The sequence below is a fragment of the Chelonia mydas genome, chromosome 27, assembly GCF_015237465.2.
Source record: "Chelonia mydas isolate rCheMyd1 chromosome 27, rCheMyd1.pri.v2, whole genome shotgun sequence".
Lineage (NCBI taxonomy): Eukaryota > Metazoa > Chordata > Testudines > Cheloniidae > Chelonia > Chelonia mydas.
The window spans coordinates 2,462,049-2,577,673 of NC_057860.1; the positions used below are offsets into that span (position 1 = coordinate 2,462,049).

Consider the following 115,625-nt stretch of genomic DNA (forward strand, 5'->3'; position numbering starts at 1 on the left):
ACAGGATAGAGCCCTTCTTCCAAAGAGCAGCCCAAGCCAATACAGACTCCTTTCGATGCACATTGGCAGGCTGCTCCTGTCCACTTCAGGCAGCAAGATGTTCCATGCTATGGATATAAAACTTGCTTCCCCGCTTCTTCTCTTGCAATACGCTCATCCCCTGTTAGTCTGGGAAGTTAGTGTCTGAAGTCTGTATTTTAGCACTTAATCCCTACATGTTAAAAGTTCTTGGGGGTGGTCTATTCTATTTTAAGTGAAGAATGGACCAGATTATGTAGTCATCTTTAAAACAGCAAGTGAAATTCCAGACCATCTGGCCAGCGAGAAGCGAGTTTGTGTCACTAACTTTGTGTTGGTGAGACAGAATATCAGTGATCTTCTAGTTAAAAAGCAGGAGTCTGAAGGGAAGTATACTGAGATGGAGGATTGACAGAAGGTATTAGCCAGAGGGAAGATATGAGAGTGATGGGGAGGCTGGGTGAAAAGCAGCGATGTCTGAAAGAACTGTGGAAAAGACATTTGGAGCCTGGAGATAAACATTATCCACAAATGCTGCAGCTTGGTTGTTCCCTGCAGCTTCCCAAGAGGGTTATATTGTTCTTAACCCCTTCTAGTTTCTTTGAATGCTGTTTAATAAGCAGGATTACAATAATTTAAAATTCCTTGCTCCTGGCTGTTGTTTACATCTCCTGTACCAGTGCACCACACCTGTAGTTTAAAATTACCTAACAGTCAGTTACTGCCAGCTGCTCCATATGCTTTCTGTATCAGTCATTACTGCTTACTTTTTGGGTGCAAGTCATCCTTCCATTTGACCCTAAACAATTACCTGTTTAAAATCACTAGCTCACGTTAATCCTGTGAGATTTCCTTCAAAAACAGGAAATAATTCCATTACCTTACAGCTATATTTTGTTTAGAATATACATAATTATTCCACTGTGAGCACTGAACTCATTCCAGAAATGCAGAGTAACTGAACTCATATTTTTGTAGCTATTTTGTATTCATTTCAATTGTGTAAAAAATCCATATTTTACTTTGAAACTGAGTTTTTGCTACTCACTAGGTGGATGTCTTTTAAAGCTGTACATTTTCATGTTTATGATGATGTTCAGTTTCAAAGTGCATTTTAATTTTCCCTTTGAAGAATTTTCATATGCTTTACTTTAAAATGGTGTCCTCTTTGGAAGCAGGGGAGGCTTTGGGTTAAATCTGGGCCATCTGAAATAAATATTCAGAAGAGACTTTAAAAAAAATGGAATAAACTTGGATTTTTGTTGTCATTAACAGAGTTCTCTATTTTTGGACCATGTTTTGAAAGAAACTACCTAGCATTTGCTAAAAATCCACTCTGGATTCTTTTCTCAGCGATGGGTTACAGTCTGCGGGTATATGGATGTGCATGTGTGCTTTGTCTTATAGCTCATAGACCCAGATCTTGGAATTTTCATAAACTTGACCTGGGGTTATTTAAAGTCACGTAGACTGTGCATTAGAAGCTAACGATGCCTTTTTTTCAAATGACTCACTCTTCAGTGACCAGTGGAACAACAGCACATTTAAAAAAAAGAAAAAAAAAAAAGGCAAACTGTGTGAGGGCATATCTGCACTAGAAACTTAAGTCGACCCATGTTAGGTAATTACTGCGGAGGTTGATGTCTACACTACCCTCCTTCTGTTGGTAGTGCACATCCTCACCAGGAGCACTTCCACCAACTTAAGAGGGGCAGTGGGGAGAGGGGCAGGATCTCAGGTCTGCACGCAGTCCCTGCCGGGAGCCCAAGTGCCCCTCTCCAGGGCTCTTGGCTCCCTGCTCCTGGGAGCCTAGCTGTCCCCTTGGGTTCCCAGCGGGCGGAGCTCCGCACCCGGAGTCTGGGTGGCTCCCGGGCTCCCCTCAGAGAGCCAGGACCCAGGGGGCAGCTGAGCTCCGAGCAGGGCAGGTGTAGTCTGGCTGGGAGCAGGAAGCTAGGACTCAGGGGACAGGCAAGTGGGGAGCAGGGCGGGTGCAGCCTGGCTGGGAGCACAGACCCAAGGGGCAGCTGGGCTCTAGCTGGAGCCTCCCTACCCCCACCCCAGTGACAGCCCAGCTTTCTTGTCAATTTCAATCCTTTCTGGAGAAAAGAATGACAGCAAACAGCCAATGTAAGGAACGCAGCATCTACACAGACACTGCATCACCGTAACTACACCGACATAAGCCCTATGCCTCTTGTGGAGGTGGAGTTATGTCGTCGGTGGAGTAGGGCACTCACATCGGCGGGAGCAAGGCTGTAGTGCATACCCTGATGTAAGCTGCCTTACATCGACCTAATTGTGTAGTGTAGACAAGACCGACATGTATGGAAATGTTTGCCTGCTGAAACCTGCATTTGTATATATGAATGGACACATTGAGATCCACTGGTGGAAAGCGCAGTGTTAGCTGCGATAGCTGAGGCTGCGATTTCTAAGGAGCCTATGGAAGATGGGCTCCCAGCAATGTTCCCTCTAATATTTTCCATCCATGCATGGAATAAATTTTGTTATGTGCACCAAGGTATGTGCAGATGTACGCCACCAGTAGAAACAAAAAACCTACATATAATACATATTTTTAAAAAGTTACCATAGGGATAATTACTCCAGCCAGGACAGGTTAGGCATTTTAGAACTCACTACTCAAAGAATTAAATTTAAGTGTAATAGAGAAATAAAAATTATGAAATGCATAGACCAGTCAAAACACTAAAATAACACACTTTGAAAGAATAAAATTACACATCTGAAAGAATTTTTTGTGAGTCCTGAACACAGTTTTTAAAGATTTCTCTTGTGGTTTGTGCATCTTTTCCCAGAAAAATGAACCAGCTGAAATCAGCTACAAGAAAACTTTAGAATACTGGCAATTTATCCTATTCTGTATGGACCACGTTGTTAGTGCACTTATATTAAATGTAGCACTAAATATTTACTGTATGCTAATGCTTTTCGATTGACCTGACCACTCTTACCATTAAAGATTCCCTGTCATTTTTGTAAGAGGTGGGGGATCTAAATCCCTGTGTCCTGGCTGGATTTTAATTCAAGTAATTACATTTTGCCAACCTAAATTCCTTTTGCATTTTAACTGGATAATAGTGGTATTCACTTTCTGTCTGACACTGCTGGAACATGTTGCTAAGCAATGTTAAAAAACCTGGCATTTCAGTGGTGGGTGAAGTGATTGTTATATATTGCTTACCTGCCTCACAGTATTGAGACCTAATATACCAAACTTATCCCTGATAAATTCCATTGACTTCAGTGGAATTACCCCAAGGATGGGTTGTAAACATGTTGAGATCCTCTGATGATAAGTGCAAAGTAGTGCAAGGTGGAATTTTTGCACGCTCACACGTGTTTCCTGGAAGTCAGTTTAAAATGGTGTTATGGGCTGGAAAAGTATGTCAGCCCTTTCACCCAGGAAGTGCTGCACTGCAGCTGGCTATTGTGCTTGTGGAAATGAAGGGAGGAGAAGTTAAGGTGACAGCTCCATGACCCCATGCTCAGACCAGCTTGATTCCAGAGTCCCTTGCCTTAGGGAGAAGAGAGGAGCACAAGGAGAGAGCTGCAACTGGACATTTTGGCCTGTGGAAATTGTATTTACTTGAGCTGGTTCAGCAAAATACTGCTTTTCATTAACCATTTCCCTGGCTAATTTGAAGACCCATAGTACAAATTAAGTGTTGGCAGGGAAGTTGTGTGTGTGTGAGAATCTGGCCTCTGTACAATGTCCTTCAAATCTTCTCTTGAGGATGAAATAGCTTTCCACTGAGCCAAGAAAGACCATTCAGGCAGAACCGACAGACCCCTTCGTCTAACAAGAAAAGCATGAATCAGAAAAAGTCAGATTAGTCAACCATATTTGGTAATAAAGTTGTGAAGAGTTCAGACTGCTTTTAAAACACGGAGACATTTGGATTACATCAACTGCACGTAGATTCTTCTGTGGGTTTGCAGTTGAGACAAATCCACAGCCTCCAAGCTTAACTCCAGAGTAACTTATGTATATGTATGTATCCCCATCCTTTATGTTCCCATAGTAACTGCAAAGCATGATTTGTGCAGAAACTTGAAATCACTAAGGCTGTAAAAGAGTGAAGTGGCTGGGTGAGGTTCTGCGGCTTGCAATGTGCAGGAGGCGCAGACTAGGTGATCGCTATGCTCACTTCTGACTTTAAAGTCTATAAATCTGTGAGACTCCTGCAGAGAAAGGATGGTCTTGTGGCTAAGAGACTGAACTGGACTCACGAGGTGTGGGGTCAGGTCCCACCATTTGCCATAGATACCACGTGTAACCTTGGGCAACTCACTGGGCCTCAATTCCCCATTGGTTAAATGGGCAGAGTGGCCTTCCTTTGTTGTGGCTCCTTAGATTGTAATCCCTTAAGGGCACGGGCTTTCTCTCACTATCGAACAATACGGCAACAGTCGTGGCTCTGGATGCTACTGTTGGATGAATAACAATATAGGGCAAATGTGAATTAGCCAGTGATTTATCCTAGCGAGAATATTGAGACGGGGCAGATGTTTTCCCTGTATGCAGTACAGAGCCTCTTACAACAAAGTTGCTTTTCATTGCAGAGGTGTATGCAGGCTTTCTCCATTTTAGCCATGTCTGCTGAATCCTACTACAGGTGTCTGTATACCTTGAATTAGCTAAGTTCATGGAGGATAGGTCCATTAATGGCTGTTAGCCAAGATGGGCAGGGATGCAACCGCATGCTCTGGGGTCCCTAAACCTCTGACTGCCAGAAGCTGGGACTGGACAACAGGATGGATCTCTCGATAATTGCCCAGTTCTGTTCATTTCCTCTGAAGCACCTGGCATTGGCCACTGTCGGAAGACAGGATCCTGGGCTAGACGGACCTTTGGTCTGGCCCAGGGTGGCCGTTCTTATGGGCTTCTCTACACTGAGAATGCTACAGCAGCCCAGCTGTGCCACTACAATGCCAGGGCTTCAGTGTAAACATGGCCAACTTTAGTGGGGCGGGGACAGTGGCAGCTACGGCAATGGGAGAATTCGTCTATTGACCTAACGCTGTGTACATGGGGACTTAGGTCGGCTTAACAGCGTTGTTGAGGGGTGTGGATTTTTCACTCTCCTGAGCAACATAGTTAATTCGACCTAATTTTCTAGTATAGATCAGGCCTACGATCTAATCCCTTGCCTTCAGGCACATTAAGGGGAAGAACAAAGGGCAGTTAGCTCAGGACGTAGGTTTTCAAACTTTCATAGCATGGCCCACATCTTACCATTCACAATCCTAGGCAGCGAGTTATATGATCGCCATATTTGGGGTCGGGAAGGAATTTTCCTCCAGGGCAGATTGGAAGAGGCCCTGGAGGTTTTTCGCCTTCCTCTGTAGCATGGGGCACGGGTCTCGTGCTGGAGGATTCTCTGCACCTTGAAGTCTTTAAACCACGATTTGAGGACTTCAATAGCTCAGACACCGGTGAGAGGTTTATCGCAGGAGTGGGTGGGGGAGATTCTGTGGCCTGCGTTGTGCAGGAGGTCGGACTAGATGATCATAATGGTCCCTTCTGACCTTAGTATCTATGAATCTATTTGGGCCTGTGGTGCTCGTGCTCCACCAATATTCATGGCGGAGCACGGGCATGGGGGCCCGGCTCCACCAATGTTCGGGGCCAGGCCTCTGCCCCGGAGAGTCCCTGGGCAGCAGGTAGGTGCCGCTCCCTGTCCCCCTCCTTCAGCCAGGGCCACAAGCCCCTTCCCCTCCCCCGCCTGAAGAAGCCCCGAGCACCCCCACACACACACCTGTGCGGAGGAGCCTCAGGGCAGCCGCTGCGGTGCATCAACCAACCTGCTCTGGGTTAAAAGCCACAGCGCCTCTTGATTCAAAGATGCTTTTGATATGCCCCATACAGGGTCTGGGGCGGCTGAGGCAGCTGTATTTGCTACTCCCTTGCCTTAGTCTCCCCGGAACCTGCATGGGGCATATCAAAAGTGTCTGAATCAAGACACACTGCTCCCCAGAGCAGGCAGAGCTGCAGCGGCCGGGGCCCCCAGGCCCTTTTAAATCGCCCGGGCCCCCGGGCAATTGCCCCCTTTACCCCCCTGTCGGCAGGCCTGGCCGGCGTGGAGGGAGGCCCCTCCCCCAGAGCTTGCTGCTGCCGGCGTGGAGAGGGCTGGGGGGAGTCCTCTGGCCCCAGCCCCCGGGCAGCCTGCCTGCACCCCAAACTCCTAATCCCCGGCCCCACCCCAAACCCCTCAGCCCCAGCCAGAGACCTCATCCCCCCACATTCCCAACCCTCTGCCCTAGCCCTGAGCCCCTCCCACACCCCAAACCCCACATCCCCAGCCAGAGCCCTCATCCCCCCACATCCCAACCCTCTGCCCTAGCCCTGAGCCCCCTCCTGCACCATGAACCCCTCATCCCCGGCCCCACCCTGCAGCCCTCACTCCCGCACCACAACCCTCTGCCCTAATCCTGAGCCCCTCCCACACTCCAAACCCCTCAGCCCCAGCCTGAGCCCCCTCCCACACCCCAAACCCCAGAGCCCTCACCCCCAGCCAGAGCCCTCATCCCCCACACATTGTGCAATATTGGGGAACTGTTAAACGCTTACTGTTTCCAGTCCATTTTTACATTATTTAAAAAAAAAAATATTGGCTTACAAGGCAGGTGTGGGGAAGGGGGCGCCCATTCTGCATCACCAAAAATTATACAAACCTGGCGCCCATGTTCACGATCACATAACGGTGCTGTGGCACTTGCTTATGTTCAAACGTAACAGGAACACTAGGAGTGTTTAAGAGACTTTTACCTTTGAGTGCGGTTTAGCCCCTGGGAATGAGGAGGCGGATTATATGCGCAGCTAGCACTCCATAGACCATCAGTGGTCCATGGCTACCAGTGGTCAATGGACTTGGGAACTGATGACTCACAATAACTCTTGGATTCTTGCCAAGATAATTTTTTTATCTGTGCACAGTAGCAAACAAAATGTTTTGTTTTGAGTAAAAAGAAAAGGAGTACTTGTGGCACCTTAGAGACTAACACATTTAATTAAATTGGTTAGTCTCTATGGTGCCACAAGTCCTCCTTTTCTTTTTGCGAATACAGACTAACACGGCTGCTACTCTGAAACCTTTGTTTTGAGTAGTTATTAATGGGGATTGAATTATGTCAAACAAATTATTTTGTTGAATGAAGCATACTAGGCAATGTGTAAATAGGAAAACATGACTCCTGCTCCAACGCGCGTGCAATCTGAATGCGATACAGACTGTGTGGTTCAAATACTGTGCTAGTGATGTAGCTCCAGATGTTTAATTTTTATTCCTGTTACTATTTGTGGTCGCATCTAGCGGCTCCTGCTGAAATTGGGGACCTATTTTAATAGGATGATGTATAAACACATAGATACTGTCCCTGCCCCAAAGAGGACAGGCAAAAAGTGGGTAGGGTAACTGAGGCACAGAAAGGCAAAGTGATGTGCCCTTCGTGTAAAATCCAGTCAGAAGAAGAGCTGGGAACAGCCCCCAAGGCTACTAACCTCAGGCTGTCCGCTAGACCAGTGGTTTTCAAACTGGAGTACGCGAGAAAAATCCTGTAATGGGGGACAACGCCTTTTGTTTAGTAAGACTTGGCAATCTAATCAGCATTTAACAATCTCCTTTCAATTAAAACTACAGCCATATTGGTGTATGTTTCTGTCAAGGTTCCCTCCCCACTCTGAACTCTAGGGTACAAATGTGGGGACCTGCATGAAAGACCCCCTAAGCTTATTCTTACCAGCTTAGGTTAAAAACTTCCCCAAGGTACAAACTTTGCCTTGGCCTTGAACCGTATGCTGCTGCCACCACCAAGCATTTTAAACAAAGAACAGGGAAAGAGCCCACTTGGAGACGTCTTTCCCCCCCAAATATCCCCCCAAGCCCTACACCCCCTTTCCTGGGGAAGGCTTGATAATAATCCTCACCAAGTGATACAGGTGAACACAGACCCAAACCCTTGGATCTTAAGAGCAATGAAAAATCAATCAGGTTCTTAAAAGAAGAATTTTAATTACAGAAAAGGTAAAAGAATCACCTCTGTAAAATCAGGATGGTAAATACCTTACAGGGTAATCAGATTCAAAACATAGAGAATCCCTCTAGGCAAAACCTTAAGTTACAAAAAGACACAAAAACAGGAATCTACATTCCCTCCAGCACAGCTTATTTTACCAGCCTTTAAACAAAAGAAAATCTAACACATTTTCTAGTAGATTACTTACTAACTTAACAGGAGTTGGAAGGCTTGCATTTCTGATCTGTTCCCGGCAAAAGCATCACACAGACAGACCAAACTCTTTGTGTCCCCCCCCTTCCAGATTTGAAAGAATTTTGTCCCCTCATTGGCCATTTTGGGTCAGGTGCCAGCGGGGTTACATTAGGTTCTTCACCCTTTACAAGTGAAAGGATTTTGCCTCTGGCCAGGAGGGATTTTACAGCACTGTATACAGAAAGGTGGTTACCCTTCCCTTTACATTTATGACCGTTTCCTTTCTGCTGTGTGACTCAGAATCAGAGGTTTTCAAACTGGGGGTGTGGAGGAGCACTGTGGGGGTGGGTGGGGGAGCAGCAATGCCAGAGGCAATGCCCAGATAGTTCAGGCAGTCCCCACACGGTGGGGCTCAGAGTGCCACCTGCACCCCCTGACTCACCTCAGTGGGCCACCCAGCCTGTCTGGGTTGGGGGTGCAACCAAAAATTGTAACTCAAAGGGGGGGACTCAGCTCAAAAAGTTTGAAAACATGTCTCCTATGAAATACTGTCTGCTGTTTGAAGTCCAGCTTCAAGCGAAGCCACAGTTGTTGCAAAGAGACAGTCGAGACATGAAGTGCCAGGAAGCTGCAGGTGTTGAATCTAGACAGTGAGGCTTAGGTCTCTGGGAGTCACATTAGCTATCCTCCTATCATCTGAAGCTGATTTAAGTGATAGATTACAAACTACAGTTAGTAGTTCTGCAATTTCACATTTGAACTCTTGAGTGAATACCATCTGGTCCTGGTGACTTCTTACTGTTTAGTTTATTAATTTGTTCCAAAACCTCCTCTGACACCTCGATCTGGGACAGTTCCTCAGATTTGTCACCTAAAAAGAATGGCTCAGGTCTGGGAATCTCCCTCACCTCCTCAGTCGTGAAGACCAATGCAAAGAATTCATTTAGTTTCTTCACAATGGCCTTATCATCCTTGAGTGCTCCTTTAGCATCTTGATCGTCCAGTGGCCCCTCTGGTTGTTTAGCAGGCTTCCTGCTTCTGATGTACTTAAATACATTTTTGCTATTACTTTTTGAGTCTTTGGCTAGCTGTTTGGCCTTCCTAATTATCTTTTTACACTTCACTTGTCAGAGTTTATGCTCCTTTCTATTTTCCACATTAGTATTTAATTTCCGCTTTTTAAAGGATGCCTTTTCGTCTCTCACTGCTTCTTTTACTTTGTTGTTTAGCCATGGTGGCACTTTTTTGGTTCTCTTACTATGTTTTTTAATTTGGTATACATTTAAATTGAGCCTCTTATGATATATTTAAAAAGTTTTCATGCAGCTTGCAGGGATTTTACTTTTTGTGCTGTGCCTTTTAATTTCTATTTAACTAACTTCCTCATTTTTGTGTGGTCCCCCTTTCTGAAATTAAATGGTACAGTGTTGGACTGCTGTGGTGTTTTCCCTGTCACAGGGATGTTAAATTTAATTATATTGTGGTCACTATTACCAAGCGGTCCAGCTATATTCACCTCTTGGACCAGATCCTGTGCTCCACTTAGGACTAAATCAAAAATTGCCTCTCCTCTTGTGGGTTCCAGGACTAGCTGCTCCAAGAAACAGTCATTTAAGGTGTCAAGAAACTTAATCTCTGTATCCCATCCTGAGGTGACATGTACCCAGTCAATATGGGGATAGTTGAAATCCCCCATTGTTACAGATTTTTTTATTTTTATAACCTCTCTAATCTCCCTGAGCATTTCCCAGTCACTATCACCATCCTGGTCAGGTGGTCGGTAATATATCCCTACTGCTATATTCTTATAATTATGGAATTACTATTCATAGTGATTCTGTCGTACAGTTTCATTCATTTAAGATTTTTACTTCATTTGATTCTATGCTTTCTTTCACATATAGTGCCACGCCCCCACCAGCACGACCGGTTCTGTCCTTCCAATATATTTTGTACCCTGGTATTACTGTGTCCCATTGATTATCCTCATTCCACCAAGTTTCTGTGATGCCTATTCTATCCATATCCTCATTTAATGTCAGGCACTCTAGTTCACCCATCTTATTATTTAGACTTCTAGCATTTGTATATAAGCACTTTAAAAACTTGTCACTTTTTAGCTGTCATTACATGATGTAATTGAATGGGACTCTTTTCCATTTGACTGTTTCTCATCAGCTCCTACCCGTATTTTATCATCTTCCAGGCTCTTCTCCTTTATAGGACATAGTGAATCTCCATTAATAGATCCTCCCCTAAGGGATGTCTCTGTCCAAACCATGTTCTCCTCCTCACCTGTCGGTTTTCCCCCACAGGCCTCAGTTTAAAAACTGGTCTACGACCTTTTTAATGTTAAGTGCCAGCAATCTGGTTCCATTTTGGTGTAGGTGGAGCCCATCCTTCCTGTACAGGCTCCCCCTTTCCAAAAAGTCTCCTAATAAACCTAAACCCCTCCTCCCTACACCATTGTCTCATCCACGCATTGAGACCCTGCAGTTCTGCCGGTCCAACTGGCCCTGCGCGTGGAACTGGGAGCATTTCAGAGAATGCCACCATGGAGGTCCTGGCTTTCAGTCTCTTACCGCTGTACTCAGCTCTGGTTAGGTCTCAGCTGGAGTACTGTGTCCAGTTTTGGTCACCAGTGTATAGAACGGATGTGGAAAAACTGGAAAGGCTCCAGAGGCGAGCAACAAAGATGATCAAAGCGATGGAATGCAGCCATACGAGCAAAGGCTGAAGGAACTGGATAAGTTTAATTTGGAAAAGAGATTAAAGGGGGGGGGGGGACATGATCAATGTTCCCTCTAATTTTTTCCACCCATGTGTGGAATGAATTTTGTTATGTGCAGCACCAATACTGAGGTAATGTGCGGATGTGTGCCATCAGTAGAAACGAAAACACCTAGATATAATATTTTTTAAAAGTTACCACAGATGTAACCCTTCTGCCCGTCAGAGTTGGCAGCAACAAGGGCCGGGTTCAGTATCCAGGGGTTCCATTCCAATAACACAATGCAAAACCAGCTCGAGCCCCCACCCCGTGACCTGGGACAAATATATACCACCCCCGCTGGGCACCTCCAAGAGGCAATACTTCCCCTCTCACCAGCACAGTGTCTGAGTGCAGCAAAAGCCTTTTAATAACAGACAGAAACAATGTGCCATTATGTTGGGGAAACACCACCAACAGGATTCATAACGCAACCCATGAGCCAAAACCCACCCCAAGCAAATTGGGCTGTGTCTTTTCCCTTTGGTTCTTGAGTCCAGCAACCCAAAAGTCTCTGTCCCTGGTCAGTGCAGCGCCAGAGTTCAAAAGTTTATCTGCAGAGTTTTACCTCCCAACCTGTGTGGAAATGGGGTGTGGGGGGCGGTATTAAGGGGCACCTTACGTTGTTCGAAGCCAACTGCCCAACCTCTCTGTGGGGCTCCGCTCCACCAACCGGCCCACAAATTGCTCTGCTCTGCCATCCGCTCCGCTCCGCTTGCCATCCTGTGAGCCCCTCCAGCCGTCCCGCAAACTGCTCCACAATATATCTTCAGGCCCCCCACACTTAACACAACACTCAGTAATTTCAGCTTGTAGTAGGGGAGCCTCAGTGCTGGTACACCATGGGCCCAAAGTGAATTCAGCTCAGCAGTCTGTAACTAGATTCCTAAGAGAATCAAAACTAGCTGTGATATTCCACCTGGAGAGAGGAGACAATACAATTGGTGCATAGGGCCCTCACCAAGGCCCATAACTGTCCCCAGTCTCTCTCTCACTCAATTTAGTGGGTTTTGGAACCCATGACCCTTGCCTAGTGAGTGCTGCTTTAGTTAATGGTGAGACCCTCCCTTATAACAAAGGGCCAAGTACAATTCCACTGTCCTTAATTCACATAATCAGGATAATAGTTTATTCTTCCTGCCCCAATAACAGAGAAACTGGGGCTCCTACAGCAGCCAAAATGACCATCGGGGTGGGGGGGTGCAAATGAGATCAGCCCCTGAAGTTCTTTTCCACAACCCACCATGACTCACCACCAGATGTCAGGGCAGAGCTCATCCTGACTCTGCTTACACAGGTATGGAAGAAGACAGAACATTAAAACAAGGGATAAATAACAAGGCGCACTGCTTGGGATGTTTATTTAGTATGAACCCTAATACCTGCCCCCATAAATGTAAAAATGTTTCTTTTTAGGTAATGCTGCTCTGAGGTGTCTGGATTCTCAAAATACACTCTAATGATGGTGCATCCTCAAAGGCTAGGTCTAAAAGTGAAGGGAAATGGCTCTTTATGCCAACAGGTAAAGAAATCGTTCATTGTAATGCAAGGGATTTACAGCTTCTAATTTTACTGATAAAAGCAATATAAAAATAAAGAAATTTTATATTTCGATTCCTGAGTTTTGAGTTGTTTTACTGCAAGTTCTACGTATTTTGAACATTCAGACCAGCAGCTAATGCCAGCCATTTCTCATCACTAAAATCTTTTAGCCACCTTCCTCCTCTGTTCCCACCCTCCTACCGGCCAATACCATTCACTAGACTCTAAAACACCAAGATTTTAATGAATACTTTAGAAGTTTTGCATCACTTGACTCTTAAATTTTTAGGCAAAATTGTATACACGTAAAACAAAAGCCATGCAAAAGATATAAGCTAGTTAGAGAATGTTACTTAGAAAGCTTAACTTTTTAAAGCAAAGAGGGGGAGAGGCGTCTGTCCCATCCCCACTGCAGCCCCAGAGCTGGGGTCGGGGGAGAGGCGTCTCTCCCCACCGCTGCCCCAAAGCTGTGGGAGAGGTGTCTCTCCACCCTGGGGCCAGGGGAGAGGCATCTCTTCCAACCCTGCTGCAGCCCTGGAGCTGGAAGAAAGACGTCTCTCCCCGCCGCAGCCCAAGAGCTGCGGGAGAGGTGTCTCTTCACGCTGGGGCCAGGGGAGAGGTGTCTCTCCCATCCCCACTGCAGCCCTGGAGCTGGGGCCGGGAGAGAGGCATCCTAGACTGTCTCCTCTCCTTAAAGTTCTAGGCATCCTGGACAGCCGCAGAGCTGGGACCGGGGCAGAGGCGTCTCTCCTGTCCCCACCGCAGCCCCAGGCTTGATCAGGACCTTTCCAGCAGTCATTAAATCTACAGCTCAATGGGACCTTAACCTTGTCGTGTCAGCACTCAAAGCTCTGCCCTTCGAGCCCAGGGCAACATGTGCCATGACCCACCTGTTTATGAAGGTGGTGTTCTTAGTGGCCATAGCTTTGGTCATGGGTCAGTGAGCTAGGGGCCATGATGTAAGCCCTCCGTATTCCACAAGGAGAAGGTCTCCCTTAGGTTATACCCCAAATTCCTCCCCAAGATTGTTTCTGAGTTCCATATCAATCAGTCGATTCGCTTACCTGTATTTTTCCCGAAAACCCCCTGCCTCTTCCACAGCCAAGAGACTTCACTCCCTCGACGTCACTTGTGCCCTGGTGTTCTACCTGCCAAGAACCAAACCCATTAGAAAATCTCTGGGCCTCTGTTGCCATAGCAGAATGGTCACCTGGACAGGACATATCCTCCCAGAGGATTTCTAAGTAGGTTTCAGGATGCATATCAGAATGCTACAAAATGGCAAAGCTCCCCCCTCTTGGTCGTATTACAGCTCGCACCAGGCGAGCACAGGTGGCCTCTACGGCATCCTGATTGGACGTGCGGCTAGAGGACATGTGCAGCTTGGTGCTCTGTCTGCTTATTCGCGTCACTGGAGCTGCAGCCGCGGATAGGAACGGCAGTACTGCAAGCATCCCTGCTACCAACTTCCTCGCACCCTCCTCCTCCCTGAACACCACAATCCAACAGGATCCGGAGCCGAGGGGAAGGAGTGCAGGTAGCGGAATACACGGAGAGACAAACACTTGGAACTGGAGGCAATGAGTGCCAGCAGGCCCATGCCTCCTTGTCTGCCCTTGCCTGGGGGCATGAGGTGCTGCTCTGTGCAGGCCCGGCCCCACAAACTCCGCTTTGCCTTCTCCGGTTGAGAGCGCCCAGCTGCGCATGCATCTCACAGTGGAGCACACACAGGGACAAAACATCTGGAAGGGCTCAAGTTACTGTGCAGTAAGTAACCCTCCTTACTGATGCAGCAGCCTTTTGACAGAGAAGCTGATCTTGCCGGTAGCACAAGTGTGTCCCACTTTGGAGTCCTACTCATGCAGGATCAAGCAGGCGTTGACCCTCACTTCAGTCCATCAGGTTGCTGCTGCTTGACCATGCTATACAAGCTGTAACGTTGGGTTGTGAGAGCTTGGATCTGCTCCTATTTGGACTTTTGCTGCTGCTCTCAATGGGCTCAGCTGAGCTCCAGAGAACGGGCTCCCAATCTGACAGAAAGTGGGGCTTGCTTCTCAACCTGTTTTCACACTGTGACCCCATGTTACAACAGTGAAATGTGTCACCTCCTGCCCGTGGAGCCATAGAGAGAGAGAGGGTAAAAAACCCTATTTGTGAGCTCCAGATCCCATACGCAAACCAGCCAAAGCAGGCCACGCTACGTCAGTGTCTTGGAGGCACATGAGACAGGGAGGCAGGGAAACCCTGGATTTTACTCCTGGCTCTGCCTCGGATCCCTGTGTGATCTTGGGAAAGTCATTTCCACCCAAATATTCAAAAGTGGCCTCTTAATTAGGGAGCCTGGGAGCCTATCTTTTCAAGGGCACAGAGTCTCTGCAGCCTTCACTGACATCCGTGGGAGCTAAGGCCAAGGATGCTTGTTTGTTATTCTAAATGTGTGTGACTAAGGGATGAGCAGGAGAGAATTCAGAGGATGGGTTACAGTCGCTTTCTGACTGGCCCATTGCAACTGTGAAGCTGCTGTGAAAATTCATCAAGATTCTGCAAGCTCTTCACTCTCCCCACCTTCGACCCAGCGTACAGCTGCAGTGAGAGGCCATCCCAGCATACCCCGGATTCTTATCAGTCACCAGAAACTGGATACGTAAACCCCCCTTTCAGACGTTTCATGCTTAGTAAATTAACCCCGATCTCAGGCTGGAGCTGTACCCAAAATGCAGGGCAAGGCTTCTGTTGAGCGCATGTGCTGCGGATGCAGCAGCAGGGCTGAAGTCTGGTTCGGACGGACGGTGCTGCACATGCTGCTTGACAGGCGTCACTGCCTTCCAGAGAAACGAACCGGCTTTCCCCCCTGCTGCTTCCTGCCTGGGCCTTGATTTCTCATGCTTGCAGCTGGAGCCTAATTAGCAAACTTCCCACAGCAGGGGGGAAAGAACCCCGGCCCCAGGGAATTTTCCCATACTTCACCAACTCCCACATTGTACTGGACAGGAGAAATGAAGGTCCTGTTTGGGCAGTCTTTACTCAGACAAGCAGCCCGTGCTCAGCTATGTAGAGAGGAAGAAGAGTCTTGCAGGTAAAGCCCTGGACTGCAACCCAGGAAATCTGGGCTCTGGTTGTGGTTCTGCCACAGCCTAGCAATGTGACCGTGGCCCAAGTCATTTAATCCCGCTAGGCCCCAATTCCACATGCGTAACATGAGGATAACAGTGCTTCCTCTGGCTGTCTCGCCTTTTCAGAGTGTGAGCGCTCAGATAGGAACCACCTCTTACTATGGGAGGTAGGCGCCCAGTGTAATGGGGTACCAATCTCGGTGTGGGCATTAGGTGCTACTTGAATGCACATAATAGTAATGGAAGTTGCAGATGCTCAGCTTGTGGGCAAACTGAGGGCATAAGCCATTCCCTACAATGTGGCTCACACCTACTGCACCTTACAGGCTGGGTTTGGAATTAGATCCTGATTCTGCAATTCAGTGCACATGTGCAGACTGCTGCCCCCCTGTATCTGGGAGCCGCACTGCCTGTCTGCAGCAAAGGGCCTGACTGAGGCTATGAAGGTGCGAGACTGCAGGTGTTAACAGACCAGGCTCATCAGCTGATCTGTTACCTGCACTCCCCACGCACTGCGTGGAAATGCTTCCTGCGAGGGCATCCCTCATCCCAAATGTGCTGGATCTGGGGAGGGGATTGGCAGCTGCTCCCTGCAGCTCCCTGTAGGCCAGGGGTCGGCAACCTATGGCACGTGTGCCAAAGACGGCATGTGAGCCCATTTTTAATGGCACGCTGCCGGCCTAGGTGAACAGAACCCCAGACCAGCAGCGGGCTGAGCGGGCCGGCGGTGTAAGATCAACATTTTAATTTAATTTTAAATGAAGCTTCTTAAACATTTTGAAAACCTTGTTTATTTTACAATACAACAATAGTTTAGTTATATAATATAGAGAGTTATAGAGAGAGAGACCGTCTAAAAAACATTAAAATATATTACCGGCACGTGAAACCTTAAATTAAAGTGAATAAATGAAGACTCAGCCCCCCACTTCTGAAAGATTGCCGATCCCTGCTGTAGGCAAAGAGCATCGTGCAACTGCTTCTACTGAGTCTCAAAACTACTGACCTGTGTGTGCCCTTTCCTAGGTGACAACAAGGGCAGTTTGTGAGTGCATGAGGGGTGTGTGTGTGATGTGTGAATTGTAGCCAATGATTTTAGTTTAGTATCCATTTATTGTGTGACGTTATGATTAATCAATATGTTATATTACATATATTCATTGTATGTTAATTAGAATGAATTTGTAGGATAATAAAAGTGTAAGATTGATCAGTATTTAGAGGAACCAAATATTAAACATGAGTAAGACAAGCTGAAACGCAAGAACCCGTAGGCTGAGGCCTGCAAGACTTTAGCTTAGCTAGTTTAGGCCTTGGAGACAAGAAATGATGACTTAAGCCAATAACCGAGAAATAACCCAATGTCCTAAGATTATGGGAAAAGAGATACCAAATGGTAATACTGTGCAAAATTACCCAGATTAATATTAGATCATAAAAATACTCCAAGGCGCATCGGTCTCAGACATGTGTCTTAAACCACAGGATACAGGTTGTGCGTCAATGCTAATGAGAACAAAGGGAACTCACACAGCCTATAGAAAATTGGGGTCCCCCTAAGTTTCCAGGGGACACAGACCAATAAGAGAAAAGAGGATTGACACTTTTATGAATATGCACAGAATGTAGGTATAGACAGAATCACATTATAAAAAGGGGATGCCCAGAACGGGAAAATTGAGCTCCCTTTGGGAGACTCCAGCAGGAACCATCCCTCTACTGATGATCAAGCCATGAGACCCATCAGACCCTAACACTACTGTTAAGGATGTGAGTATAACTATATTGTAACTTGTGCATAGGTGTGTATAGAATTTCTATATGTTTGGGTAATCATAACTTTAACTGTAACTTTAATACATCTTGTAAAATAGAACAGACTCTGTACTGGTACGTGTATGTGTGGTCACTACCCTTGGTCTTTGTGTGTTCCTAGAGACTCTAACTCTGAAGCAAGTAGCAGAGGTGACTTTCACTCTGTTAAACTTGAAACTGTAGCGACCAGAGCCTACCCCATGGTGAATATTACAAAATTCACTTTAATTAAAATAAAAGGCTACAGAATCCAGCATTCATGCTTTTAATGGCCTCCTCTTGAGGATGACATCTAACCGTTTCATTTCCCACTGCAGCATTGTCTTCTGACCATTTGCCATCCCCTTCAGGCCCCGAACATGCATTGTAACAGCTGACTGATCTTTTTTTATTTGTGAGACAAGAGGGGTGAGGTAATATCTTTAGTGGGACAATTTCAGTGGTGAAAGAGACAAGCTTTTGAGCTCCACAGAGCTCTTCAGCTCTGAGAAAGGTACTCAGGCTTGGTCTATGCTATCCTGACAGCAGGATTGTCTGGCTATATAGACTCCCTCCTCAGGCCCTACGCTACCAGCACTCCCAGCTATTTTCGAGACACCACTGACTTCCTGAGGAAACTACAATCCATTGGTGATCTTTCAGAAAACACCATCCTGGCCACTATGGATGTAGAAGCCCTCTACACCAACATTCCACACAAAGATGGACTACGAGCCATCAGGAACACTATCCCCGATAATGTCAACGGCAAACCTGGTGGCTGAACTTTGTGACTTTGTCCTCACTCACAACTATTTCACATTTGGGGACAATTATACCTTCAAATCAGCGGCACTGCTATAGGTACCCACATGGCCCCACAGTATGCCAGCATTTTTATGGCTGACTTAGAACAACACTTCCTCAGCTCTCATCCCCTAACGCCCCTACTTTACTTACGCTACATTGATGACATCTTCATCATCTGGACCCATGGAAAAGAAGCCCTTGAGGAATTCCACCATGATTTCAACAATTTCCATCCCACCATCAACCTCAGCCTGGACCAGTCCACACAAGAGATCCACTTCCTGGACACTACGGTGCTAATAAGCGACGGTCACATAAACACCACCCTATACCGGAAACCTACTGACCGCTATACTTACCTATATGCCTCCAGCTTTCATCCAGACCACATCACACGATCCATTGTCTACAGCCAAGCTCTAAGATACAGCCGCATTTGCTCCAATCCCTCTGACAGAGACAAACACCTACAAGATCTCTATCAAGCATTCTTACAACTACAATACCCACCTGCTGAAGTGAAGAAGAGATTGACAGAGCCAAAAGAGTACCCAGAAGTCACCTACTCCAGGACAAGCCCAACAAAGAAAGTAACAGAACGCCACTAATCATCACCTTCAGCCCCCAACTAAAACCTCTCCAACGCATCATCAAGGATCTACAACCTATCCTGAAGGACGATCCCTCACTCTCACAGATCTTGAGAGACAGGCCAGTCCTCGCTTACAGACAGCCCCCCAACCTGAAGCAAATACTCACCATCAACCACACACCATACAACAGAACCACTAACCCAGGAACAGAACCACTAACCCACTATCCTTGCAACAAAGCCCATTGCCAATTCTGTCCGCATATTTATTCAGGGGACACCATCATAGGGCCTAATCACATCAGCCACACCATAAAAGGCTTGTTCACCTGCACATCCACCAATGTGATATATGCCATCATGTGCCAGCAATGCCCCTCTGCCATGTACATTGGCCAAACCAGACAATCTCTATGCAAAAGAATAAATGGACACAAATCAGACGTCAAGAATTATAACATTCAAAAGCCAGTCAGAGAACACTTCAACCTCCCTGGTCACTCAATTTCAGACCTAAAAGTCGCAATTCTCCAACAAAAAAACTTCCAGAAACAGACTCCAATGAGAAACTGCAGAATTGGAATTAATTTGCAAACTGGACACCATTAAATTAGGCTTGAATAAAGACTGGGAGTGGATGGGTCATTACACAAAGTAAAACTATTTCCCCATGCTAATTTTTCCCCCTACTGTTACTCACACCTTCTTCTCAACTGTTTGAAATGGGCCATCCTGATTATCACTACAAAAGTTTTTTTTCTCCTGCTGATAATAGCCCACCTTAATTGATTAGTCTTGTTACAGTGGGTATGGCAACACCCATTTTTTCAAGTTCTGTGTATATATATCTTCCTACTGTATTTTCCACTGCATGCATCCGATGAAGTGGGTTTTAGCCCACGAAAGCTTATGCTCACATAAATTTGTTAGTCTCTAAGGTGCCACAAGTACTCGGTTTTTTTGCTAGAAAATTAGGTCAGCATAACTACATTGCACAGGGGTATGAAAAATTCACCTGAGCACAGTAGTTAAGCCAACCTAAGTCCCTGTGTAGACAGTGTTAGGTCGACAGAAGAATTCTTCCATCAACCCAGCTACCACCTTTCGGGTAGGTGGGTTAACTACACCAATGGGAGAACCCCTGGTCAGCATAGGCCGCGTCTACATGGAAGTGCTACACATATCCAGCTGTGCCACTGTAGAATTTTAAGTGTGGACAAGCCCTCAGAGTGTCACAGCTAAATACAAGGTAGAACAGATTGTTTAGCATAAGTAGGTAACACACACTGTAAGAGACCATTCAGAGTGAAGTGGCCTGTTAACACTTTTACAGTCAGACCACAATAAAGGGAGGGTTAGTGGGTTACAGGTTGTTGTAATAAGCCATAAACCCAGTGTCTTTATTAAGACCATGTTTTTGAGTGTCTAGCAAAATTATGAATTTAAGCTCCCTTACAGGGTATCATCAAATAATTATAACCCATATTTGATGGGGACCCCCTCCTGAACAAAATCCTTCTGAACCTCCTCTTCAGGCCTTCAAACAACCCCCCAGTCTGCCAAGCTCTTCATCAGGAACAAGTTCCCCCAGACCAGGACACCCCACCTCAAAGTGGCACCAGACCCTGCCAGAACAACAGATGTAACCTGCAGACATATCTCCACTCCTAAGATGATCAACACCTCCCACAACACACCTTTCAATATCTATGGATCCTACGCACCTGCCTATCTCATGTGGTGTACCTCATCCAGTGCACTAAATGCTTCAATGACAACTATGTGGGTGAAACCAGACAATCACTGCACTCTCGAATGAACTCTCAGAGACAAATGATAAAAAACAAAAACACCCTATCACCCATGGATGAACACGTTGTGAAAAGTGATCACTCTATATCTGACCTCTCAGTCCTCATCCTCATCCATGCGCTCAGGACAGAATAGAGAATTTGAACACACAGTGGAATATCGTATGATGAATGAATGAAGATTTGGCTTCAGCTTCTTTTTTATCATAACTAGTGGCTCGACCCGATCTTAGTGCTGTTTCCTGGGCTGAAAGAAGTAGAAATTCATCTCTTGTTTCTCCCAGTCACAACGGCTACAGTTGAGCGTTCTTTTTCATCATTGAATAGAATTTTGTGTTCTGAAAGAAGTCGCCTTCTGCCTGATCATGTGAATGAACTAATGAGCACATCAATTGAAGGAATGGAAGTACCGGACACACGAGAAGCCGCCAAAGATGAACGTATTGCATTCAAGAAGTTCATTAACAGAGTTGTGCAAAATTATAACAAGAAACCAAGAAGGATGTAGATGTCGTGCTTCATAGAAGGCTTGAGTAGCCAACTTTAATTTGTGTGATGATTTTAAAACATGAGTTAAATCTAATAAAATGGTCATGAAACATTTTTCAATGTTTACTATGGTGCCATAGAGCCACCTTCACCCTCATGGTCTCACCCCTCATTGGCCCTGATCTCCCCGTGCCCTGTAAATTCGAATCCCCCCCCATTTCAATTCCTGGGGAAAACACTGTTCCCCTGCCCCCCCCCACCCCCACCCCCACCTTGTAACTCTAATAGATTGGAACCAACATGGCGACAACAACCCGTTTTTGCGCAAGAGATGAAAGATGTTCGCGTACGTCTACACTACGAGCACCGCAGCAGCCGTGCCGCAGCCACGCCACTGTAGTGTAGACACCGGCTACAGCAGTGCCACGGGTTTCTCCACTTCTGTAGTGAATCCATCTCCTTGAGAGGTGGTGCTAGGGAGACGGAAGAATTCTTCCATTGACCTAGCTTTGGCTCCAGCAGGACCTAGCTATGTTGCACGAGGCCTCTGATGTCGCAGTCCTAACGGACTCCCTGGATTTATGAGGCTGTTGGGGAGTCCCAAATAATTTTTATTTTTCCATGTGCAAGGCCAGACAGGGAAATGGATTTTGCTTTGCTTGCTCCGTTCAGTCATGACTGAAAAATCACAGCCAGATGGTCTATAGTAAGTTCTGGAATGAGAGGAACAAAGGAGTTGCTAAGTTCAGAAATTTCTCATTACGTAATAGCAGGGATCTGCACCGTGCTTGCTAAGAATACGCTTTTTTCACCCCTGTAAATAAGATTTTTTTTTCCTTTTAGGAGGTTTTTAATCTGCTCTGGATGGTGCCGTATCTGTTAGCAGCTACTTAGCCTGCTGTTCTCAATGATAAGATGGAAGGGTGGGTGTCTGACCTTATACAGGGTAATACAGTCATTGCTTTGATGAGTGTGCCCGTGAGGAATGTGGGAAGTTTCTGTGTTATGTTTATTAAAAGTCTGTGTGACTCATGCAGTGACCCTCTCCTGTCTGGATGTGAAGGGGTGAAGTTTCCAGACACAGGGGTGAGCACAGATTGACTGGAAATGTCTGGGTTGGTGTGATTGAACTGCTCTTCCTAGCAGATGCGGAGCTTGCCAGGCCAATTTGCAGCAGCCTCATCTGCCAAGTGCAGAGCCCACAGCCCCCTCTCGAATCTGGTCAGAGGCAGGTGTCAGTGATGTGTGACATGGCCCGCGGGAGCCTCTCGTTGGCCCACCTGTGACAGCTGACTGCACGTTGACCCTGGCCCAATCGAACTCAGTACAGGACGGAGGGCCCATGGGCGGTGGGGCAAATCCAAGCCAGGTACATGCTATCAAGCCTGTCTTGCAGTGGCTCAAGAGTGTGAGTGCCAACCTCAAGTAGCAGGGCACAAACGCCAACCTGGCTGTGAGTTCTGTACTTAGATTTCACCATCACGTGTAAACTCACCAGGCACTGTAACAGCCTTAGCCAGGAGTCACAGACAGTCCCTTGGGTGCTCCATGTCTTGCCACCAGTAAGCCTACGTTTGTGACCAATGGTCTCTTATACCAAGAATCACAGCAATCAAGTTACTTCTGGATGCAAAGGACCAGTCCCTTATCCCAGGTCAGTTGCACCTTAGATCTCCCAATCGTGTAATATGCTATTTAAAGATTCATTAGTGGGAAAGGGAAACAAGAGTTATTGACAAGGTTAAAGCAGGCAAACATGGATACACACGAGTTACAATCTTAAATTTCAAAAGATTAGAAAAGCTTCTATAATAACGTCCTGTCGAGCTAACCCAGGCTAAGCAGCTGAGAATCCCTTGCTCTGGCTAGAAACTTTGCCTCCAGAATCCAAGCAGCCTAGAGAGCCAGTTCACATCATTCTTGTTAGGGGATTTTATTCTCTTCCCTTCCCCCCACCCCACCCCGCCATGTGCAAACTCAGCTGATGGGAGGAATCCACTTGCATGACTCATCTCCATGGGAGGAATAACTGAACAACAAAGTCTTTTGTCCTTCCCACACTCGTCTGGAGTTGATGGCCTTTTCCTGTTGGGAAATCAGCATTTCACACGAGTTAATATCTCTCTCCTGTTTAGTGATTTACACAGCTACATTTTCCCTTACAATATGGATAGAGATGTTCTTCAAGTGTTTGCTCATGTCGATTCCATGCTAGGTGTGTGCGCACCCACGTGCGCGGCTGTCGGATACTTTTCTCTCAGTGGTGTCCGTAGGGCTGGCTCTGGTGCCCCCTGGAGCCCCACGCTCATGCGCCAGGAAGGGGGTCGCCACCGGCCCTGCACCCTCTCAGTTCCTTACCACCCATGCTGGTTGCTGGAATGCTTCTTTCTCTTGCAAGCTCCCATCATGGTTCTTGTTCTGGACTCTCCGAGTTCTTCTTCTTGTACGCAGTGAGCTAGCTGAGTGTATTTAGGAGTTGGGGTTAGTGGGCATGCCCTGGTCCCCAGGATTTGAGCCATGTGACAATGTCACAAATTCATGCCAGTTAGTGACCCACACGTGAGCTGTTTGAAGTACCTCAGCGAGGCTCATATTCAACAGAAGTGCAGGATCTGTAAGTACTTTAGGCCCCGCATGCTTAAAGACAGGGACATTAGGCTGCAGGCCCTGCTGATGGAGGCCACCCTATGCCCTGCATCGGAACCAGGTCGTTCCGACTTGGTACTGAGCATGTCGGCATCGGTGCGGAGTGCTCCTCCGGCATTGGGCGCCTCCTGGCACCGCTCTCCCTCCCCTGTGCCCAAGGAAAGACAGAAAAAGTCGCAGTGACACATGGGTCCCTCTCCAACTCCGCGCACGGCAGCACAGGAGTCTCCAAGCAAACTGACACGCGCGCAGGGCCACTCATCATCCCCGGAGCCGTGTGCAGTGGCGGGGATGCTGCCTAGGGCACCGAGCCACCACCAACTCCCAGGAGCAATCAGGGCCCTTTACACCTCCTGGCCCCCTCGACACTGGAGGCTTTTCAGGCTGCAAAGGACTTAATGTCTCTCCCCTTTCGACCCACACCTCATGACTGGGCCGAGCTTTGGGGGAGCCCTCCAGAGCACTTCCCTCTAAAGGGAAATCCATGGTGGGCCCACCTCCTGCGTGGCACCGATTGCCATCGTGGCACTGGTCACCAGCTCGACATTCCCCTTCACAAAGACTGTCTCTGCCCGTCACTGGTCCTCACTGTCCCAACGCTGCTCCCCAGCCCCTTGCAGCACGTCTCTGGCACCGTGCAGTATGGCTCCAGCACCGTGATGGCAGTCCCCACAGCACCACACAGCATGACTCTGGCACGGCGGCATCGGTCACCAGCACCGTGGCACTGCCGCCCAGCACAGCACCGCTCTCCAGCATGCCACAGTCACCACGCGGCTGCAACAGCGCCGTCCTGGTCTCCCAGGGAGGGTCCTCCTCAGGGTCCGAGAGTGAGCCTAGCTCTCCCTCGAAGCACCGATGCTACTGATCCTATGGACAAGAGTCCGCAGCCGGCCCACCATCAGGCCCCTGGCCACCTGCCCAATGGCCACTCCAATGGCAGTACTGGACCCCCTGGAGGTTCCCTCTTGGGCTGGGCACATACTCCCAACAAGTGCCCTCCGTGGTTTCAGAGGTTCACACGGTCTCTGCAATGACCAGTACCGGACACCGACTCGGAACCGGACAGAGGCCTCAGCGGCTCCGGTGCAGCCAGCTCCAACCGCTGAGGAGGAGCCAGCCGCACCACCGGTGGCTGCCTCCTTCTCTTCCCCCAACAACGCAGTGGCTGGTCCAGCCACATTATTGCCACCTGACGACATCCGTGCCCACCAGGAGCTTCTCAAGAGGGTGGCCCCAACGTAGGGCTAAAGATCGAGGAACTTAAGGAGCCAGCCGACAGCCTTTCTGATATCTTGGCTGCGGTGGCCCCATCCAGAGTGGCCCTTCCAGTGCATGGCAGGGTGCTTAAACTCATGAAGGCACGGTGGCAAACCCATCGACTTCAAAAAGGGCAGAGAAAAAGTACTGTGTCCCAGCCCAGGGGGTTGAATATGTGTATCCCCCTGGGTCCCTGGTGGTCTCCACCTCCAATGAGCAGGACAGACAGGGCAAACTAGTGCAACCCCCCAAAAATAAAGATGCTAAGAAATTGGACCTGTTTGGCAGAAAGATTTATTTGACTGCCAGTTTGCAGCTGGATCTTGCCAACCAGCAAGCATTGCTGGGGCGGTACAATTATAACATTTGGGACTCAGTGTCCAAGTTCAAGGACTCCTTGTCCCAGGAGACCAGGCAGGAGTTCTTGGCCATAGTGGACGAGGGCAAGGCAGTGGCCAGAGCCTCTCTCCAAGTGGCATTGGATTCAGCAGCACGCTCCATGGCCTTGGGTGTCACCATGTGGCGCAGTTCATGGCTGCAGTCCTCGGGGCTCTCGAATGAAGTCCAGCTCTCCAACCAGGACCTCCCCTTTGAGGGTGATGCTTTGTTCTCCTAACAGATGGGAGATCCTGGTTGGAGAGCTGGACTTCATTCGAGAGCCCCAAGGACTGCAGCCATGAACTGCGCTGCATGGTGACACCCAAGGCCATGGAGCATGCTGCTGAACCCAATGCCACTTGGAGAGAGGCTCTGGCCACTGCCTTGCCTTCGTCCACTATGGCACCGTGACCACCAGGCTGGTGGAAATATCTCACTATCAGGTATTCCTATGAAAATTTTAGCGGTAGCTGATCCAGTACTGTCAAATAGGCCCCTTCGAGTTTGGGCCAGCCTGCAACACTCATCAGTGCATATGCGTAAACCCTTGAAGCTGATGATGAAACCAAAGGAGGATTCTACTTCAACCTTGACCAAATTCTTTCCACCATCCCTAAAGAGGACATGCTCATACTCCTTGATGATTTTAACACAAGAGTTGGACGTGATTCAGAGTTTTGGAATGGCCTGATTGGAAAGGAAGGAGTGGGCAAGACCAGTTCCAATGGAATTCTTCTCCTGACCAGATGCATGGAACATGGTCTAATTATCACAACACCAGGTACGAGACATTGTGGGAACACCCACGATCTAAGCATTGGCATCTGATCTACTATGTCATTGTCTGTGCTTGTAATCATGAAGAAGTTTACAATCAGCAAAGCGATAACTGGTGCTGACGATTGTTGGACTGGCCATCGCCTTATCTGCTCCATCACTTCCATCAAACTGGCACCAAAATGACAAATGTGGAAGAAATCAAACAGACGGAAGATCGTCAAGAGTCTTAAGGATCCCACTAAATGTGACCTTTCCAGCAATGCCTCACTAAGAAACTGATGAATATCAAAACCGAGATGAAGAGCCCCAAATATCACTGGAAAGAGTTCAGATTGGCTGTCCATGCTGCATGTGAGGGAACACTGGGTTTCTCAACGAGGAAGCACCAAGACTGGTTTAATGAGAACGAACAGGAAATCCAGGACCTGATCAACCATAAGTGCAAGGCCTTCTGTGCTTGACAGAATGACCTCAATTCCAATACCATTTCCTTGGCTTATCTTTCATTCATAACAATGCAGCACCATTGTGTTTCTATAACTTATATATAGGGCCATCTTTATACCCACTGCTAATACGCAAATAAATAAAGTTGTTACTTCTGGAGGTGTGTTTGAATTTTTTTTCCATTCTCTTCCCTGAACCTTGTTTAATTAAGGACAAAAGAGTGAAGAGAAATGAAACAGAATGGGAGGAAAAATTCCAACTTTCATTAAGTCCATAATCCAACCCATCCGTTACAGAGCTGTATCTTTATGGCAGTATTCCAGCAACTCAAATAAATGACTTGAGATTTCTTTTTATGATACATAAATTCATCAGACTGTCCATAACATCATGGCCTTATGTTGTATGCTAGCCATTAGGAACCTAGAGTACTCAATAAATTCCACTGAGGTGCTCAGGGCACCTCAGGTCTTGTCCAAGCCACCTCTGCTCGCTACACAGTTTCCTAGACACTATCCTCTAGTCATTATTACCATTATTCCTGGGAAGTAGTGACTCTGAGAAAGAGTTGGGGATCATGGTGGATAATCAGCTGAACATGAGTTCCCAGTGTAACTCTGGCCTAAAGGGCTAATGTGATCCTGAGATGTATAGACAGGGGAATCTCAAGTAGGAGCAGAGAGGTTATTTTACCTCTGTATTTGGCTCTGGTGCAACTACTGCTGGAATCCTGTGTCCAGTTCTGGTGCCCACAGTTCAAGAAGGATTGTGACAGGGCAAGGCCAGATGGCTATAGAAAGGTAGTGGGAGATAGAAATATTAGCTCCAGGCTAACCAAAACCCTGGTACCAGGATATGTGAAATGGCAGCTGCTCCAGGTCAATTAAGACACTTGGGGCCAATTAAGAACTTTCCAGAAGGCAGAGAGATTGCTAGGTTGATTGGGACACCTGAAGCCAATCAGGGGCTGGCTGAAATGAGTTAAAAGCCTCCCAGTTAGTCAGGTGGGTGTGCATGTCAGGAGCTGTGGGAGGAAGTTGTGCTGTTGGAGAGGCTGAGTAGTACACACCATATCAGGCACAAGGAAGGAAGCCCTGAGGTAAGGGTGAAGTGGAGCTTTAGGAAGTGAGGGCTGCTGTGGGGGAAGTAGCCCAGGGAATTGTACATGTCATGTTTCTAAAAGGTCAGCTACCATAGCTGATACTATTAGGGTCGCTGGGCTGGAGCCCGAAGTAGAGGGTGGGCCCAGGCTCCCCTCCCCTTTTGCCCCCTGATTAATCACTGAGACTGGGAGACAACAGAGACTGTGCAAGGAAGGATAACTTCTCCTCAGCTCCCTCACTGGCTTATCATGAAAATGGCTCAGTAGACTGTGACCCTTGTCTCTAGAGAAAGAAGGGTTATGTGGAGGGTCACAGTGAGCCTCTGAAGCTAGCGAAATCCACCAGGAAACGTGGGACCCACGGAGGCAAGGACAGAGCTTTGTCACAGGATGTAGATAAATTGGAGACGGTTAATAGAAAAGAGACATGAGAATGATTAAAGGATTAGAAAACATGCCTCACAGTGATAGAGTCAAGGAGTTCAATGTATTTAGCTTAACAAAGAGAAGGCTAAGAAGTGACTTGATCACAGTGTATAGCTATCTAAATGGGGGAACAAATATTTAATAATGGTCTCTTCAATCTAGCAGAGAAAAACACAACCCAATGGCGGGAAATTAAACTCAGACTGGAAATAAGGGGTAAATTTTTGATGGGTGAGAGTAATCAACCACTGGAACAGGGTGGATTCTGCATCACTGATGATTTTTAAATCAAGATTGGAAGTTTTTCTAAAAGATCTGCCCTAGGGATTATTTTGGGGAAGTCCTATGGCCTGTGTTGTATGGGAGGTCAGACCAAACTATCACAATGGTTCCTTCTGGCCTTTGTAATATGTGAATCTATTATTATGTCAGCACCTAGATTTCTGAGTCAAGGTCAGAGCCTCATTGTGCACTTAATGAGAGGCAGGCCCTTCCCTGAAGGCCTTGCCACTTAGATGGACAAAAGAGAGACAGGGTTGGAGAGGAATCAGGTACAGGGAGATGAAGTAACTGAGCCCAAGGTCACACAGCATGTCAGTGGCAAACCTGGGAATAGAACCCAAACCTCCTGATTCCCCACCTAGTGCTCTAGCTACTAGACAATGTGGTGTCCCATTCCAGCATAGCGGTATTCCCCTCTCTTTCCTCTTCATAATCATCCTTTCCCTAACTTTCCTTACCCTTTCCAAGCCCCCATCAGCTCCGTTTAATAGAGTGAAACTTGGGGTTGGCCCAAGTCAGGACAAGTCAAAACTTGGAATGTTTTGCAATTCTGGACTGTTTTGTTTTGATATGGTCAACATGTTTTGTTTTCATTGAAGCATAAAATATAAGCCTAGAAGGGAGCTCAAAAGGTCAGCTATCGCCCCCTTGTTTTGATTTTGACTTTTATATAATGTTAGAATGATAGAAATATAGGGCTGGAAGGGGCCTCAAGAAGTCAACAAGCCCAGCCCCTTGTGCAGTGGCAGCTGCCAAGTAAACCCAGACCATCCCTGACAGGGGTTTGTCCAACTTGCTTTTAAAACCTTCCCTTAATGGGGACTCCGCAGCCTCCCTTGGAAGCCTATTCTAGAGCTTAACCATCCATAGAGTTAGGAAGTTTTTTCTAATATCTAACCTAACTCTCCCTTGCTGCAGATTAAGCCCATTACGTCTTGTCCTACCTTCAGTGGACATGGAGAAGAATTGATCACAGTCCTCTTTGTAACAGCCCGTAACATATTGGAAGACTGTTATCAGGTCACTCCTCAGTCATCTTTCCCCAAGCCTAAGCATGCCCAGTGTTTTCAAGCTTTCCTCACAGGTCAGGTCTTCTAAACCTTTTTTCATTTTTGTAGCTCTCCTCTTGACTCTCTCCAGTTTCTCCACATCCTTCCTAAATTGTGGTGTCCAGAATTGGACACGGTACTCCAGCTGGGGCCTCACCAGTGCTGAGTAGAGGGGACAATTATCTCCTGTGTCTTTTATATACAACACTCCTGTTAATACACCCCAGAATCATACTAGTCTTTTTTTGCAGCAGCATCACATTGATGACTCATTCTGTTTGTGGTCCACTGTGACCCCCAGATCCTTTTCAGCACTACCACCACTTAAACTGTTATTCCCTATTTTGTAGTTGTGCATTAGAGTTTTCCTTCCTAAGTGAAGTACTTTGCACTTGTCTTTATTGAATTTAATCTTGTTGAATTCAGACCAATTCTCCAGTTTGTCACTGTCATTTTGAATTTTAAACTTGTCTACCAAAGTGCTTGCAACCCCTCCCAATTTGGTGTCATCTGCAGATTTTACAAGCAGATGACACCTCTATCATCATCACCTCAGATGACACCTCATCATCACCTCAGATGACACCTTACAAGCAGATGACACCTCTCTCCTCTATTATCCAAGTCTTTAATAAAAATATTGAATAGTACTGGACCCAGAACTGACCCATTGTGGGAACCCGCTTGATATACCCTCCCAATCTGACAGCAAACTGTTGATAATTACTCTTTCAGTATGGTCTTTCAATCAGTTGTGCAACTACCTTATAGTAATTTCATCTAGACCACATTTCACTAGTTTGCTTATGAGAATGTCATGCAGAACTGTGTCAAAAGCATTACTAAAATCAAGGTATATCACATCTATGGCTCCCACCCACCCACTAGGGCAGTAATCTTATCAAAGAAGGAAATTAAGTTGGTTTGGCATGATTTGTTCTTGACAAAACCATGCTGACTATTTCTTATAACCTTATTATCCTCCAGGTGCTTACAAATTGATTGTTTAGTATTTTTTGCTCCAATAGCTTTCAAGGTATTGAAGATAGGATACGCGGTCTATAATTCCCTTGGAATTATTCTAAATGATAATATAACGTAAGAGGAATTAAATGTCTAAACAAAACAAAGCATTTCACCCCTATCCAAATTAAATGTTTCAATAGTGCTCCCTGTGACGGGGCAGAGGGGTTAACCGTTCCTTCCTAGCAGAGGAAGCCACGCCCCTAAGGCTCTGCTGGGCATGCTCCAACTGGAGAACAGGTATAAAAGCCTGCAGAGCTGCTCAGTTGGGGCTGACCGCTGGAGGGGAAGGAGGCACGCCGCCAGCTCCTGTGGAGGGACAGCCTGCACTCCAGGATCCAGAGGCCAGCCAAGCCAGGACACTCTGATACCCAGATGGAGTATGTCACAGGAGGGGAACAGACCGGAGGACCCCCCAAAGTGCAGAACCCGGAGTTTATGGTAGGAAGTGACCCAGGGGAACTTTAGAGGAAAACGGTGTTAGAGCCGTACAGACGCTTGGCATGTTTCAGGCAGATCCCTGCCGAGCTGGTGGCAAGGGGAACTTGCTACTACCAAGGCCCTGGGTCAGGACCCAGTGGAGAGGCCAGGCCCGGGTCCCCTTACCACAACCCCCAGGTACTCAGGTCCTCCCTGGCAAAGCTGCTGCAGGAGGAAAGACAGATGGGTTGAGCAGCGCCATTCAACCCAGTCTTCCTCGGCCCCACAGTCAGGCCCTGCTTGCCAACAAAGTGGCCAGTGATAAGCATTTTGAGGGTGCGCCTGAGGGCGATGAACCGAACTCTTTTCAGGATCTACCCCACCCTCTCTTTCTGGACCCATTATCCCAGTTCCTTACTGCATGAGCCTGAATTACCTCAGACCGTTGGGTGCTCAGCACCATAACATCTGGCTACACCTTGCAGTTTTCCTCCTTCCCTCCCTCCCATCCCCCTTCCCCATCCCTCTTCAGGGATCCTTCTCGTGAGCAGCTTCTCACCCAGGAGGTGGAAACCCTCCTACGGATAGGGGCTGTGGGCAAAGTTCCTCAGGACGAGAGGGGAAAGGGATTCTGTTCCTGATACTTCCTAATCCCAAAGGCCAAGGGGGGTTTCAGGCCCATCCTAGACCTGCAGGGATCAACAAGTATCTCAAGAAGTTGAGGTTCCGCATGGTCTCCCGGTCCTCCTCCATCCCGTCTCTGGATCCGGGAGACTGGTTCACTGCCCGTGACTTAAAGGACCCTTACTTCCATACCTCCATTTTCCATGGACCCAGGAGGTTCTTACGATTTATAATGGGTCGACATCCTTGCCAGGTTATGGCGCTGCCCTTCAGCCTTTCTTCTGCCCAAAGGGTGTTCACGAAATGTATGGCAGTAGTGGCAGCTTATCTAAGGTGCCGGGGCGTTCAGATCTACCGATACCTCGATGACTGGCTCGTCAGAGGCTGGTGTCAAGCACAGGTTCAGCGCAGCCTCAGTCAGGTGTGTGGGCCATCTGTCAGGATCTGGATCTACTTATAAACGAGCAGAAATCAACTCTGACCCCAGTTCAGTGGATAGAGTTTTTCGGGGCAGTGCTCGACTCTACCCAGGCCAGGGCCTTCCTACCAGTGTCGTAGTTCAGGGCCATTTCGAACCTTATCGCCCACGTAAGAGCCCACCCCCGCCACAACCGCCTGGGTCTGCCTCAGCCTGCTGGGCCATATGGACTTATGTGGCTACATCTCAGACCCTGCAGATGTGGCTAGCACTGGTCTATGCTCCCAGCAAGCACCATCTGGACCTAGTCGTCACAGTACCGCCACACATTCTGCCATCCCTGGAGAGGTGGATGGACCTCCAATCAATGTTGGAAGCGATTCCCTTCATGACCTCATCTCCGTCGGTGACGCTGGTCTCCGACGCTTCAAACCTGGGGTTGGGAACCCACCTCTACAACATCAGCACGCAAAGGCTCTGGTTGCAGGAAGATCGTTCCCTCCATATAAAGGTCAAGGTGCTCAGGGTGATACATTTGGCCTGCCTAGCGTTCCTTTCCTACCTAAAGGACAGAGTGGTCCAAATCCTGACGGACAATACCGCCATGATGATCTGCATCAACAAGGAAGGCGGAGCCTGCTCATCGGTCCTTTTCCAGGAAGCTCTCCGGTTATGGGACTTCTGTATTCAGCATGTGTCATAAACATACAGCTACGGGTAGCCTAGAATTCCTCCTTACCTGTAAGGGGTTAAGAAGCTCAAATAACCTGGTTGGCACCTGACCAAAAGGACCAATGGGCTTCATGATCGCTGCCACTTCTCTTGTGGAAGGTCTCCTTCCTGGTTGCAATTACTTCAGGCTGAAGAATCTCCAAAATTAGAGTGCTTACATAAGAACTACCCTACACAGTGTTCTACAAGAATAAGGTCCAGCTGCGACCTCACCCTGCCTTCTTACCAAAGGTTTGTGTCACAGTTTCACAATAATCAGGACATGTTTCTTCCAGTATCCTTTCCCAAACCTTATAAATCTGGTGAGGAACGCAGATTGCACACCCTGGATATTAGGTGGGCCTCAGCCTTCTACATCGAGAGGACCAGACCCTTCCGCAAGTCAGTGCAGCTCTTTGTCGCCATGGCAGATAGGTTGAAAGGTTTACCGGTCTCTTCTCAGAGAATCTTTTTGTGGATAATTGCCTGCATCAAGTTTTGTTATGAACAGGCAAAGGTGTCACCGCTGGCGATTGTAACCATCCATTCCAACAGAGCGCAAGCCTCATCAGCAGCCTTCCTGGCCCAGGTGCCAATTCAAGACATCTGTAGAGCCGCTACCTGGTCGTCTGTCCATACCTTTGCGTCCCACTACACCATCATCCAGCAGCTTCAGCAGAGCAGTGTTGCAAGCCGCACATCTCTGAACTCCCACCCCACCTCCAGGGTTACCGCTTGTGAGTCACCTAACGTGGATCGACATGAGCAAGCACGCAAAGAAGAAAAGACGGTTACCTACCTTTCGTAAGTGTTCTTCAAGATGTGCTGCTGTGTCCATTCCATGATCCATCCTCCTCCCCACTATTGGAGTTGCCGGCAAGAAGGAACTGAGAGGGTGCAGGGCCGGTGGTGCCTCATAGATTGGCACATGAGCAGCTCCCGGGGTTGCCACAGCTGGCCCTATGGATACCACTAAGGGAAAAATTTCCAACAGCCGTGCACATGGGCGCGCACAAATCTAACATGGAGTGGATATGAGGAATGCGTGTAGAAGAACAGCAGTTACGAAAGGTAGGTAACCATTTTTTATAAGTGAGATTAATGCAGGCAGCAGCTCACAAGCATTCAGTAAAGTCTAAACGCTAAACACATTTGTATAATCCTGATACCTGGTTTAACAATATTACATGGTAGCCAGCCTGATTCCAGCTCTGTGTTTGTCAGGGTTCAGCTGAGACATGGGGACCTTGGTATGAGCTGGCACCTGGTCTGCCAGCCTCACACCCGCAGTGCAAAAACAGTGTAGGAAGGGATGTCTCTGGCTCTCCTGAATATGCCTCGGGCTTCCCCTATTCTAGATAAGGCATCTGTCTCCGGAGTGCCTGTCACACCAAGCTTTGGGACACCAGGTCCTTCCAAGGTTCTGATCCACTAAGTCCATCGTAGCTTTTACATTCAAGTGACATACTCCCCTCCACACTGTCCTGACTCTCCTGTACTCCCTCTCAAGAGCCTCAAAGTAAAGCCAGGGGTCCCCTCTCCTGTAAAGTAGATGAAAGGGGGGCAAGCCCCTAGACTTTTGGGGTACACTCAGGAGTGTTGAAAGCTTCCTAAAAGTGGGGGGCCACCAGCTCCTGAACTGTGGCCTCGCCTCCCTGTGTCGCCCCTTCTCCAAGCCCCCACCCCTTCCTCTGAGGCCCCGCCCCCTCCTCCCCACCCCCAATTGCTCACCCTTATATCTGGTCAAAAGTGGTAGGGTGCTGGTCTCCCCCTCCCCGGTTCCAGTGCCCCTGCGTGCACTCCTGTACACAAATAACTAATAAGGAAGCCACACATCCTAGTCATTCTCTCTCCGAGTAATGTACATCCTCAGCATAGACTTCAAAGCCCCATTGAATCTTTCTACCAGACCGTTAGTTTTGGGATGATAGGGAGTGGCCTTTATATGTCTCACTTCCCATAACTTTTTGAAAACTTTACAGACATGAAATTTGCCCTGTGGTCTGACAAGATTTTCCTTGGAAAACCTGCTCTGGTGTAAAACTGGAAGAAACCTGGAATGCCCCGGGGTTCAGCAAAGGGGAGAGAGAGTGGTGACTCCAGAGCTGCTGCCTGACAGATCATTCTGCACAGCCCGAGACCCGGGGCTGCCCCATCTCCCCATTCTTTCAGCAGCTGCAATTTCACTAGGCTCCTCCTGTCTTTCCTGTTGTCCCTAATCTTCCACACTGTCTGGCAGCATCTTCCCAACCCCTGTGCTGCCATCTGAAAGGAAGCAGCTGAAGGGGACAGAGCAAGCAGATGAGGATTATTGCTTTAATAAACCAGGGCTGACCTTTCCAAAGCCAGGAGAAATGGGGGCGGCTTTCGCCACTTCAGATAATCCAATGAGATTTCCCCACCTGAAGTGTGACGTGGGGCCCTGGACATCCCACTGGGAGCAGAAGCAACAAGGATGGCTGGGCCTGTGGGTTCTAAAATTGCTTGAGCTACATGAGTGCACCAAGAAGGTGAGTGCGTGCCCAGATGGGACTCTCAGCTCTGCTGTGTGGGGTGAGCTGACTGCACGTGGAGAGACCCTGGCCTGAACACATTGCACTGTCTTTTAAAGAAAACGAGAGGATTGTATGGAGGGGTGGGGGGGACAATTTCTCCCGCCTTCCCGCAGCTTTCGCCACCAGGAGGATTTGGTACATGGGCCTGGATATCCAAGCACTGAGCAACCAGCAGCTCCCACTGGGACCCTGAGTGGTGGATTTCCAAGGAGCTCAGCACCTGATGTGCTGCGGACACTAGGCCCTTCTGGGAGTCCTGGCCAAGAGCAGCACTTTGCCATATATAGCCCCAGGCCAGCCCTGAGCAGGGGCACTCAAGCCACCAATGAACCTAGTAACAAATCCCTTAGTGCTAAACAAAACTTGAAGCCCCGATCTGCCATGTGAGATCCTTCCCCAGGCCAAAGTCTTTCGTCGGTCAGAACAGGCCTCCCCACCATTTTGCTGTATGGAAATGGGTCTTGATCTTCTGCTTCTCTCCTAAGGGTGAAACAGGTGCCTTTGGGAACTCCTCCTTGCTTTACGAAGCTGCCTGCCCTGCCAGCAAAGTTGGACACGAGTCCGTGTTCTAGGCTGCACTGGACCAGCTGGGAATCTCCTGGAAATCTGGCCTTCTAGCACCAGCCTGCACTTGAGAAGCCCAAGTCTTTGCAGTGTCCAGTTATCCTTAGACTGAGCTATGCTCCAGGTCTCTGCAAGATGTAAGCTGGGGACATGTTATAGCTGCAGGAACAGTGATATGGGTAGGTCTCTGCTCACTTACCAGACCCATTTTCTGGCTATGTCAGCACAGCCCTTGTTCTGCCAGTGGCACTAGCCTCAATGACCTGTTTGCCTGCCTCTCTCACAGCATCTCGGCCTTTTCCCATGCTGCTCCCTATGCAACTCTGCCCAGGCTCGTCTCACTCACCCCCCACCAGAGGCTCACTCCTTCCCCCATGCCCAAAGGATGCAGAGCAGCAGAGGAAATTGTGATAGATTGAACCCCCTGTCCGGGATGTTACCTGATGTGCTGGGGTCTCACTGAGCCCACCATTTCCACCAGCCTGGGTTTCCTCACCCTGTTCTGCTGGGCCAGGCCCTCAAGCTTCTCCAGCACACAGACATCGGTAGGAACACACCCAGCTGCAAATGGACAGAGACACTGAGATCAGCTCTGTGTGGGAGGGATCAGCTTGAGGATTGCCCAGCACTCACGTGCACACCTCCTTTGGGGTATAAACCCAAAATAATAATGTCTTGCACTATATACAAAGATCTGCACAGCGCAAGCTCATAAAAATTCACCCTCTCCCTCAATATGGAGAGAGATATGCACAGCTCCCCCCCCCCCCCCAGCCCCCCGATATGAATTGTACAAACTGGGTTTTGAAATAAACAAGAAATAAGTTTATTAACTACAAAAAGTAAATTTTAAGGGATTATAAGGGATAGCAAACAGATAGCAGATTACTGAACAAATAAAACAAAACATGCCAACTAAGCTTAAATCACTAAAGAAGCAGGTTACATACAGTAATTTCTCACCCTAAATGTTGTTTAGGCAGGTTGTAGAGTTTCTACAGCTCAGAGTTCCAGTTACGTCTCTTTACAGGCTAGACCCCTGGACTCAGCCCTTGCCTTCCTAGCTTAGTTCCTTGGTTTCTTCAGGAGCTTTCAGCAGTCTTCCTTCTTGGGTGGGGAGGCAAATAGAGAGCCCTGAATGCCTTGCTTCCCAGCCATAAATAGAATTTACATAAGGTGGGAAGGCTTGGTTTCCAGTGGACAAGTGCCAGCAGTGCCCACAGTGGTATTTTGTACCAGGTGACATCACATGACCTTGCAGTGTTAGGGCAACTATGAGACAAGGTTTATTTGCAAGGTCCACAGGAAGGAACTCCTGGGAAGATGTGGGATCCACATCTTCAAAGACTCATTGTCTTTTCCTAAGGGGCTAGTAAGGCTGATTGCTTAATGTCCGGGGGGCATTTCCAAAGCACATATCCACAGTTATAATTGTTACATAGACAATATTCCCAACTTTAGATACAGAAATGCTACATGCATACACATTGGATAAACACATTCAGTAAATCAGAACCATTCCAATGATACCTTACATCCGCACCGAGAGTCTGGACTTGCATTCGGAGCCCTTCGGGCTGGGCATTGCTCAGACACAGGGGGAGACAGGCCCTGCCCCAAAGGGCTCACGGTCTGAACAGACAATGGATAGAAGGGGCTACAAGCCCAGAGTGGGGCAGGGACTCACCCTCAGGCCCAGAGCAGGTCAGTGGTTACTTAGGTTCTTTTTCCTTCCTCATCACTGTGTATCTAAGTACCTGGAGGAAACTTTGTCTTTCCTCATTCCGTCCCCTCCTTGCTTCCCCCCCAACTTTTTGCATCAGTTGTTAGCTGGTGAGCTCTTGGAGGCAATGGGTCATGGGCCTGCTTCTCCTTTTGCATATACTGGTACATATTGGGGTGACTCCACTGAACTCAAGGGGGCAGGTCAAGAGTAGAGCTGGGTACTGGGGCTGCCTGTGTGTTCTGCAGAGCCCCTACCACACTCTTGGATGCTGTAGAATCAGTTCGTGTAGGCCTCAGCCCCCTTATCCCTGTCCATGTCCCCCACTCCTGGAGCCACGGCCAGGCTCCAGGAGGGTGGGGGGCCAAGGTAAAAAGTTTGGGGACCACTGTTTTAGGCAGTGGGGTTTTGTGTCCTCGTTTATTCCAGAGTCTTGGGGTCAGCTGGTATTAGGGGCCAGATTCTGCTCCGGTGCCAGCCTGCCCTTCACTGAGGACATTCTGTGTTCACACTGGCGTGAGCAGCTCTGAATATTCCTTGTTTTCGGGGAGAAAAGGGTGATGGGGGCGAAGCCGTGTTGCCGGCTCATCAGAGCGTGGCCTGGGGGAACTGTGATGCTGGAATGATGGGAGAGTGTCTCCCGAGGACGGAAATTGAAGCCCTGGGTGATCTGGCCATCTGTTAATAACGTGGATGCCCCATAATTCATCAGCTTCCTCGGGCGCCTCCTGCCTCACCAGCCACAGCACTAGTCAGTGGTGTCTCTAACAGCCCAGGGAGTCCACTGGGACCAGGGATGTGCAAACTCCTAACAGCTGCGTTTCTCCCTCCCGGCTTATCTCCAGCAGGGCAAAGGACTGAGAAATGCCAGCGTGCTAGAAAGTAACCCGGTGAAGTGAGCTGTAGCTCACGAAAGCTTGTGCTCAAATAAATTTGTTAGTCTCTAATGTACAAGTACTCCTTTTCTTTTTGCGAATACAGACTAACACGGCTGCTACTCAGAAACCACAGAAGTTTGCAGCAGCCCAGTGAACCCCCACATCCTTTGCCCCCACCTGCAGAGCATGTGCCGAAGATGGCTTCCAGGAGTCCCGGGCTGAACTGACCTAGGGTTCCATACCCCAGGGCAGCGAAGGAGCGAGGAAGCCTGTAAACATAGCCATTGGTCAAAGGCAGGTGAGAGCTCCAAGGGGCCTGGAACAGGCCTGGATCCCCATGTCCAAATGATGAGCCAAGCCTGGGCAATACACACGGCAGGGTCCTGCACTGGCCTGTGGCTCCCAGGGATGGGCTAGGGCCCTAGACAGTCGTTCCTTCCCAGCGCTGATTTCCATGATTCTCCACCTTGGGGGCCTGTTGTCACCCTTCTTCCTCCTAATTAAACTGGCTAAGGATTTCCCCCAGCTCAAAACTTCTCTGTTCGGCTCAGAAACAAACCATGGGCTCACTCACCGAGAGGCCAGTAAGAAGAGCCTCCAGGCCTAGCTACGGTGAGGCAGAGGGCTCTGCTGGCAGGACCTGGGGATTAGAACCCGGGTCTAAAGAGCTGGGGGCGGGGGGAACTGATGGTCCCACGGTGCCTGCAGGAAGCTGTGTATAGCCACCCCCAGGAGCGCTGTGGAGAGCGCACGCCGCAGGAAGGCCCACCCCAGGGAGCCGAATGACAGCATCCTGCCGCCTTCTGATCGGCCAAGCACCCTATTTAACCCCGGGGTTGGCACAGGAAGTTGTCTGGGCAGCCACACAGACTTTGGCCTGTTGCAACTCCAGACCTCACTTGATCTCCGGTCTCTGATCTCACCCTGACTCTGACCCTGATTCCAGCCTGGTTCCTGTGACCTCCAGTCTCTGGCTCTGACCCCAACTCTTGCTCACTGAATCTGGCTCTTGGAATTCCTCCGACCCCTGCTCAGTGCCTGCTGCCCCTAACGTGTGGGGTTGCCAATTTCGGGTGGACGTATTCCTGGAGGTTTCACCACATGACATCATATTTAATTAAAGATTTAGCTTTAGTTCCTGGAGACTGCAGGACGTTCCTGGAGGGTTGGCAACCCTAGTGACCACGAGGCCAGACTGCCTCCGCCCTGGTCCCTTACCTCAATCTTGTTCGAACACTTAGTTCCAGCGTATCCTTCTGCACCTCTGATGATCAATGCCCCAGGCCAGGAGGCAGGAGACAGGGGGGTCATGGCCTGGCCCTGCAGCGTGGCAGTGTTCTCCTGCCATGGAGTGTGTGGTGGGTCTCAGGAGCACACTGCATGGCCTGTGCAATAGAATAGCCTTTTGTGTGCAGTAAAAGCAGGTGCTCTCTTCCTTGGAGAATCGCCTTGGGTTCATTGTGTCGGGGCCAACAAGCTGCCTCCTGAATGCTGGGCTGTGCTGGACACATGCCATGAGGGGCCTAGGCTGTGGGCTGGTTTAATGCCCTGTTTTCAAAGGCCTGGCTCTGCTCTTTCACAGCTGCCAAGCTGATTCCCCCCCCACCCCCCCGCCCACAAGCTGACTCTCTGGGACAGAAGGGGGAACTTCCTTGCGTGCTCAGCGTGCGCTCTGCAGGCAAGTCAGCTCTCGCGCGAGTGGGCACCGCCCTCCTCCCGTGGCTGGCATGCCCACTTCCACCAGTGCTGAAGTTGGCCATGGGGGTCCCTGAGGATTAGCTTATCGGTATGTGGACTATCGAGCTGAGTGTTGCCTGTAAACAGGACTCCCAGCCACTGGCCATCCAGAAGGGATGGATGCAGCCACTTCCTCATGACACCCAGCTCTGGGAATTGGTCCTGCTCTGAGCAGGGGGTTGGATCTGAGACCTCCTGAGGTCCCTGCCACCCCTGGTAGCCATGATTCCATGACGAAGCAGCCCAGGGATCCCCTGGAGGGCACGCTGCTAAATGACCAGCTACGGGCCGGCTCCATTGTCGGTATCGCTTCTTCCGGGGTGATCCAGGCCTGCTGGAGCGGGGCACTTCCCGGGAGAGACAGGCCCGGCCCCCGCAACTCAGACAAAGGCACGGCCGGTTCCCGGGCACAGATGGCACCGCAGGTGGAGGGAGTTAGAGGCCGGATTCTCAAAGTTGCTCAGCCTGTTGGTGTCACAGTTCAGGGCAACTGCACTTCCGCCTCCATGGTCCAGCACGGCTCCCACACTAGGCTCCCGGCTCCTCAGGCTGCACCTCTCTTGGGCAGAGACCTGCCTCTCTCCCGCCACTGGGGTTTTCCGGCTGAACAGCTGCCTGCCTACACTGTGAGTTTCCCAGCAGGCCAGACGGTCTCAGCTGGCTGCTTTGCCTTTTCCTCAGAGGCTATAAACAGTGTAATTGCCATAGCTGCTTAGAAAGACTGTGTGGTAAATCGAACACAATTCTCTGAAGGTGCCAGTGTAACGGACACACCTCCTGGGGGTGGTGCTCTGTCCCATCTAGGAAAAAGAAAAGAAGGACTTGTGGCACCTTACAGGCTCACAAATTTATTTGAGCATAAGCTTTCATGAGCTACAGCTCACTTCATCGGATGCATGCAGTGGAAAATACAGTGGGGAGATTTATATACATAGAGAACATGAAACAATGGGTGTTACCATACACACGGTAACCACAGTGATCACTTAAGGTGAGCTAATACCAGCAGAAGAGAAATAATCAAGGTGGGCCATTTCCAGCAGTTGACAAGAACGTCTGAGGAACAGTGGGGCAGGGGGGAAGAGTGGAATAAACATGGGGAAAGAGTTTTACTTTGTGTAATGACCCATCCACACCCAGCCTTTATTCAAGCCTAAGTTAATTGTATCCGGTTTGCAAATTAATTCCAATTCAGCAGTCTCTTGTTGGAGTCTGTTTTTGATGTTTTTTTGTTGAAGAATTGCCACTTTTAGGTCTGTAATCAAGTGACCAGAGAGACTGAAGTGTTCTCCAACTGGTTTTTGAATGTTATAATTCTTGAAGTCTGATTTGTGTCCATTTATTCATTTACGTAGAGACTGTCCAGTTTGACCAATGTACATGGCAGAGGGGCATTGCTGGCACATGATGGCATATATCACATTGTTAGATGTGCAGGTGAACGAGCCTCTGATAGTGTGGCTGTGATTAGGCCCTTTGATGGTGTCCCCTGAATAGATATGTGGACACCGTTGGCAACGGGCTTTGTTGCAAGGATAGGTTCCTGGGTTAGTGGTTCTGTTGTGTGGTGTGTGGTTGCTGGTGAGTATTTGCTTCAGGTTGGGGGGCTCTCTGTAAGCAAGGACTGGCCTGTCTCCCAAGATCTGTGAGAGTGATGGGTCGTCCTTCAGGATAGGTTGTAGATCTTTGATGATGCACTGGAGAGGTTTTAGTTGGGGGCTGAAGGTGACGGCTAGTGGCGTTCTGTTATTTTCTTTGTTGGGCCTGTCCTGTAGTAGGTGACTTCTAGGTACTCTTCTGGCTCTGTCAATCTGTTTCTTCACTTCAGCAGGTGGGTATTGTAGTTGTAAGAATGCTCTCCTGCTGGTAATAGCTCACCTTACCTGATCACTCTGGTTACAGTGTGTATGGTAACACACATTGTTTCATGGTCTCTGTGTATATAATGTCTTCTGCAGTTTCCACAGTATGCATCCGATGAAGTGAGCTGTAGCTCACGAAAGCTTATGCTCAAATAAATTGGTTAGTCTCTAAGGTGCCACAAGTCCTCCTTTTCTTTTTGCGGATACAGACTAACACGGCTGCTGCTCTGAAACCTGTCCCATCTAGTGGCACCTAGACCACTTAGAGAGAGAGAAAATGAGTCTGCTCTCCCGCCTTAGCTGACAGCCAGTTGGCTTTGAGCTCATGCTGTAGAGGCTCATGCACTAAGCTCCAGAGGTCCCCGGTTCGATCCTGCCGGCCGATGACCGGGGCGTTACAAGAGCATTACAGAGCAAACGTTAAAAAGAGAAAGGAACCTGCACACAGGCCAGTTGGCTTCCCAGATATCCCCCAACTCCAGCTAGGGCTCTGGCCGGTGCTCAGCCCCTCAGCCTCCCCCGCCCCTGGGTTTCTGTGGTTACAAGTTCTGTGGTGAGGCGGTTCTGTATCAGCACCCCAGGCACTTTACACAGATCTTGTCTCCAGCGCAGAGGTGATGAGCAGACCGGGCTGTTTTGAATAGCTGGAGAGGGGAGGTACCTTGTTAAAACCCACTACCCGGGTTTCCACCGGCCGTGCCTCCCCAGAGACGTTACCTGCAGGCCCACAATATCACACAGGCATTCGCATTTTTAATACAAGGAACTCCAAAGACGTGTAACCTGTGGGCAGGGAACTGCCGCCTCTGTCACAGGTGGGCTGTGAGCTCCTCTGAATGCCTGGCCCAGCTGTGGGTGCTCAGCACTTGAGTGTCTGGTCCCATGGGACCTGCCCAGCATCGGAGTCTGGGGCAGGGCCACAGCCAGTGTCCTTCCCACAGGCCCTTCTCCCCTCTGGCAAAGAGGACACAGCGACATGCTGTGGCCGTGGCTCCTCTAGCCCACCCTGGCGTTGCCTGGGCTGGGCACGGGGATCCTGGCGGACAGCGTGAGGGCACCCCCGTGCCTCGTAGGAGCCCTTGTGCAGCAATTGGTGAATCTCTCACAGGGCAGCAGCTGTTACCAGCCACGCGATCTCTGCAAAGCGCTCTCTCCTGGCCGCTCGTTGGCTTCCTGCTCACGCCTGCTTAGCCTAACGCTCTCGGGGTTTGCCGGGAAGAGCCCCATGTTAATGGGGTGTCTGGGAAGTCAGCCACCATAGGTGCCAGCTCTGTGGGTGCTCCAGCCCCAGAGCACCCCCAGGGAAAATAGTGGGTGCTCAGCATTCACCAGTCACAGCTGATCGGCGGCTCGGAGAGGGGATTGGAGGAGGGCAGAGAGCAGTGAATGGCAGGTGGGCGGGGCATCGCGGAGGGGGCGGAGCGAGGGTGGGAAGAGGCGGAGCAAGGGCGGGACCTTGGGGCAGAGCAGGGTTGCAGCACCTCCAGGGAGAACTAAAAGTCAGTGCCTACGCCAGCCACTGATTCCTTGGCCTTGGTGAATGAAATCTGACGTCGGCTGGAAGATCTGCCACTCGAGCCCCGGGCCTCTCTGCTCATCTCGCAGCAGTGACATGACAGGGCAAACCAGCCTCGCGATTCGTGTGCTAACAAGCTAGTCATGCTGGGGAGAGAGGGGCCACCTGCTTCCTGGCTGCTGATTCCCTGGCAGGAATTAGCCATTGCTGGGGTTGGGGACAGTGTATGGCTGGGGACACTACAGGACTCAGAGAGCATCAAAGACGGGGCCTGTGCCCCTCCAGGGGGCCAGCCCTGCTGCCACCTCTTTGCTCTTTGAGAGGGGTCAGGTCACAGGAGCTGGGCTGGAGTCTCATCCGTCACACAGCTGCCAGATATGCCCAGGGAATGCCAAGGAGGGCTGGTGATGGAGGGGCAGCATGAGGAGCTCAGCAGCCGGGGTCAGACACCCCCTCCAGCCTGGCAGGGGATCCTGCGGCAGGTGCGTAAAGATCTGTGAGGGTCACGCTGGGAGGGGCTGCCTGGTGTGCACGGACACTAGCCGCCAGGCAGGCCCCTGCTGTGTGGGGTGCTGGAGGAGTGGCTCCCACACACAGGACCCCACCCTGCCTCTAGGGGACTTCCCACTGGCCCCAGGAGCTCTAGCTCCCTCCTGCTCTGGGGGTGGAGGATTCTGTGTCCTCTCCCAAATACACCCTCCTGGGGGCAACATGAGTCGCGCTGTGGGAACATGTGCAGTGCCTCCAGCGGTCTCTGTGCAGAGAGATTTGCTGGAGGATTTGCTGTTCCCTTTGGGGGCTGCCCCCTGCCTAACTGGGCCTCAGCGGGCTCTGCTGGCAGGGGGGTCTGTGTCCAGCTTCCCAAGCTGCTGCCTAGGACCCAGAGGCCCACTGGTGGTTCACTGCTCTTTGTCAGCAGCTCCTATCAGGCCTGACAAACTCACTACACCTAACACACCAGTTTCACACTATTTATCCAAGGAGTGTTTTGTCAGGTGTCAGAGAAAGGCTGGAGACTCCCTGGGCACTACTGTCGCTGGGAAATGTCTGTACAGAAACTAAGGAATGGTGTTCTCAAGTCTGTAACGAGGCAGAGTGGACAAACAGGTCTGCTGGACAGATGCACGTCTATTCACCTATCGCTGGGCTACTGCACATTGCCATTGGGAGGCCAAGTGCAAAGGGCGTGACAGGTATAAATGAAGTAAACAGGAAAACAAGTTAGCGGAGCTGTGCAGGCAGCAGGGTGCCAGCGAACAGGAGAGGGAATTCTCATCTGGGGGCACGTGGCCAAGGAGGCCCGTCAGAGGTTGGCTGGCCCACAGGAAGAAGAAAAGAGAATCACTTTGGGATCCATTTCCTAAGGGAACCCCTTGTAGGAGGCAGGGGAAACATGAAAATCTGGATCCTGCTGTGACTGAAAACGAGCAGCTCTCAAAGACTGACTCCTGGGGAGAGCAGGAAAGGTGGCCAGGAAGCCGTGTAGGGCGGGTGTGTTGTACAGTTTGGTTTGTGTGTAACCATCCGTGATGGGCTGCACTTGCCCCGCACTGGAGCAGCAGGGGTTAAGGCAGCACTCTTCGCAGCAGAAGCCCCGCCCCCTCAACCCTACTGGACGTGCTCCAACTGCTGCTGCAGTATAAAAGGGAGCGGCCAAGCCTAGCCTGGACTGACTGCTGAGGAGGAAGGATGCACCTTGGTGGCTCCAGCTGAGAAGCAGCCAGACCCCGGACTGTAGGAGCGGAAGATGCTGAAGCCCAGGCAGGTGCCCAGGTATCTGTGGATGCCCCAGGGAGCCCAGAGACTCCAAAGACCCCCCGACTTCAGCTGCAGGAGTCATGGTAGGGAGTAGCCTAGGGAGGGACTAGCTGGTGTCCCTGCAGCAGTTGAAGTGTTGTGCGCAGATTCTCTGCCAACTTGGTGGTGAACCCATTCGCCACTGCCAGGGCTCTGGACTGGGACCCAGTGGAGCAGGGAGGGCCTGGGTCCCCCTATCCCGGCTGCCCCCTTTGAGGGGCAACCCATGAAACCCTTTCCTATTGACTCTAGCCATTAGGCTGCACTTCCTTATCGTCCAGGGGAGTCCTACTGACCCTGGACATTAGGCTATACTTCCCTGCAGCTAAGGAGTGTCCTACTGACGTCAGCCCTTGGGTCACGCAGCCCTGAGGCTAAGGGCAGCCATGCTGACTTTAACTGCAGGCCTACTATGCCCTTGCCCCACCCTAGGGCGACGGGGTGTACATGCCCTGCAAGACGTGGTGGAGAATGCAGGCAATGGTCAGGACCGGTTAAAAGGACCCAAGTGAGGGGAGACTGCCCAAAGTAAGCTCAGGGCTCTCCCACTGCTTAACTGCTGCAAAGCAAGATGGACCCTGGTAATCTATTGAAGTGGTTGTTAGACAGCCAACAATTAAGGCAACTCAGCAGCAACCGTGTCCAGCGCAACTGATGCTGCAGATCATCGTGCAGCAGCAGCTGATGCGTGAACTGGCTGACGAGCACCAGATGCAGCAGGAGAGGTTGGTGCAGCAACCTGGAGGGGCTCCTCTCCCCCATCAGATGCAGAACCCCTACCTGCCAACCTCCCCATGCGACTCACGAAGATGGGGCCTGAAAATGACCCAGAAGCATTTCTGGTAACTTTTGGGAAGGTAGCCACTCTGGCCACCCAAGCACTGGGCCACCCTTTTGGGCCCTCGTGGGCCCCCACCCAGTCCATGTACCGGAACCTAGACACCCTAGATGCCCTCGAGTATGGGAAGATAAAGGCCACTATCCTAGACCAAGCAGGCATCAGTCCCAAGACCTACCACCTGCTCGTCACCCCTTTCCCTCCAGAGCCCGATCTAGGGCCACTATTTGACGGACCCGTAGAGTCAGGACCAGCCACGATGGCTGCTGAACTAGGCCCTGAGCAGTGAAGACAGCTACAGCGGGCCTTACAGGCCTTCCCAGAAGTCTTGTCACCTGCCTTGGGTGGATGGAAGTCACGAGCCACCATATAGCCATCCTACCAGGCCAAAAGATCCATGATGCCCACCGAGCCCTCCCAAGGAAGATGTGGGAGGCCACCTGGCAGGAATTAGATACCACGTGTGACGTTGTCGTGTCAAATATGAGCATGTAGGCCATTGTTGCTACCAGGGTTATATAATCGCAGCCCGTCTTCTACAAAGTGCCGTGCAAGCTGTCGGTGGAAGAGTTACGATCTGGTATTCTCAGTTGTGACCCACTGAGGCATGGCGACAGTGCCACAGCGAGCAGGGTCATAGGTGCAGCTTGTTCTGAGCGAGATTTGCACTTCAGACACTGGTGGTGATTTTATGTGAGTTTTAAGTGTGGGGGCTTGAGATCAAAGAGGTTATCCGTTTGTTTTCTGTTTGCCTATTTCAGGAAATGGAAATAGGGACAGAAAAGCAGCAAAATGAGTGAAAAAGAAACTAGTAAGAATCTGGAGCTGTGCAGATTGCAGGCAGAAGAGAGGGGGAAAGAACACAAAAGACTTATGTAATTAAAGCAGATGGAAATTGCTGCGCAAGAAACTGCACACCAAAGGGCCATGGAACTGCAAACCAAAGGAATTGAGGCCCAGAAACTAGCCATAGGGGAGAAGGAAAAAGAGAGCACCAGCTGGACTTGATAGAGAGGCAGAACCAGAACCCCCACGCACCAGGGAGTCCCACCTCTCCAAAAATCCACAAATGGGAAAAGTTGGGTCCTGCATACAGTGAGACCGGAGACACTGCTGAATATTTCATCATCTTTGAGAGGCTGTGTACTCCATGGGATTCCTGAGGACCAAAAGATGCCCACTTTGGTTGCCAAGTTGTCTGGGAGAGCTCTGGGATATATTAAATAAGATGTCAATTAGAGATGCTGCAGATTATGGTAAATTCAAAGAAATGGTTTTAAAGCCCTTTCAGATTACACCTGAAACATACAGTGTAAAACTTAGAAGCCTTAAGAGGGGTCCTGGGATGAGTAATGTGGCATATGTAAACCAGATGAAAGATTTGATGGATAAGTGGGTATTACACGCTTTGAAGGAATGTGCGATCGTGTTGCTCAGGAACATTTTCTGAGTATACGTAATGATATAAAGCCGTGTTTACTGGATAAAAAGGGGGAAACTGTTGAACTTGTTGTTCTAGCTGATCAATTTGAGCGAACTCAAGCATCTACTGCAAACAGAGGAGTTTAGACCTGGTGGGAAGCAGGGTTCATGATTCCCCCCGGGAAGGAGGGTGGATGGGAGGCTGGGCACTCACCTCCCCAAGTCCATTCCTCTAGTCCTTGTCCCAAATCTCCTGTAAAAACAGAAGCCCAGAAGGTGCTATCGCTGTAATTCCACTGAGCACCTGCGGACTAAATGCTCTGAGCTAGGAGGGAACAGGCAGGAAACAATTCATGGGAATGCTGCTACCCAGAGCACGGACACACCTCAGGCAATTGCCACTTATCATACAGGGTTTGTAAAAATAGCCTCTGCCCAGCCAGGCAGGAAGCACACGAAGGCTGTCAGGACTAATGGCAGAGAACCCCTGGGGTGGGAAGACACAGGGACAGACACTTCTGTGGTGAGGAGGAGTGTCATGCAGGAGAGTGACTTACTGCCAGGACAGATGGCAGAGCTGTTATTAGTGGAAGGTTACAAAATCCTTGTGACTTTGGCTAAAGTGCACATGGAAACTGAGGATTTGGAAGCTGTATTGGCTGTGGTAAATAATAACCAGATTGCTTGGTTGCTAGGGAATGATTTGTTGTGTAGCTCGGGCCTTCAAGGAGAAATTTTATGCTAGAACCCCAGAGGGAAAGAGCGAAGTCTCAGGAACTGCTGAAGGAATGGGAGTGTGTCTCTTTCATTCCTCTGCAGCAGTGGAAAACCATCCGCTACCAGGGCCGGGTGTGGTTGAGACCAGCTCCTGCTACCTGATGGTTAAAGGCAGCGTCTCCTCTGAGGGGCAGGGGAGTGTGTTTCTGTCAGTGAGAAAACTGTCAGGCTTGCTGGCTGCCAGCAGGCTGCAGTTGAGCAGGGGGCAGAGCTCTCTCTAGGGTGCATAGGGAGATGTGTCCTAGAGGGAAGGCCGGAGGAGGGGGATGGAATCCTAGAGATCACTGCAGTGGGTGAGGGTTCCAGGGACTCTGTAGCTGGAGGCAAACCCAGTTCAAAGAGAGGGGAAGGGGTGGTCCCTGCTAGTGAAAGAACTGTTCTGGCTGTTAGCTGAGAGCCCTTCACAGCTGAACAGGGGATAGATCCCACTCTAGAGAGCACAGAGGTGTGTGTCTTGCAGGTAGGGGGGCAGAGGGGAAGTTGAGAGAGAATTGGTGGGAGTACAAAAATGTCTCCTCACTGATTACACGGGGGAGGGGGGTTCCAGCTTTTGTGCTCCCAGCCACGCAACCTGTGGATCAGGTTTTAAGAGGGAACTCCCAGAGGGGAGCAGTCACACAACTAACCACTTGGGGACAGGGAAAGGGGTGACAGAGGGTACCCCAATCCAGGTCCCACTTTTGCAAAATGCAGTTCCTGATGTACGTATCGCAGCTAACTCTGTCTCTTTAAGCCAGGATGGGAATCCTACTAAAGACCTGAGTGTCAGTGAAAATGCTAATGACCCATCTGAGAAAGGAGAGGAGGAAGCAATTTCCTGGGCAGGTAAGATCCACCAAGCAGCTAAGGAAAAGCTGCTGAAAGACCACAACCCCCTAGGAAAAGGGGGTGGGGAAAGTCCCGGTGCTGGGAGTGAAAATCACAAGGAAACACTAAGAGTGGGGGTGTGGATATTTTTTGCATGCGTATAGCCCCAGAGATAGAATGCAGCTCCACAGGGGGCCAGCCAGTAACATGCAAGGTCCTCTCACATCCTTACCTCTTCAAAACCCCAAAGACATACATGACCTGAGGAACAAAGACTGAACTGGGGGAAGTGCTGGACCCAGGCTAAAGGGATTTCTAGCCTGTGAATGAAATACCTCGGGATTGCCGCTTGCCCTTTAAGAATCTGCAGCCTGCTTGTAGCATCTCTTAGATCATAGAGCACTGTTAGGAAGGACATGGCCCTGAGTTGGACCCCTCAGTGTGTGGACAAAGCTTTCTGGGGACAGTGGCCTGGGTATTTCCTGCGAGTGTCCAGTGCCAGGGCTGGACCCCACAGGGAGCCACGGCTGAGGTGTGCAGGGCCTGGGCACACCCAGTGTTCCCTGCAGGGCAGAGCAAAGGCTGGCCCAGCCCCAAGGAGGTGGGGTGGGTGGCTAAAAGGCTAGTGCGTCTCTCTCCCAAGGCCTGGGTAACATGGTGACGCAGGCTTGGAGCATCAGGAAGCTGCATCAGGCTGCTGCTCTCGTTCTTCATGCAGGGTTGCTTTTTCATCTTCCAGCCTCAGTGCAGCTCTCTGCCCAGGCAGGTGGGTGCACAGCCCTGGTCCAGTCTGCCACTGGAGGAGGTAGCATGGGGGGGAGGGAGAGGCCCTGGGAACCATTAGCTCTTTCCTGTAGCTTCAAGTGCTGGAACCATCTTTGCACAGCCGGCTCCTGCTGCCCCAGGTTTGTCATTTCAAATCCGTCCTCATGGGTGAGTGAGCTTGTCTGGTCATTGGCAAGGTTAGATTGGCCAACAAATGGGAGGACCCCCTGGGAGCCCCAGCCCAGCTTGGGTGCTGTGCTTGGCAAGGCAAAGCTGGGAGAGCCAAGCCTGCTCTGACACTGCCCCTGTCCCTGATCCAAGCAGGGAGACATCCCTCTGCCTCTGCAGGGACACAGCTAGGGCTGGGAAGCCTTTGATTTCATTCCCCACCAAATACCTCCTTGACCTCCCAAGCAAGGGAGGCTGGTGTGAAGCCCATGGCGCAGTAAGTCAGTGTTCCCCAGCGGATATTCTGTGCCCATTGATTTTTGCAGTTGAAAGGCCCTGAATCGTGGGGGCTTGCAAGAGACCAGCCCTGGTGGCTGTGTCTGTGTGGTTGCCGGCTCTCCTGATTGCTTTACAGAGTGGAGAGGGGTAGGGCAAGGAGGGCACAGAATGCCCTGGCTGGGTCCCACCCAGTCACAGCTCTAACCACTGCGGGGAGGGGAGTTGGCCAGCATGCAAGGAGGCTCTGCTTCAGCAGACCAGCCTGGGGCCTGGCTCTCTGCCCGCTCCCTGTCACCCCATGGTGCCCACAGAATGGCTCCTGCCTTCCCTGTGGAGGGCCAGGCCCTTGAGCCGACAGAGGCAGCGAACCTCTGGACTGACACTGCCAGCTTAATCGGGGCCCCCGTCGAACCGAGGGGCCGTGCAGACCCCAGTGCCTGGCAGAGCAAGGAGCAGAGGGCGGCAGAGCCAGCTCCTGGAGGAGTTTAGCTGGATCCAGAGCCTGAGCAGCCTCAGGGAACGCTGCAATACCATCCTGCCCCAGAAGCGTGGTCCCAACGCAGCTGCTTCCCCCACTCCCCTGCTGCCCCACGGAGCCCCTCAGACTCAGCCCTCCAGGGACCCCTCTTGCCACTGTGCTAGAGGCCGAGATGGGCAGCCGCGGCGCACCCTGAGCTCAGAGAGGCCCTGTGGCCGAGTGGCCTGGGGTGCCATAGGGCAGGGGGCTGTGGGCTCCCCAGGAAACACTCCCCTCTTCCACCTGGCTACGCCTGGATCGGAGGGGCTGAGCTGGAGCTGGCTCAGGGCTCTGCGGGGATGGGATATGGCTGGGCAGCTCCCTGCTCACCCCCCAGGTGTCTGGGCTGCCTGCCGACCCAAGGGGAAAGCTCGGGATCTGTGGCAGGGTAACCAAGGGCAAGGAGCTGCATGGACTCGGAGCCCCCCCTTGTGGTGGACAAAGCCCCTGGCTGGGCTAAAATGAGGGTCAGCTTCTGGAGAAAGGGACGTTGCTTTTCAAAGACGTTTCAGGGGGAATGACGTTTGAAGAGTCCAGGGAAGCTTCCCATCAGCCTGGGGCCGGGGGCGCTGCAGAGAGACTCCCAGCCTGGCCACCTGGAGCCCGGCTGCAGCATGACGCGTTTGCAGCTGCCCGTGTCAGCACGGTGCACTGGTGTGCAAATCTTAACACACCCACCTCCCTCAGCAGCTTGGTCCTGGGGCACTCAACGACTGCTAGTGCAAGTCCTAGCACCCCTGGCGCAAAGCATGCGTGTGCCCTGGGGCGCTCTGTGCTGGGGCAAGGGAGCCGCGGGGGGCGCTGCTGGGCTGAGCGTTTACACTGCTGGGTTGGGCCAGCAAGGGCAGGTGCTGAAGCTGGCACCTGCCTGATGCTGCCACTGGAAGGGGCTTGTAGCCACCTGGGAGCATCTGACCCCCCCGGGCTTGTGCCTTTTCCTGCTCCGTGGCCCAGCCCAAGGGGCCTCTGTGACGATGTGACGCAGCAGGGAGGGGGGAGTGTTGACCTGGGAATGTGCCCTGGGGACGGGAGACCTGAGAGCCTGTTACCTGAGCCAGGAGGGGGAGGTGACACCTCTGCCCAGGAATGTGGACGGAGGCTGCAGCAGGGAACCTGCTGGGTGGGTTTAGTTTCAGTTTGGGGCTGGGTGGAGGAACACAGGGAACCCCAGGGCTGGGGTCTAAGCTCCCTGCTCCCCCAGAAGGACTTGACTGAGGGGTCCTGGGTGTACCCACAAGCTCTGTTTTGGACTGTGTTCCTGTTGTCCAATAAACCTTCTGTTTTACTGGCTGGCTGAGAGTCTCAGTGAATCCCAGGAAGAGGGGTGCAGGGCCTGGACTCCCCCCACACTCCATGACAACTGGTGGCAGCGGTGGGATCTACTGCACCCCGTGAACGGCGCTTCCTGCAGTAAGTGACTGGGGAACAGTAAAACGAAGGGGGATTGACGGGGACCAGGCGTGCTGAAGCTTCAGAGAGAGACGGTTCCAGGGGGCGGTTAATCCCTGGGAGTGTGTGACCAGAGAGAAGGACTTTTGCAGTAACAGGGTCCCCCGGGGGATTGCAGCGAGTGGTCCCAGGGGCGGAGGAGTCTGCAGCTCGACCCTGGCAAAGAGGTGGTGACCTCAAGAAGGACTGGCACACTAGGGGCTTTTCCTGGAAACCTTGGAAAGCTGCCCGGCCTGCGAGTGGCCAGCCGGGAGATGTACGCTAAACGCCTTAAGAGTGACCTGGTGGAGCTGTGCAGGCAGAGGGGGCTGCGCATCGGGAGGTCCACCAAGGAACAGCTGATTGCCCAGCTGGAGGAGAGGGATCGCTTGGATGACCCGATCCCTGTCCCGGAGGGAAGCCGCCCGGGGGACGCAGCATGGGCCCTGGGGCCTAACCAGGCTGGGAGGGGTCAGACTGCTGCCCAGGACATCCCGAGACCCTCCCTACCTATGCCTGGGGGAGGGGTTGGGGGAAGCCCAGCAAATACCGAGGGCACCCTGACCCCAGCAGCCAGCAGGGGATCCTCCCGGCGGAGCTCCCCATCCCTGGAGCGGATGCGGCTGGAATGGGAGAGGGAGATGAAAATGAGGGAGCTGGAGGATCATGAGAAACAACGTCAACATGAGGAGAAACAACGTCAACATGAGCAGGAGGAGAAGGAGAGGGAGCGTCAGGAGAAGGAGAAACAAAGACAGCATGAACTGGAGCTGGCCAGGCTGAGGAGCAGTGGGGCCCCGGCTGCGGTGAGTGCGGGGGGACCCAAGGCTGCAAGGAGCTTTGATAAGTGCTTCCTGGCCCAGCGGAAGGAGGGGGAGGACATAGATAGCTTCCTGACGGCCTTTGAGAATGCCTGCGAGATGCACAGGGTTGACCCTGCAGACAGGCTCCAGTTCCTCACCCCCTTACTGGACCCCAAAGCCGTGGAGGTCTACAGCCGAATGACAGGGGCGGAGGCAGGGGACTACGAACTGTTCAAACAGGCCCTGCTCCGTGAGTTTGGGCTGACCCCCGAGATGTACCGGAGAAGGTTCCGGGGTCAGCGTAAAACGCCTGAGGCCACCTACCTACAACTGGTCAACAGGATGCAGGGATATGCCCGCAAGTGGACAGCTGGGGCCCAAACTAAAGAGGACCTGCTTGACCTGATCGTACTGGAGCAACTGTATGAACAGTGTCCTTCCGACCTGAGGCTGTGGCTGGTGGACAAAAAGCTCGCGAACCCCCAGCACGCAGGGCAGCTGGCCGACGAGTTTGTGAACAGTCGGTCAGGGGGTAGCCGGGAGGAGTCCCAAAAGAACAGGCCCCCCCCGATGCAGAGAGAGAGTCACCATGGGGCCTCCCAGCGGGGAAATAGGGAGAACCCCCTCCCAAGGGGAACGCCTGGCGTCGGGCCCCTCCGACCCGCTCGAGGGGACCAGCGTGACCTGAGCTGCTATCACTGTGGCCAGAGAGGCCACGTACGGGCCCAGTGCCCTGCGCTCAGGGACAAACTGAGCAGACCCAACCTACCCAGGGTTAACTGGGTAGGGACTCAGCTGGACGAGGGGCAGACGACCCAGGAAAGGGGGGCTACCAGTTTACCACCTGCTCAGGAGGGAAGAGTACCCCCGGCCAGCTCCGCCAGAGGGCCGGATGCTCCGGACTCAGGGTGCTCAGTTTACAGGGTGGGCGCGGGGCTGTCCCTCTGGAGAGAGTGCCTTGTTCCCCTGAAGGTGGATGGGAGGAAGGTCAATGGATACTGGGATACGGGGGCGGAGGTGACGCTGGCCCGGCCCGAGGTGGTGGCCCCAGATCGGGTGGTGCCCAACACCTACCTGACCCTGACGGGGGTGGGCGGGACCCCATTTAAGGTGCCCGTGGCAAGGGTGCACCTGAAATGGGGGGCCAAGGAGGGCCCCAAGGATGTGGGGGTGCACCACCATTTGCCCACTGAAGTTTTGATGGGGGGAGACCTAGAGGACTGGCCAAGCAACCCCCAGACCGCCCTGGTTGTGACCCGTAGCCAGAGCCGGCGAGGGGCACCGCACCCTGACCTTGGGGAGGGTACCACACCGGAGGCACAGGACCCTACCCTGGTGGGGAGGGAGCGCCGAGGGGCACGGCTCAGAGAGGCTGAGGCCTCAGACCTGACCACTGAGGGGGAACCGGGCCCCATCCCTTCCCCAACCACTGAGTTCCAGGCCGAGTTGAGGAAAGATCCCTCCTTGCGGAAGCTCAGGGACCTGGCCGACCTCAGGGTGGGACGGACCATAAGGAGAGGCTGCCAGGAGAGGTTCCTGTGGGAGAAGGGGTTCCTGTACCGAGAATGGGCTCCCCCAGGGGAAGGGAAGTCCTGTGGGATCAGGAGGCAGCTGGTGGTCCCCCAGAAGTATCGCCGCAAGCTCCTGTACCTGGCCCATGACATCCCCCTCGCAGGGCACCAGGGAATCCGGCGCACCCGGCAGAGGTTGCTACAGAACTTTTACTGGCCCGGGGTCTTTACCATGGTCCGGCAGTATTGCCGATCCTGTGACCCCTGTCAGAGGGTGGGGAAGGCCCGGGACAAGGGGAAAGCGGCTTTGAGACCTTTGCCCATCATAGAGGAGCCTTTCCAGAAGGTGGCCATGGACATCGTGGGGCCTCTCAGCAAGACGACCCGGTCGGGGAAGAAATACATTCTGGTGGTGGTAGATTTTGCCACCCGCTACCCCGAGGCAGTGCCCTTAGCTTCCATTGAAGCCGACACCGTGGCAGATGCGCTCCTGACCATTTTCAGCCGAGTGGGGTTCCCCAGGGAAGTCTTGACAGACCAAGGCTCCAACTTCATGTCGGCCCTGCTCCGGTGCTTGTGGGAGAAATGTGGGGTCCGGCACGACTGGGCCTCAGCATATCACCCCCAGTCCAATGGGCTGGTGGAGAGGTTCAATGGGACGCTAAAGATGATGCTGAAAACCTTTATGAACCAGCACCCGCAGGATTGGGACAAGTACTTACCTCACCTGCTGTTCGCGTACAGGGAGGTGCCCCAGGAGTCTACCGGATTTTCGCCTTTCGAACTGTTATATGGAAGGAGGGTGAGGGGCCCCCTGGACCTGATGAGAGACGAGTGGGAGGGGAAGGCTACTCCCGATGGAGAGTCAGTGGTGGAGTATGTCCTGATCTTCCGAGAGAGACTGGCTGAACTCATGGGCCTGGCCAGGGAGAATCTGGCCAGAGCCCAGAGGAAGCAGAAGGTCTGGTATGACCGCACGGCGCGGGCCTGGGCCTACGCCACCGGGGACCAGGTGATGGTTCTCATCCCCGTGAGAAAGAACAAACTACAGGCCGCCTGGGAGGGCCCTTTCAAGGTCGTCAAGCAGCTCAATGAGGTAAACTATGTGGTGGAGCTGTCGAACCGGGCCCACCACCGCCGGGTGTACCATGTGAATATGATGAAGCCATATTATGCCAGGGGGAATGTGGTGTTAGCTGTGTGTGGTCAGTGGGAGGAGCAGGGAGATGACCCTTTAGTAGATCTATTCCCTGGGACCAGAGCTGGTTCCCCCCTGGAAACAATTCCCCTCTCGGATCAGCTAACCCCTGCCCAGCAAGCTGAGGTCAGGGGGGTGCTGCATCCCTACTGACAGCTGTTTTCCAACCAGCCTGGACGCACTAATCTGACTGTCCACCGGGTGCAGACGGGGTCGCACCCGCCGATAAGATGCTCCCCCTTCCGAGTCACAGGGAAAACTGCTCAGGACCTGGAAAGAGAGGTCCGGGACATGCTGGCTTTGGGGGTGATCCAGCCATCGGCCAGCCCTTGGGCCTCGCCGGTGGTGCTGGTCCCCAAAAAGGATGGGTCGGTCCAGTTCTGTGTGGACTATCGGAAGCTCAATGCCATCACTGTATCGGATGCCTACCCCATGCCCAGGCTGGACGAGCTCCTAGACAAGCTGGGAGGAGCTCGGTAGCTTACCACCATGGATCTTGCAAAGGGCTACTGGCAAGTGCCGCTGGATGCAGATGCCCGGCTGAAATCGGCCTTTATCACCCCTCTGGGGCTCTATGAGTTCCTGACCCTGCCTTTCGGCCTCAAGGGAGCGCCGGCCACCTTCCAGCGCCTGGTGGACCAGCTCCTGAGGGGGATGGAGAGTTTTGCCGTGGCGTATATTGACAACATCTGTGTCTTTAGCCAGACCTGGGAGGACCACGTGTCCCAGGTTAGACAAGCGCTGGACCGACTCCAGGGGGCTGGGCTGACTGTAAAAGCGGAGAAGTGCAAGGTGGGGATGGCTGAAGTATCTTACCTGGGCCATCGGGTGGGGAGCGGCCGCCTAAAGCCGGAACCGGCCAAGGTGGAGGTGATCAGAGACTGGCCCGCTCCCCACACCAAAAAGCAGGTCCAAGCCTTTATTGGGATGGCAGGATACTACCGAAGATTTGTGCCCCACTTTAGCGCCATAGCCACCCCCATCACTGAGCTATGCAAGAAGGGGAAGCCAGACAAGGTGGTCTGGACCGAGCAGTGCCAGGAGGCTTTCCGGGCGCTGAAGGAGGCTCTGGTCAGTGGCCCAGTTCTGGCAAACCCAGACTTTGACAAGCCCTTTGTAGTGTTCACCGACGCCTCAGACACGGGACTGGGGGCGGTGTTAATGCAGGAGGATGAAAAGGGGGAGAGACACCCCATCGTGTATCTGAGCAAGAAGTTGCTACCCCGGGAGCAACACTACGCGGCCATCGAGAAGGAGTGCCTGGCCATGGTGTGGGCCCTCAAGAAACTAGAGCCCTATCTCTTCGGGTGACACTTCACCATCTACACCGACCACTCTCCCCTGACCTGGCTGCACCAGATGAAAGGAGCCAACGCCAAGCTCCTGAGGTGGAGCCTGCTCCTGCAGGATTACGACATGGACGTGGTCCACGTGAAGGGAAGTGCCAACCTGATAGCGGATGCGCTGTCCCGGAGAGGGGGCCCCGAACTTCCCCAGGTCACTGGTCACAGTGACCCCGCTCAGTTCAGTCTCGAAGGGGGGAGAGATGTGACGATGTGACGCAGCAGGGAGGGGGGAGTGTTGACCTGGGAATGTGCCCTGGGGACGGGAGACCTGAGAGCCTGTCACCTGAGCCGGGAGGGGGAGGGGGAGGTAACACCTCTGCCCAGGAATGTGGACGGAGGCTGCAGCAGGGAACCTGCTGGGTGGGTTTAGTTTCAGTTTGGGGCTGGGTGGAGGAACACAGGGAACCCCAGGGCTGGGGTCTAAGCTCCCTGCTCCCCCAGAAGGACTTGACTGAGGGGTCCTGGGTGTACCCACAAGCTCTGTTTTGGACTGTGTTCCTGTTGTCCAATAAACCTTCTGTTTTACTGGCTGGCTGAGAGTCTCAGTGAATCCCAGGAAGAGGGGTGCAGGGCCTGGACTCCCCCCACACTCCGTGACAGCCTCAGCGCCTGGGTTAGTCCTTTCAGCGTGTTTTCCTTGCTTGTCTCAATCTTCAGCCAAATTGGCCGCAGCGTGGCCTGGGCCTGAGGGAGGCCTTGGGAGCCCCACGCACTCATGGGGGGAGACTTGAACTGGGGCATCATCTCTCCCGAATGGCAGGCACTGGGGCTAGAGGGTGGCCGACACCCAGCAGGATCCTCCCTGCGGCCTGGCTGAAAACCCCGGCCTGGCTCCCCTGCCCGGCGCTCGTGCGGCCCTTTCGCTAGTTCTCCAGCTGCCCCAGAATCAGGGCACTGGAAGGACTTGCCTGACCTCCCTAAAGCCTCCCCCCCCCCCCCCCCGCCATGATCCCAACCCTCCCAGACCCACCCCCCCCCATGATCCCAACCCTCCGCAAACCCCTCCCTCCTCCCCATGATCCCAACCCTCCAGACCCCAACTCTCCCAGAAACCCTCCCCCGATCCCAACCATCCCAGAACCCCTCTCCTGTCCCCCCACAATCCTGACCCTCCCAGAACCCCTCCCTCCTCCCCATGATCTCGACCCTCCCAGAACCTCTCCCCCAGCCCACGATTCTGCCCCTCCCAGAACACCCCCCACCACAATCCTGACCCTCCCACAATCCCCAACCCTCCCAGAACCCGAACCCCACCCCCACCCCACGATCCTGGCTTTCAGCCGTCCACATGTGCAATGCTGGGACAATGGGTACATCCAGCATCCATGTGGGTTCGTACTGAGCCCCTTAAAAATCTCCACACCAGCCCCGGTGCGCCAGCCCCACGCTGCAGCCCCTCTGCAGGGCTCTGGGTGCCATGAAGAGTGCTGGGAAACGGGGTGGGCCCAGGACACAGTGGGGTCATCTGTGGAAATGTCCTTCGGGGGTAGGGCTTCCGACCTGGCGGGTGCAGGGGGCCGGGGATGCAGGGGGTCCCTCTATCTCATGCTCCAGCTGGACGCTTGGCAGTTGGGGGGGCTGCTCCTGGGTAACGTTAACAAAGGATTCAGATTTGCTCTGGGTGAGCGTGGTGTCCATTAGCCCCGCCCCCCATGGTGCAGCCCCACGGCCATACACCACCCAGCCCCCCCATGATCTGTGCAAGGCATCACCACAGCAGTGCACAGCGGCGCCCTGCCCTGGAGAAGTGACCTAGCTCTGGTCAGTCAATGCTGCCACCATCAGGGGCAATTTTGCTGCTAGGGTACAAACCTTTGGCCCAAGAACAGGGCCCCCTGGTTTTGTCCAGGTGAGAGCCAGGTGGGCACTGCCCAGGAACCGGCAGCTGTGGAAACGGCCATGCAGGGCGGGGGCAGGGGTGCACCAGCCACTTTGGGGCACATTTGGTACATAAGCTCCACTTGGCCTCTGAAGCTCCCAGCCTGTGCCAGGGTCCCAGCCCCCAGCTGCCTTAGCCCTAGTCACTAACCAGGCCGAGACACCCAAACCCTCGGCACCGGCTCGGGGCAGGGAAGAAGGTGGCCCCAGTACTAGGGGTCACTCAGGCCCCCAGAGGCGCCAACAGCTGAGCACAGGGCAAGGAAGTGCAGCCACCTCTGTCTGCAGAGCTGCCAGGCCTCCCCGCTGCTGGCCACGGCGCCAGACACGGGAAGGTTCCTGCCTCCAGGGTGCAGGTCCCGCAGCCGAGCCCGCCTCCAGCCACGGAGAAGCTCTGGCTTCTGGTGGAAATTGAGGCCAGAAAGGCAGCACGGGAGGTGGCAGCAGGGGGCTTTGTACCTCCAGGAGTCTGGGTTGGCTGCGCAACAGACGGGCGATGGCAGGATCTGCCCCATTTCTGTGTGTATGGAATAAGGCGACCCGGCAACAAGCTGGCTGCTCTGAGCACAGATCAGCTCTGAGCACAGAGCAGCCGGAGTGGTAGGCCCATAGGTGAGCTCAGGATTTGGGGCTGTGCATCTTCACGCCCGACTCACAGGCACTGCAGCAGGGACACTGTCACCTCCATGTTGGGGTCTCGTTGTTTGCCCTGTGGTACTAACAACCCAGCTGGATTTTAACACCCCACGTTCCCCCCACCCCGCTGCTGCTGGGTTACTGCTTTCTGTCCTTGCGCTGAGAGTACTAGAGAGGAGGCAGTTTCACCTTGGGTCAGGTCAGTTTCACGGTCTGATTCTGCACCCACATCCTGCCCTTGGGCTTGCAAACACGGCAGGGCTTTGCTTGAGGCTGCTGCCCCCCCAGCAAACATGGCCTCAAGTTTAGGTTTTTCAAAGGTTTCCAAGAACTTTTTTTTCCCCAAAAGCAGCTTTTTTCCCTGAATTAACAAACTGGCTGTGTGCTGTGTCTGCAGCCCAGCTGGAGGGGCCACATTTCACTGTCCAGGTGGCCTGAGATGACGTGCCCGGAAGCAGGCTGACTTTAACCTCCGCCGTTCGCACTGAGCCGAGGTAGCTGGTTACTGAGGACACTGTTCCAATGCGCCCGCATGTAAAAACTTGGGAGTTTAAAGTTAGGCACCAAACCCCCTATTTAGGTACCTCCATAAACTGCATCTATTTCCAGTGGTGCTGAGTCCCCGCAGGCTGCAGTGGGAGCGGGGGTGCTCTGCACGTTTGATAATCCAACCATTTTAGGCCCCTCACTACGGCTTTAGGAACCTACCTCAAGGCTCCTGCGTCTGACCATTTGGGCCAGACGTGCTGACGTGTGTCTGGAATGAACCGTTCCGGCCTCGGAGCAGGGGCTTGCTGCGGTGCTTGGCCCCACGTACCACGGAAAGCCACGTGGCGGAGTGGGACTTCCACACCAAACAGAGGCAGCAACAGAGCCTGCCGGGTGGTGTAAAGCTGGCGTTACCCCACTGACGTCCATGGTGCTTCGGCCACCTTCACACCAGCACAACTGAGAGCAGAACAAAGTGATTTTTTATGCTGTAAGTAAAACCTCCCCAGTCCAAGCTCATGGGAAATGCAATGCCCACCGCAGAGAGCAGGGTGCCCTGCCAGCTCGAACCAACTCACAAGCAACCCCCCTCCCGCCGACCCTGTCCAGCTGGGAGGCGGCCTGGCTTTTACTAGGGCCAGGCTGCCCCCGGCCAAAGGGCCATCAGTGGTTGGCAGCGTCTGCCCCATGCTGCAGCCCCAGCTGTCACTGGGTGAGCCCCTCGCTCACCCGCCAGGTGAAGGCCCCGTCTGCGGCAGAGCTCGGCCTTTGGGGGCCAGCAAAGGCTGCTCAAGACCTTACGCAGACGGCAAGGCCAGCACATGCTGTGGAGTGTCTGCAGGGGGAGGGCGCTGCCTCGCCAGCAGGGTTTGGGCTGGTGGGGCTGCCAGGGCTCTGGGGAATGGAGAACACGCTGCTCAGCCCTGCTGCAAGGGGTCATCGCCCTCCTCTGGACATCATCTGGCTATTCGACACAGGCCTGCAAAGCCACCAGCCGCGGGCCCCGAGCCTGCGCCCTGGGGCTGGGAACCCCACCACACGCCACTTGCCAAGCCAAACAAGTCACATTCTGGGGGCCAGTGAGGACGGCTCCAGTGGCCCCTGCCGGGCTGGTTCTCCTGCTGCCAGAGCAGTGGTGCAGCGGCTGGGAGGGGCCTGGCTGGGCTGGGCTGAATGGCTGGGTCTGGCTGGGTCCCCGGCTCCTAGGGGCCCTGCGGAGGTGTTGGCTGGCCATGGACCTGCTAAGGAAGCAATTCACTGTCTGGCATTTTCTCCCAGAGGGAGCAGGGAGGGAGGCAGATTCCCATCCCAGAAGCAGGGGGCTGAAGTGGTGGGCGCTTGGACACAGAGGAGCCAGGAGAAATGACTGTAATGGAACAGCCTCTTCTCGGACAGGAGAGAGGGCCCTGGACAGTGACAGGCAGAGCCAGCGCCGTCCCTCCTGGCAGCTCAGCATCTTCAAACCTATGTGTCAGATGGGGAAACTGAGGCACAGGAAGGGGACGTGATTTGCCTGAGGCTGCACAGTGAGTCAGTGGCTGAGCTGGGCAGAGAACCCAGGCGTCCTGACTCCCAGTCGGGCACAAGAGCCTGAGAGAGGGTGGGGTGTAGTGCTGGATGTGCCAGCTGCTGGCCAGAGGAACCCAGCGGTGCAGACCACGGGCTGTCAGCCCAGGGCTGGTTGTGGCCGGTGGCGTGAGTGTCCCCTGGCGGTTTGACGGCAGCGGTGTAGCCGTGTCTGGCCCAGGAGAGACAAGGTCTGGGAGGGGATCGCTGGTACTGGCCCAGCGTGTGTTGGTGCGAGAGCAGCTTTGGCGCTGACCGGTGCAGACTCTGGGCTATTGGCGCCGTGCCTGCCCCGACCTGGGCTCTCCACGGCAGTTTGGGTTTGGTTTGCCCGTGGGCTCGGTCCCTGTTCCCCAGCGCAGGGCTGTGCTGGGAGGGGGTCTGGGCTCCCCTGGGAGCAGACCCCTGAGTTGGTGGGGCTGGGCAGGATTGATCTGGAGGGAGGCACAGGCGTATCTTCGCCTCCCCACCAGTTTGCAGCCGTTGAGTGGGCAACGAGAGACCAATGTCTAACCCCTCTTCCTGCCGCCCCCAGCAAACACCCAGCTCCGTGCTGCCCCCAGGCTACATTCATTGTGTTGCTTTGCATTAAAAAGTATCCCTGGCAGAATCCCAGCCCCATGGGCACGGCAGGGCACCAAGCCCCAGCAGCTGGTGCGGGCACCAGGTCACACTGGAGACATGCTGAGGGCTGAGACCAGGCTACGCGAATGATGGGAGCCCAGGCAGCCACTCGGTCATGGCTCTGACTCCATTCCAGCCGGCTCCTCGCCTGTCCCCAGCGCTCCTTTGCCCGCTGTTAGCCATGCCACCCAGTCCCTGCGCAACAGGGAAGTGGAGGGGCGGCAGGTGGGTGGCGTGCCGTGGTCTGTGGGGCGGCGAGCGGGTACATTCCTTGGTGGTAGTACAGTGCGGTGGGGGGTGGAAGCTACATTCAGGCAGGGTCGGACATCAGCCGGCCTGCGAGGAGACAGTGCACTTGGCCAGCTGTGCACAAGGCTGCGGGGTCCACGCAGAGTCTGTGCCATCCAGGTCCCTCCAGTGCAAGGCTGCGTGGGAGGCCCCCCGGCCTCGCCAGGTGCAGCCAGGGCCACGCCAGGCACCAGGCAGAAGCGGAAGACGTCACTGATTGTTCACCCATCTCGTCGCATCATTATTTGGTGGCTGGTTTGTTATTTAAGGAGATTTCTCCCTGCCCCCGTGGCAGGGCAGGCGGACAGCCAGAGAGCCACCAGAGCGGGGTGGCCAGGCTAGGCCCCTCCCGACCTGCAACACAGAAGTGAGGGGCATGTTAACGCTGGCACCGGCGCACGGCCAATGAGGGTGAGAGTGACCCCAGCGTGGTCCAAGAACCGGTGCAGACGCGGCGTCAGGGGCTGGTTAGTCCCAAACCAACTGAGTCGCACAAGCCCCGGATGCCTCAATGCTGCTCTCCACGCCAGGACTCCTCCCCAGGCCTGGGGTGCTTGGGCCTCACCTCCCTGCCCCCACCTGGGAACCCCAAGACTCGCCTGAGCACTATGGGGGGCATGTCTGGGGCCCACCTGCATGAGCCATGCACCAGCTGGGATGAGGGGGCGGCACTGGGGGGGCTGGGCAGGCGCTGTGCTCTGGTCCCTACACTGGCTGGGACACGCCTGGCCCCAGCACTGCAGGCCTAGGCTCTGCCACTCTGGGTGCAAACAGGAAGCTGGTTGGGGGGTGCTGGCTCAATGGCCTCTGCCAGCCAGCAAACCCCCCCTGAAACCTGCCTCTGGCGTGGGCCCAGAACAGGCACCTGTTGGGAACTGGCCAGGGTGGGGTTTGAACTGGCCACCTCGAGTCAGGGGCTCCATGGGCCCTGGAGCTGGGCCAGCCCCCCATCTCCTGGGCTGGCGCACACATGAGTTGAGGCAGTGGCCTGGCCCTGCCCTGGGCCATCCACACAGGCCCGGGGTGCCCTGATGCCCGCTAACCTGAGGAACAGAAGCCATCGGGGCACCTACCACGGGATAGCTCAGGCCTCTAGGCTAGTGACCCTGCTTCACCCACCTCCGCCGCACGGGTGGGGCAGTGCCCTGGGGCAGACGGGGCTGCCCCTCAGTAGCAAGCTTCCTAGGGATGGTGAGTGATGCAGGCACAAAGATGGGCATGGCCCCAGGGGGGTGACAAGATGGACACAGACAGTGACATGTGGCGGGAGGTTCACATCGGGGGCACGATCCCGCACCCACCCCACCCCGTCCCTGCCTGGGGGTGCCTGCGGGACAGGCTGCTCTGCACCTGGGCAACTCGCCGTGTGACTGGGGTGCAGCTTCGGGGAGCCGAGGGAGGGAGAGCATCAGCTGCCAGCCACTGCTTGAGGCAGGGAGCCAGCGGACCGCGGAGCAGTGCTGGGCGGGTTCAGCCGGGCCTGGCCCCTGGGCAGAGCGCACCCCGCAGGGAGAGGCAGGCAGGATCCCTCCCTGCACAATGGGCTGAGGCAGCATGACACGGAAGTAGTGCAGTCCCCTCTGCTGCCTGCCCCTGCCCTCCCCCCGGCCTGGCCCAGCCCGAGCACCCAGGACACACTGGCAATGGAGGGGCTCTCCTGCCAGCACCCTCCCGCCAGCCCGGTAGAGCCCCAAGGCCTCCACACAGGGAGGGGGGCGCAGCCCCATGGAGGAGTAGGCGTGATGGTCATGGCCCAGGCAGCAGGTTCCAGGCAGGCAGGTGCAGCAACCAGCAGGAGGCGACGGTAGCGTCCCAGCAGCCGGGGGAGAGCGAGGGGCGGGGATGGGATGGTGATGGAGGGCAGATGAGTGAGGGGGGCTATCCCAGCCCCGGCTGAGCCGGGTCATACCTTCCTCTCCGGATGTTCCTGGCGAGGAGAGAGGACACAGAGAGGGGACGGTTAGCGAGGCCTCCGGGGGCAGCCCTGCTGTGTGTGTCTGATCCTGCCCGGCTCTGCCCCGACCCCGCCAGGGCCTTGCTCTGGGTGGCATGTGGCTGAGTGCCAGGGGCTTTGCAGGCCTGGCACGGTGCGCTGGGCTTGGGCTAGCCAGGCAGGGCTCACTTTGGCGGGTGCTGGGCGCTGAAAGGTCTGGCCCTGGTGCTAGGGAAAATCTCAGCCCCACAAGCAGTGGGACCTACCAGGGCGGAGGGGCTGCCCCATGCAGTGGGTGCCTATCAGACCCTGCTTGGAGCCCAGTACCATGTGTTTTGGGTGCAGCTCTGGGCAGCACCCCTGCGGCTAGGGCGTGAATGTGCAGGGTCCGAACGCCGGAGCCGCAGTGGGGCTGGGCCCGTCAGCCGCACTCAGCAGAACACACACCAGGCGTGCGGCAGCCAAACAGCAACAGCCCCGGGGGGGAGCCTGGCCTGCAAGGCCCCAGGGGCTGGGCCCAAGGCTGCCCAGCGCGAGAGCCACCCCATGCCAAGATGGCTGTGCAGCAGTGGGCCAGCACCATCAGTCAGGGCTGGCCCGGGAGCTCCCTGTCACAGCCCCAAGGCAGGGGCCTCCAGCCCTGTGCCTCTCGCTGCAGCCAGGCCTGGGGCCTGTTGCCGATAGCTGGTGCGTGGGTTCAGGGCCAGGGTTCTCGCCACCCCTCCAAGCGGGGCAAGGCGGAGCACACCACTCCTTGGGCTGTGCGGGCTCAGCAGACAGGGCACCCCCACCCCAGCACCCCCGGCCCCACACCGGGGACATTGGGTGTGTGTGCAGGGGGCAGGCTCCTTGCTGAGTTATTTCTGCCTGTCTCCCTCCTGCCCCGGGGGCCCAGTGTCCCTCTGCCCCCCTCCCAGCTGCATGCTGCTCCTTCTGCCCCCCCAGTCTGCTTTCCCCTGCCCAGCACGCTGCTGGCCTCTTGCCCAGAGCCCTCGCCCTCTGCCAGCCCCCGGCGAGCAGCAGCTGAGCTGCCTCCTGGCCGGCAGGGGCCCAGGCAAACCCCGGAGTGACGTGCATTGTGGCGTGCGAGCAGAGTGCCCCCAGAGGTTGCAGTCAGGCTGGGAGAAGCCCTGCAGTGCCTCACTCCCCTTCCTGAGCCCAGTTAGGGGGCAACTCCCAGGGGACAGGGCCGGGGATTAGCAGTGCGGGGCACCCCTTCATGCCCAGCCCCCTTCCTTCGGCCCCTCCCCCCATAGCACAGGAGCCGCACTGCCCCACAGCTGTCAGGGCCAGGCCCAGCCGTGGGGTGATCTGCCTCCAGTGGGTCAGACTGGCCAAGTCCATGGAGTGCAAGGGCTTCCCTGGCCCGGGAAAAGCCTCTGAGCAGGGCAGGGTCCGTGGCCCGGTCCCCAGCCCAGGCACGGCAGAAGGTTGCAATCAGGAAGAGGCAAACGGCGTTTCTTACTTGAATCCCCAGCCAGTTCCCCCGAGGACAATGGCCGCCACCAGCACCGCGCCAGCAATGGACCCGATAATGATGTTGGTGCCGCTGGGCCCTGCGGCAGAGGGGGGAGGAGAGCACAGGTCAGGTGTGGGGCGTGGGCACTGGCTGGTGAGGGGCACGGTGCAGGCAGGGCACCGCACGGACTCCGCGGTAGCTTCGCCCCCGCGGAGGCTGAGCCAGAAGCAAGGGGTGCCACGGGGGGCAGTGCGAGCCTGGCACGACCTCAGCTTCTCTGCAAGGCACCTGCCCTCTGAATGCCAGGGGCCACCCTAGGAGGGACCATGGGGAACGGGCACCACAGGGTCCCACCCCCACCCTGAGGGCTCAGCAAATGGACCCCCCCCAATTCCCATCCAGAGCCCTGACATCCAGCCACACACGGGGATGGCCTGAGCAGAGCCCGGCTCTGCTGTTCTTCGGCCGGCCCATGCCACCCGGGTTCACAGCGCCTGGCCCATGCAGGGAGGTGGGGGCTGGCAGCAGCTGGGAACCACCATGGGGCTCTTGGCACTGAGATGCCTGGTGGACGGGGGACACGGACCCTTGTATCTCTCGGTTTCACTGGTGGGCTTGGGCTCCGGCATGGGGTCGTAGACGCTGCAGTCCTTCCCCGTCCAGTCAGCATGGCAGATGCACTTGCCCTCATTGCTGCAGACCTGCGGCAAAGGAATGAGAGGTGGGTGACCGCCACAGGGAGTTGAGTCTATTCCCCGGCCAGGCCCTGTGCTCACCCGGGCCATGGGGCCTCACTGGGGCTATGATGGGGGCGCTCCGGCCTTTGGCAGCTCTGCTCCTCAATGCTGGGGCTCCCCAGGGGATGCCCCACAGCCTGAGAGCCCTGAGCATTAGAGCAGGGGGGCTGTGGTCTCTTCCACAGCCCAGGCTCCAGGCGCCCCGGGACACCTCCCACCAGGGTTCCCACCCTGCTCCATGCTAGCCATCCAATCAGTCTAATCCACTGCCACGGGTCAGCGCCAGGAGCAGGCGATTCATGGCGTCCCCATGCAGCGCCCCCCTCAGGCAGTGACGTGCATGCACCTCAGAGCGCAGAAGAGGGAAAGGCCAGAGGCCAGGGCTCAGCACAGGAAGGAGACAAGCTGCTCCCTGCAGGGTGGAAATCAGGTACTGAGGGCAGTGAAGATGGGAGATGCTGGGTGCCCCTGGGCAAGGCACCACCTCTGTGCTCCCATGCTGTGAGACCTTCTGCCCCGCAGAGCTTCTCCCTGTGGGCAGAGGGAGGCCTGGCATGTCCCAGCCCGCAGCAAGGACTCACCCCATGGTCAAAGCAGATCATCCCGTCCCAGCTGCTAGGGCAGGAGCTGAAATTAAAGGCTGCTGCGGGAAGGCATTTGTGGTCAAGACACAGCATGCTGGGGCCGCAGGGCGTGCCGTCCTCCACATAGCTCAGATCTGACCCATCCACCAGCTGGACGTGCCCACCTCTGGGGAGGGGAAGAACAGCTGAGGGAGGGGGCAGGTGACACTGTCCATGCCCCAGGGTGTGGCTAACAGCTCCTTGCCCGGGACCCAATGGGGTGCAGGCTGGGGGCATATCTGTGTGTCAATCGTGAACCCCCTCATGCACCACCGCCTCCTGGGAGGATCGGAGCCTCCACTGGGTAGCAGGGGCTCCGCCAACTCTGGCTGGGGAGCTGTGCAGACCTCTGCAGGGCCATCGGCACTGCCTGATGCCACCAGGGCACTGCCTCTGAATAGCTCTCCACACCGCAGCAGAAACAGGGGCTGGCGCCTGGACCCCCCAAGCTGAAGCACGTTAGTAAAAGGGGCATTTTACTGCCATGCGAGAAGAGCTGCCTGCCAACAGATGCTGGCCAAACCCCATTTCACAGGTGGGCCCAGGCCAGGGCGCTGGTTCCCAGCGAGCTGAGGGGGAGCATCTGTGGTTAGGAGCCTGTTACAGGTGCACAATGAGGTTTCCATTTCCGGGGAAGTGGATTAACGACAGCAATGGAAGAACTGCCCCCCCTCCCCGCCCCCATGCTGTAGGAAGCCTCTGCACCCCGGCACCGAGTGGGGTGGCTGTAGCGTACACATACCCTAGTCTGTGTCTCCTTCCTCTCTGCCACACTCTCTCTGAAGGGCTTAATTGAGACTCCAGGGCTCCCGGAGCCAGGGCCCTCGGGGACGTACCGAAGTGACTGGGGCTGTGGACAGCTGAGGCCCTGCTTCCGGGGTCTGCACCGGGGACCCGGCAGTGCCCAGAGCCAGGAGGCTGAACAGCACAGGGGGCCCAGGATTTGGATCTGATGCCACAGAAGAGGACCGTGCCAGGCTGTAACAGCCGGTGCCTGCAGGGGAACGCTAGGCTCCGGGGCCAGCTGAACTGACAGGCTACAATGGGGTTCTCCCAGAGCCCAGCTCAGCTGCTCCCCTTCCCTACCCCACAGGGCACTGAGATAGTGCCATGTGCCCTGGGGTAGGTGCACTGAGGGGGCCACTTAGAATCAGGGTCATATAGGATGCGCTGAGCCAGGAGAGGGCAATCGAGCCAATCCCACCGTGGCCAGCCCTGCCCTGGAGCAGCAATGAGATGCTCCCTTCGCCTCACACTGTGCCCCCGGGGCTGGGGAGCTGGCCTGGCCCAGGAGGGCCCAGGCACTGCGTGCACTAAGCCAAGCCAGGCCGCTGGCCCCGGCCCCGGGGCAGCCCTGCCCACCTGCAGTCGACGGGTCTGTTCTGGTGATAGAAGGTCATCGCGGTGATCTCCCCGCTGAGCTCGCCCAGCCGCGGCACGCCCGTGATATTAGTGCACAGCAGGTAGCCGCACAGGACGTCTCTGCAAGGCAGGCACAAAGTGCAGAGCGATGGGCCAGGGTACCCACTCCCGCCCCAACCCAGCCCCAGCCCACCTGGCCTGGCCCAGCCCAGCTCAGCCCAGTTGTGGGAGGGTAGAGCAAGGAGCCCCAGCCATACAACTGGTTTGACAGCTGCCAATCACCGCGTGGCCATGCCACGCTGCCCTCGCAGCCTGGCAGGTTGGTCAGAGGGCTGGGCCCCGTGGCAGGAGAGGGGGTGGCGTTCCCTGGGGGGTGGGGGGAGACCTTTCCTGGCCCAGAGTAGGTGCCAAGCAGATGGTGGCAGAGCGTGGAGGGGGATGGGAGGAGGTAGAGGAAGGCCAGCGCGGGGGCCGTGTGCACTGGGGCTGCGGGCAGCAGCTGGCATGGTCAGAGGATGCTGTGATGCCCATGACCCACCCAGCAGAGTGGGCCCCAGCACTTACTGCTTGCTGCACTGCACCCAGGCTGGGCCCTCGCGCCCACAGTTCCCTCTCTCGGTCCCTTCCACGTTCAGCTTCTCGTAGCAGAACCTGTCGGCAGCAGCTGGGGTAGGAGGGGAGCGGGGGGGGGGGAGGGTTACCTGCAGACATGGCCCTGCCCTCTCCCTCTGCCGCCTCTTCCCCATCAGCCCCAGGCAGGGCGGTGTGGGAGCAGAGACGTGCTCACAGGCCAGGCTCAGCCCCGCCAATGCCAAGTGCCTGCCTGGCAGAGCTCACCTGGGAGCACGTGGGCCAGGCATGTTGGTGTGAGATCATGTGAGGGGATGCAGCCGTCACGCTCGTGCTTTACAAACACCTCCCTTAGTGGTGGGGCAGGGAGTGTTAGCTGAGTTAGTGCCAGAGCCAGGAACAGAACCCAGGAGTCCCAGACCCCAGAACTGCCTGAGGCTCCTTCCTTCAGCCCTGTGCTGTAGCCCTGTTACTGGCCACACGTGCAGCATCGCAACTGGCCAGGCCGGGTCCCACAATGGCTGCATTCACTAAGCCCCGTGGCTGAGAACGAACAAGCGGACAGCCCTCAAGGGCCATGCCGGGGCTCAGCCCCAACGTTAGGGGTACGGCTGGCAGGGCCGCTTCCTTCCCACACACTCCAGTGGCACCAGGGTTTCTGCAGAGCGGGGCAGGGCTGCAGGCACCGGGAGAGGGATTAGCCGTGAGTGCAGAGTGACATGCAGAGCACACAGAGAGCATGAGCCGGGACCACTGATCAGCCAGGCAGTGTCTGACGAGCCGCAGGCCTGTCCCCCGGGCCCTTTGTGACAAAGTGGGACTGTTCTTAATGTTTCCTCTGAATAGTGTGGGGGTGCCTCAGTTTCCCCTAGGCAGTTCTTAAGTATCTAGGGGGTGGGATAAGGGTGTATGATCGCTGCAGAGCCCTAGAGGGCAGGTGTGTGCAGGGGTGTGGACACAGAGAATGGCCGACACCCTGTTTCCTGGCAACTGATGGCCTGGGCCCTTCCCCCCTGCAAGGTGAGAGCTAAAGGGTTGGAGAACAAAGGTATCAGGTGCCCTCCTGGCCCCGGAAAGGGACAAAGCCCAGAGGAGGAGGGGCTGCAGGGAGTTTCAGTTTGGGGCTGGCTGGGACATGGAGTGAAGTGCAGATGTGGTTGTCTGGCTCACTGCCCCCCAGAATGGACCCAGCTGAGGGGTCCTGTTCTCTGCACCTGCAAGCTCTGTGTTAGACTATGTTCCTGTCGTCTAATAAACCTCTGTTTTACTGGCTGGCTGAGAGTCACGTCTGACTGCGAAGTTGGGGTGCAGGACCCTCTGGCTTCCCCAGGACCCCGCCTGGGCGGACTCGCTGTGGGAAACGCACGGAGGGGCAGAGGATGCTGAATGCTCCGAGGTCAGACCCAGGAAGGTGGAAGCCGTGTGAGCTGTGTGTCCTGCAGACAGGCTGCTCACAGAAAGGAGACTTCCCCAGAGTCCTGACTGGCTTCATGGGGAGCAGTTCCAGAGCATCACCCAGGGACTCCGTGACACCCTTACACTGGGGTGTGTCACTGCATGGAAGGCAATTGGAGGACAGCCAGACCTGTTGGGGTCCATGGCAAGAAGAGAACTAGCCCATCAGGATGTCCTGGCCTCACTCATTTCAATGGGCCTTGACCCTTAACATCCATAGTGGTTTATTGCAAATATCTGGGCCGGTTCTCCATTGCCCTCCACCCTGCGCCATCTGTTCTGATGGTGCCCGGGGTCCCACCTGAAGGCAGGTGCATCGCTCCTCCGCGGCACTGAGGCACTGACAGGGAGAGGAGGGAAGCCAGCCTAGGGTGGGGGCCATGATGTTTCCTTTGGCAGGTTCCCTTTAACTGAGGGCTTCCAAGCTGCGTCTCTGCTGGCCAAGGAGAAGCGCGGCCGCAGGGGGATCTGCCGTGTGAAATCGCTGGAAGTGAATCGGGGCTTGATGTGGTTTTGCTTGAGCGTAAGCAAAGGGCCCGATTCTGCTCTCACTGACCGTGCGGTGACCTGGAAGTGACTCTACTGGAATCCGGGTAGCGAGGCCGGCAGGCAGGGAGTGACAGACACGCAGGGAGAGCCCGGAGTCTGTCTGCGTTGGCCAGCGGAGGGTTAGAGGGCTGCCGAGGGCAGTGCACCCAGAGCGCCCAGGGCAGAGATCGGCTCAAGGGTCTCAGACTCCGGAGCTGCCAGTCCTGCACTTACCGCTCTGTGCTGGCATTCAGCCTCCAGCCTGCTCTGCACACATGCCCCCCACGGCACCCCTGCCCTGTGCATGCGCTCCCTCATCTCACTGCAGCTCTGCACCCCCAGGCCAGCTGGAGAGCTCAGCCAGGCACTTACCACGCCCCCAGAGTGCACTGCACTGTCTGTCCCGGCTTTTGCAGCTGCCCCCAAAGCACCGGCCCTGTGGAGCAGAGAGAGCCGATTTCACACAGCAGCACTTGCACATGGGCACACGCGTGTTGACGTGCTCCCAGGCCTGGCATGGGGACGGCAGCCAGACAGCACGAGGGCAGGCATCACAGAGTTCGCTGGAGCAGCCGTGTCCCTGGCCGGCCACCGGCTGCCTCAGGCCACGCGTCAGGCTGGGCTGTGTATGGGAGTCACTGGGAGCATCTTTCATAGAGCAGGAGTGCCAGTCTGTGTGCACAAGCAGCCGTGTCAGGGAGCCTGTCTGCGGGAGCAGGCACGTCTGCCTGTCCGGGGAGTGGGCGTGGGGGCATGGGAATGTGCCAACCAGCCTGTCCGGGGAGTGGGCGTGGGGGCATGGGAATGTGCCAACCAGCCTGTCCGGGGAGCGGGCGTGGGGGCATGGGGATGTGCCAACCAGCCTGTCCGGGGAGCGGGCGTGGGGGCATGGGGATGTGCCAACCAGCCTGTCCGGGGAGCGGGCGTGGGGATGTGCCAACCAGCCTGTCCGGGGAGTGGGCGTGGGGGCATGGGGATGTGCCAACCAGCCTGTCCGGGGAGTGGGCGTGGGGATGTGCCAACCAGCCCGTCCGGGGAGTGGGCATGGGGGCATGGGGCTGTGCCAACCAGCCCGTCCGGGGAGTGGGCGTGGGGGCATGGGAATGTGCCAACCAGCCCGTCCGGGGAGTGGGCGTGGGGACATGGGGTTGTGCCAACCAGCCCGTCCGGGGAGTGGGCGTGGGGGCATGGGGCTGTGCCAACCAGCCCGTCCGGGGAGTGGGCGTGGGGGCATGGGGCTGTGCCAACCAGCCCGTCCGGGGAGTGGGCGTGGGGGCATGGGGATGTGCCAACCAGCCCGTCCGGGGAGTGGGCGTGGGGGCATGGGGCTGTGCCAACCAGCCCGTCCGGGGAGTGGGCGTGGGGGCATGGGGCTGTGCCAACCAGCCCGTCCGGGGAGTGGGCGTGGGGGCATGGGGCTGTGCCAACCAGCCCGTCCAGGGAGTGGGTGTGGGGCCATGCCAACCAGCCTGTCCGGGGAGTGGGCGCGGGGATGTGGGGCTGTTACCTGCTTGTGGTCGCAGAAGTAGCCGTCCAGCTTGTGCAGGTTGGGTGGGCACTGCAGAGAAAGAAAGGGAGTCTCGCACACAACTCTGCCAGTGCCTCGCAGCCCTGACCCCCCACACCACACACCACCAGGCCCCCTCAGCCACAGCTCCCAGGCTGGGTCCCTGCCCCCGCTCTGCCCGCCAGGCGCCCCCTCGGCTCCTCCAGAGTCAGAGCCGGGCCTGGGGCAGGCCGCGCACAGCACAGCCCACGTGCTGGAGGCACTTTGCTCCAAAGCCACTGCACAGCGGCCAGGCAGGAGTCCTGCCCCTGCCCCCCAGCCCCTTCTCACCTGGCTGGAGTCCCCAGTGCAGCTCTCCGGGATGTCGCACTCATTCACGGCTTCCCGGCATGGTGTGCCCCGCGGCTCGTACTGAAAGAGACGGGAGCGAAGGCCATGACTGATGCGGGGGGTCGGGAGGACAGGCAAGAGAGGAGCCCGCATCAGCGCTGCCGAGTCCCCGAGGCGGAAATCCCCCCTCCAGGCTGGCTGCAGCACCCTCACCACGTCCTGGCCAGGGCGCAGGGACCGGAAGGGCATGTGCTCAGCCCCTCAGTGCCGTGACCCTGGGTCCGGGCTCCTGGGGGTCCTTTGGCGACTCGCTCCCTGGGGCCCGTTGGCTGGCTCCGTCCCTCCCTGCCCTGCCCAGGACACCAGGCTCCCTGCTCCGTGTGGGAAGGCCAGGGCAGGGACTGGCTCTGGCACATGAATGGTTCATTAATAACCTGCCCTGCCCCTGGAGGGGCCCTGCCCGGGCACTTGTGACCACATCGCCCTCTAGTGCCCGCAGTCTGCATTGGCCACCGGGCGGGACAGCAGCTCGCTCTCGCCAGTCTCACCTTGCAGCCTTTGCAGCAGAGCCCGTCGCTGCACATGGCCTCGTGGGTCAGGGTGCACTTCTTGCAGCACTTGCCGCCGCCCTTTGCACACTCCTGCCCAGGAGAGACACAAGCAGACGCCCGTGGGGGTGGTCAGTGTCAGACGGCGCGTACTCATGCTTGTGGGCTGCGGGGTCAAGGCTGCAACCCGCCAAGCAGCCAGCAATGCCTGCTCCCGAATGCCCCCCCCCGTGCCCTCCCCGAGGCCCAGCACACACGCGCTGACCCGCCCCGTCCCTGCCTCCCCAGTGCCTGAGCCCGAGCTGCAGGCCGGGAGCAGCAGGGCCAGACTCCAGGAATCCTCCTTAGCCTCTGACGTGTGTCTTCGCTCCTGCTGAAGTGCAGGGGGTGGGGGCAGGCCCCAGCGTGCACCCCAAGGCCTGGCAACAGCCCCAGCAGCCCAGGCCTCTCCCCACCTCTCCCTCAACCCCACATACAACACCTGGTCCCTGATCAGGGCTGGGGGCAGGTGCCCAGCCCCCAGTGTCCCCATCCCACAACTGTGCCCCTCCCCCAATGTCCTCCACTCCAGTGGCTCATGGGTGGACTGGGGGGGACTGAAAACAGGCACCACCCTCTTGCGCAGCCCCTCACCGCAAGCGAGCCGCAGTCGCATTCCTCTCCGGCCTGCACAAAGCCATTGCCACACTCAGGGGGGTCCAGCAGCTGCAGGGGAGAAGGGAGAGGAGACGGTTCCTGCAGCTGTCCTGGTGCGGGCATGGGCCATGCTATGGGGCACGTGGCGCTGGGGCCGAGCACTGCACAGACACAGGGGATCTGGGCCCTGCCCGGGGCTCCCCACGTCACCGGGCAGGAGGGAGCCAGGCAGCTAGGGTGCAGGATGTGTTTCCAAGGCCTTCCTGGACCTGCCTCCCCTGTGCCGGGAAGCTGGGCCGGGCTCGTCCCGAGAACCCTGCGGCCCTGGGAATTGCAGTCGCAGAGACGAACATCTGGCTCCTTTGCTGCTGAGGCGAAGGCGGCAGGCTCTGGATCCCACCCTGGCCCCACACGACAGGAAGGGGGGAACTCCCCACTCCAGCTCCCCGTCTGCTGGGGGCTCAGCCGTCTCCCAGCTCAGGAGCAATTCGGTGCCCTGCCCCTGCCCTGCAAGCCAGCGCTTCTGGAGCCTTGGGAGCCCCGCCTAGGCACCCACCCTGCCCAAAGGCGACCCCCTCCTGGGGCCCTTTCAGACCTGGGCCTGTCTGCTCAGCCAGCTGGCCAGGGGCCTGTGTTCTGCTGTGGACACTGGGGGCCCGGGAGCTGGGAGGCGGGAGAGCCGCCAAGCCCAGCGAAGGGGAACAGCTCTCGGGACTGTGCTGCCAGGGCAGTTAGGAGTCCAGCCCACAGGCCTGGCCAGGGCGGGGGGGGGGGGTACCTTTAAGGGCTTGTTAAAGAGGCAGCTGCCCCCACCCTCCTGCAGGAACTGGCTGTACTCCTCGATGCTGCAGCGGGAGAACTTGCGCGGGAGGTAATACCTGGGGGAGGAGACAGCACAGTTACAGCTGCCATGCTCAGTGCCCTGGGATGGGCACCCAGTGCCATGTGCTACCCCCCCCGCCCCCCAGCCAGCCAGGGCCGTGCGCCTGCCCCACAGTGTATTTCCTACTACACTCTGCGTCCTACCCAGCTCAGGAGGAAACGCACTAGCTGAGCATTCGACTCTCTGGCGATGCCTAGAGTCACCCGCAGGCTGGGCATTCCCAGCCCTGCAGTGCCCAGGGGTTGCAGGCCAGTCCCTCTGCTGAGGCTCCTGCAGCATCAGCTGTGACAGCAAGGGAGAGGGGGGTGCCCCATGGGGTCAGGCCGGACTGACCACATCCTGGCTGCTGCAGGCTTAGCTCGGTCCCTCAGCAGTGGATAGCCAGGGGTCACACACCAGCCCAGGGCTGAGTGGGGTCTGGGAGGAGGCTCTCTGAGCACACAACAGGTGAACTTAACATGTGTGGCTGCTGGCACCTGTCAGGCCAGCCTAGGAGCCGTGCCGCTCTGCACAGAGACACAGGCCTCACCAGCGAGATCAGCCCTCCCCCTGCTCCCACCCACTGGATCCAGCAGGGAACTCACCCCGTGTCTTCCATGATGCACCCCAGCCAGGAATCTGGACACCGGCAGTCCCCTGCGGAGAGACATGTGGCAGCCCTTGAAGTCGTGGGGCCTAAGGCCCAGAGAGTGAGCCCGCCTGGGGCATCTGGAAAGAGCCTCACCCCCGCTCCACCCCCGGCACTCCCCAGGCCACAGTGGGTTGCAAAGCAGCGGGCTCAGCTGCCCCAGCAATGGGGACACAGCACCCCCTTCTGTCATTTCAGAATGCAGCCCCAAATCGGCTTCCTAAGTCCTCAAAGCCAGGATTCAGTAATGTGCTGCTCGGACGGGGACCCTGACTTATCCCGAGCGCAATCTCCCCCACCAGGCCCCGCTGGTCTGGTACCCCGCCCCAGGGCTGACCCTCATTCAGAGCCCCCCTGACGGTACATGCTGGCAATGGGGCAATCCCAGCCCCAGCTCTGCAGCCTGTTGCTCCTAGCACCTTGGAGAGAGTAGCAGGCACTTCTCACCTCCCCTGCCGCCTGACTCACCAAACCCCTGCTTGGCCCCATCGCCCCAGCCACGCGCCCCAGCTCAGCCTGCTTTCCCGGGTCAGTCAGTTCGAACACCCGCTCCTCCCTGCCCACTGCACACACGCAGCCAACTCCACCCGTACTCACACTCCAGCCTCTAGCTCCGCAGGCCTCTCTGCCCCATGGCACTTACCAGGCACACGGAGCTGCCATGATGTTTGAGATGGGTTAGCACCCAGCCCAGGGGATCTTGAACTGACCACACATAGAATCATAGAATCTCAGGGTTGGAAGAGACCTCAGGAGGTCATCTAGTCCAACCCCCTGCTCAAAGCAGGACGAACCCCAACTAAATCATCCAGGCCAGGGCTTTGTCAAGCCGGGCCTTAAAAACCTCTAAGGACGGAGATTCCACCACCTCCCTAGGTAACCCATTCCAGTGCTTCACCACCTGATGTAGCCAGAAGCTGAGTTGGTGTCTCACCTGTAGGAGGTACCAGCGCCCCTAGCACCAAGCTGGGAAAGTGGGTTCAGTAAAGGCTCAGAAGGGTGCCCCCTACTGATGCACCACTCTTCCTGCAGCACCTAGGTTCCCCACCCAAGGACTGGCCTAGCAGTCCGCTGCTTAGCACATGCCCAGCCCCTGGTGGAACAGCTGCAGCCCGTGACCTTGCACACATGCTGACTGAACGGCAGTGCCCGCTGTTCTTGGCACCCCTTGCAGGTTCAGAGCCAAACATTCAGCCCTCCTCTGCGCGCTCAGCACCTTACCTGCAGAGCTCCGGTGCTTGTTCCACATCATGCCAATGTTCTGCCCGAGGGTCTGAGCCAGAGTCACAGCCATGGCGCCAACGTTCCCGTACTGCGTGGGGCGGCGAGGGAAACGACAAAGCCATCAGAGCTGCTGGGAGGGGAGAGACTCCAGCAGCCCCGGTCTGTGCGCTCATCCCCATGGGGAACAGTGCAAGCCTCTGCAAATCGGGCTCCCTGAGCTCCCACATGCCCCCTTCACAGCCCCTTATCCATTGCCTCCCCCAGCATCAGGCTCCAGCCCCCCTGCCACATCCTGCAGCCCCACAACCTCCCAGAACCCTGCCCCACAATCCCATACCCCCCCCCACAGATCCTGCAGCCCCACAACCCCTTACAATCCTGCCCCACAATCCCATGGCCTCCCAGTGCAGTCCCACAGCCTCTCAGTATCCTGCTTTGTAGCCCAGCACCCTCCCACTGCTCCCCCCACGTCCTATCTCCAAGGCAGAGGCTGTGTTAGGCTGAGGGTCAAAGTTGCATGGAGAGGACCACGTTCCCTCCAAGCCCCTGGACTCCTCTGTCCCAAAACAGGCAGGACTCTCTTCCCCACCCACCTCATTGACACCCCCACCCCGGGTGAGCGAGCAGATCCCTCCGATGTAGGCAGTCCCGCTGCGGCTGCTCTGGAACGTCCTCCCACTGCAAGGGAGCAAAGAGGAAGGAGGTGAGGGTGGCAGCCCAACTGGCTGGCTCTTAGCGTCACTCGCACCCAAGGGCTCAGGCCTGGCTGGTCTTGTGAAAGGAACCTTCCATGGAGGAGGGAATGGAAAGACGACATGCCCTCCTGTCAAAAGCCAGGCCTGGGAGCCAGGACTCCTGGGTTCTCTTCCTGGATCTGCCACTGACTAACAGTTTCAGGCTTCCCCCTCCATGTCTCATAGACCCATACACTTAAGGCGAGCAGGGACCATCGTGCTCCTCTAGTCTGCCCTCCTGCACATCGCAGGTCACAGAACCTCACCCACCCCCTCCAGTAACAGACCCAGAAACTCTGGCTGAGTTACTGAAATCCTCAAATCATGGTTACATCAAGGTCACAGAGAACCCTGCATTTACCCTTCTTCAAACCAGCCAGTGACCCGTGCCCCAGGCTGCAGAGGAAGGTGAAAACCCCCCAGGGTCCCTGCCAATCTGACCTGGGGGGAAATTCCTTCCCAGCCAGATATAGTGATCAGTTAGACGCTGAGCATGTGGGGAGGACTCACCAGCCAGACACCGGGGAAAGAATTCTCCGTAGTAACTCAGAGCTCTCCCCATCTAGTGTCCCATCTCCAGTCATTGGGGATATTTGCTAATAACAGGTGCGCGTGGGCCACATGCCTCTGTCAGCAGTTTCATCATCCCATCCCCTCCATAAACTCGTCAAGCTCAGTCCTGAAGCCAGTTAGGTTTTTTGCCCCCGCTGCTCCCCTTGGGAGGCTGCTCCAGAACTTCACTCCTCTGATGGGCAGAAACCTTGGCCTAGTTTCAAGCCTAAACATGTTGTTGGCCAGTTTACAGCCATTTGTTCTTGTGCCAACACTGGCCCTTAACTTAAGTTACTCCTCTCCCTCCCTGGTGTTTATCCCATTGATGTATTTTTAGAGAGCAATCAGATCTCCCTTCAGCCTTTGTTTGATTAGGCTAAACAAGCCAAGCTCCTTAAGTCTCCTCTCCTAAGGTAGGTTTTCCATTCCTTGGATCATCCTAGCAGCCCTTCTCTGCACCTGCACCTGTCTGTTGAATTCATCTTTCTTAAACACGGGAGACCAGACATGCCCACAGTGTTCCAGATGAGTCTCACCAGTGCCTTGTATAAGGGCAATAAAACTTCCCTGTCTCTCCTGGAAATACCTCGCCTGATGCATCCTAGGATCGTATTAGCCTTTTTCACAGCCGCATCACATTGGCGGGTCATAGTCCTCCTGTGATCAGCCAATATACCAGGTCTTTCTCCACCTTTGTCACTTCCAGCTGAGAAGTCCCTCACTTATAGCAAAAGTTTTTGTAGTTCCTAAATGCATGCCTTTGTACTCTGCACTATTCAATGTTATCCCATGACTATTACTCCAGTTTTCAAAAGTCATTCAAATCTTCTTGTAGGATACTCCAGTCCTCCTCCCAACTTCCTGTCATCTGCAGATTTAATTAGCACACTCCACTTTTTGTGCCAAGGTCATTGAAAATGTTAAATAAGTTTGGTCCCAGGACCAATCCAGGAGGAACTCCACTTGTAATCTCCCTCCAGCCTGATAGTTCATCTTTCAGTGTGACCTGCTCTAATCTCCCCTTTAACCAGTTCCTTACTCACCTTTCACTAATCATATTAACCTCCATCTTCTCCACATTAAGCAATAATTTCCCATGTAGAATTATATCAAAAGTTTTACTGGAATCCAGGTAGATGAGATCTACTGCATTTCCTCAGTTTCCCCATCTATAAAATGGGGATGATGACCCTGCCCTACCCCACAGAGGACTGTGAGGATTAGTTAATCAGAGTTAAAATTGCAAAATACTATGTGTATTCTCAACATGAGCCTCTCCAGGAGGGGGCGCTGCGGGGAGCAGGGTGTGGGCATTGGCTGTGGGGAGAGCTCTCGGCTACTCCAGTCCCGGCCCCTCCCACGAGGGGGCGCTGCGGAGAGCAGGGTAGGGGCATTGGCTGTGGGGAGAGCTCTCGGCTACTCCAGTCCCGGCCCCTCCCAGAAGGGGGCACTGTGGGGAGCGGGGCAGGAGCACCAGCTGTGGGGGAGCTCTCAGCTACTCCAGTCCTGGCCCCTCCCAGAAGGGGGCACTGTGGGGAGCGGGGCAGGAGCACCAGCTGTGGGGGAGCTCTCAGCTACTCCAGTCCTGGCCCCTCCCAGAAGGGGGCACTGTGGGGAGCGGGGCAGGAGCACCAGCTGTGGGGGAGCTCTCGGCTACTCCAATCCCGGCCCCTCCCAGAAGGGGGCACTGTGGGGAGCGGGGCAGGAGTGCCGGCTGTGGGGGAGCGAGGAGGGCTGCACGGCCGTCCCAGCTCTCACGAGAAGAGGTGGACAGCATCGCTCTGCTCCGGCAGCGCCTCCGTCCGGTATCTCATGAACTCGCTCAGCGTCTGCAACGAATCCTCCTCCACGTGGATCTTGTCCTTGGAGGCCCACGTTTCCATGGCCACCAGCACGATGCGCGTGTTCAGCTGCTCCTTGTATATCTGCAGTGGCAGAGGAAGGGGGCAGGCCATTACAATCCCAGCAGCCTTTGCAACCTCCCCAGGCTCCTGGGACATGAGGGTGGTGCATGGCCCTCCCCAGGCACCCCTGCTCTCTCAGCGGGGAACCCCCCCCACGCACTCATCCAAGCAGGTCAGCCGGCAGCGGGAGAGGACACAGCCAGCACTCACCATGTCCGCCAGGTTCACCACGGACTTGGCAAAGTTGCTGGTGAGGACCACAGAGCGGCGCAACTGTTCGAACTGGAAAAGAACACACACAGGAGAGCAATGCAGGGTGGCTCTCACCCCACCCGCCACAGCGCCCCCTGCTGGGAGAGGTCGGGGCTGGAGCAGCCAGGAGTTCCGCCCCCCCGTCCCCAGCCAGCGCTCCTGCCCCGCTCCCCACAGCGCCCCCTGCTGGGATAGGCAGGTGCTGTGCCCTGGGTAGTCTGCTGTGTTCAGCCTGCCTCTTGCCCTGAGCACAGCTGAGACCCTGGCTGGCCCCAGGGCCGGGCCGTCCCGTCTCTGCAGGGGAGAGGGGCCCCGGGCCACGCACTCACCAGCTGATGGTCGTTGACCACGACCAGCTCGATGTACTTGGTCTCGCTGTGCACGGTGCGCTGGGCTCGCCGCACCTGGGGAACGCAGAGAGAGACGTGAGCGAGAGCGCGGGGCCGAGGGAACCCTCTGGGCTGCTGGACACGGACAGGGCCCACGGTCCCCTCTGGGGACACTTGCCCTGGGCCACCGGCCCAGCCAGCCTCTGGCTGGGACTGAACAGCCTTTGGTTCCTGGCCAGTCTGGGCCCTGCACGGCTGGCCCTGGAAAGCTCAGCACCCCTCCCCCGGCCCCTGAGCCCTCTGCTCCCCTCCCCCCACCAGCCTGAGCGTTCAGCTCCCCCCCCCCCCCCCCCCCAGCTCCCCAGCCCACCCCTGAGCACTCGGTTCCTCCCCCTCAGCCCGCTGGCTGAGCAGTGCCCTACCTGCCGCCTCCTTCTCAGTCTGGGCTGGGTGTCTGGGCCCTGGTGACTCAGGGCAGCAAACAGGCAGCCTAGGGGCAGAAGCGCAGCTGGGTCAGGTGGGGGTGATGATGGGGCTGGCAGGCAGGGCCAAGGCAGATGGTCACAGGGCTGGATCCTCCAGCCAGGGTCCAGTGGCAGGCAGAGCCAGGGCTGCTGCTGGGCAGGGGTGGAAGTGACCAGGTGTGATGAAGTGGGAACTTTTTGCAATACTTTGTATGACTCCTGTGTGCCTGGTTGGGAACAGGTTTGCTCTCCAGGCAGGCTCAGAGACGTGCCTTGAGCGGACTGACCGGTCCTTAAAAAGGACTGGCCAAGGCCGACCCATATCAATGGAAAATCCAAGACGACCATGGAAAACCCAGTCACCAAGACACTGACACTCAGCAACCCACAGCCCAGAGGGAGGGGGCTTTTCCTGCCTCTCAGCAGGGAAGCGGAGCAGAGACTCCTGCTCCAGAACAAAGGGCCCTCTCCCCTGGGAACTGACCAAAGAAGGAGTCAGAGAGACAAAGCCTGCAAGTGGAGGACACTGCAGCTTGGCAGGGCTCTGGGCTGGTCAGAAGGGACAATGCTTTAATCTGCAGTTCTCTGGGCTTCCCTAAGGGCTCCCTGTGCTGGATTCCAGCTGACTAATCAGCCCACCTGCTCTGGCAAGGCTGCGAGCCTCACTGGGAATACCTGGGGAGGTGCATCAGTCCCTGCTGAGGGGCAAGTTCCTAACCAGAGTCCAGGGCAGTGGGATTGGCGGAGCAGAGCGCCCGGGGTGACCCCCCAGAGGACCAGGCTCAGGAGGCGGTGAGGCCATGTGCCCCACTTGAAGGAAGAATGAGACCTATGGGGTCTGGCACACTGAAGGGCTCCTCCCAGAGTGGGTTCCAAAGCTGGGGCGTAGCTGTGGATCCGACACCAGGTGAGAAGGGAGCTAGCTCTCAGCACAGGCAGAGGGCTGGGCGTGCCGGGGAGGCAAACCCACCTTGAGGGAAGCCCATAGAATGGACATGGGGGGGCGAAGCAGCTTCTGTAGATCTGCTTCCCGCCGGCTTCTCGGCTCAATGGCCCTAACACAACTTAAGGCCACTGTGTCATGGGGAGCGGGGCTCGCATGCACCACTCACCTGGCTCTGTGCACCCCTGAGCGGGCCGGGGAGCAGGCATGCGCTGGATCAGGTGAGGCAGGGGCCCCTGCGCAGGGAACAAGAGAGCAGGAAGGTCACCGGTGGCTTTCCCAGCTCCAGCCTCCAGCCTGGGCCACAGCCCCCTTCACAGGGCAGGCTGGGGCCAGAAGCTACCGTGCCTTGGTTTCCTGAGTGTGTGGCGGGAGGGGGAGCACGCCCCCATGGACGGGTGGGTAATGCCAGTGCACTGGCCACCTACTGCTCAGGTAATTCCACCCTGCCTCCCGGGACTTGCCTGCACTGCAGGATTGCTTCCTGTTTATCCCTGGGGCCTTGGGTGCAGAATAGGGGACAACTCCAGCAGAGTGGGATTGTTCTCCACTCTGCCCCACCCCAGAGGGGCTGCATCTGTGGGATCCTTCAGTGTGACAGAGGCTCCCAGAATGAGGTATGAGGAATGCCTCCCTGCCCAGTTCTCTCTCCTGAGGGTGGCACCAGGGGAGCGGTCCTGGATTTGGGACAATGAGTTCAGGTTTTCATCAGAGCCTTTCAGAAAAGGTCCCTACTGTGTCATCCATGAGCCAAGGAGCAGAGGAGGGAGACCCTTCTTAGGCTCTGCCCATCTGGCCGAGCAGCTGAGCAGAGGGCCAGAGCTCTGGACTATAAGGAGGAGTCAGAGAAACAGGTTCCAGCTCCGGGTTTTACAGCCCCACCCCCCACACAGACCCCAGCCCCAGGCAACAGGAGGATGAGCAGGGCCCTGGAGTTCCCCTGAGTGAACTTGCCCACAGAGGCTCTCTGCAAGGGAGACAGGGACAAGTGGGGGGGGGAGGGGGGCAGAAGAAGAGGGGGTTCCCCAGCACCGACTGCCCCGGGGAGTGGGTTCCCAGCACCAGCTGCCCTTGCCTATGCATGGCCCAGCCAGCTGGCTGGGGGATCCCTAGCCTGTGCTGGGGAGCCATCCCCATGGGAACCCTGGGAGCGAGGGCTTCACCACCAGAGCAAGGTAGCAAGGTCTCTGCAGACTGTGAGTGTGCCCAACACAACCCACACTGGTTGTGCCTCCCATGACACCAGCATCCCCTCCAGCCCAGGGACTGGAGTCCCAGCACCGGCCCGACGGGAGCTGCCCCCACCCAGGGACCGGGGTCCCAGCACCAAGAAGTGCGAGTCCCAGGGACAGAGTCCATCTCCCAAGCCAGAGGAGGCATCCCCAGGCCTGCCCGCTGTGTTTCAGCCCCTTGCCGCCACACTGACACCAGGGATCATTAATTGATGACTTCTGTGGCTGGAGGGGCCAGTTTCCGGCTGGGCCAGCGGCAGGGTAGCAGGGATAGGGTTTCAGCCATTCCATGCTGCCAGGCAGCTGGGTTATCGGCCTCGGGACGCAAGGGGGTGAGAGCAGGGGAAGGAGTGGGGGAGGCCCCTCATGGCCCCACACCCTTACCCCACCCACCGGAGCTTGAGGGCCTATTAGACCCCACAGGGGCTCTCACCCCAGCAGCCCTTGTAGGCACAGCCTGCCCATCCTGCAGGGATGGTGTGGGGCTGGGGAAACCGAGGCAAGGCTGGGGGCGGGGAGACACTCCATGGACTGAGGGAGCGGAGGGGAGGGGGAAGCTAATGACTGGATGGGGAGCAGATGTCAATGGAATCTCCTTCCATTTGCTGCCATGGCAACAAGGGGAAAGGAGGCACTCTGGGAAATCCCTCTGGCTGCAGCCTCAGCTGCAGGGCTTTGGATTTAAATGGGCCAGTGCAGGCAATACCAGAACCTGGTGTCCGAGCGCCCAGAACCCGGCGTCGGAATCTGAGCACCCATCCGAGCGCCCAGAACCCGGCGCCGGCGTCTGATCACCCATCCGAGCGCCCAGAACCCGGCGTCGGAATCTGAGCACCCATCCGAGCGCCCGGAACCCGGCGTCGGAATCTGAGCACCCATCCGAGCGCCCGGAACCCGGCGTCGGAATCTGGGCACCCATCCGAGCGCCCGGAACCCGGCGTCGGAATCTGAGCACCCATCCGAGCGCCCGGAACCCGGCGTCGGAATCTGGGCACCCATCCGAGCGCCCGGAACCCGGCGTCGGAATCTGAGCACCCATCCGAGCGCCCGGAACCCGGCGTCGGAATCTGAGCACCCATCCGAGCGCCCGGAACCCGGCGTCGGAATCTGGGCACCCATCCGAGCGCCCGGAACCCGGCGTCGGAATCTGAGCACCCATCCGAGCGCCCGGAACCCGGCGTCGGAATCTGGGCACCCATCCGAGCGCCCGGAACCCGGCGTCGGAATCTGAGCACCCATCCGAGCGCCCGGAACCTGGCGCCGGCGTCTGATCACCCAGAACCCAGCAGCACTGCTGTCCGAGTGCCCAGAACCAGCACCAGAGTCTGAGCCCCAGGAAGGCTGGGCTTGTGCCCTGGTGTCTGGCCGTGCTGTGACCCTAGGCCTCCCCTTCACCTCCCCGGGGAACAGGAGCCGAGTGAGCGGGAACCCAAGTAGGCAGCACGGGGGGTGATGGAATTCCAGCCCAGCCCTTACCTGCCAACGCTCGGCTGCTCTGCGGGGCTCTATCAGGTACATATCCCTCCCGTCCGAGAAGACACCGCTGCAGGGAAAGCAGACACCCCTTTGTCACAGATGGATGCAGATCCACTCTCCGCCCCCTCCCCCGCCCCGAACCTTCCAGCACCACTGGGCAGCGAGGGACCTGCAACCCAATTCCCCAGCCAGTTTGCTGCCCTGCAGAAGAGAACCTCCCCTCCCAGTCCCTGCACCCAAAGCCAATGCAGCACTCTGGATTGCCCAGCAGGGTAGGGCCATGACACCCACCCTCATCCGAAACCCCCTAGGGTGAGCAGCCTTGCAAGAGTGCTCCCTCTCTCCCCACTGCCACTCCAGCATCAGAGCCTCCTGGGGGCTCTGTCCCTGTACTGGCTCAATCCGCTCCCACCCTCATGCCCACGGTGGTACTCACTGCAGACCACGGCAGCTGGACAGAGCTGCCAAGGACTTCGCCTCCCCTCGGAGTTTGCCCTGATAGTAACAGTGCTCCCCCGCTCCCTGCAACAGAACAATGGGGCAAGGAGAGCCATCAGCCACCAGGACTGCAGCAGAGAGGGAGCACAGGCTAATGATTGGAGGAGGAGATTGGGAGCTAGGACTCCTGGGTTCTAGTCCCAGCTCTGGGAGGGAACACAGTCTAGTGAAGAGAGCAAGGGACTGGGAGTCAGGACTCATGGGTGCTATTCCTGGCTCTGATCTTGGGCAAGTCCCAGCCCTTCTCTGTGCCTCAGTTCCTCCCAACTTGGAACATGGGATAACATCTTGCAGCCACTTCTTGGTTTAGGATGCCATGTGTTTACACACACCAACATTCGCTGCACCGGTACTGGGGTCCCCCTGCACACCTCTCAGATTGTAACAACAGCTTCTGTCAGATGGACAAGCCCATCTGCACATGTGGGCACACTTGTACTCCAGGTGTGTGCCCATGCATGTGGAAGTGTGAGTCTCTATGTCTGTGTACGTACCAATCTGCATGTAGGCTGTGCTGTGTCTGTGTGGGGGCGGGGTCTTTTATCCTCCGTGTGGTTGTCTGTCTGGTCTGGTCGTAGCTGCCTGTATGCATGTCCTAGAGAGGGTGGGTCCTTTGCTCTCATTTTCATGCCCATGTCAATGTCCCTGTGCATTCCTAGATAGGCTTTCCCCTACCTGCACACCTGTCTGCATGTGCATGCATGTCCTTGCATGTAGGCATGCATGCGTGTTTGCCCGGATGTGTGTGTGCACCTGTCTGCATGTGCATCATGTTCACACTTATGTGAAAGTCCATGTTTGCCAATAGCAGTGCACGGATGCCCTTGTCTGTGTGTACGGCGCCCTTCTCCTCCAGATGCCGGTGCACGTGTGTGCAGCCCCATCTCCACAGGCTCGCATGACGCACTAGCAGCAGCCTTGCTCCACTGTGTCTATTTATAGGAACCATCCCTGCACAGGTTACAGAGCCCCAGCCTTGGGCATCCAGGGGACAGATGGGGGTCCCCAGTCACCACAGCCGCAGACTGGCACAGAGCGGTCAGAGGACTTGAGGAGAGGCAGGGCATGAGCAGGGCGGCCCAGAAGGGCAGAGAGAGGGTGAGGGCAGAGGAGGCCCTGGCGGGGCAGGGCGGAGCTGGCAGCCCAGCCCCTCCCCGCCTGTCCTTTGTTTCGCATTCCCTCAGCATTACTGCTGCTCCACTTCCACGGCCGGCTTTGTGCTGAGCGGCACCATGAAATCTGCATGACAGGCGGGGTTGCCGGGCGAGAGACATGCCAGGCTATTTATGGAAGGACCCATTCATCTTTTAAACATGGTAGCGCCTGCCGTGGCCCGCTCCCCCGCCCCTCCGCTGGAGTCCTAGCAACCTGGTGTCATTCTGCTTCCCTCCCACGTGCATTAAGGGGGCTGCCCTCCTGCCCCAGGCTGGGGCAGTGTGCTGTGATCTCTCTGCCAGTGGGCCAGAGCAATAGGAGCAGCCTGGGTGACCCCCACCCCCAATACACACACCCTCCTGGAACGGAAATGTCTTTACAGCCCTGCTGATCTATTCTGGGGGCAAAGTCCAGATGCATCAGGACCCCTCCCCATCGGCTATCCCAGCCGTGGCCTCCCCTCCACACAGCTCAGCCAGGGCCCCTCAGTCCTGACCCACAGCCCCCTGCTATCCCAGCCATGGGCTCCCCCGCACACAGTGCGGCCAGCGCCCCTCAATCCTGACCCACAGCCCCCCTGTTACCCCAGCCCCTGGGGCTTTCCTAAGTAGAGACAGACCCTTGTACTCAATCCTCTCTGATTGCTTGGTGGGTCTCGATCACTGACAGCTGGAACTCTGTGGCCGTATGTCTTTGGCCAGACCACCCTGAACACGCCCAATCTCATCTGATCTCAGAAGCTAAGCAGGGTTGGGCCTGGTTAGCACTTGGATGGGAGACCTCCCGAGAATACTGGGTGCTGTAGGCTTTAATGGCAGGAGGGATAGCTCAGTAGTTTGAGCATTGGCCTGCTCAACCCATGCGAGTTTGATGTGAACTCAATCGTTGAGGGGGCCATTTAGGGATCTGGGGCAAAAACTGGGGCTTGGTCCTGCTTTGAGCAGGGGGTTGGGCTAGATACCTCGTGAGGTCCCTTCCACCCCTGAGATTCGATGATTCTAACTCAATGGAACCCCCTGTGCCGACTGCCCAGGTGTTGGCTGGCGCTGATCGACTGCTGGGCCATGTGGCTGTGGTGCTACCGGCGGGACTAGCTCGCTCCCCCCGAGCTCCCTGGGGAGGGGTCTGTGCCATGTGTCTATGCAGCACCAGCACAATGGCCCTGATCCCTGATTGCGGTCTGCAGGCACCACTGCACTAGGACACTAAAGAGCCCAGGCGAGCTGATCTGCAGAGGTGGTGACCAGGCAGGCCAGAGCCACCCCACCCGCCTGGTCCGGATTCGTAGATTCACAGCGTTCGAAGTCAGACGGGGCCATTAGATCATCTAGTGACTTCCTGGGTAGCACAGGTCATTACCTCACCCCGTTCTCGCTGTGCTGAGCCCAACGGCTTGTGCTTGATTAACGCATCTTCCAGAAAGGCCTGGAGCCGCAGACGCCAAGAGACGGAGAATCCCTCTCCCTGCTCGGAACGGCCAGTCGGTTCACTTCAATAGAGTACACGTCTGCGCAAATCTCAGACGTGCCAAAGCTAACCAACGTTCCCAGCCTGCCTGGGACTGATCATGGCAGGTCCCATCTAGCTCCCTGGAGAGCCGCGACTGAGTCCCTGCCCCCCAACCCCCACCCCCACACCCCCCTCAGAAAACCCCTCAGGTGCCCAACCACTGGCTGCCTGGCTGCACACCCCGCTGATCACTGCCCTCCTTTGGTGACCTTCTCGGGCATCCCTGCATCCTCCATAGGAGGAGAAGCCAGGGAGTTTCTCAGTAAGGAGCCAGAGGGAGTAGCTTGGGAGTAAGCCTGTGTCGTAGCCTGCTGGCTTGCATGCCCGCGGCTGTCTGTCTGTCTGTCCGTCTGTGGCTCTGACTAGTGCTCCAGGCTGGAGTGGCAGGTGGGGAGGAGGGATCTGTAGCCCAGCTGCGCCCTGTCTGCAGCAGTGACTCGCTGTGCTCCATGCTGGGCTTTTGGAGCCAATGGAGCCGGGCTTGCCATGGGGTATTGCTCTGCTGGGAACGCAGGCACGGTCCGATTCAGGGGCCCACGTGTTTGGGACTTAGCACGCCACAAAACCCACCCTGGAGAGCTCAAAACACAGGGAGCCACAGGAAACAAGAGGAAAGTCAGAACCACGACACGCATGACTCCAAATGGAAGGAGGAGGAGATGGATCACGGCAGAAGATGGATCACAGCCAAGGCCAGGAGGCCCAGCCCAGCCACGTTCCTGCACCTCCAGGAAAGGCAGGGGCTGGGCCAGAAAACATCCCTCTCCTCCCCCAAGGCCTGGCCAGGAGATGTGAGCACAGGAGAGAGGTCCTGTCCTGTCCCCCCTCATTTACTAGCCTCTGCACCAGGGGGGCTCATGCTGGGGTGGCCAAGCTGCAGCCCCCGACCTATAACCCCAGGGGAGGACACAGGCTGGTCAGTGGCAGAGGGTGCCAAGCAGCAGGCAATTCCTGTCCCTCAGTCACAGGGGGCTTGGGCCAGAGCAGGTGGGCGTGGCGCTGGTCCAGATGCCCCTGGGCTGTAGCAGGCAGGATGGGGGAAGGCAGGTGATGGGGTGGCTGGGCCAGGGCGGGGGTGGGGGGGCACGGAGCTGGTACTTGGGCCAGCTGGACTGTGACATTAACCCTTCATATTGCATGTTTGCTGAAGAAGCTGCCATGGGCCATACCCCTGAGTGGCACAAGACCAGGGTGGGGAGTGGGCACTCCCAGCCACTGATCCTTTTGGAGACGAGGGCCCAGGACCCAGACTGTGCCACGGTGGCTGGTGCCAGGGTAGCTCAGGTGGCGTGCAATTAAAGGGACAGGGTCTCATTTGTTCTGCTGACTGGTACTAACAGCCCGTGCTCCTAGTATTGGTGTGATCACACCACACCCAGGCCACCATCACCAGCCCCCCAGCTGCTGAGCCCATGGCCTGGAGTGGCCACAGTGACAGGGGAGGAGGAAGACCTGGCCTGGATTTCCATGCCCTGCCTAGGGCAGGTCCCCTCCGCTGGTCTGGGGCTGCAGACCCTGCATACCCTGCGTTGTATACGAGAAACTGAGGATTTTCTGGACAAAACTCAGGATAGGCTTCTAGGGGCACAAAGCTCTAAAGATATAGAGCAGGTTGCACAGAGGAGCCAAGAGGCCAGTGAAGAAGCTTGGCAACATGTGACCTCCAGAAGAGGTAAGCGGAATGTCCGGGTTCCAGTAACACAGACACAGGTAACTAACCGCTTTCATGTTCTCTCCACAGGTACCATTGCGGAGAGTGGACCGGATGATATGTCTGGGGGGAGAAAGCAGAAGGAGACTCCGCTGGTTGGAAGGCATGAGATGCGATGTCCTGAGGTTGGGGGTTCCACGACCACCACTCCCAAGAGGAGAAGGCGGGTGGTGGTGGTCGGGGACTCTCTCCTCCGGGGGACTGAGTCATCTATCTGCCGCCCTGACCGGGAAAACCGAGAAGTCTGCTGCTTGCCAGGGGCTAAGATTCGCGATGTGACGGAGAGACTGCCGAGACTCATCAAGCCCTCGGATCGCTACCCCTTCCTGCTTCTCCACGTGGGCACCAATGATACTGCCAAGAATGACCTTGAGCGGATCACTGCGGACTACGTGGCTCTGGGAAGAAGGATAAAGGAGTTGGAGGCGCAAGTGGTGTTCTCGTCCATCCTCCCCGTGGAAGGAAAAGGCCTGGGTAGTGACCGTCGAATCGTGGAAGTCAACGAATGGCTACGCAGGTGGTGTCGGAGAGAAGGCTTTGGATTCTTTGACCATGGGATGGTGTTCCATGAAGGAGGAGTGCTGGGCAGAGACGGGCTCCATCTTACGAAGAGAGGGAAGAGCATCTTTGCCAGCAGGCTGGCTAACCTAGTGAGGAGGGCTTTAAACTAGGTTCACCGGGGGAAGGAGACCAAAGCCCTGAGGTAAGTGGGAAAGCGGGATACCGGGAGGAAGCACAGGCAGGAATGTCTGTGAGGGGAGGGCTCCTGCCTCATACTGGGAATGAGGGGCGATCAACAGGTTATCTCAAGTGCTTATATACAAATGCACAAAGCCTTGGAAACAAGCAGGGAGAACTGGAGGTCCTGGTGATGTCAAGGAACTATGACGTGATTGGAATAACAGAGACTTGGTGGGATAACTCACATGACTGGAGTACAGTCATGGATGGTTATAAACTGTTCAGGAAGGACAGGCAGGGCAGAAAAGGTGGGGGAGTAGCACTGTATGTAAGGGAGCAGTATGACTGCTCAGAGCTCCGGTACGAAACTGTGGAAAAACCTGAGTGTCTCTGGATTAAGTTTAGAAGTGTGTGCAAGAGTGATGTCGTGGTGGGAGTCTGCTATAGACCACCGGACCAGGGGGATGAGGTGGATGAGGCTTTCTTCCGGCAACTCACGGAAGCTACTAGATCGCATGCCCTGATTCTCATGGGTGACTTTAATTTTCCTGATATCTGCTGGGAGAGCAATACAGCGGTGCATAGACAATCCAGGAAGTTTTTGGAAAGCGTAGGGGACAATTTCCTGGTGCAAGTGCTAGGGGAGCCAACTAGGGGGGGGCGCTTTTCTTGACCTGCTGCTCACAAACCGGGTAGAATTAGTGGGGGAAGCAAAAGTGGATGGGAATCTGGGAGGCAGTGACCATGAGTTGGTTGAGTTCAGGATCCTGACACAGGGAAGAAAGGTAAGCAGCAGGATACGGACCCTGGACTTCAGGAAAGCAGACTTCGACTCCCTCAGGGAACAGATGGCCAGGATCCCCTGGGGGACTAACATGGAGGGGAAGGGAGTCCAGGAGAGCTGGCTGTATTTCAAGGAATCCCTGTTGAGGTTACAGGGACAAACCATCCCGATGAGTCGAAAGAATAGTAAATATGGCAGGCGACCAGCTTGGCTTAATGGTGAAATCCTAGCGGAACTTAAACATAAAAAAGAAGCTTACAAGAAGTGGAAGGTGGACATATGACCAGGGAAGAGTATAAAAATATTGCTCGGGCATGTAGGAAAGATATCAGGAGGGCCAAATCGCACCTGGAGCTGCAGCTAGCAAGAGATGTCAAGAGTAACAAGAAGGGTTTCTTCAGGTATGTTGGCAACAAGAAGAAAGCCAAGGAAAGTGTGGGCCCCTTACTGAATGAGGGAGGCAACCTAGTGACAGAGGATGTGGAAAAAGCTAATGTACTCAATGCTTTTTTTGCCTCTGTTTTCACTAACAAGGTCAGCTCCCAGACTGCTGCGCTGGGCATCACAAAATGGGGAAGAGATGGCCAGCCCTCTGTGGAGATAGAGGTGGTTAGGGACTATTTAGAAAAGCTGGACGTGCACAAGTCCATGGGGCCGGACGAGTTGCATCCGAGAGTGCTGAAGGAGTTGGCGGCTGTGATTGCAGAGCCCTTGGCCATTATCTTTGAAAACTCGTGGCGAACGGGGGAAGTCCCGGATGACTGGAAAAAGGCTAATGTAGTGCCAATCTTTAAAAAAGGGAAGAAGGAGGATCCTGGGAACTACAGGCCAGTCAGCCTCACCTCAGTCCCTGGAAAAATCATGGAGCAGGTCCTCAAAGAATCAATCCTGAAGCACTTACATGAGAGGAAAGTGATCAGGAACAGTCAGCATGGATTCACCAAGGGAAGGTCATGCCTGACTAATCTAATCGCCTTTTATGATGAGATTACTGGTTCTGTGGATGAAGGGAAAGCAGTGGATGTATTGTTTCTTGACTTTAGCAAAGCTTTTGACACGGTCTCCCACAGTATTCTTGTCAGCAAGTTAAGGAAGTATGGGCTGGATGAATGCACTATAAGGTGGGTAGAAAGCTGGCTAGATTGTCGGGCTCAACGGGTAGTGATCAATGGCTCCATGTCTAGTTGGCAGCCGGTGTCAAGTGGAGTGCCCCAGGGGTCGGTCCTGGGGCCGGTTTTGTTCAATATCTTCATAAATGATCTGGAGGATGGTGTGGATTGCACTCTCAGCAAATTTGCGGATGATACTAAACTGGGAGGAGTGGTAGATACGCTGGAGGGGAGGGATAGGATACAGAAGGACCTAGACAAATTGGAGGATTGGGCCAAAAGAAATATGATGAGGTTCAATAAGGATAAGTGCAGGGTCCTACACTTAGGATGGAAGAATCCAATGCACCGCTACAGACTAGGGACCGAATGGCTAGGCAGCAGTTCTGCGGAAAAGGACCTAGGGGTGACAGTGGACGAGAAGCTGGATATGAATCAGCAGCGTGCCCTTGTTGCCAAGAAGGCCAATGGCATTTTGGGATGTATAAGTAGGGGCATAGCGAGCAGATCGAGGGACGTGATCGTTCCCCTCTATTCGACACTGGTGAGGCCTCATCTGGAGTACTGTGTCCAGTTTTGGGCCCCACACTACAAGAAGGATGTGGATAAATTGGAGAGAGTCCAGCGAAGGGCAACAAAAATGATTAGGGGTCTAGAGCACATGACTTATGAGGAGAGGCTGAGGGAGCTGGGATTGTTTAGTCTGCGGAAGAGAAGAATGAGGGGGGATTTGATAGCTGCTTTCAACTACCTGAAAGGGGGTTCCAAAGAGGATGGCTCTAGACTGTTCTCAATGGTAGCAGATGACAGAACGAGGAGTAATGGTCTCAAGTTGCAGTGGGGGAGGTTTAGGTTGGATATTAGGAAAAACTTTTTCACTAAGAGGGTGGTGAAACACTGGAATGCGTTACCTAGGGAGGTGGTGGAATCTCCTTCCTTAGAGGTTTTTAAGGTCAGGCTTGACACAGCCCTGGCTGGGATGATTTAACTGGGACTTGGTCCTGCTTTGAGCAGGGGGTTGGACTAGATGACCTTCTGGGGTCCCTTCCAACCCTGATATTCTATGATTCTATGATTCTATGCACTGAGCCAGGCTCCTCTGAACAGTACTGACTCTGGTGCTGGCCATTTCAGGGCTGGACGCAGGGGGCTCTGGGGATCCTTCCAGCCAAGGGGGCCCAAAGTGACCCCGCGTTGTCCCGTCGGGCCTGTGCTCCCATCCCCCTCCCCTTGGCGCCGAGAGGCTGCTGGCAGCATTTGCACTGGGTCCCCTTTCCCCAGCTCCCTGCCAGCTCCACGCTCACGGAGCCAGGCAGAAGTGTGGCGTTGCCATGACCTGCTCCTCTCACAGCATGCAAAACTCGCTTTGAATTGTACCCTGCTGGGAGCGCCACTCCGCTTCCCCTCCCGGCCACCAGCTTCCTGGCCCGGCAGCAACTAGCCCAGCAGCACCGGCAGCGCCGAGCTGGGTCCGCCCCAGGCCCAGCTAGCCTGGTGCCCTGTCTCCGGCAGGGGCCAGAACCAGATGCTGCAGAGGAAATTGGAGGAACCCCACACAGCGGGAAAGGGATAATCTGCCCCACGATGGGTCTCATCCTAGTCAGCGATGGGCTCAAGCCCTGAAGCACCAGGGTTACTATCCTGCCACAATTCATTCATTAAGATACTCTTGTACTGTAGAAATGCCTGGTCCCTGTTTGAATCTTGCTACTTTCTTGGTCTCAAGGCCACCCTGTGGCAGTGAGTTCCACAGGCTAAATATCACTGGGTGTAAAAGTATTTTCTTTGCTGAGTTTTAAATTTGCCACCTATTAATTTCATGAGACATTTCATCATTCATTTAACTTTGCTAATTTCATTCCCATTCTAGACACCGGGCAGCCAGGACCCGCCTGCTCACCTGACTCTCGGCAGCCGCCTGGCCACACCTGCTTTGCGACTGCAGCTCTCCCAAAGGCTGCTCTTGCCCAGCCCACGCTGCAGCACGGCGGGGCTGGGCCTCCCCTGCATGACACCAACGCCTGCTCCTGGCCAGTCTCTCCTGCGGCTCTACATCCGCCCCCTGAAAGACTCTGCCTGGCCCCTCAGCCCCGACGGCAGGGGCCTTCTCCAAGCTTGCTCGCCAGCAGCGCCCGGCGAAGCCCACCCGCCCTGTGCCGCTCCCACTCACCGGGCTGTGGCTGCTGTTCCCATCCTGGCCAAAGCGCCGCTCCACGTAGCGCGAGGAGAGCAGGTGGCTGCCGGGAAACGAGGGGGGCAGATGAGGAGCTGCTGCTGGCTGGGGCAGGTGGGGGACGAGGGGGTCAGGCTAACCAGGCCCCTGACGTGCTGGGCCGGTGCCATCCATGTGGCAGAGCATCCACTGGCCTTTCCCCTGTGACTGCAGGCTCAGCCGCCCAGACCTGGCACCCAACCAGCCCTGCCCCCTCCCGCTCCGCGCCCACAGAAAGACACAGTGCGCTGTCCACAGCAGCGCTCTCACCACACACACACACACACACACAGTCCACAGCTGTGCTCTCACCACACACACACACAAACACACACACACAAACACTGTCCACAGCTGCGCTCTCGCTACACACACACACACAAACACACACAAACACACACACTGCACACTGTCCACAGCGGCGCTCTCACCACACACACACACAAACACTGTCCACAGCTGCGCTCTCACCACACACACACACAAACACACACACACAAACACTGTCCACAGCTGTGCTCTCACCACACACACACAAACACACACACTGCACACTGTCCACAGCTGCGCTCTCACCACACACAAACACACACACACACAAACACTGCACACTGTCCACAGCGGCGCTCTCACCACACACACACACAAACACACACACACAAACACTGTTCACAGCTGCGCTCTCGCTACACACACACACACACACACATACTGCGCACTGTCCACCAGTGCCCTCTCGCTACACACACACACACTGTCCACAGCTGCGCTCTCGCCACACACACACACACTGCACACTGTCCACAGCTGCGCTCTCACCACACACAAACACTGCACACTGTCCACAGCGGCGCTCTCACCACACACACACACAAACACACACACACAAACACTGTTCACAGCTGCGCTCTCACCACACACAAACACACACACACACAAACACTGCACACTGTCCACAGCGGCGCTCTCACCACACACACACACAAACACACACACACAAACACTGTCCACAGCTGTGCTCTCACCACACACACACAAACACACACACTGCACACTGTCCACAGCTGCGCTCTCACCACACACAAACACACACACACACAAACACTGCACACTGTCCACAGCTGCGCTCTCACCACACACAAACACTGCACACTGTCCACAGCAGCGCTCTCACCACACACACACACAAACACACACACACAAACACTGTTCACAGCTGCGCTCTCGCTACACACACACACACACACACATACTGCGCACTGTCCACCAGTGCCCTCTCGCTACACACACACACACTGTCCACAGCTGCGCTCTCGCCACACACACACACACTGCACACTGTCCACAGCTGCGCTCTCACCACACACAAACACTGCACACTGTCCACAGCGGCGCTCTCACCACACACACACACAAACACACACACACAAACACTGTCCACAGCTGCGCTCTCACCACACACAAACACACACACACACAAACACTGCACACTGTCCACAGCGGCGCTCTCACCACACACACACACAAACACACACACACAAACACTGTTCACAGCTGCGCTCTCGCTACACACACACACACACACACATAGTGCGCACTGTCCACCAGTGCCCTCTCGCTACACACACACACACTGTCCACAGCTGCGCTCTCGCCACACACACACACACTGCACAGTGTCCACAGATGCGCTCTCACTACACACACAGAGTACACAGTGTCCACATTGCACCCGCTCTTCACTGGGGGCCCTTGCAATGGGCTGGGGGCTCACCTGGGCCACGGGGAGGAGCACTGGAGTGAGGTCAGAGGGGCTGGGCTGTCGGGGACCCCCCAGGAGCTCTGCAGGTTCGCTCCCCGGCACAGAAACCCAATCGCCAGCCACTCAGGCTGATCACTCCGGCTCCCATTACACCCAAGCTCTGGAGCTCACCTGGGCCTGGGGCTTCAGTGTCAGAGCTGGGTGGCTCCAGAGGGCTCCATGAAATATTAAGGGGGCAGCTTTCACCCGATGCCAGAGCTTGGAGCCAGCCCAGCCCAGTGCCAGGGCACGCGGCACTCCCCCCCCACTGCCCCAGAGCGTCTCCTGCACACGTGCTCAGAGCCTCCCCCACACACATGGCCTCGTACAGCCGTGGGTCCAGGCTGACACCACAGAGCCCACGGCTCCTCTGCTGCAATCAGTAGTGGGGCCCATTGCGCCCTTTATGCTGTGGATCCCTGATTGCTGGCACCTGGGCTGAGCCCCACCAAACTCACGCACTGCGGGGTGGATCCCCTGCTGGTGGAGCTGTCTCTCAGGCAGCAACAGGCCATGCTTCGCCTGCTTCCACCCCAGCCTGCCCTGGGCCTCAGTCCTGACTCATGGGGGCCAGCCCTCGGGGCACTGAGCCAGGGCACCCACAGCCCCAGGGAAGAACTTACTGGTTCAGCTCCAGGTCCAAGGTGAAGGCCGAGCCAAAGGCATGAATGAGGAAGCTCACCTGGGCCAGGTGCACAAACTGCAAGAACCGGAGAGAAGCAGAGTTAAAACACACCCTGTCCAGCAATGCACGGCCCTGACACTGGGTCCCCCAGCAATGCACGGCCCTGGCACTGCGTCCCCAGCAATGCATGCCCTTGACACTGGGTCCCCCAGCAATGCACGCCCCTGGCACTGCATCCCCAGCAATGCACGCCCCTGGCACTGCATCCCCAGCAATGCATGCCCTTGACACTGGGTCCCCCAGCAATGCACGCCCCTGGCACTGCATCCCCAGCAATGCACGCCCTTGACACTGGGTCCCCCAGCAATGCACGCCCCTGGCACTGCGTCCCCAGCAATGCACGCCCCTGGCACTGCATCCCCAGCAATGCACGCCCTTGACACTGGGTCCCCCAGCAATGCACGCTCCTGGCACTGCGTCCCCAGCAATGCACGCCCCTGGCACTGCATCCCCAGCAATGCACGCTCCTGGCACTGCGTCCCCAGCAATGCATGCCCTTGACACTGGGTCCCCCAGCAATGCACGCCCCTGGCACTGCGTCCCCAGCAATGCATGCCCTTGACACTGGGTCCCCCAGCAATGCACGCCCCTGGCACTGCGTCCCCAGCAATGCATGCCCTTGACACTGGGTCCCCCAGCAATGCACGCCCCTGGCACTGCGTCCCCAGCAATGCACGCCCCTGGCACTGCATCCCCAGCAATGCACGACCCTGGCACTGCATCCCCAGCAATGCATGACCCTGGCACTTTACCCCCTGTCATTGCAACCTCCAACTAAGTACCCTCCTGGCACTACACGCCTTTCAATGCACCCCCTGGCACTGCACTCCTTGCAATGCACAGCCCTGGCACTGTACCCCCTAGAACTGCAACCCCCCAAAAAGCACCTTCCTGGCACTGCAACCGCCACAATGCACTCCCTGGCACTGCATGCTCTGGCACTGCAACCCCCAACAAAGCACCCTCCTGGCACTGCAAGTCCTGCAATGCACCCCCTGGCACTGAACCCCCCCACAATGCATGTCCCTGGCACTCTACCCCTTGTCACTGCAACCCCAACCAAGTACCCTCCTGGCAATCCACCCCCTTGCACTGCATCCCCTGGCAATGATGCACCTGGCATTATACCCCCCGGCACTGAAACCCCCAACAAAGCACTCTCCTGGCATTGCGCACCCCACAATGCACACGTCTGACACTGCACCCCCGGCACTGCATGCCCCATGCACAGCAACCCCCCAATCACTGCAAACTCCTGGCACTGCACTGCCCCACCACTGCATCACCCCAACACTATAACCTCCCTATCCCCAGTACTGCAGCCCCCCATCTGCAGAGAGGGGCTGGAGGGGGCATCGCTATGCCACTGCCCTCTCAGGGGAGATGAGTGGTGTCTGTGCTGACACAAGGCGCTGTCTGGGTCAACACGTTTAGACGCTAACGGCTTCTCTCTGCACAGCGAGCCACGGCGGCAAGAGCCACGCCCCGATAGGCTCACACATGCAGGCTGGGGTCACTGCAGAGCCAGCAGGGGGAGCTCTCACTGGCAGTGCTGCAGCTGGAGAGGGAGTACAAAACATTGCGCCCTTTCCTGTGGGTCCTGCTTAGGGATGCCAGGCATCCGTTTTTTGACTGGAACGCCCAGTCGAAAAGGGACCCTGGCGGCTCTGTTAAAAGTCCAGTCAGCGGTGCACCGCGCGGTTCCTGGAAGCGGCTGCCAGGTCCTAGTGGTCCCTAGATGCGTGGGCAGCCAGGGAGGCTCCGTGTGCTGCCCTTGCTCCGAATGCCGGCTCCACAGCTCCCATTGGCTGGGAACCACGACCAATGGGAGCTGCGAGGGTGGCGCCTGCGGGAACGAGGGCAGTGCGCGGAGCCTCCCTGGCCACCCATGGGCCTGGGGCTGCAGGGACCTGGCGGCCGCTTCCCAGGAGCCATGGTAAGTGCCTCTGGGACCCCACACCCCAACCCCCTCCCAATCCCAACCCCCTGCCCCAGCCCGGAGTCCCCTCCTGCACCCAAACTCCCTCCCAGAGCCTGAACCCCCCCCCAACATCTCAACTCCCTGCCCCAGCCCCCTAGTGCACCCCAAACTCCTCATCCCTGGCCCCACCCTAGAGCTCACACCCTCAGCAGGATCCCTCCCCTGCTCTGCATCCCAAACCCCTGCCCCAGCCCGTACCCTGAGCCCTCATTTTTGGCCCCACACCAGAGCCTGCACCCCCAGCCAGAGCCCTCACCCCCCCACACACACACACCCAACCCCCTGCCCCAGCCCGGTGAAAGTGAGTGAGTGTGGGGGAGAGCGAGCGACGGAAGGAGGGGGGATGGAGTGAGCGGGGGCGGGACCTCGGGGAAGGGGCGGGGCCTTGGGGAAGGGGTGGGACAGGGGTGTTCGGTTTTGTGCGATTAGAAAGTTGCCAACCCTAGTCCTGCAAAAATGGTGACTCCTGCTTGGGGAGCCACCAGAGACCCCCGCAAGGCCAGCCGAGCATGGCTAGCCCATGACGCGGCCACCGGGGCCAGGCTGCTGCACACCCTGGACTGAGCCAAACCCATCCCAGGTCAGACAGCAGGAAAACACCAGCCCGTCTGCCTGGGGACACACCAGTTTTCTCCCAGCCCGCCATAAAAAGCGAGCAAATGCCCAGGCCCCCACGCTGCAAGCCGCGCTCTGCCGCATGCAATGCCCCACAGAATCCCCGCCTAGCTCCAGGTCTCAGCACCCATTTACCACCCCCGGAAACACTGTACTGTCACCCTCAGTGGGTCCCACCCCCCACACTGCTCAGTGCTGGTCCCTCCCCCTCTCCAGAATGGGCAAATCAGAATGATGGGGTTCAGAGTGGGAGGTCTGGAGAGACAGAAACAGTCAGGACTGTTTGGTTTTGAAAGCAGACAAAGAAGAGGGGCCATGATAGAAGGACACAAAACAATGAGTGGGACAGAGCAGGGGGATCAGGTGCCACATTTCACCCTGTCTGCTAATAAAATAGGGACAGTCAATGAACAACACGCAATTAGCCTGAGGAACTCACTGCCACAAGATCTGATTGAGGCTGAGAGCTTAGCAGGACGTGGTGTGGCTATGGTTAATGAGGAAGTCTGAAGTTGTAGTAGAGCTGATCCCATTTTCTTATAAGGGATATTGACCCCTCCTGCTTCAGGCCATTAAACACTAATTGATCAGGAAGTTATTCTGCAGCTGTTCACCGGAGGAAAGATTCTTGCACCTCTTCCTGGAGCAGCTGGTGCTGGACACGGCTGGAGACAGTCACCTGTGCTAGACGGACCCTGGACTCGTCCAGTCTGGTGAGTCCCATGTTCCTAGAAACAAATTCTAGTTCTTATGGTTGTGAAGAAAAGGCCCAAATGTGAGCTGAGCAATAGTGCCTGAGTCTGCAGACAGCCTGAAACCACAGCTCAGAGAGGAGTGAACTGCCCTCATTCATTGCAGTGGAGGCTTGGCCCTGGAGCCTTATGCCCACAATTCAGTGTCCACACAGAGTGAGGGACAGCTCTGCCTCTAAGAGCTCTCAGTCCAACTAGACAAGGCAAACAAAGGGTGGGGAAGTGGAAGGACCATTGTCCCCATGATACAGGTGAGGAAACTGAGGCACAGAGCTGGATGGGAATTTCCAAAGCATCTCCATGTTTCACAGGGAGCCTGTAGCAGAGCTGGGACCTGAACCCAGCTCTCCAGAGTCCCAGGCTAGGCCAGCCCTTCCTACCTGACCCCAAAGCCCTTTATAAACACTAAGGAGTGAAGCTCACCACTCCCTCCCCTCCCCCTGCAGAGCAGTGTGGCCCCACAGTGCAGATGGGCCACCAGCACAGAGGGGAAGAGGCTTGCCCCAGGGCACCCAGCAAGTCAGCCCCAGACAGCAGGCTATGGGTGCTGGGTTCTGAGGGGGTCGCAGGAGGAGCATGTGGGGCAAGGAGGATCCTGGAATCTGCCTGTTTCCAGCCACTGGGACGGTCCGCTGCAGTCAATGGGACAACAGCCAGTGTTCTCCAGCAGTGAAGGATGTTGGTTTCCATCCCGCCAAGTTCTTGCTGCAAAGCCTCTCCTTCAGGACATGAAGACCATATCGCCACGGTGTGGTACTGATATGCAGAACTGTAGTGCCCAGAGTTCTCATAGTGCCAATGTTATGAGTAGAAATCTTCACGGTGTGCAAGCTCTCTTGCAGGAAGTGGTACCTCAAGCATTGTATGTTCACTGTTTCAAGCACAGGTACAATTTAGTTTCTGTTGATGCGTGCAAAGGAAACAAACATGCACTGAATTTTTTTCCCCGTCCTGGAGAAATTTGTGTACACTTTTCTCTCTGGGTCAGCTGCACATACTAAATTCACAGCCATTCAAAAGAAAGTACATCCCAAAAATAAAGTCTTGGCATTGAAGAAGCTCTGTGACATTTGATGGGCATGCCTAGTTTCTGCTTGTAATGCTATGAAAAGACAATTTCATGCATTCTTGTGACATTCGCAGAGGTGACAGGGCAGTAGGTGCACAAGGTCTTAGGTCAGTATTTGTCTTTATTGTCTTCCTTTGTAACCTTTGATGGGAATTTAGGATGTGGATGTAAAGAGACCTTGTTGAAGAGCATCGTAAAGGAGAGGATCTGCCATCAAGACTCCAATCTCTCTCCAACTATGGGCCAAAGTTATGGCAACTAAGAAGTCCGTCTTCATAGATAAACAGTAGGGAGCAGGTCACCATTGGTTTGAATGGAGGTCTCATAAGGTGGTTGAGAACCAGGTTAAGATCCCAACACGGAGTGCAGTATATAACGTGAGGGAAGAGTTTACACAGTCTGTGACGAGGGGGAGTAGGTCCGGAGGCCCCCTGCTGGAGGCCTTGCGGCCCTGACTCACCCTGCCCCAGAAAAGAGCAGAAGAGAAGTCTTCCAGGCAGCCTAGAGTGTGTGCAGGGGAGCAGCCAATCAGAGGAGCTACTGGAGTGACCGATCAGGAGCCAGAAGGGCCATAGAAAAGGAAGCAGCAGAGGCAGAGAGCAGTCAGTTGCTGCCTGGAGCTGGAAGGGGGAGCACTGGGTGCCTAGCTGGGTGGGAGAGCAGCAGGATGATGGACAGATCAGTGTGGGCAGGCAGAGCCCAGAACCTAGCCAGACCAAGCGAGGGTACCATAATGGGCCCTGCTGGGCTGGTTGAAGACTGAGCCCAAGCAAGGGCTGCTGAAAGGGTATCGAAATGGGCCCCTCTTGGGCTGTTAAGGAAAGCAGTGTCTCCAGGAAGGGAGCCTTGGTGCTACGGCCCCGTATCAGGGCCATCAGAAAGAAGTAAAGACTGTATACCTAGAAGGGGGGACGGTGTGTGTGACTTGGCGGGAGGGCTGTGTCACTGAAGACCCACCGAAAGAACCATCAGCCAGGGGAGCGCTTGCGAGAGGCGAGTGCCACCCTGTTGTAAGAACTGGAAGGAAAGCAGGCTCACACTTGACATGAAAGGGGACTGAGCAAAAATGGAGAATCCCTTGACCAGGGAATGAAAGGCTGATATGGCGGCCAGGTGTACCTTGACTGAGCTGATCGATAACCCAGATGTCTTCAGCTCCAGCAGGTAATCTAGGATGAGGGAAAGGGGAACCAATTCTGCAAGTAAGTAATGCAGGTTGATGTTTTCCTACCGTTTAATAGCACCAACTTCCCATCCATAGAGCAGGAAGCCTCTGTCCCTGAGAACCATCCAGGAGCCGGGCTCTGAGGTGAAGTACTACTTGGGTTGGATGACACGTGCGACCCACATCCTGAGACAGGAGACGAGGGATGGTCGGAACGGAACTGAACTGGCCATTGGACACAGAGCTGAAGCAGGTCAGGGTACCAAGCTTGCCCTGGCCAGGGAGGTGCTATGAGAATTACTTTGGCCTTGTCCTGCCTGACCTGTTCGGCACCCTACGAATTAGGGGTGTTGGGGAAAGGCATAGAACAGACTCTTCTTCCACGGCAGAAGGAAGGGTGAGGGGAGGGGTGACCCAGGCCCCCCCTTGAACAGAAGCTAGGGCACTTCCTGTTCCTGGAGGTGGTGAAAAGATGGATTTCTGGCCATTCCCATCTCTGGAATATGCTGTGGAGAACCTGCGTGTCTGGCTCCCATGCGTAGTCGTGGGAGAAGTGTCGGCTGAGGGCAATGGCTGTGGTGTTCTGCATGCCTGGGAGGTAGGCTGCTGAGCTCTGTATGTGGTGGGCTATCCACCAGCTCCAGAGCTTTAGGGCTGCAGGGCACAAGGAGGGGGATCTTCCTCCTCCCTGCTTGTTGATGTAGAAGATGCCGGACATGTTGCCTTTCATGACCCCGTTTGCCTTGCCAGGATGAAGGGCAGGAATTGAGACAAGTGTTCCTGGTTGCCCTGAGCTCCAATGGGTTGAATGGGAACCTAGCTTCGCAGGCCGTCCAGCTGCCCTGAATCGTGAGAGTGTCCAGGTGGCTCCCCATGGTGACCGTGATGTGTCAGTTGTTAGTGACTTACGGACTGGGTGACAGAAAGACGCCCGCACAGACATTGAGTTGCACCACCCACCAATGTAGGAAGTTCTTTACATGCAAGGGGACAGTCACCTGCCTGTCTAAGGAGTCCTTGCTCGGAGAGTAGATTCTTCTGAGACAACCCTGGAAGCAGCAGAGACAAAGCCTTGCATGATTGGTCACAAAGGCGCAGGCTGCCATATGGCCCGAGAGTTGAAGACAGTTCCTTATTGTGGTCCCATGGCTTCCCTGAATTGAACCTACCAGGCCTGATGAGGTCACAGCTCTGTCTAAAGGGAGGTATGCTCTGGTTGTCAATGAGTCCAAGTACAGCCCCATAAACTGCAGCCGTTGTATTGGTACCAGCACGGATTTCTTTATGTTCAGCAGCAGGCCCAACGACCGGAACAGAGCAAGGGCCATGTGGGTGGAAGATGGTGTCTCGAAGGAACGGCCCTTGGGTAGCCAGTCATTGAGGGATGGGAAGACCAGGATCGCTTCCTCCCAAAGGTAAGCTGCCGCTACCACTAGGACCTTTGAAAATACCACTGGGGCTGAGGATAGGCTGCAGGGGAGCACGTGGTACTGGAAATGGTCTTGGCCTATGGTGAAGCGTAGGTATTTCTGATGTGAAGGGTGTATCGTTATATGAAAGTAGGAATCTTCTAGATTGAGGGCCAAAAACCAATTTCCTTCCTCCAGTGAAGGAAATATAGTCTCCAGAGTCACCATTAGGAACTTTTGAGGCTTTACGAACATGTTCAGATGTCTTAGATCTAAGATCAGTCTCCAACCTCCATCTGTCTTTGCCAGCAGGAAATATATTGAGGAGAACCCCCTGCCTCTGTGAGGGGAAGGGACCAGTTCTATTGTTCCTAGTCAGAGGAGAGAGGGAGGGAAGTGACAGAAAATGGATGGTATAGCCCGACATTATGACCTCTGAGACCCACTGCTCCATGGTGATCCATTCCCCAGCCTGGTGGAAATGGGAAAGGCAGTCCCCAAAGGGAGTGAGGGGGGGCTAAAGATGCATCTGTAAACCCAGAGGAGTGGGAGGATTCGAACCCTCGACCAGCCCATCAAAACTGCTGTTTAGATGATGCCTGAGCGGTTGTGGAGGGTGGTTTGGTGGCCCTCTTCCTCTGAAAGCTGTCACTTGATTAAGCAGTCTCATCAATGATTTAGATAATGGCATAGAGAATACACTTATAAAGTTTGCGTATGATACCAAGATGGGAGGGGCTGCAAGTGCTTTGGACGACAGGATTAAAAATCAAAATGAGCTGGACAAACTGGAGAAATGGTCTGAAGTAAATAGGATGAAATTCAATACGGACAAATGCAAAGTACTCACTTAGGAAGGAACAATCAGTTGCACGCATACACAATGGGAAATGACTGCCTAGGAAGGAGTACTGCGGAAAGGGATCTGGGGGTCATAGTGGATCACAAGCTAAATATGAGTCAACAGTGTCATGCTGTTCCAAAGAAAGCAAACATCATTCTGGGATGTATTGGCAGGAGTGTTGTAAGCAAGGCATGAGAAGTAATTCTTCCGCTCTACTCTGCGCTGATTAGGCCTCAACTGGAGTTTATGTCCAGTTGTGGGCGCCACATTTCAGGAAGGATGTGGACAAACTGGAGAGAGTCCAGAGAAGAGCATCAAAAATGATTAAGGGTCTAGAAAACATGACCTATGAGGGAAGATTGAAAAAATTGGATTTGTTTAGTCTAGAGAAGAGAAGACTGAGAGGGGACATGAGAACAGTTTTCAAGTATGTAACAGGTTGTTACAAGGAGGAGGGAGAAGAATTCTTCTTCTTAACCTCTGAGGACAGGACAAGAAGCAATGGGCTTAAATTGCAGCAAGGGAGATTTAGGTTGGACATTAGGAAAAACTTCCTACCTGTCAGGGTGGTGAAGCACTGGAATAAATTGCCTAGGGAGGTTGTGGAACCCCATCATTGGAGATTTTTAAGAGCAGGTTAGACAAACACCTGTCAGGAATGGTCTAGGTCAGGGGTGGGCAAACTTTTTGGCTTGAGGGCCACATCGGGTTTCCAAAATTGTATGGAGGGCTGGTTAGGGGAGGTTGTGTCTCCCCAAACAGCCAGGGGTGGCCCTGCCCCTGGCTCCTATCCGACCCCCCCCGCCCACTTCTCGCCCCCTGATGGCTCCCCCGGGACTCCTGCCCCATCCACTGCTCCGTCCCCTGACCCCACACCCCTGACTATCCCCTGCCGCCCCATCCAACACCCCTGTTCCCCGTCCTCTGACCGCCCCGACCCCTATCCACACCCCTGACCACACCCCCAAACTCCTCTGCCCTCTATCCAACCCCCCCGCCTCCTTACCGCGCTGCCTGGAGCACTGGCTCAGGCCACAGCTCTGCAACAGCGGCACGCTGAGGCTGCGGGAGAGGGGGGAACAGCGGGGGAGGGGCCGGGGCTAGTGTCTCCGGCCAGGAGCTCCGGGGAAGGGCAGGAGGGTCCCGCGGGCCGTAGTTTGCCCACCTCTGGTCTAGATAATACTTAGTCCTGCCATGAGTGCAGGGGATGGACTAGATGACCTCTCCAGGTCCCTTCCAGTTCTATTATTCTTTCTGGGGGGTTCCATGGGTCCATGGTACCTCAAGAACTGAGCAGGGTATGACCTCTGGGCAAAACCTATTAAAACCAGTTAATTCCCCTAGAAGGAAATTGTTGATCTGTGGAACTCCCAGCTCCAAGATCTCAGTGAGGGCAACAGCTCACCAGGCTCCAGGAAAGGGCCAGCCCCAGACGTGAGTGATAAGCATGGCACCTGCCCACGCACTGGCTGGCTGACTTGGCGTATCTCATGCTCCTGGCAGAAACCAATCAGTGACAGCCTGGGCTTATTTCCCCCAGAGGCATGGCAGGACCTGAGCCAGCGCCTGCCGAAGACTGGAAAGCCTCCCCCAGCTTCCCTAACTTCAGCCCAAACCCTGGGGCCGGGTTTTCCAGAGCCCAGCACTCTGGGGGTGGGGGTGATGAGTAGAGCCGAGCAAAATGTTTTCAGCAAATTTTCACCCCAAAACGTCATCGGGTGGGGCCGGACCCCCAAGCTATTTACAAAGGCAGGTGGAACTCAGGTCAAATTCAGCAAATTTTTTGGCCCCAAAAAACAAAATGGGGGGGAAAATCCCCAAAGTTGAACCAGTTCATTTGGGGGTTTGCTTTGAAATTGTGTTTCTTTCTGAATTTTAGCTAATTTTTTTAAAAGGTTTTTTTATAAAAAACCTGAAAATGACCCAAAACAAAAAAAATCACAAATTATTTGCAGGTCAAACAAAATGTTTCAATTGACCTGGAATTAATTTTTTAAAATGTTTTGTTTGTGTCAGTGAGAAAAAACGAAACCCCTGAGCTTCAGTTCAAACGAAACATGTTTTATACAATTTAGTTTACTGTTATTTTTCAGTTCGGTCCCAGAGCCAAACCCTGCCCTAGTCACCTTGCTCTGTGCTGAGCCCTCGGGTGGCTGCCCTGATACAGAACTCTGGGAGAGGGTCAAACCTTCCTCTGCAGCCTCTGGTGCTGGCCAGTGGGAGACGCTGGTCCAGCTGCGTCTGCAATTCCTCTGGCCCCCTGGCAGTGCCCAGGCCCCCATGAGAGTAGTGAGGAGCTGCGCTAGCCACACCAATCAAGCAGAACGGAGGAGGCAGGGCTGTGTGCTGGATTTAGGGATGCAGGGTCAGGTGTTCGCTGTCAGAGGCAGAGATTCCAGGTCAGCAGCCAATTAATGAGAGGAACCGGAGAGTCCGATTCCATCCCTGGATGATTCGGTAACCGAAACCCTCCGTGTGCTGAGTGAGAGCAATGGGGCTATCTCGGGCAGGGTCAGGAGCGGGAGCCAAGCATATGATCTGCCTGCAGCTTGGGGGAGCAGCTTGGTGAGGCCGGACGCCAAGGATCAGGGGGTTAGTATGCAGATGGCTGGCAGAGGCTGGCCCAGTGAGTAAAGGGCTGGCTGCTGCATGAATGAATGAGGCGCTGTTCCGTTTCTGTGCTCCTTCTCCCCAGCAGCTAACTGGTGTGATCCCTGGTACAGTTCACCCCTCTTCCCTCCCCCAGGAAATCCCCTAGGAACTCTGGCCGACCTCTTCCAGCTCTTGGGACCTGATTCCTCCTAGTACTTGTTTGAAGGGGCACAAGGTGGAAGCAGCTCTCCCCCGGGAGCAGGTTGAGCCACACCGGAGTGCCCTCCGCCCAGGTGAATAGCGCCTGTGCACGGCACTCTGGGACCTTGCTGAGTCACCAGTGTGCCCTTGTTGCCAAGAAGGCTAACAGCATTTTGGGCTGTATAAGTAGGGGCATTGCCAGCAGATCGAGGGACGTGATCGTTCCCCTCTATTTGACATCGGTGAGGCCTCATCTGGAGTACTGTGTCCAGTTTTGGGCCCCACACTACAAGGAGGATGTGGAAAAATTGGAAAACGTCCAGCGGAGGGCAACAAAAATGATTAGGGGACTGGAACACATGACTTATGAGGAGAGGCTGAGGGAACTGGGATTGTTTAGTCTGCGGAAGAGAAGAATGAGGGGGGATTTGATAGCTGCTTTCAACTACCTGAAAGGGGGTTCCAAAGAGGATGGATCTAGACTGTTCTCAGTGGTAGCAGATGACAGAATGAGGAGTAATGGTCTCAAGTTGCAGTGGGGGAGGTTTAGGTTGGATATTAGGAAAAACTTTTTCACTAGGAGGGTGGTGAAATACTGGAATGGGTTACCTAGGGAGGTGGTGGAATCTCCTTCCTTTGAGGTTTTTAAGGTCAGGCTTGACAAAGCCCTGGCTGGGATGATTTAGTTGGGGATTGATCCTGTTTTGAGCAGGGGGTTGGACTAGATGACCTCCTGAGGTCCCTTCCAACCCCGATACTCTATGATTCTATGACCTGGGACACAGGCCAAGGGCCATCAGCCCTTCAGTCTCCCCCTCCAGAAGCACGACTCTTGACTTCTAATGGACACTGATAAGACAAAGCTCTGAACATGAGACCCAAAGAAGCCATGAGCCCCTTCCAGCCCCAGACTCCTCCCCATGAACAAACCTTCTCCCCGACCCCACAGGGCTCTGCTGCCAGGATTGGGAGTCACAGGGTGGCTCTTGCTCTGTGGCATCTCTAGGCCCTTCATGCCCACCATGCCTCATGCCCAGGCTCAAGGACAGAGATAGGTGGGAGTGCAACAGTGAACCCTCCTGTGGAGTAGCTCAATATTCTCCCCACTTTGCAGATGGGGAAACCGAGGCACAGAGCCAAAGTTCTTGCCCAAAATCACACAGTGACTCAGTAGCAGAGCTGGGAATTGAACCCGGGAGTCCTGACTCACAGTCCTCTGCTCTGTCTAACCCATCACACATCCTCTCCCAGGAGCAGATTACCTATGGTGTGTAACATTCTTGTTACAAGAACGAGGAGTACTTCTGGCACCTTAGAGACTAACAAATTTATTTGAGCATAAATACGTTTGTTAATGTCTAAGGTGCCCCAAGGACTCCGCGTTCTTTTTGCTGAGACAAACTAACATGGCTGCCCCTCTGATTCTTGTTACAGTAAAAGAACCTTGCTGCTGTGAGAGCAGCACCTGTGATGTCCTGGGAACAGCTCCCTTCAGGCTTTGGAACAAGCAAGGAAGAGACAGCCCCCGAGAACCCAGGCCAGCTTTTACACTCAGCCTGGGCAGGACTTGGGGGTGATTTGGGACCTGCTGGATGGATGCGGGGCAGGGCAGTCTGGGTCAATAGAGGCTCTGACTCTGGCTATCAAGTCTAAGGACCTTGACGTAAGCAGCTCCCAGTAATGTTGGCTATTCCTAGGTCCCACGGCCAGAAGGAGCATGTGATCATCCAGTCTGACCCCTGTATAGCACAGGCCGGAGACCTGCCCCACAGTAATCCCTAGAGCAGAGCTAGAAAACCAGCCCATCTTGAGTTAAAACCTGTCAGTGACTGAGAACCCAGCCTGGCCCTTGGGAAATTGTTCCAGAGGTCAACTACCCTCACTCTTAAAAATATACACCTTCTTTCCAGTCTGGATCTGGCCTCCAGCCATTGGATGGTGTTATGCCTGTCACTGCTTGACTGAAAAGCCCCTTTGTTCCCCATGTAGCTACTTACAGGCTGTGACCAAGTCTCCCCTTAACCTTCTCTTTGTTAAGCTAAATAGATTGAGCTCCTCGAGTCTATCGCTAGAAGGCAGGTTTTCCAGTCAATCATTCTTGTGGCTCTTCTCTGAACCCTCAGCAATTTTTCAACATCGTCCTTGAATTGTGGGCACCGGAACTGGGCACCAGATTCCAGCAGCGATTGCATCAAATACGCAGGTAAAAATAAACCTCTCTGCTCTCCCTGAGATTCCCATTTATACATCCCAGGATGGCATTAGCCCTCTCGGCCAGCGTGTGGCAGGGAGCTCATATTCAGCTGATTATCCAGCGCCAAACCCAAATCTTGTTCAGAGTCGCTGCTTCCCAGGCCAGAGTCCCCCAGTGTGGCAGTATGGCAGCTAGTCCTTCTTCCTACAGGTACATATTTCCATTTAGCCGTATTAAAACGCATATCGTTCGCTTGTGCCCAGCTTACCAAGCGATCCAGCTTGCTCTGGATCACTGACCAGTCCTGTGTATTATTTACCACTCCCCCAATTTTTGTCTCATCTGCAAATGTAATGGAAAGGAGCACAGGGCCAAGAACCAATCCCTGCAGGACCCTACTGGAAGCCGACCTGTTTGGTGACAATTCCCCATTTACAGTTACATTTCGAGACCTATCAGTTAGCCAGTTTTTTAATCTATTTAATGTGCGCCCTGCTCATTTTAGATCATTCTAAATATTTAATGAAAATGCCATGCGGTCTCAAGTAAATGCCTTACAAAAGTCTACGTATCTAGTATGTGCCTGGTCTTGTCACGTTGGGATGATCCCAAATTAGACCTGTATAGGTCACTTCTTTGTCTGAAACACGGTGCCAGCAAAATAGAAATTTATGCGCAGCCCCACGACACTGAACCAGCCAGGCTGGCCCCCAGCGCCCGAGCAGCCCCACGACACTGAACCAGCCACGCCGGCCCCCAGCGCCTGAGCAGCCCCACGACACCGAACCAGCCAGGCCGGGGCCCGAGCAACCCCACAATACTTATTGAGGGCAGCCCAGCAGTCATGAGCTATTTTCCAGTAGCTAATCAGTGTGGGAAGCTGCAAAGTCCCGAGCAGCCCTATGCTAACAACCAGTCCGGCTAGCCCTGTGCTCCTCAGCAACCCGGCAAGAATAAACCAGCTGAGTGGCAAAGGTCACAGCAAGAGCGGCTGGTCAGGTGATGTGGATGGGGCAGGGAGTCAGGGTATTTTGGTGCTAGGCTTGGCACGACACCACTGAGCTGTGCGACCGCTGTCTGCTCAGACGGCTAGTGGGGAGCGTGACCTGTCGCACCGCCCGAGCAGGTTTCAAGGAGTGACTCACTAATGCCAGCAAAATCAAGGGAGCAGCTGGGATGGGGGTGCTCGAGGAGTGCAGGATATTGCCAATAACACTGGCCTCAGTCCCATTCCCAGCTGGCTCCCACACTGTATGACCTTTGGGCCAAACAGCCCTGGCTAGTGTATAAAGCAGCAGGGTCAGGCGCCTGCGTGGTGTAACTGCACCCGGGTCAGGGGCTGGCGCCAGCAGGGCTGAGGGTGGGCAGGAGAGGGGTCAGAGTAAGCATAATGAAAAGGGGGCTGCTAAACGATGTAAAAACACTAGCATGAAGTGAAAGGCTCCCCTGAGCCAGCGGAGTGAGTCAGGGTGGGGTGGGCGTTGTCTGGGCTCCTGGAAACCAGCTTTGGGCAGGTCTGCGGCTGTGCAGCGTGGGGGTCCTTCGGACGCAGCGTCTGCACCATCGCACAGCAGGGACCCTCACCAGGCCCTGCTCCATGCTCTGCAGAGAAGAAGGGCTGCTTCAGATTTGCAGCTTCCCAACAGGGGTCTGGGGCCACGGGGAGTCTTTCCACAGACATCGGTGGCGCCGGATCCAGCCCCTGCACCATGGGAGAGCAGCAGCCACAGACTAGATTGTAGGCAGCATGCAGCTGGGGGTGGTGTAGGCCCAGTCCCAGGGCTTGAGCCTGCCTGGCGATTTAGTGGCACCTGGAATCCGCAACCCCCCTTCCCCAGGGGCCTGCAGCCAGTGGGAGGTGCCAGCTGGATGGTACCCTCATGCTCCAAGGCCTGCTGCCATCAGAGCCCGTCCCCGCCCCGGGGGAGGGGGGGAAGCAGGGATCCTCGCTGAGGCAGAGAGAAGCAGCCCCAGCTGGCATGGCCACGCCTGGCCTTTTTCAGCCTGTGGCTGATTCCAGAGCACTTTGCCTGGCACTTCGGCAGCTCTTTGCTACCCACGGGGAGGGTCAGAGAGAAAGAACCTGCTTGGCTTCCTAAATGCCAGGGAAGCTGCCCTAACGAAACCCCTGCGGGGTCATCAGCAAGATTTGAACCTGGGGCCTCCAACCCTGCACCATAGACTCCACCCCTCACACTAAAGGAACAGCTCCATTAGCTGCTCACAAAAATAGGTTATTATTCTTCAGTGAATCAGCCAGTAGGGGACACCGAGACTCCCGTGCTGCGAGATTGAAAAGACATTTTGGAGCCTACTCCCATAAGCCCTCTACCCTGGGAGCCCCCCAGATTCCTGGCCGAGATCCAGAGCCAAGGGCTGGCTGGGTCTGTTTTGAGCAGGCTGGTGTCGTGGGGCTGTATCGACGGCGGGCAGGGGGAACCTCTGGGCGCGCCGTGGGTGGTGTGGGATGAACACGTGGGGCTGGGGGGAGGCCTGGTGGGGTTCTGGAGTTTGGATGCCTGCAGTCAGAGCTGGGCTCACTGGATCGCTCCGTCACAGGCTGCAGCCTCCTGGGCCCAGAGTCTGTATGGACTGAATATGCCCGAGCAGTAACCGCCCATGACTGGCCAGGACCCGTCAGCCAGTGGATTGCCACGGTCCCAGGGGCTCTCCCAGAGCACCACAGGGAGCAGGATCCCTGCCTGTCAGGTCTGTTCCCCCTTCAACGGATCAGTCAGCCCCAGGAGGAGGCTCAGTATGGGTGTGGTAAATGCTGCAGGCCAAGGCACATCCTACCCAGCAGCCTGTGTGCCCCCAGGGCAGGGCCCAGAGCGTGGCGGGGGCCCCTAACAGGGGTGGCAGGTTTGTATAATTTTTGGTGGTGCCCAGAACATGTCCAAGTCCTCCCCCGACACATACACACCCCCCAGCCTCTGAATTTGCTGGAACTCGGGCACCATGGGCCCATACAACTCGCCCCCCTTGCCTAGGCACCGTGTGCTCCAGCCAGGGCGACCCATGGGGGGCTCTGTCTTGGTGCAGGGGTTGGATCCAGCCGCAGGAAAGGGTTCAAGGCGGCTGTTTGCTGGAACAGAGTGAAATGGGCCCAGGCTGCTGGTCTCTGCACAGGGCTGGATCCCATCTCCCATGCAATGCAGGCAGGTGGGGTTTCAGCGTGGCCCCATGGCAGCATCCACCCACACGGCAAGGCCAGGGGATTAACCTGGGAGAGTCGATAACTTGCTCCTGGTTACAGCAAACGTGCTTCCTCCTCCTGTGCCGGAGTGCGTCTCCCATTCATTACGCATGAGCCCTGCCCGCGGGCTCCCATTTAATCTCCCCAACCCGCCCCAGACTGTAATGGGCTACGCTAGGGGTTCGGCAGCTGGTGGGAGGTGCCAGGCAGCCCCAGCAGCCTGAGAGCTCTGGGGCAGCCCAGGATGGGTACAGCGTGGGCAGGGGCAGGGTGCCTCCCTGTCCCCCCGATCCCCAGGACATGCTCGAGGAGGGGTGCGGCACCAAGGACATGGCCCAGGCCCTGAGCTGTGATGGTGCAAGGCGCTGCTACACCGAATCTGGCTTCACCAACCATCTCTTCCCAGGGGCATTTCTAGCAGCTGAGCCATGAAGCAGCTTTTGCCCCCTCTCTGAAGAGGTCTTTGCCATCCACCCACCCCAGCGCGCAGGCCCTGGGCCCTCTGGCTCCCCAGCCAAGCCCCCAGCTGGGAATGCCTCTCCTCCGCCCCTGCCCGGGGGGCCTGGGGAGCACTTGCAGCCCTGGGTGCAAGGCGCTGACAGAGTGGAAGGGGGATGCTTGTACAGATTCACTTACAGGGCTGCCTCCTCCTCGAGGCTCATTCCTGACCCTGGTGTCCAGCTGATGCTTCTGGACTTCTCCTCCCGCGCTCTGCCCCACTAACCTGCTGGGGTGGGTGAGTTCTGAAGCGACCGGCCTTGTGTCCCATCTGGGGCTGGGAAACCTCCCCTGCAAAGCACCAGGCTGCGTCTCCGCCTTGGCGTGACCTGCTGAGTGCAAAGGAGAGCAGACGCTGCAGCGGAATTAGAGTTCACCAAGGGGCAGTTGGGCGTTAGCCGGCGGAGTGGGGTGAGTGGACTGGCCGGGCTCAGCTAGCGAGGGAATCAGAGCCTGCCAAGCCTGGGGGAATCCCCCCTGTGCCCCCAAACAGGTCCTTCAAGAACTCCCTGCTCCCACACCTTGGTGTCGGGGAGGCACTGCAGAAAAGCATGTGGATGCAGCAGAAGAGATCTCCCGTCACTGCTGGGGAAAAACCGAGCAGGGACAGAAAAGGGGTGGGGGATGGCAGCCGGGCCCTGCTCACTGCCAGCAGGGAAGGCATGTGGGGAGTGGGTCTGGGGGTGTGCTGGAGGTCAGCTCCTGACCTGCAGCCCCAGCCTGCATGCGCCAGGACCAAAACACATCCCTGGAGGGAAGGGGGAGCCCAAAGTTGAGAGGCTGCCTTGGGCAGCACTTACCTGACTGAGGCACGAGGGAGATGAAAGCTGCTAACACCCACTTCTGCAGGAGGCTCATGTTTGCCTCATAATCCCCCCAGGCTCGGCGTGTGCTGGGATCTGCCCCGGCTGGGCTCACGCTGCTCTGGAGAGAGACCTTCGTGCCCTTTCTTCTTCTTGTGGCTTCGCATTGAGAGGTGGGCGCGCTCTTCCTTTGCTTTCTTTTGCCAGATGAGGAGAGAGGGAGAAAATGGACCTTTGAAAACCAGCACAAATGGAGGGTGTGGGAGAGGAGCAGCAACTGGGGCAGGGGGTTCTAGGCTGCAGTGCCCAGAGGCTGCTAGTTCTCCATCCTGAGCCTGCAGTGACAGAGAGAAAAGCCCAGCATTAGCAGGGCGAGAGGAGGAAAAAGGCAGAGGAGACACGTGAGCTGCTCAGATCCCTCCCTCCCTGCCTGCCAGCATCCTCTGAGCTCTCACAAGCACCTGCTCCAACCTACATGCACAATGCACCAGTGCAGGCAACCACAGCTGCTACGAGGCAGCCTCCACCTTCCCTGCTGCTCTACAGGGCGGGAAGAACAGTCTCACGCACCCAGACCACCTCTGCCAGGGGCTTTCCCCCTCCCCAAACAGAGACGGGTCTCCCCCGCGCTGGGTTCTGTGCCAGCTGTTTGAGAGGGACCTCTGCTGCCAGCACCCTGGTTTGTGTGGGGAGCTGTACTCATGCCTCTAACACGCCATCTCCAGGCACATCTCTAACAATACTGCTCTGCGCCCAGCCCAAAGCCCTGTGCCCACTTGAAACATTCAACCCTGCTGAAAACAGCCACCTCTGGGGTGGAGAGCAGCAGCCCACTGGACATGCTGGCCAAGGGACGCAACAGAGCAAAGCCCTGCTCTTAGGAAAAGCGCCAAGGGAATCATTAGCAGCTGCGCAGGGCCCAGGTCTCACCCAAGGACGCCCCCGACCCTAACACCTGCTGCCCGCAGCTCAGCCTGCATGATGTAGGCTGGGGATTTTGAAGACCCCCTGCATGTCCCGGCCAGGGCTGCACGGCAGACTCTGTCAGAGGGTTGTGACGAGGTGCAATCTCTGACCGACAGAGCTGTCCTGGCAGAAGCCCCTGGGCCATGGCTTGTCTCACTCGGGGAGCTGCGTCCC

At 55.4% G+C, this 115,625-nt stretch overlaps 1 protein-coding gene and 1 pseudogene across 6 annotated transcripts; one reads left to right on the forward strand and one right to left on the reverse strand.

Annotated features, from left to right (window-relative positions):
• Positions 1-58,498: 58,498 nt before the first annotated feature.
• ADAM11 (ADAM metallopeptidase domain 11) lies at positions 58,499-115,028 on the reverse strand. 6 transcript variants are annotated; one of them, XM_037886953.2, is made up of 27 exons: positions 114,483-115,025; positions 113,821-114,014; positions 97,105-97,181; positions 94,639-94,705; positions 85,458-85,543; positions 85,022-85,088; positions 82,483-82,549; positions 81,329-81,396; positions 80,907-80,981; positions 80,536-80,607; positions 80,180-80,346; positions 77,729-77,813; positions 77,133-77,223; positions 75,868-75,919; positions 75,179-75,278; positions 74,398-74,469; positions 73,765-73,857; positions 73,217-73,297; positions 72,887-72,937; positions 71,752-71,815; positions 69,391-69,490; positions 68,827-68,946; positions 67,423-67,591; positions 66,691-66,805; positions 66,111-66,201; positions 64,622-64,639; positions 58,499-63,066 (listed from the first exon to the last, which is right to left on the reverse strand). In XM_037886953.2, the coding sequence occupies exons 1-27, from the start codon at positions 114,538-114,540 to the stop codon at positions 63,051-63,053; spliced, it is 2,316 nt and encodes a 771-aa protein (XP_037742881.1). In that variant the 5' UTR covers positions 114,541-115,025; the 3' UTR covers positions 58,499-63,050. The 6 variants fall into 6 exon arrangements, with proteins under 6 accessions (XP_037742881.1, XP_043392821.1, XP_043392823.1 ...); XM_043536886.1 differs by having other exon boundaries at positions 113,821-114,011; positions 114,483-115,024; XM_043536888.1 differs by having other exon boundaries at positions 113,909-114,011; positions 114,483-115,023.
• LOC114020834 lies at positions 87,364-87,482 on the forward strand (annotated as a pseudogene).
• Positions 115,029-115,625: the final 597 nt, after the last annotated feature.

Excerpts from the sequence above, each read along its gene's own strand:
- ADAM11 (XM_043536885.1), bottom strand. The coding sequence starts at position 114,540 with ATGAGCCTCCTGCAGAAGTGGGTGTTAGCAGCTTTCATCTCCCTCGTG. Across the intron at positions 73,298-73,764 it reads TCTGCTGCAAAGGCTGCAAG|TACGAGCCGCGGGGCACACC; the intron begins GTGAGACTGGCG and ends CGTCTCTTTCAG. Across the intron at positions 69,491-71,751 it reads CAGTGCACTCTGGGGGCGTG|CTGCTGCCGACAGGTTCTGC; the intron begins GTAAGTGCCTGG and ends CTCCTACCCCAG.